The sequence below is a fragment of the Melanostigma gelatinosum genome (assembly GCF_949748355.1).
Source record: "Melanostigma gelatinosum genome assembly, chromosome: 10".
NCBI classification, from domain to species: domain Eukaryota; kingdom Metazoa; phylum Chordata; class Actinopteri; order Perciformes; family Zoarcidae; genus Melanostigma; species Melanostigma gelatinosum.
In genome coordinates, this window is record NC_136643.1 from 10,885,811 (window position 1) to 11,029,989 (window position 144,179).

At 42.7% G+C, this 144,179-nt stretch overlaps 1 protein-coding gene across 8 annotated transcripts; it reads right to left on the reverse strand.

Moving 5' to 3' along the window:
- Positions 1 to 21,560: 21,560 nt before the first annotated feature.
- Positions 21,561 to 117,489, reverse strand: tns1b (tensin 1b). 8 transcript variants are annotated; one of them, XM_079277132.1, is made up of 32 exons: positions 117,467 to 117,489; positions 92,000 to 92,038; positions 80,252 to 80,293; positions 73,249 to 73,298; positions 69,851 to 70,022; positions 68,833 to 68,883; positions 68,627 to 68,749; positions 67,036 to 67,100; positions 65,783 to 65,866; positions 65,196 to 65,308; positions 65,040 to 65,100; positions 63,275 to 63,350; positions 61,067 to 61,196; positions 60,603 to 60,668; positions 60,143 to 60,259; positions 44,417 to 45,889; positions 42,726 to 42,806; positions 39,794 to 39,981; positions 39,549 to 39,687; positions 34,082 to 34,177; positions 33,233 to 33,413; positions 31,732 to 32,765; positions 31,532 to 31,618; positions 29,615 to 29,743; positions 29,334 to 29,426; positions 28,641 to 28,718; positions 28,087 to 28,155; positions 27,877 to 27,921; positions 27,288 to 27,456; positions 25,976 to 26,044; positions 25,697 to 25,726; positions 21,561 to 25,136 (listed from the first exon to the last, which is right to left on the reverse strand). In XM_079277132.1, exons 3-32 carry the CDS (start codon positions 80,252 to 80,254, stop codon positions 24,998 to 25,000), a joined length of 5,211 nt encoding a protein of 1,736 aa, XP_079133258.1. In that variant the 5' UTR covers positions 80,255 to 80,293; positions 92,000 to 92,038; positions 117,467 to 117,489; the 3' UTR covers positions 21,561 to 24,997. The 8 variants fall into 8 exon arrangements, with proteins under 8 accessions (XP_079133258.1, XP_079133256.1, XP_079133254.1 ...); XM_079277130.1 differs by lacking the exon at positions 117,467 to 117,489 and adding an exon at positions 106,296 to 106,396 and having other exon boundaries at positions 39,612 to 39,687; XM_079277128.1 differs by lacking the exon at positions 117,467 to 117,489 and adding an exon at positions 106,296 to 106,396.
- Positions 117,490 to 144,179: the final 26,690 nt, after the last annotated feature.

Sequence of the window (144,179 nt, forward strand, 5' to 3'; positions counted from 1 at the left end):
AGCCTTTATGGTTTAAAGACTTTGTTTTGTGTCAATGGTATGATTGTTCAAAGTCTCTCTTGCTTGCCAAAACACGCATTACACTTGTTGAAATGAACACATGAAACGCTTTTCTTTCCTAGAAATAGTTGACATGCTCTTGCATGTACACGGTGAAGTAAAACTCCTGACCTGGTTTTGAAAGTTTTCATAAAACTGTCACAAGAAGAAGCAAAAATAATGCCTCATTCACTACTTTTTCCAGATTGTATGTTCTACTTTTGACAGTGGCGGTGACATTTCCTGAAAACCCAAACTTATATTACCTTGGCAAGCAGGTATCCATTCCATTGTGTGTATCTTCCTCAAGGTTCATCATGTCATGTTTGAATATGGATGGGATGCCCAGGTCAAGACATGCCTCTACATGATTAGATGTTGTGACATACAAACGCATTTGCATGCGCAATATAAGGTTATGTTTATGTAAATGTAAGGTTTTGAGGACGAACGTGTTGCTTTCAGAATCCTTATCTTATCAGCTCACTTGTGGCTGTTTCTTCTTTGACCAATTCCCTCCCTTGATATCCCTCCAACCCTCCTCCCATGCCTCTACCGCTGCTGCTGGGAAAGCAAAGCATTGAAATAGACAGAGAGAGTAACTTGTCACTCCCTGGTTAGATAGGGACAAGTTCTTGCCCAGCATACATTAGAACCAAGTGCTCTACAAAGGTGCGCTGCAAAATTCTGAAACAACTTACAGGGACTACCCATTGTTTTGACGGCCCACATTCAAAAACCACGATAGTCCGAAAAATGTCCCATTGGACTAAAAGCCCATTTGTACGACAGTCCGTTATCTCGAAAACAAAAGGCCATTGTTCTGAAGGCCCATTGCTCCGAAAATATGCAACAAACAGAAGCACATGACTATTTATTATGCAGAATGACATCATCTGACCATCCCCTTATTTCGCTATGGCGGTATGGTTTCGACATGAGGCTGGTTAAGATAATTGTAAGAATTTCAGGGTAAACCAATTCGAGGCAGATTAGGGCGGGACATATCTTCTGCTGTCACGGCAGTTTTTACGAGGCATCGCTATGGCGGGTTCTATCCACAGTGGAAAACAAAATAGAGAAAAGGACCTGGTACCAAAAAGGAGTGGAGTCGAGCCGAACCATGCAGTGTAAATGAGGCACTAGTCTGGTTCCCTGGTCAGAGATGTGGTACACTTTCTACTTTGGTGTTGCAGGGCAGAAAAATCACATGGTTTTAAACTTGGACATTGGTTTTCTTGAATATTCACAGGTGAAACAATATCAGGTTATTGGAATGTAATATTTGAAGTTAATTAGTAAAATAGAAATACCTTTGAAGCATTACTTTTGAAATTGCCAACAGTTAAATTGACAATGTTTGTGTTGAAAGCTTTGTGACTACATTGTGTCTTTACCATTATGGCATCAAGTACCTTTTTTATTAAAATGATTCCGATTTTTGTGAGTATAATGCAAGGAGATTGTTCCCGACTGAAAGCAAATTCATGCTAACTTAATGTAGTAACGTTAAACTTATTATTATGAACTTATTAAGACAATGACCACCTCTTTTGACCTCAGTTTTGTGTAATTTAATCTTGACAGACATGATGTGAAAAGCCAAATACCTTTCCTCATCACATCATAGGATTATGATATGTTTGTGTTTCCAACTGTGCAAAAGAGCAACCATTATCAGTAATCTGGCTCTGGCTCTGTGGCTGGATGGGGATAAAGTGGGTGTATGTGTTAGGGCAGTACCGATGTTCAGTTGGCCAGTTTACAATAGAAGCTTCCCTTTTTCCAAAATAAAGAAATGTCAAAGTAATTTAAGTCCAGAGGTGACATCAGGTTATGTTTTCTAGCAAGCTGTATCTAAAGAAGAGTGATAGCCAGGTGCTATAGAAACATTAGTCTTTACTTATATCTGTAATGTTGTCAATACAATACATGCATATAGACAAACATTAAACGGTTATTAGGTGACGTATTAGTTGAACCTGTGTAGACAGTCTAATTCCCACAATGGCTCTCCCTCTGTTTCCTGTCTTTTCCAATTTGTTTTGCAGAACATTACTCTCAAGATTTTTAATGCTAATAATGATCCCAGGTTTTCTGTGTTTGTCTGTAGTTTGAGGTGGACTTAGTCACGGTCAGATATCAATTACGTATTTCTATATCTTGCATAGACACATTTTTTTCAGATTAAGTAGTATTTCCCTTTAGAACGGTCACTACTTTATTGCCTTTGCCAAGGAGGTTGTGTGTTTTTCTGTCAGCAGTCTGTTACAATGACGAGGCTGGAACAAAATCTGCCATACACAAATATAATTATGGTCATTTACATTTTGAGCAGATCCCATCTCATGACCAATGAATCACTTTGTGCAAACAATAAGAAAAACATTAACAGCAAACTATTGTAAATTGATGTGTTACTAGTTTGAAAATACATTTCCAAGTATAAAAAACGGAAACATCCCATGCAACATCACATTTAAATAGTGCAAAACATTTACTTACCATATTTGTTACAAACAAAGACCTTTATTTTACAACAAAATGTCCAGATTTTGAGAAAATCCAACGACGATTTCTGGAAAAAGGAATTGAGTCTTTATTCGATTTTCCAAAATAGGTATTTTTGAGTGTACAATGAGGTTGTTGATTTTTAAACGTGTGTCTGAAGTTTTTGTTCTCACTAAGTATTTCACAACCTTAATCTTGTTCTTGTATTTTTGGCTAATATACCCTAATGGCATTCGCCATTGACTTGAACTGGTTCTATTAACAACAGTTTTCCACGGGGTTCATTAAAACTATCTAGATGGCTTTTTCAGTTTGACTATTTCTTGGGATGTCGGAACTCATAGGTTTCTGAAAAAGTGTTGTTGAGTAAAAGTGCTGCACGGTGGTGTAGTGGCTAGCACTGTCACCTCACAGCAAGAGGGACCCGGGTTCGATCCACGATCCCGGGTGGTCCTTCTGTCTGGAGTTTGCACGTTCTCCCCGTTGCAGCGTGGGTTCCCTCCGGGTTCCCTCCGGGTTCTCCGGCTTCCTCCCACAGTCCAAAGTCATGCAGCTTAGGTTATTTGGAGACTTGAAATTGCCCGTAGGTGTGAGCGTGAATGTTTGTCTGTCTCTATATGTGCCCTGCGATGAACTGGCGACCTGTCCAGGGTGTACCCTGCCTTCGCCCAATGTCAGCTGGGATCGGAACGAGCGACCCTGAACAGGATAAGCAGTTTGGATAATGAATGAAGTAAAAGTGCGTGGTTCATGCCATCGTCATCTTGGCAGTGACGAGAGAGCCTAAACTCCCAGCTAATCCAAAAATGAGCTGAGGCGGGACACGCCTGTCACTCAAAGCTGCCATGCCTTTAATTATGCACAGCTTTAGCTTATTATTATTAGTCAATTTGGTGAGTTGTATAAAATTTCACCACAGACAGTTATGAATGGGAATATTAGCTAGAGCAGGGGTGCCCACACCTTTTTCGGCTTGCGAGCTACTTTTAAAATGACCAAGTCAAAATTATCTACCTACATTAAAAATGCTGAATATCTGTTGATATATATATATATATATATATATATATATATATACTGAGTATACTTTATATTTACAATATATGTTGGCGTACCTTGCATTACTGTATGAACCCTTATGGCACAATACAATTCTGTACATTTTTGGTCATTACCTTACTCTGATGACTTGCACTGAATGGGATTGGCCAGCCGGACAGTAGCTGCTGGTATCCGCCTCAAGCAGACTTCAAATGATCATCAGTCATGGTGGAACAGTGTTTGGACTTCATGTTCTTCATGTGGGAAAAGGCTGACTCACATAAATGAGTAGAGCCGAATAATGCAGTCAAGAAGGTATCACATTTCCTCATGTTTGGGTACTTTTCCTCTGTGAGAAAACTGTCCATGAGCCCTGGACTTCAGCTGAATGTCAGCTTGCAGTGTCAACATCTCATCCTCCACTCCAGACGAGTTCAGGTGAAACAGCGTTGCAATTTTTGATGCGAGTGAATAAACCTCAATATCTTCCCGAAATGTGCAGCACATACATGTTGCAACTGGCTTGAGTAAAGCAAAGTCTCGAAAGAGTTTGTCAAACTCTGACAGACACTTGTCAATCTGCTCTGTGTAGCGCGCACTGTCACGTTACGCACACGCCTTCCGTTGAGTCTCCAGTTCTGACGCAAGGTTTTGGAAGTTTCCCAAATCATGGCGCTACAGCTTTAGCTTCTTTAGTAGAAATAAATTGGAAGGCTAACTAATTAGCTCGCCGGAGTTTTGCAGTAGCTCGCACGGTTGACCGCGCATACGTGGTGACCCGTGTGTTAGAAAATCAAGTGTTAAATGCCATGCGGACATCTAATTGTTTTTGAATGGCATGTGATCTACCCGCACTACCTCCGCGATCGACGTATTGGGCACCCCTGAGCTAGAGAGACCAAAACCATGTTCGTACCATGCTGTAAATGTGTTTATTGCTGCTGTAAAGTGGTCATCTTAACATGCGGGTCTATGGGGATTGACCGACTTTTGGAACCAGCCTCAAGTGTCCATTTGAGGAACTGCAGTTTGTGGCACATTTTTCAGCACCATAGATTGCCGCTCGGGCTGTGTTTTTGCACCAAGGGCAACAATGCTTCCATTTCACACAGGCTTCGTGAGTCATGAAAGAAACCTCAAGAATGCTTCCAGGCCACATGTCGAGCTGATCACCATTACAGACTTCTAACACTATTCTAACATAGCCTGGTTGACCTCACATAAGAGGCTGGCATCAACACTCCACGGCACCCAACCACATCAACGCATTTCACCATAGTATCTGATGGCCATGCTTTTCAATGTACATTCTGTACTGATCTTCTGGTTCCAGGCGTCATCCTGAACCTCTGGCTTTGTCTGGGAATAAATGTGTCCTAAACCTCTGTAGTTCACTTTGTCTTTTCCTCTGCAGTTCCTTTCATATGCTCAGTGGGTCCTTGGACCTCACCCAGCACAGGAAGCTGAACTTCTTGTGTCCGCCTTTCATGTGGTTCCAGGCAACAGGGGAAGAACAGGACACACACAAAAGGACAGACGGATAGAGAGAGAGAGAGAGAGCGAGAGAGAGAGAGAGAGAGAGAGAGAGAGAGAGAGAGCGAGAGAGAGAGAGAGAAAAAATGAAAAAGAGACAGATCATACAGCGAAGACAGATTCCAAGGGTAGATTTCATTGTCTGTGTTTGGTGGCTTGAATTGTTGACCTGCGCAGCTGTGAGCACTGTTGCTTCTTAACTGTTTTGGTGCTGTGTTGGTCACGGCTATGTTTTATGCCATGACCAGATGTCTAGAAACTTGTAGTCTTCGCCATGTGTTCATACCATAGCTAAAGCCGCCCTGAGCTATTCATTTTGTTGAAAGATGAGTCATTGAGAAATGGTATTCCAAATGAGACACATTTCTGATGTGAAAGGCCAAAAATGTTTGCAAAAATGAAAATAAAGAGGTTCTTCAGGGTCTTCTGAATTCATATTTCCCTCCATTTTGTCTCCCTGCTCCTCTCTATTCCCTCATGCACTCTCTACACACCACTCACATCCCCATCCCATCCCATTGCCTGTCGTCTGTGCATCAGCTCTGTAATGACAACCCCAGATGTGGCTTAATAAATACTCAGTGGCCTGATGATTGAACCCTAGCTTCAGTCAGGGAAGTTCAGTAGAGATCCATGTTTCAAGGCACCAGCGGATAAGCCTGCTCATTCTGAAACGGGAGATGTTTTTTACTCTTCAAGAGCAGAGCGTGCAGGAGGCTCGGGGCCTGGGAAAGAACCGTCCTCTCTGCTCGCTCGAATAGCATGGTTCTCATTAGGGACACATCATATTTCATGTCTTTTTATCAGGAAGATGGTCAGGAGAACGGGCTGTGTGGAGCTAGTCTGACCGCAAGCTAAAAATACATTTGTGCGCCTACAATTGAGGCTGCAGTAGAACGCCCATCGCATGCATTGAAGTGATTTAGTGTGGATCAACATCAGCAGCATCAGCAGGCCTAAAAACACAGTGTGTATTTACATGGGCATGGGTAATATAAGCCTGATGGGTCCCTGTCAACACTGACCACAAGTGGCACATTTGGAAGAAGGAAACATGGGACAGTAGCCTGACTTGTAAGACAGTCATTCTCTACCCCACAACATTGCATGCAGCTCACTCGGATCTGCTGTAGTCCTTACACTTGTAGGTGCTTCTCTCTCTCCGGTGCCGTCTTCATCAATACTGAACATATGAGGTGATTTCTGTCCATCAGTTGTTACCCATTGTCCAGATCTGCTCATTGATGTGTTGTTGTCCCTGTTGTCTCTCTCCTGATCCAGCTTTTGGCCTCAACTCAGAAGACAAGCATTTAGAAACCAAGACAAACTTGTTAGATGGCAGAAAGATGCACAATTACAATTGTTTAATAAGCTCTTGGTTGTTTTACTGTAATTTCCATCCTTTTGGCAGCTTCTAACTATTGGCTGTGCTTTTGATGCAGTCCCGGAATGTGGCGTGATGAAAGGACACTGCAAAGATTTATTCAGTGTCATTTGTAGGATTTAGGGTGGCATTTTATGAAAGTATAATCACTTTGGGAAAGGGCTTGGGTAGAAAGCCTTCTCGTCCATCGCCTCTATAGCTCTTCTCCCTCTTGGCTGTGAAGTACCAGAGCACGTCCATCTTTCTGCCTCCCTTCTGGCTGCCATCTCTTTAACACCTCTTTAACACCACCTGTGACTTATTTCACCTCCAGATCTGGCCCAGTTCTTGAACGCCACCCACTGCCAGGCCTGTTGCTTGACGGAAATGCTGGTTTTGGTTAAAACTTCCCCAACTTTTGCAGCACAACAGTGAAGGAAGGACAACTGAACCCCTCTTAAAGACCACTCTGTGCTCCAACAACAGTTGAGCAAGCTTGGAACTCAGCAGAACCTCAGACAACTTGTCCCCTTTTCCTGTTATACTTGGGTATGCTACATCTGTAACGTTAATATAAGTCACATTACATTGGCGTCACAATTTTCAAGGACATATCACATTGTATATAGTCCTAGTTACTACGAGGAGCATTCCATTTTGTGTTGATTTTGGTGGTAACTGTGGACAAAAGTGGTGGTGTTTGTCTGAGTTTGAGTTAAATCACACACAATCTGTCTGTGGCTCAGTAAAAAACGGTGGCATATATTTATGTGTTTGCCATTGATTTTATTGTGTATATGTCGGTGTTGTGTTGAGTGTGCCTTTAGTTGGTGTGTGGATCGATTAATGTACGATGGCTAAAGATTGAGTCGTTAAATTTGTCTCTCATCAAATCAAATCAGCCAATATTTGTCCTCAGTAACCATGAAACAACATGAAATAGAACCCAAATGTTTGTCTGAAAGCCACTCACCCGGCATACTGTACGTATGAGGGAATGTTGAATTACACTATGATCTCAAAGCCGAATGTGTGCAATCCACACAATTGCACAATGGGATCACAATTCACAATACAGGTTCAACAGAGTGAAGTAACAACCAATAATTTTAATTTGGTGGCGGTTTTCGCGGTCCCTGTGGTGGACTTCTTAGAGTCTTGTTAGGAAACCTCTCATTTTACTCTACTGTATTACAGTCTGCCTCCAAATGCAAGTCGAAGTCGGCGGTGTAGCCAGATCTGGGTCTGCCTTCTGGATTTTGTCTGATTTTGTGCTGAATCTTGACCTGTTGACATCGATGACAAGCATTAGGAATAGCTCTATAGATGGTCTGATGGTCTCCTTTACTTCTGTAGGTTATAGGCATCAGTGTAAAACCGAAGCTAATACATAACCAATTAAGAGTTCCTCACAGTAGGGTGTGTTTCACTCGTTTGTAAATCTGTCACGGATGGCAGCCATGCGTGTGCTTACAATAGCTTGCACCCAACATAAATAAAAGGGGCTTGATTCTGTTTCGGAGAGACTTTGAAGGTGGGGTCGAAATGTAGCATGATCTCATTCGGTACCTGGCCTCAATTTACAAACCTGGATGCAGTTAAACATATGTGTCTCTCCATGTGCATATGCATGGGGACACATGTGCATTTCCCTGCATATATGCCTCTTCTTGTCCGTGTGTTTGTTCAAACGCAACCTCTGGCACCCTCTTAAGCCGAAATCAGTGTTTACACGTGGGCGTGTGTTTGTGTACAGCACATATACCGAAATGACTAAATGAAGAGGGTGGGTGGGGGGGGGGAAGTTCCCATGGAAGTGCTGTGAGCTCTATGATGCCCTCAATTTGTTTGGTCGCTCCTGTCAAGCTAATGAGGTGAGTGAGTGAGGGCAGCCTGGTGGAGGCAGAGGTCAGCCAAGAGCCAGTGCTGCCTGCCAGGCTGCTGTGCTTGTGAGGCTGTAGCCCAGGGCCCAGACTGCCACTCTGGTCACGGCACGGCCCCCTAGCAAGGCCTGGCACAGCGCTTGCCCATCTGCCCCACATGAACACAAACAGCCTGGCAAAGGCAGATTTACACTCATGTATGTATGTGTGGGCTACTTGTCCATCTAGAAAGTATGTATATTGGCTCATACTGTCGATCTTGAAGGCTTGAAAGAATGCACATACACACACACAGTATTCACTGTTTGGAGAGGTTTCCTTCTAGCCCCCACAAGACCGCCATGAGGGCGGACTGCCCCCACCAGCTGCCAGTAGAGCACTCAGAATGGATGCTTCAGTGCATGCATCAATATGAGCAATTCTTTTAATTATGGGTGTTGTGCGGCCAGTGACGCTGTGTTTCCTGGAACCGGTTCAAGTTATTGGGTCATTCTCACAGACTGAAACCAAATCTGTTCATAATTTAAATTCCTGCAGTTAAAATATATTTTCTATCTTTTTATTTCTTCCTTTGCATGTGGTGTGTAGTATGCATGTTACTTTGGTTTGTTTTCTTATGTTATTTAGTGGTCGATAGGCATATTTAGATGTACAAATTGGGTCTATCCACGTCAGGTGTTGTGCTCAGATGCCGTGGAGTATAAATGTCATGTTAAACTCATATATTCTATGTATATTTGCCTTTTATAGGAAACTATATCCTCTGTATAATAAAGTTGATTTGGCTAGAAGATGTAGGGTATCTTTGAAATGTGTTATATACTAATCTCTAACTGCATGAAAATATCGAACAGGCCTCCAAACAAATGTTTTTTTTTTGTCACAGTTTATTTTCATTTGTGGAACTCTTATTATCATCCTTCAGCGTTTTTGGAGCAAACAGAGCTTCAAATTCCTCGTGCCCCCGAAACTCAACGCCTCTGCAGCTTTCAGAGTTGCAGCTCTGAGCTGAAAATGAGTCGCCACACCTGCTGGATGTTGCAGCTGTGGTTGTGACACTGAGAGTCCACAGAAATGGAGAAAGGTCAAAGGTGGTCACCTCTTCATCCCCCCCCCCCCCTTTGGGGTATTGTAGCAGCACCAGTGTCACACATGTATATATTAACACACTCGCATACACACAGCTGAGGGTGATTTGGCGCAGGGGTCAAGGTCAGGGAGCAGATGGGGCTTCGCAATGTGGCCTTTGGCAACAGGGCCTTGATTAGCCCTCTGCTGGCTCCTCTCTCACTACCCCTGACTGGACTTTAACCAGTTAACTCTCTGTCTCTCTACTTATTCATTTGGATGGTAGACTATATTTCCCAGTGATTGTTCCATTCAGAGTGCAATAAAATAAGCCATTTGCCTGTTTGCTATGATTTTAAAAGTGCCCTGTGAAGTTCACAGTCACTGTATGTAACATTTTCCGCATTAAAAAGAGCGTCAATCAAACCTCAAACAAACGGAAACAAAGTCGAAAACTTGAATGAAATATGACATTTCTGTTTTTTGTTTTTGACGGTTACAGTCTCCTCATCACTCCACACAGATCTGATATGACGCCACAATTCTTCATCCCTCCCGTAGAGAGGAGGCATCCGTGACATTTAAATCACGTCATGATGATTGATTGAAGTCTGTTTGCATTATTACGTTCTGCTCTTATTGATACACCAACATTTCCATCTCAAACAAGCGTAATTATAAATTTCCTCTCAAGTTTTTTCATGTGCAAACTGAAAATGCTCATAAAAACAAGTGTATTGAAATTCACTTATGTGTTTCCTTGGAGACTAACACATCGATTAAATGCATTTCCTTCCTGAAAGAAGTATTTGAAACCTACATTGTTTACGTCCATGTTTGCTGTTTCAGCAGTCTCTTCGAGCAGATCCTGTGTGTAATGTTTTACATGATTAAACAATCTGTCAAATCATTCTAATGGCAAAGGTATTTGTTGCTATTTGGACACACCAGACCTTGTCACAGGTGGTTGGCCTTAAAGGGACAGTGTGTCGGATCTGATGGCATCTAGCGGTTTGGTTGCTGATTGCAACAAACCCCCTTACTCCTGCAGTAATATGAGCACCCGAGCACAACATCGTGGTGGCGCCATTTGTCTTGCTCAGATGCCATCCTTACCATAATAAAGTGTTATTATGGTAAGGGTGGCATCTGAGGAGCTTGAGGAGCAACAGACATCAGACGGTACTGACGGTTTTCTACTCTGCGGCTCACATTACCGCAGTTTCACAGGCGCGTTGGAGAACTACAATGGCCTTCGGGTAACATAAAAACATTAAAGGCTATCACTAGAACCAGTGTTTGGTTTATCCTTTCTGGGCTACTGTTGTGAATATTATATTCCATTTCTGTTAATAGGTCCTAGAGATGCTACACACTGCCCCTGCAAGGAGGGACTTTGTCAGCCTGGGCCAGTGGCTGAGCATTCTGTACTGACATCTATTTTGTGTTAGTGAAAGAGCTGTTTGAATGTGTATATATTTAAATATATTTACAAACAGAAGTCCAGATGATTTTAGCACATTTAATGTCAATTTGCAAGCTGCTTGGCTGTCCTGTGCTATAATCTCTCAGTAGTTTTCCCCTCTCATGTGAGTCAGAGAGTGCCTTCTGCCCTGGAAATCATGCCTATCCTTTTTATATCCTTTTTTCTTAAACCAGTGACACTGTACAAACACCCTCAAATCACTTAAATCTTGAATATGTGTTTTTACCTTGGGCTTGAATCTTAGTTTTAAGCAATGTCATTTGGGAAAGACACCAGCTACTGGCCGCAATGTCAGGCCGCAATGTCAACTTAAAACTTGACAGTTTGTTTCATATTTGGACAGTGCAGTACGGTGCGGTACGGTAAGTAGCTGCATAGCTCCAGAACTTACCAGGTCAATCAGTACTCCATGCGGAGGTTTTGTCTGAGGGTTTCTTAAGAAAAATCTCTGGATCTTTAAGTGTGCAGAAAAAGGAGAGAAAAGCAAGACATAGAGCTTGTTAACTTAATGAAACACTCAGCGGATCAGTTGTTGTTTTACTGCGGTGGGAGCCCGAAGCCGAGCCAGCAAGTGGTTTGGGTTCATGTCAGGGTCTCCTCTTTCACAGCACAAGTGCAAACGTGACAATGACGCCAGCTCCCACTGTGAGTGGCAGACTCCTTCCTCATCTGGCTTATGATTGGAATTGTCATAAGAACAGGTGTCGCTAGCAGCTATTGGACATTATCTTACAACATGTATTGGATTATTTTCTGTTGTGGAACAGACAGTGTTATGAATAATATGTATTCTCTATATCCATGTTCTTTTTGTACACACTGCCTCTTGTTATTAGACAACTTATTATCTGTTGGCTTTGGAGACTGATTATCTTTTTCACTGACTCCTCAGCCAGATGTGAGCCAAGCTGATACAACCGGAATGTAGTCACAGCTCACGACAATGTTGTTAAGTGGAGAGATCTGGACAATACTCACAGGCGGTGACAGACATAGACAGACACATGCACTGGCACGCAACAAACGCGGGAAGGAGACTGCGAAACAGGGAAGGAGGAAGAAGTCAATGCCAGTGACTGTTTACAGTTGCCACGATTACAGCCCACCCCTTCACACACAGACACACACACATCCCCACAGTCCCACCAGGCAAATGCATCTGCCAGCGCAGATCCGGCCTGAGCGAGAGAACACTTTCCCAGAGATATCAGTGACGTACATTTGTGAGCGAGCACGCTCACAAAGCATGCCCAGATACACACACACACACACACACACACACACACAAGCTGATGTTGTGTCAGTCACCGTTCATTTTCATTGCTTTCATTTCTTGCTGCTGTGCCTGTTTATTATGCTGGGTATCCTCAGGGAGACAGCAGTGGTCCAGAGAGCTATGGGATCCCAGAGGGCTAGTTGTGCGGCCCTTCCTCTAGCATCAGAGTTTTAGGATGTCCTGGACATAAATAACTACATATAGCGTCACTATCTGTGTGTCTGTACGCAATGCATAACCGTGTTGAATTTAGTCTTTTTGAAGCCATAACGACCAAGACATCACCTTCTTTTGTGTCGAGTCAGGAAGTTCTCCTAGTTTGGATTCTCACAGTATCAGCAGCCCGCCCTGTTTGTGGCAGTGGAAAGAATGTGGCAATGAAAAACTTTGATAAGTGTAAGAACTGTGACAGGCATTTGGGATTTGCAGTATATGGAGGAGGGCGTTTATATGCTTTAAGGAATGATCGACAGGCGGTAAGGAGGGCTAGAGAGGATGCTAGGGAATGTATGGTTGGACACAAGTTCATACTCAGGTGCTGGACCGGGCTGTGATCAGAGTCTAGACGCTTTGTAGGCAAGCTGAGAGGTTCAGTGTTTGCTTTCCTGCTTTGAAACCAATCTGCCCATATCTTGTTCCTCAGTCTCCCCCCTCTTTTAAGTATTTTCTTCTCCTCACCTGACTACAGTACATGTGACAGCTCGTAAGATATTGCCGTCATCTGTCAAGTAATTTATTTGACAGTGCAGACAAACCCTGCAATATAGCTCCCAGTGTATGACAAGTTCAAGGAAGGATACATTTAGGGACAAATTGATGAATGGAGGTTGATGGTAATGTCAGTTTTGCAGCTAGATAGTCATCAATCAAAGTATTGGATATAAAGACCAGGTACTGATGCTCAATAAAACGTTGAGGGATCACTGAAGTTATTAGTTACACTAAAAAACACAAATATCAACTTAATGGTGGCACAAGAAGAGAAGTCAGGGCATGTACCAATTCATTTGCCTTGAAGTAGATGTTGAGATATTTCACAAGATGAGGGTGGCACTATAAGAGAGGTCAAGGGTTCACCAAACTACTCAGACTGTGGGCATCCTAGTTATCTACCAAATTTCATGGAAATCCATTGTTCCTAACAATAGTTTCACAAAAAACTTTAATATAAACATCATGATGGCATAGAGAAACAATGAGGGTAGTGGTAGTAGGAGTCATTGTCTGGGCATCATAAATATCTAGACCAAATTTCACAGCAATATTTTTGAAGGTGTTTTATTAAAACTACCAAAACCAGCTGGTGGTGCAGGAGGAAAAGTCAGGGGATCACCAAGTCAGTGGAGATTAATGCTCTGGGGACCAATGTGTGTTCCAAATCTCATGGCAATTCATCCTGTTGTCAAGATATGTCTTATATTGCAGCAGCAAGGCCCTGTCCCCGCAGGTCCTACGCTTGGACCGAGTAAGAGGGATGAGGAGGCTGCCGTTGACATAGCCGCTCAACTGTATACTCTGCCCTTGAATCAATAAATTCAGCAAAAAAAAATCAAATAAACAAGTAAAAACATGCCTTCAATTAATCAAAAAGGTCAAAGGTCTTGGGGGTTAATAAGCACAGATTAATCATGGTTCCACACTGGCCAGGTTGATCAGTCCTTCCTTGTGCCTTGTGTTTTCTTTGGACATTCCTCCCTCCAAGGCTTAACACTGCACTTTTCCAGAGCAGGTGCGAGGGGGTGCTGAGTAAGCTGAACACAGATTTCTTTGGGGGTCTAGGATGACCACTGAATCCCTCCACCCCGGCATCTTGACCTGCAATTGAAGCCCTGCCTTTGGGAGAGTACACGGTGGGAGGAGGGGATTGGTGGCCACATGCTACTCATCCACCTGCATTGACAGGCAGACAGGCCATGTCACAACAATCCCAAACACCCCCGTGCCCCGGCCTAACCTTAGCCAACCCCCTCCCTGCCCCAGCTAACCCCTGCTGACCCCTGCGACCATCTGTTAGAGGGCTCTGGGATGTGTTGATTGGCTGTGGGAGTGGGGTGAGGAGTGGGGCTGGGATAAGGATTGGGGCACCTGGGTTGGTTGACTGAGGAGCTTTGTACACAAAGCATGACGGGGTTCAAAGAGACACATTGCACAGATTGCCCTTAAAAAACTTTGAATTTTGACACCTGTCTGCTTAAGTGTGTTGGCAGGCACAAGGGTTGTAGAATATAGAGTGGTTGCACTGGGTCATTCTGTTGAGGAGCACAGCATCCATTTACAACAGCTTGGGATGAGCGCTGGCTCATGTTACAGTGTCGCATCCATCTCTGCCTGCTGTCTTATTTCACTGGAGCCATCAGTGCTGCCATCCATCAGGAGGATGAGGAGCACTGCCCACGCCCCCTTACATACAAGCAAACAATCCTTTTCCCGAGTAGAATGTAATGATCTTTTCCCACAAACATTTGCAATTGCAAATGTTTAAGGTTAAGGTTGGCAAAAAAAGATCACGGTTTGTGTTAAAATAATAAAGTGACAACATACCATACCAACATATCATAACAACCATAGCAACGTAACTAGCGTGAATAAATTGCGACTGTCACAAGCAGACTGTCTAAGGTCAAGTAACGTAACAAGTGTTGCTTGCTCTGTGCGTCTCTCGCTTTTATAAGCCACCTGCTCAGCCCAAATGCAAAAAGGTCCACATTCAACGTATCCGTGGTTTGCTGGAGTCTACAATACCACCACTTGTTCCTGGTGACCGGGCTGCTTTGGGAAACCTGGCTTCACTGAAGTTTACAATGCCAGTCAAGGGAAAAAGCTGGTGTGGCAAATACACAAAATAAAAAAGCGAGTACCAAAATGCCGCCGCAAAGCCTGATCTCCTGAAATATAATACCAGCTCTTCATCAACCTCTGTGTGGTTGTGGGTTCTTTGGGAGCCACAGAGATACAACAGGTGTGCAAGTAGTTTGAACCAAACACACAACAGAGCATCTAACCAGCCTTTTCATAGCCTCTTTTTACCAAAAAGTTGTACTTTTTTGACTTCACCTGTTGAGGTACAAAATGAAACCACCATGGCACAGGTGTGCTTGTTCTATTATGAAAGTGACTCTCCTTTTATTGGAGACATCAAATGTCTTTCTGAGCCCTGCCCATTCCTGTCCTCATTTGGACAAAAGAGGACAACCCCAATCCTGTGAAGTTACTATTAAGGCTGACCTTTGCCCCGTCACTCGTGAACTATTTTTACTGCCACGTGCTGTACCCGGTGACCAGAGAGGGGAGGGGCATAAATCACCACAACCATCCTCAGCGCTCTGCAGTGACAGAGGTACCCAGTAACTACTCTCCATCACAAGAGGACCCAATGCAGTACCAGCATCCACCATAAAAACCTGAGTGAGAGCCGCTGCTCACCGAGCTAACCCGGTACCACAAACACTAACCCAGTAGCACAAAGCACACCTACTGAGCCAGACAACGCTACTTTGGTGACTGCTATTTTGCTTGTGTTTATGTGATTGTTGCAAGCAGAGCTTGTCTAATCCAGCGAAATGGGACTACAATTGCATTTTGTTGCCCAACCCGGTGTTGTGCAATAACAATAAATTAAACCTTGAACACTGACCAAAACCCTTGAGGCAGCCCAGGTAGTTCTCGGAGGAGCTTCCCAGTGGACGGTTTGGTTTGAACATGCCAAATGTCTCGTTCGTTAATACAGTTTGGAAATACAGTGGAAGTGAATACAGGTCAATACAGTGGAAGTTAATACAGGTCAATACAGTGGAAGTGAATACAGGTCAATACAGTGGAAGTGAATACAGGTCAATACAGTGGAAGTTAATACAGGTCAATACAGTGGAAGTTAATACAGGTCAATACAGTGGAAGTGAATACAGGTCAATACAGTGGAAGTTAATACAGGTCAATACAGTGGAAGTTAATACAGGTCAATACAGTGGAAGTGAATACAGGTCAATACAGTGGAAGTTAATACAGGTCCATACAGTGGAAGTTAATACAGGTCAATACAGTGGAAGTTAATACAGGTCAATACAGTGGAAGTTAATACAGGTCAATACAGTGGAAGTTAATACAGGTCAATACAGTGGAAGTTAATACAGGTCAATACAGTGGAAGCGACTTGTGGTTGTTGTGGTTTTGCACAGAGGTGGGCTGACTAATGAAAATAACATAATGATCATAATTCTGACAGTAAGTAATTAGCAAAGCTTTGTAATTACTTCTTATAATATGGAAGGAAAAATGTGTTCAATTTTTCAAGTAACTTGCTCAACATTGTCAGAAAGTGAAGGAAATGCCCCAATGTCTCTCAATGTTCTTATTACTAATATGTTGTAAGTGTGATATTCACTCTCCTTTTAGTTCTGTTTTGGTCTTCACCATCTCCTGAGGGGAGTACCCCTCTGCTATTAGATCGTTGACTACCTTCACTAGCTAGTTGCTTACTTTGTCTTCTTTTTGGTAACAGTGGAGGAGCTGCCTGTTGAGCTGGAAACAAGGTTGATGAGAGAAAAGCTGCGGGCCGTAAAACCAAAACTAAGAGCAAATAAAAGAGGATGCAGAACTGCGACTACTGAGTTCATGATAATTCGCTGTGGGTGTGTCAATACAAGCGAACGCTTTCACATTACACAGTCATTTGGTTTATATAAAATATAAACTATAAAAATCTCCCCGATAAATCCCCCAAATCCATTCTCCAGAAAGAGTCATTTCATCAAAGCCATTGCATGCCTATTAGACAGCGTGACAACATTATTACTAACGTATGATGTGTGTGTGTGTGTGTGTGTGTGTGTGTGTGTGTGCGTGTGCGTGTGTGCGTGTGTGTGTGAGCAATTTCACCTTCGTTATTTATGGAACGGAGACCGAGGCAGAAAGTGCCAGAAGCAGAAAAATCCAGGCCAGTCATGTATTGGTGCTTTTGCAATAACATCCTGAAGGTTGTATTTTTAGTCAAAGTCTTTGAGTCAGGGACATGAGGCGGCCAGCCCAGGAGGGCCTTTACTGTCCAGATGCTGACAGCACTCTGATGGTTTTGCCTTTGAGGCGCCAAGATGGAAACATTTGGAACAGGAGTGAGTCACCCGTACCGGTCACAGGATGGACAGTCACTCATGACTCCAGAAAACAAACACACACACACACATTCAATTTGTGTGTTCACGTTAACACACAGGATACGTACTGTACTGTAACAACCATTTGTTAGCTCCTTACGTACACCAGTGAGTTTTACTGGGCACAAACATCCAGTACACAAAGGTACACTTAAAAAGTACAAACTTTATACTTGCTGCACACGAACACATTTATCGCTTCTATATTTCGAACATTATTTTGTGGGCTTAGTCATAATGTTTCATGGTGAAAGGAAAAACTAGTGACTTTGATATGGTTGGTCAAGATACAGAGATGCATCGCAGCATTTATTGTCAAACTATAATCTGCCTTTTAGACCATTTGCATGATTTCTTTGATACTGTATCATATTTGAGTAGGATGAGTACTGTACAGTGTATACACTTTCTTTCTGCTTTGAAGATTTACGCTCCATCTGGCAAAGTGTAAACGGGCTCCTCTGTGTATTCAATTGGAGGCAGGAGGCCTCACACTCCAAATGGTGACAGGTTTCCATGTGTGACAATGGGCAACAGACTTTAGCAGGAAACGAGACACCTGTTGCTCTGGTGCGATTACCGCACTTTGCCAACCAGATAAATATTGATTTCCAGATGTTCCCTAAAAAGTAAACTTTGCCAGCCAATTTATTCGTCCAGTTGCCCAACCCTATAGGCAACTCATCGGTTATGAAAAGCTCATGTGCATATTTGGGTTAAGTGATGTCAGTGTTCACGTCACACAGATAAGTATAAGTAAATCCATCACGTGCATGAATAGGTAAGGTTAGCCTTCTAGATAACAACCAATCAAACTGAAGCTAAGCTAGGGAAGACAGCAGCTGAAGCCATGCAGTGATAACAAGTCCATATCCACATGATAAAAGCAGTATTAGACGAGATGCGCTTGCAACTAATTGGTCCACAAGCATACAGCAGTTGTTGACCCACATAGCCAAGATGTCTGAATATCATATCCACGGTAGAGGACTAACTATGGTTAAAACAGGACACAGAAGCAAACACAGATTAAAAGGATTATCCCTCCCCCCGTCATCCACCCTTTCTGCCCCCAAATAGACCAAATAGACTTTATGAACCCCATTTCGTCATCTGGACCCCCTGTTGAGAATAAATTAGCAATTTCCAGAGTCACAATTATATTCCATGGTGTAATGGAGGTGAAAAAATGGTAATCCTCCTCACAGGATGCATTACGTAGGACTTCCAGTGGTGTTGTTTCCCAAGAAATAAAGCTGGTTGTTAAAGTACATGAACGTTGAAGACATTGCAGACATTTCTGTGAAAGATGCAAGCAACATTTGGGTCAATTTGCAAAAGCTGGCCTGTTTAAAATGGATTGCACAAAATATACTAATGCGTCTTTATCTCGATCGCCATTGTGATACAACAGCGATTTACATTGCTGCACCATTCTAATATGAAAACAAATAAACACCAGAAACAGATCTGGAATCTAAGAGTTGAATAGCTAAAAAGAAAAGAGTTTGAAGGAACATCATAGACGAGAGAGAAACAGCAATCCCCATCTTAAGTTCAGTGTTCAAATTTTAAGTTGGACAAATGTCAGTGGATTTATGACTGCCTCTGTTTGTTTGAAAAGGAAACACTGGCATCAAGTGGCCAGAAATATTACTACAGATACTGCGCACGCACACAACCACAAGAAACTACTTGCATGCGGTAAACTGCAACAGTAGAGTGATTAGCTGCACACCAGTTAAGCAATCACGTCCAAAGTAAAGCCACAATAAATTCCTTAGAGATGTTCCTTAAAGCCATTTTGCATTAAATGATGTCTTCTAGTCATATTTTTGAATACATGCAATAACTACAACGTATTGTTTTTTACCATTGCATCCACACATATTGCAATAACAATTATATAATAACAATTCTACAATATGTATTATCAGTGAACAAGCCCAAATTGTCTGTCCCATTGTCTCTACGTGTTGATGACAGCTGACCGGCCACTGCTGCTCATCAGAGAGTGAAGCCTTCATGGCACTGTGCCTGAATCGGCCTTTAGTTCTCAAAGAGTTGCAAGTGTTCTGATGCCATTTCAATGCCGTCTTATCTTGTGGCCCTTTCTTTTCATACTGGTGTTGAAGTAGGTGTTGAGCAGAATTTGGTTCTATACGTGTCTTTGTAGCCTTTTAGTCCAAATCTCCACCATAAAAGCCTTTTTGGTTGCAAATTTTCCTTTTTTAGTTTTGAAAAATAATTTTCACAAAGGAAAACGTTTCTTATTCTTTTGTACTGTGTTTATCGTGAGGATCGTGGTGTGCTACAGTGTAAAGGTGTCCTGTCATCTCATTCTGCAGTCTCACGCTCTGTTGTTTTGTCGCGGCAGGTTTTGCATTCTTCTTTAAAAACATCACTCTTCGTAAAACAGCTTTTTATGTCCTTTCATTTCATAAGGGTTGTCAAGCAACCTCATGACATCGTTGAAATAAAAATGAATGACACTGTGCAGAAAAAAGTATAATCGTGTCACATTCCTGCAGCCTGCTTGTTTTAAATGTCTGCATTTTCTTTATTGTATTGAGCCGGTATGAGGGCACAGAACATTTCTGTCCATACAATTTTACTACTGCAGTTTCAAACTTTTATAGAGTACTGCAGTGGTGTCATGGGATTGCACTACCACCAATCCCGGTAGCTATGCATTTTATTGTCAAAGCCACTTGTTGCTACTCTACTGTAATTCACAGTCTGCCTGTGTCTCGTGTCTCGTGCTCCAGAAGCCATTGTCACTTCTTCAACATAATAAGTGACCTAAAACTTGCAAAATATACATTTTGAATCTATTTTGTTACCTCATTGGGTTCTTCCATTTGGTTGGAGTGTGTGACTTTGGTCTTTTAAAGGGTTCGTTCGGATTTATCAAAGTCACACAATAATACAAACCCACTTATCAATCAGGGCAGCGGTAGACCAGCAACAAGGAGTCTGGTGGTCCCGTCGGAAAGAGCTCTCTGACGGCAAGGTAAATATAGCTAAACATAGCGTACCCTTAAACTGATATTGACCTGCCCCCATCACCCTGCGTTACTCCCTGCTCGCCGCTGTGGAGTCCTTCTGCTTCCTGGGCTCCATCATAACCCTGGACTTCAAGTGGGAGCTGAACAGCTCCATCACCAAGAAGGCTCAGCAGCAGGATGTACTTCCTGAGGCAGCTGAAGAAGTTCAACCTGCCAAAGACAATGACGGTGCACTTCTCCACTGCCATCATTGAGTCCATTCTCTGCTCCACCATCACCGTCTCATTCGCTCTGCTGAGAGGTTGATTGGCTGCAATCTGCCGTCCCTCCACGACTTGTTCGCCTCCGGGACTCTAAAGGCCGGTAAGAGAGATTGTGGCCGACCCTTCTCACCCTGGACACAAACAGTTTGAGTCCCTTCCCTCTGTCAGGACCAAGACCTCACACCACAAGAACAGTTTCTTCCCGTCTGCAGTCGGGCTCATCAACCCCCACTGACTCAGACACTTATTTCCCTCAGACAATTACTTGGTTACACACTCTTGCACAACTCTTCTCTTTAAAAATACACTTGACACGCAACTAATTGACTTGTTTTAACGTATACTGTTAATTTCTTTATCACATTTTATTGAAAATATTAATATTTTCTACTTTTAAATGACTTTACTATTGCACTGTTTATTGTCACGCACCAATCACTTAGCCATATTCCTTGTATGTGTAACATACTTGGCAACAAAATCAGAATCAGCATCAGGCTGATTCTGATTTTTTAAGGTGTATAAAATACATTTTGCTGCTGCAACCGTCCACAGCGGTTCATTAAAACATTGTGGTTAAGGTTTAAAAATGGTGACACTCATAACAACAATCTCATAATTTGCAATACCTCAAGAGGCTCATGTCAGGAAATCTTATTTTTGTCTTGGGCCTGATTTGAGCTCCTCTCGAAATAAATAAAGGCAAAAACAACGCCTGCTTGCTGTGCTATTTACATTTTGCATTTAAAAGTATCCAGCCTGAAGACAAATAAACCATTTTCATAGAAATAGTCCGAATTTTAAATATCACGCTGTCCTATCAAAACTGTTGTGAATGATATATACTGTAGAGGTATCCAATCAACTAGTACACTGCCATTTATCTTGAATAGATTTTATAGAACTTTGACAATTTCCATTCAAAATCTACTCTCAAAAAAAGTTATTTTGGAGGATGCTGATAAACAAAGCAAACTAAGCTTAAACCTCTAAATTCACATCGAGACAACAGAAAAGCCAAAATTGCATGTTTGACAAAAACACAAACAAAATGATGTACATTTTGATTTGTACTGCTTTTTTAATGTGTTTTTTCCATCAGAAATAGTAAAAGCCATATAATGTAGCAAACCAAAAAAATGACAAAGCTCTATACAGGCATAGGAGCTCATTCACACACATTCTACAGTCCAGACTGATCTGTCAAAGTGGGCAGACGCCACTGGAGTTTCCATCTTGGCAGACAAATGGCGAAAACATTCAGTTTGAAGTATAGAGGACGCTCTCTTTTCTCAACAAGCATTTTGTAGGCAAAAATATAGATTCTTCTGTCAAGGCATAGTCGTCACGTGAAAATCAAAACCTGATCTGGAACGGGCGGGGCTGAGTCAGACTTGAGAGTACTGTGCCCAGATTACAGTCAGCAGCGTTAAGGTAACGACTTGACTTGAGCATGCAGGCTCTTGCGAATAAATAATGAAACATTCTGCTCATATATAAAAGCCCTGTAAGTGCTGTTTTTTTTTTTAAAACTAAATTTGAGTCAGAATGAAGACCCCTGAACTAACCCTTATTTTAATTAGTTTACATCATGCTGCCAAGTGATCCTAGAGCATCAGGCATAAAGGAGGGAGTCATAATCTCTACTACTCAGTCCTTGAATGGGACTTTAAAGGGCACATATCATGCTCATTCTCAGATGAATTCAGGTTATTCTAATGAGCCTGCATGTGACATAGGAAGGGGAGCCAACATCTGAATGGCTTTCAATCACATGTTTTCTGATCTAGGCAGCACACAAACCTAAATGTATGTGCTCAAGCACTGAAAAAGTGAGTTTTTCATGATGTGTCCCCCTTTTTAGAATGCAAAAGAAAACTCACTCTCTAAAAAAAAAAATAGCGTATGAATTAACATTACAATTAAAGTTAATTTTGCCAGCGATCTGATTCCTGAAACGTTTACCCTTTGACGTGCTAAAATCACAGCTAAAACACTGTTAGAATAAAAGTGGTTCCTTTTGCGATGATCTTTCCTCACCACATGAGGGCAGCAGCTACTGACTGATCTGACTAGTGTTCCCCCCCCCCCAGACCCATGCTGAGGTGCTGTAGAACTACAGGAATTATTAAGTCCTGCCTCCACACATGCAATTATTATGACATGAAATGGGTCTGTCAATTTCCATATCGTCACTTTTTACACGTAGAAAGACACTGATAATACTTCAACATTTAAGTGCTAAACTTGGACAATGTATTTTCTTGGCAGGTTTAAGTTAATAAAACAATTGTGTTGGCATATCTTTTAGGACAACTCCAATTTGGACTTTAGTAACAGCAATCTTTCATACAAAATATTTTCCCCTCTCTTAAAAACAAAAACAAAGCCTTCCCTAGAAAACAAGAATGTTGACAAAAGGAAGTAATGCTGTGAAAAAAACCACATTTTAAAATACAAGTTTGAAATGCACACACTTTACACCTTATATATATATGTCAATGCACTTGACTTTAGCCAGAATAAAAAAAGCAATCTTTTCTTCTCACTTTCAGTAATCTTGATGTGTACTTTATAATACATGTATACACGATAACAGAGCAACAAAGCAAAAAAATAAATATCTTAAGTCACTGTTTGGAAGTTTTTTTTCATATATATATATCTGTATATGTATATTTATATGTATAGCTTACTTCTGGGTAGGGTGTGAGTGTTAACAGTATTGTTCGGCTGACGCAAAGAGCTTCTTTCTATTGACGGAAACTTTGAACACAGAAAACTGAAGAGCGGTATAAGTCCCTGATCAGACTAGAGCTCCTTTTAGCAGCCTGGGGCGGCTTTTTTAAATTGTTTTCAATGACAGTGAAGTGTTGCTGCGCGTCGAGTTGAAAAAGATTCAACTTGGTTCGAGCAGGTCGTCCTTTAACCACAAGGTTGGCGGTTCGATTCCCCGGCTCTTACTGTCTTAGCGTCCTTGTTCTACCGAGACACTTAGGTTAGCGTACAGTTTGCGTTAAGCTAACGTTAGCACTCAGTCAATGGTTGCAAAGCAACAATAGAAAATAAAAAACGCAACAGCAGTGTGTTTCTCGCGGCTTCCTCCTGCAGAACGTTGTGTGTGATCAGGGCCTAACCGGACATCACTGTTCTATGAAGATCGCCCTCGCAAAACAACTTCCAGCCCTTCAGTAGTGAGCGAAATAGCTCGGCTAAGCGCTGCGCAGACTGTGAAGGAAATGACAGCAGATGGGAAGCTAAACCCCCGTCTGACCAAAACGATCAAGAGACTTTGCGTGGATGCAGTGATTCAGTGAGATTTAGCGTTCACTTGGATGCCGTCGATGAGAAAGTAGTTTAAAACGATATTGCCAGACCCTATAGCTGCACTTTCAGAGGCACAACATCTGTTGCATCTTTAGCGACACTACTACGATGAACAAGGAAAGACCTGTGGGATTTTGGAGAGCAATCTCATTTCCAAGTTTGGCGATTTGCATATTTAAGACAGCCTGGGAGAGTTTTATGTTCTTCTTTTTTCTTACAAAGCTTTGCATTACAAAAGAAAGTCAGGCATCAAATGTCATCTAGAACAGTCCTACTCATAAAGCAATCTAGAATATTTACACACCAGCTGCAAAGATGTCCGAAAACAATGTTTGCAAGATGGCAACGGCGCATAATTGACCTACAGTATCAGTACAGAAAGAAACAGTATTTTTGATGAAGCAGCCATATTTGTTTTACAAAAGAATACTTCCGACTCTCCGACAGTGGCACACTATACACGCCCTGACTACTTTTTTTTAAATCTTTGGTTGACCAGTCAAAAGCCTGATAGATTTACAATCCACCTTTACATCACACAACTTGACTTCTTTTTTTTTCTTTCTTCTTTATAAAAAAAACAATGAACAAAAATGAAACAACTGCTAAAAAAATAACATTTGCACACACAATGTCATTCCCTCTTCCTGTTCATGTGATACCCTGCCGGGCGAGATCAGAATCGCCCCCCGTCCCATTGTCACACACAACCACACCCCATCCCTGCACTTCCTCTGGTCCATTCTGGAGTCCGTCCAAGAAGAAAAGCACATGCATGCAAGCTGCGCACACCCAAACACACCACACACACACACACACACACACACACACTCTCTCTCTCTCTCTCTCTCTCTCTGTCTCTCAGACATAAACACACTGAGACATGCACGTAAATGTAAAAGAGCGGAAGAAATAAGGTGACGCGTAAAAACCAAATGCTGAATTGTCCAAAACAAAAAAGTAAGTGTCTGTCGATAAAAGGAAAGAAAATAACCAAAGGTGTTTTAAAAAAAGAAAAGAAAAAGTGCCAGGGGGTTTGCTGACAGCTCTCATCGTTTCTGCGAAGCGATCATCTTCGAGACAAAGTTGACGATGGCGCTGGCAGGCTGGTCAGGGTCCATCTCAGCGAAGAGGTGGCTGACGTTGTCCGTTGTGCTTCCCTGCTTACGCGCCACAAACCCAAACAGCCTGCAAAGTCCACGTCAGAGATTCATTTGTAGAAGCTGCCATGTTTAAGCATTGGAATGTGTCTACAATGGAATCCATGTCAACAGACTAATTCATTGAATAAACTGAAATGACATATATATATTTATAAAGGAGATTTACATTTTCTTTGGATTCAAAATAGCAAAGATACCCTTTAACTTGAAGATGGTTGACAATTGTGTTCGTTAAATACCCTGTAGGTATCATTCAGGTAAAAAGATTATACAACTGGCTACCAAAATATTACCTGGTGCTTAAATCATATTGCGTGTGTCTGATTAAATAGTTTACACCTTCTTTTCTCAGGCATTGAATTTCGGACGCATTTTCCTCTGCTGCAGCGGATGCAGCCTCTATTCATACTGCTCAACCCCAACAGGCCATTATCAGCGGGGCAAAACCGGTTCAGTTAGGGCAAATGTCATTCGACTTAGTGAATACCTCCCACTGAATGCCCTGCTTCACGTAACCCTGCCGACGCTTACTCGATAGAAATATCAGATCAACAGTGGAGCTGTATTCCACAGAGGTTTACTTACTTGGCCGTTCCTCCCTCAGGCTTGTTCCACCTGAAAAGATTTGAAGAAAGTAAGTGTCAACATTCTGATGAATTGTGGACTTGCTGGTACATTTTTAGGTTTTCTGAGATGCCAACTGCATCAAAGGAGTGAAACGCAGGACTCACACAAACAATAATAGTAGAAGTAAGAATACAGATAGTGGACAAAGAGGCATTTTCTGATTTTTTAAGTAATTTGGAACTCATCGGTAGCCAAAAACAAACATTCAGGAAATCATTTTCATGTCTCTGGACTCACTTTCTGTCTTGTGGGTCAGTATCACAGAACGTGACTGTGTTGGTGGGATAGTGGCGTCGGAAGAAAAGCCTATAAAAGCAGGAAACCAAAGGTGAAGAAATTGTTATTAAAGAAACACCAAAATACAATAAAGAAAACATGGGGAAAGCGTGCATTATGTGGATTTGGAGACGATATGTTTTTTTGTAAGTCAAAATGACTTTAACCTGGAGGAAGCACACATCATCATGCTTATAATGATAGCATGACCAATACCTGCTTTTCAACAGGAAATTGGTCAGCTGATCACTGATCACTGCCATTAATTATCTTGGGGGGGGGGGGGGGGGGGCATTAATCATAAAGTCCAGCTGGTCAATATGAACTTGAACCAAAACCTCCACTCAATGCGGAGTCTATGTATTGGGTGAACCGTGTGTGCCTGTGTGAGGTGTACAGAGGCGTCATCAACTGTCTCTGTTCAACCGATAACTTTATCTGTCTCTGTATTTGGATAGGAGACCGGTAGTGGACATGGTTTATACAGGAGGTTAATACTTTAACAACATATTATATATATATACTGTGTAGATAGTTGTTTTTCACATGTACTAACAGATCTTATGCATTTATATTCTGCAGTTTATAAAATGTACACTGCTACCAATATATCTGTGATAAGCTTAGCCCATGTCAATGTGTCGGTTAGGGGTTTAAAGTATGGTTTGGTTAAAAGTGGTATTCATCTTGGCACCCTACACAAAACCAAATTATGTATTTGGTCAGGATAACCCCATTCAGACTTTGAATCTAATTTACAAGGGGATGCTGGCCAAGATGGCAGCTTAAAGTTTCACACGAGTACCACATAAAAACACAAAAAACAAAACGGCAACAAGTTAAAAACAACAAAAAAACGTTCAAAATGCACTTAGAAGGGACGACAGACTTAGTACTCAAATCAAATCAAATCAGCGCTCAAACGTATCCTTAATCCTGTTTTTAAAACCCTGCATGCTTTCTGAAATAATCTTGTTGTCAAATTGTCTCTGTAGCTCACAACAAGACAATGGTCCAACAACTTCTAAAGTGGGTTGTTGATTGAAACACTGCAGTGAGTAATAAGACCCTGATCCTTTAAACCTGTGTTAACAGTTATGTAATTCCTCTGATCGTGTGCAGGGACTCATGTTGACACTTGCCCTTCAAAAACAAACTTATTATCTTACATTCAGACATCCAACTTTTGTCAGCAGCTAAATCTCCTGACGTCAGGCCATGTTGATCTTGTGAGTCAAACATTAACAGCGCACAGGGTGGTATCCAGACTTACTTCCTCTGGTTGTCGGTCAGCGTGATGCCTTGCGAAGACACCTTGAAGTGCACAATGGCGGCAGTGGCTGGAGAGGCGGCAGCCAGTGTCTCAGATATGGCCTTGGCAACAGCCTGAGGGCCCGTCAGGGACTCCATCTCCACTGAGTTGATGTAGAGCACGTTGCATGCTGGGAAGAGAGCAGACGTTCAAATCAGACAACAAAAGAAATGCCAAATGGAACGGTCATTGTGTGAGGAAGAAACGACACAAACTGTATGTCTTCCAAAATGCTATTGATGCCTGTTTTGATCTGTCCATGCAAATATATTGATTTCCTCTCATTAGAGAACATGCTGTCCGCAACAAAGCTGGGGTCAAACTGCTTTAGAAACAAATCCATCCAATATCATTCCACATGAAACATTTTGCCTGTTACAGACAAGAAGCCGGACACGAATGTTAACAGACAAAATCTAAATACATCTCAAGGGATTAAACAGGGCCATCGTTCATTTATCTGAATTTGTGCAGGTTAAACATACGCGGACAGACATAAAGGATGCACATTCCAGATGGAAGTTTCCAAATAAAAGTGCACAGGGTTTACCATGGGAATCAGCAGGGGCCTTCTGCACTGGGATAACATGGGTGTCTTGTTGTCCGAACAAGTGAACAGGATGATTCAGGACACGTTAATTACATGGTCATGAATGTCCTAGAATCTCAAAGCTGTGTTGTATTTGAGCCTCAAAAAACAGAGAGTGTCACAGGATCGCTTTTACCAAAGAGAATGAATGAGAGTGAGGTCATGTTTTACCTGCTCCTTGTTTCAGCCTTTCAGCCAGTGGATTCGGTGCGGCTACTTCTGGCACTTCCTCGGTGAGATCTACATAAAATATGAGACAGAGGAAGTTACTTTTATATAGTTTGTTTGATATTCTTTTGTTTTTATTTAGCAGCACCAAGGGCTTCTGTAATCGGTTCATCAGCATAGGCCTATTACTATGTTAATTATAGGTTCCAGGCTCACCTCTGATATTATATGGTAGCCTATATGCAATAAAGATACTTTTATGGCAATCAGTTTTAAATCATACCTCGCAACACAAATATTCACAGATAGAAATGCCTGGTACAAAAGATACTTAAAATGTGGGGCAGGAGTTCTTTTTTACCAAAGTTAATTTGTCTAACTTGTGAAATAGTCTTTCAGTTAAGATGAATACAAAAAGCATCATTTGAATAACAATTGCTCATCCAGTGTTACCTTAAATTCACGAAGGAACATTTTTTTTTTTTCGCCTGCTATGCAAACTTGTACTCAAACACAACAGAATCACTTCAAAATGCATAAATGTTGGATCCACATACCTGTGGTCGGGATAAGTAGTTTGCAGGGTAGGGCCAGTGGTGTGATAGCATGTTGGTAGACCAAGGCAGACAGACAGCCTGTCAAACAGACACAAGACCCGGTCAGAGACACGCATTGGAGCCACAAAACACACAATCAGCACACTCCTCCTTTAATAATTCCATTGTGACAAACAAAAACTGACACTTCTGGTTCTATTCCTGTCAAGAGGAACAGCACTTCCCATGATTCAATCGTTTTTTGGTGGGATGGATTTGGTTAAACTATTATTAATTAGAAAAAACACTCAACGCCATTCTGTCGGTATTAGTAGTTGTAAAACAAAATAATTACAGACAGCAACTCTACGTGGGGAAAAGAGTGAGGAACTGACATATGGTCTGGAGACAGGAAGGAGAGGCAACACAAAAGTGTACAGAAGTCAGCTTGTCCCATTTTCTATTTGGCAGAAGAGACAAACACACGCACGCCGTACAGTCTTTAGAGTGTAATTAGTGAAGAGAACATGACTTAGATCACTACAGTCAGTCAGTAATTACGGTAGGATTGTATGTTATACAACTTGGAAAGGGGTGCAGATCTGTGACAGACGCAGAGAAAGGAGCATGTGACTTTTCCTCCAATCTCCTCATGGCTTCCCCGAGCTGTCAGTGTACATGTGAGTGTGTGTGTGTGTGTGTTTCAGGCCGTACCAAAGTAAGGCTCGTTGGGACAACCCTTCAGCTTCACTCCTTTAGGGCTGCTCTCGATCAGGAAGTGCCTCACCAGCTCGTTGGTGATGTCGCCTGCGACAAAATAGAGGGAGAGGGGGGTCACAGCTGATCACCATGGAGACATCACCTCACATCTTTGGCATTAGCTTTAAGTCTGTCTCCACCCTGACCAAAGAACACAGCAGCTCTCTACTGTAAGAGGAGCTGCACAAAGCAGTGGAGTTGTCTTTCAAACATAAACATGCATCCTTCCCCCATACCTTTCTTGTTCTGATGCACTGAGGGTGGATGAGAGGCCACCTTCATAGCCAAGCCGTAAGCCCCCCTGAACGAGTGACTGTCCCGGATAACAAAGGCTCCAGGCTCCCTCTCTCTCAGCAGGCCAATAGCTGTAACACAGTAGGCATTCAGTTATGTCACAAAATGAATTGTGAGGGTCGTGATGAATCTCAACAGGTATCAGATAGATTGCCATGGAATTTTGTGGAGATATTAAAGGTCCATGGACAATTCATCCTGATGATTTAGGTGACCCCCTGACTTCTCCTCTAGTGGGACCGTGGGATTGACATCTGGTTTGTAGCAAGGGGCAACCGTCAGGTCTGAAAGGTGAAGCCAATGCGGAAGTGCCTTATACTTGTATTCTTGTCTATTCTCCAGAAGGGGACAACTCCTCTGGTTGGGAAAAGAAGTCCGATTGTATCGAAGTCTATGAGACAATGACACTACCTCTCGATTTATGGTCTCAATCAAGTCTATTTCAATACAACATGATGTTTATTTATTTTATTATGGCCCCATTTAGAGTAGAGTAGACATGAAGCAGGTTATGCTTTATGATGTGGCTGCCTTGTGCTTGACGGGTCAGTACCACGCTGTGCCTTAGTACAGCCTATTTGATGTTCGTTTATCAGAGATGGCTTTCGAGCTAAATAACATCTGGAGTCGCTTGACAGGTCAGAGTTAAAATGTAAAATAACATACGGCACTAATAAATAAAAAACAGGACGAGAAACAGGCAAAGCACTGCAGTGCTTATGAAATACCAGTGTTTTTTAGGGACACATTGGCTGCATTGGCTAAATTTGGCTAAACAGACTGAGGAGGTCAGAGGAAGTCAGCTCATTAAAGGATTTAAGTGAACTAAAGAAAAAGGTAGCAGAAGGTTAAAAGAACGACCAAGAGCAAAGGCGCTAGTCAGTCCATATTTCATTACAACTCCAACTTTTAACAAGCGGCTTCGCTTTAGACACACTATCGTTGAAGGAGAGCCGCTTTAGATGAATGACTTCACTATTTAGTTCAAGGCCTCAGCCTGTTCACATGTGATGGTTTATTAAGGAAGGAAGATGGATGAGATGAGTAACACATGCAGATGTTCCCTAATTCTCTACATGTGGTGTGGCTTTTCCTCTGGAAGTGCATGGCACTAAGTATAAACTATGTGTGTGTGTGTGTGTGTGTGTTGTCATTGCAGTTGAGCATGTGCTTGTATTTAACATGATATTATCCAATACTGGCCATAAGCAAATGCAGATGGCAGCCAATAGCCACTGACCTCACAACCAAACACACACGTACAGAGATGTGTATATACCGCTGCATGAGCACGTGTGTGTTCTGTATAACCATGAAAATTCATTATTGCGTATACGCGGACATGCATTTAGGAAAAGTGATTATGCTAATGCTTGTTTGCGTGAAAGCTAACGCCATGACTTCAAATTTAACAAAAGCATTAAAGTTCAATCATCCCATTTTAAATGCTTCGAAGGAATACTCCACAAGAAACAATGGTGATCTAGTTCCACATTGAAATCAAAGACATCCATTCAAACCTTTTAAACCACTCCTGCAGCACTATACACTTCTTCATTGTATAATACTATTGGAAAGCGGCAAATGAATAAATAAATAAATACACATCTTCTTTTATGCTTCTTGCTAGCAAGGTTGCATGCTGCAAATGTAAACTCCAACTTAGAAGCATATAGGGGGTGGGTCTTTGACATTCAAAACATGGAATATACGGCATATTCTTTGATACAACTGTCTTAACATTTTGACACACTGGTACACACTTAACCGCCAATCCCCAGCAGGCACCACGAAGTAAAAATGAAAGGGTAAGAAAACTTCCAACGGTGATTTCAGGGAAAAGTCTCTGTGCATCTTACCTTGCTCCCTGGAAATGTCTGGCTTGTACCAGAACTTGGATGTATCTTGGACAAACTTGACATTCAGCCTGCTCTCAGGACTTCCATCTGCAACAAAAAACAAAAGAATGTCAAAAAAAGCAAGTGACAGAGAAGGAGCAAACAGAGAAGGACTCCAAAATGTGTCTTCATGTCACTCCAGATAATGTATGTATCCTTACCGGACATGTTGAACCTTGAGAAGTCAGAGAGGGTGTGGAAGTAGCCGGGATTGCTTCCTCCACTCATTGGGGACATTATCTTCCCGTTCAGCGTGCCATAGGACGGCGGTCCGTTTGGTCTGTCGCCGCTCGACATGCGCCTCTTCTCTGGAAGCTGGGGCTGGAAACCAGGGGCTGGGCTGCCCTGCCGGAACCCTATACCCATCCCCATCATCCCCCCATCTTGGTAACCTGCAGGTGAGATGGGGAAGGAGGGAGTGGGTGGTCCCTGGTAGCCCGATGAGCTGCTCTGTCGTGACAGGTTCCCATGTCTCTCATCTGGCGTGGTGTAACCGCTGTGCATGGGGTGACGGTCCAGACTGGGGCTTCTCTGGGATACCTGCGATACAGATGGGTGACGGCCCAAAACTGGACTTCCTTGGGGGTGTGCGATCAATGGCTGTCGGCTGAGCACGGGGCTGCTCTGCATGGGCTGGCCCAAGGACGGCTGTCTGCTGAGGACCGGGCTCCGCTGAGACCCCTGTCCCAAAGAGGCCTGTCTGCTAAGGACTGGGCTGCTCTGAGCTCCCTGAGACGGACGACGACCAAGAATGGGACTGCCACTGAGACCTACCATACCCACATCAAAGCCGTTAGCTGGTGATGTTTGCTGGCCCATGATAGAAGCCTCCTGAATAGCACACGAGCGCTGCTGGAGGAGGGGGTTGTAGGTGGAGCCCAGGATGTTGGTCCGGTGCTGCGCATGGGGACTTCCGTGGCTCAGCGTTGTCTGGGAGAGTTCCGGGGTGTGCGGGCTGGCGTCTGAGGCCACATAGCTCCCCAGCAGAGTGTTGGGGCCAAGGTAGGATAGCGTAGGGGTAGTGGTGCCAAAGTAGGAAGAGGTCGGAGAGCTGGAATTCAGGTAGGAAGAAGTGGGGGTATTCAGGGCTTGATATGAGGGGGTGTGAGTTGGGTAGGCACTCTCTGTGGCCTGGGAGCGGAAGCCCGAATCAGTAGTGGGTTGGGACGGCGTGCTAACGCTGCTGGGGTGATCACTGGAAGAAAATTGCAAACGTTTATTAACCAGCTGAAGTTCTACATACATCAAACACACATATTTATTTGGACGCATGACTTTGCAGACTAAAAAGCATTAAAGGGTTGCGGCAGTCGCTAAACGAGCTGCTTGGGGCAACTCCTCACTGTCAATGTACGCCCACTTAGACTCAAAACATGGTAAAATGGGGTCCAGGTTGAAAAAGAGCACAGTAACCCTTTAAGCACCTAAATATTTAGATTGTCTAATTAAATAAGTAGAACGAATGAATAGCAATTAAAACTATGAGTAATTAACAAGGTATACCCTTGCAAAGCAGAAGCCACCTATGGCTCCAAATGACACTATGACGGATGTACAAGTCACATCTATATCATATCATTACTATTTCACGAATTCACTAATATCTGGTTTAAGATCCGGCCTTGGACCAACAAATGAAAGAGCATTATGTATTGGGCTCACCCCTGTGAGCTCTGGATGGGGCTGCTGCTGGACAAAGGTGGGTTCAGCGCGTGGGAAGTGGGACTCGGAATTCTCTGCTGGGCTGTCGTCTCTCCCAGTGGGCTGAGGCTCCGAGGTGACATCGACTGCTCTCCGCCTGCCGCTGCCGACCTTGCCACAGACTCAACATAGCTTCTTGGTGCTGCATGAGAGAGAGAAAAAACATTTACTTTACTTCTGCTGTCTGTATTTGATGTTCCCTTTAGCTTTGTGGCATTGTAGTTGTGTGACGGTGATAGTATGCCAATGAAAAATGTCTCAAGAGAACTGTGAACGCAGAATGGCACAAGATTGAAATAATATGCTGCGACAGTGTATGCTGCCATGAGAGTGGTTGTGACTCTTTTCCAGACAAGAAATGAAAACGGAAAAGGATTTGCCACGCAAGATGTAGACGGACTACAACTGAGCAATAGGGAAAGAAATGGGGTGGAGGAGATTAAAACGTTGATGATCTGCGGCATTGTAGCAGCACTCTTACCTTCCTCACCCTCACTGCTCTCATCTTCTGTGGAGCATCGTTGGAGATAATCCAGAGAAACAGAATAATGTAAAGGAACAGAGGTACAGCAAAGGAGGTGGGAAGAACATTTTGTGTCTGTGCCCTACTCATTTAATTTGGTGTGTGGTTATGCAACTCGTCAAATACTGACGCTTGGTCAGACCACATTTTTGTGTTTGTCAGCTGTTAATACAATTTGACTTTTGACTTTTTTTCTTCTTTTTTTTTTTACAAAAAAATTTTTGGGCAGTATAACTACTTGGATTTAATTAGTTTGTGATTATAATAAAGCGAGTGTTACAACCAACCTGAGCCTGTTTGATTGAGGAGGATTTCTGCTGGGTTGTGGGGCTTCAAACCCAGCGCTGACAGTGGGGTCTTGGCAAGACCAGGAGGGGACCGACCTGAAGAGAATGGGACACTTATCACCACACAGCATCATACGTCACTAACATCTTGACAGCTGCTTCCTGTTTATTTGATCCCCTTTTCACTCAATAAGTAAATGATGCAAAAGTATATAAAAAATATTTTTTTTCTTAATTGTCAATTTCCACAAGGCCTGCAGTAGTTTATTTTAACAACAGTCTCGCCCGCTTAAAGTTGACCTTTTAGTCTTGATAATCACATACTAACACACAGGTAAACAGCTGTCAAGACAATCTAGCATCAACAGCTTAACACACAGGGGCAACATGTCCAGAGGGGTGTGCTCATGCTCTGATGGAGGGGAAAAACATGCATTTGACGAATAACAATGTGACACCACCTCACTCTACCAACAGCAGAATAAGGTTTGTGTCAAACACAAAGCAGAGCTGGGTCAAACTGAATAAAGAGTGTTTGGTTCCCCAGGAATCATTCTGGTCATTTTACAGGAGAACGGCATTAGTAATCCTCAGATGCTACATTTTTTCTTTTACATTTGTAGACTTTGTTTTAGTTTTACACCAGAAATCGGTACCGTCCATTGTTCCGTCGGCCCATGATTCTGAAACCCCAGATTTTCTTTGCATCTTATTACTTGTTGCCTTTGTGGTTGGGTTGGTTAGGTTTAGGTGTAAGGAGTAGGATTAGTTATATGTAGGATACGAATATCAGGGTAAGCCAACCAGAGGCGGTTCATACCTTCGTAGGAAAAAACTATATTGCGATCGGGAGGGTCGCTCTGGATAACAATTTGGCATGTGCTTCTGTTTACTACACACAGAGATTGTACTTTCGAAACAATGGGCCTTAGGAACGATGAGAGTTTGTTTTGGGATTAACGGGCTGTCGGACAAATGGACTTTCGGACAAATGGGCATTCTGTCAGATGGGACCTTTTTCGGAATAATGGGCCATCGGAACAATGTCATGACACCATGCTAACATCCCTATATTCTTTTGAATCAAATGTTGCCACTTAGTCATTACTGTCCATGAAAGAATAGGCACTTTGATACAGTCTCTGCTACATTAACACTGGAGGGAAAGATCAGGAGTAGAGTGTGTAGCCTCTGTCATATTTAGACCTATACTACTAGAATCATCCCAACTGTAAATGTGTTTGATTAAAAAATCTGTTCTGCGCCTCTAGTCTTCCTTTAACAATGCCAACTACTCCTGTGTTCACCTCCAGTGTAAACACAAATGATTATGTGGGGGGAGAAAAAAAAGACAACTCTTGTGGTCACAAACACATAATGCTAGCACAATTACCAAAGGACAAGACATGAATGGCTGGGTAATTAAGACTGCTGGGGAGGGCAGGCAGGGTGCTGTTTGTGGTGAAATAAGGCAGCAACAGGAACCCAAACACAGATGACAACAGCAACACAGAGAGCAGCAGCAGCTGAGAGAGTGGAAGCATGACTTTGGGCTTTACGTGTTTGGATCTATGGATGAGTGTTTGTGTGTGTTGACAATGAGGCAAATTTTTGACTTTGTCAATGCATGAAAGTGGAGGTTATTCCCTGGTGTATTTGTACCACAAGTATCTGTTTTAGCAGCAACAGACTTGCAGGTAGTTTACGGTGGAATATATGTCTGATGTGTGTCCTACAGTGTGTCCATTGTGTTGCCAGTGCTTCTCTCATGTGGCTCCCATGCCAAAGCAGTGCAGAACTGTGATAAGTGGTAAAGCTCACTTGGGGAGAGGGAAGGGATGGGGGGTCCATTTGGCTGACATTGTGGGACAGTGGTACTCCGGTAGAAAGACATTCATCCTCCACTTACCAAAGAATCCAAATCAATTCTTTGTACTTGCCACCTCGATGCCCCACATTTAATCGTGGGTGGTGTTTGTGCGGAGCAGGCAAAGTCAAAACTTGGGAAAGTGATTTGAGGACTACTACTACAACACTGTTCAAGACAACTGTGTAATGGAAATACATGGGAAATAAATATAGTGTCACATGCACTAATCAAGTAGCTAACCATGGACCTTTAACAAGTTTTGCAAATAACTGCAAAACTAATCTTTGTTAAATGATGACATTTGTGCTCAGCTGAGAAAAATAATCTAGTTTTGAGGTCGATTACACTCACAAACAATGAAGGAAACCTTCAGTTTTTTCCCAAACGCATATCTAACGCAACAATTTGATCTCGATGTCTCCCAGTTCCCACGTTGATGGGAAGGGAGGGGTGTTGCGCCGCAGAGCGGGTGTTAAAAATATGGAGCGACTTTTATGACTAAGTTTTATGGGTGTGCCCTGGGGGAGATAGGCAAGTGGACTGGATGAGATCATTGGTAGAGTTGGCCAAAGACACGTAACCTAACACGTGACTCTCGTTTTAGTGTGGAGTACATGTGAGACTGCGAGAAGCAGTTGGGAGAGGGCAGTAGGAGGAGATGGTTTTCTCAGTTGTCCATCTGTATCTTTTCTATTTTCCAGACTTTGAGGAAACATGTTTTTCTTGTAAGATCAACTTATTCTCTGTGAAACATTTATACTGAAAAAAGACGCTATTTAATCGGTTACACCAAACTGACTTGGCTTTTTTTGTTTCTCTTGCCCCTTTTTTCTCATTCTTCATCTCCTGAATGATGACTGCAGATATCCTTGCAAGAAAAGATGAATTCAGTCTTCACGAGATGCGGCCACTCAGGCATTTTGATGAGCCAGAGCACTGCAGCGTCCCACTCGTACATTGGAAATGCAGCCCATTTACAATCTGTATGAATATGGTAATAGTGGGGATTTTATTCACACTGCTTGGAATATGTGGTACCAAATGAAGCACATAAAGAGAGAATACAAGTCAAGATTAAGTACCTTGATCAACTGCCAAGAGTCTCAAAACATGAGGGAAACTTTTACACCTCAAGACTTTTCCTACAACAATTTTCAGTATCACAAGTTATACTCAAATCTCTGTTCTTACACTTATAAAAAGAGAGACATCCATGAATTGATGAATACTAAGTAACCTCATTACTAAAATATGCCATTTAAGTGAAAGTAAGTACATACATCTAAAGAATAATCTCAGAATAAGAGTAATACTATTGCAAAGATCTCCTTGGAGAAATGCTATGCTGGTCAAAATAGAGAAACGAGAGTGTCGGAAAGCTGAGCGCAGGTGGCGAAAAACTAATCTCCAGGTTCACTGTGACATCTATAAAGAGAGACTTCGCAATTATAATTTGGAACTTAGAAATGCAAGGCAGTCATTCTTCTCTGACATCATAACCAAAAACAAGAACAATACACGCGCCTTATTTGCTACCGTCGACAGGCTAACAAACCCTCCAGTGTCGGTAGCTGCTGAACTCCAATCCACCTGGGCATGCAATCAATTTGCCTCCTTTTTTACTGACAAAATTCAGAAAATTAGACCAGCAGTCAGTGCCTCCACATCAACCACAGGATATGTGTTGTCCCGATCTCTGAATAACATCCATTCAAATATCATGACACAATTTCATTCAATCGACCGTAGAAGCCTAGAAGACATTATACAACATCTGAAGTCATCCTCCTGCTGCTTGGATATTCTACCAACACACTTTTTCAAAAATATTTCAAACTGCATGACCACTGATCTCTTACAAATTGTAAACACATCCCTTCTCTCAGGTTTCTTCCCACAAGCCCTAAAAACTGCAGTTATTAAACCACTCCTAAAGAAAGCTAGTTTAGACTCCGCAACGATGAAAAATTATAGGCCGATATCAAACCTCCCATTTTTAAGTAAAATAATTGAAAAAGCGGTTTTCCAACAGCTGACCGACTTCTTGGCCGTAAATAACTGCTTTGATGTTTTCCAGTCAGGCTTTTGACAGCACCACAGCACTGAAACTGCTCTTGTTAAGGTTTTCAACGACATCCACTTAAACATAGACAATGGCAGAAGTTAAGTCTTAGTGTTACTGGATCTCAGTACTGCATTCGACACAATCGACCATGCCATACTCCTAGAAAGACTAAAAATCTGGGTGGGACTCTCTGGCACAGCACTTAACTGGTTTGAATCCTACTTGAAGGGCCGAGAATACTTTGTGTCTGTAGCTGATTACACATCAGAGCTGACTAAAATGACATGTGGTGTTCCCCAAGGTTCAATACTGGGGCCTCTTCTGTTCAACATCTACATGCTTCCACTAGCTCAGATTATGGAAAACAACAAAGTGTGTTATCATAAGTAGGCAGACGACACACAAATCTACATAACTATGTCACCAGGGGACTATAATCCCATACAAGGGCTGGGTAACTGCATTGAACAAATCAACAACTGGATGTGCCAGAATTTTCTTCAATTAAACAAAGATAAAACAGAAGTAATTGTTTTTGGTACCAAGGACGAACAATTGAAAATCACCGCTCAGCTTCAGTCACTGATGTTTAAACCCACAAACCAAGCCAGAAATCTAGGTGTAGTTATGGATTCAGACCTCAACCTGAACAGCCATATCAAGACAATTACAAAATCAGCCTACTATCACCTGAAGAATATATCAAGGATTAGAGGACTTATGTCGCAACAGGATTTGGAAAAACTTGTCCACGCATTTATCTTCAGCAGACTGGACTATTGTAACGGTGTGTTTACAGGTCTCTGTAAAAAATCCGTCAGAAAGCTGCAGCTGATTCAGAACGCTGCAGCTCGAGTCCTCACTAAGAGGCTCAAGGGTGGATCACATCACTCCAGTTCTGAGGTCTTTGCACTGGCTTCCTGTCCAACAAAGAATTGACTTTAAAATCCTACTGTTGGTTTACAAAGCACTGAATGGTTTTGGACCAAAATACATCGCCGATCTGCTACTACCTTATGAACCATCCCGACCCCTCAGGTCGTCTGGGACCGGTCTACTTTCTGTTCCCAGAGTCAGAACTAAACATGGAGAAGCAGCGTTCAGTTTTTCTGCTCCACATATCTGGAACAAAGTCCGAGAAAGCTGCAGGTCTGCTGAGACCCTCAGCTCATTTAAATCAAGATTGAAGACCTTTCTGTTTGCTGCTGCCTTTAATTGAACCACGTTCAATTAATATATTAATCAATTTCCTGCATTTCTGCATTTTACTACTGCATTTTATTTCTTACACTGTTTTTTAATTGTTTTTTGAAATCTCCTTTTCTTTTGCCTTGTGTTTTGATGCTTTTAATGGTTTTATGTGAAGCACTTTGAATTACCTTGTTGTTGAAATGTGCGATACAAATAAACTTGCCTTGCCTTGCCTTGCCAAAAAGAACCTTCAGTTAGGATTTAATTTAAGTCATGTTTTCATCTACTGTAACTAAGCCTGAGCTCCACAGTGCCCTCTGTCAGCCGGAGGGGGGACTTACACAGGTTGAAGTAAGGGGTTTGCGGCGAGATGGGGAAGGCAGGGGTTTGGGGAAACACCTCACCACCAACTATGGGTGTAGGACTGATGGGGCCACCCTCCATCTCCTCGAAGGCCTCGCGGTAGCTGTGCATGTGTCTCTGAGGAGCGGAACAAAAACACATAAATAAATAACACGTAAAGAAAAAAGGCGGGAAAACAACGTATGTTGTCCCACAATGTATTTTCAAAATGTACACTCTCTACCTCCTTAGGTCGTCCGCCAGGGTTCATCGCTATGGCGTTGACAAACTCCGGAGAAACACAGCGGACGGGGGACCGAAGTGGGACATCTGCGGAGGGGTCGTCGTCAGGATGGTACTGGCCGTCGCTGGTGATGTAATGGCGGGGAAGGGTTGCAGGCTCGTCCAAGGACACTGTGCGGGCCTGGACACCTGGGAGGACCCGCAAGTTGAGTTTTAAAAATTTAGCAAGGGCTGGTCACTACTGCTCAATCACACTTCTTTCCTCCAGCAATGCCATCATCGTCATTAGAGGTTTTCAGCCATTGTGAATGCTCAACGCACAGGTCATCGTGTGCATTTTGGTTGTGGTTCTCAAAACTGTTGAATTTAACATGCACACACACACACACACACACAAGGTTAATGAAGGGTTAGCTGCTGATCAAACTGAAGCCCATTGGATTGATTTCATTCATTAATAAACCCACTGAATGATATCTCCAACAAAACAAGTGTTTCAAATTTAGGGAAAACCTTGACCTTAAAAATATGTTACATAAAAACGATGGCCATCCCTTCTAGCATCAGCTGAAACTATAATAAGTGAACTATTTTTTTGGAAAGACCAAGAATGAAAACGTTCTCTCATACAAATAATCAAGACTTTCTGATACACTGGTGCAATCTGCATGTTTGTTATCTAAAGCGTCAATGCGGCCAGATCTGGCTGAACCTCAAAGCAGCCAGTAAGCTCATTTCAGTTAATCTGGTCTGAACTAAGAGAGAGAAAGAAAGGTACCAGCATAAAACAAAACAGGATTTAAGTTACGATTTTTATGCTAATATGCAATGCCATTGACTGGCGGGTGGAGGTAGCGAAGCATGAAGTGCTTGCCAAAGCTGCACGGCCAATGTGAAAGAATATCACTGGCTGCCCTGTGCTTTGGAACAAGATGAAGGTTAATGGGAGAAAAAAGGGGAGAACAATAGGCTTAAGAAACAAGTGGGACAATTGGGTGAATAAATCCTGTGGTGTTGTGTGTGCTGAGGCAGCTTATCCTCTGTTTTTTTTCTTAGGGTTACTTTCTCCATGTTTCAAATTCACTGAAACAGTTGAATGAATAATGTGTTGGATGGACCTTGAGTTAATTTATTGTTTCTTTCTTAGAGCTCCTCTTTCACACCTACATGAGAACATGCCAAGATGGAATGACCTCATAGGGAGACTGAAAACAAACAGGCTGACAGTGACCATAAAAATGTGACTGAGGGCTTTTATCAGTTTGATGCCGATAGACTTCCATACATGACAACAAAACAAAAGACAAACCCTACGAGCCTGTTATGCAAACGTGAAATTAATATCTATTAATATCCCCTTTACTCAGCTTCATTTTGAAGTGAAGTGCGAAGACCTGGCCAAATATCTGTGGGGAATATTTATAGATAGCAGCTGTAGAAATTCAAATCGTTAAATAGTTAGGAATGAAGGTAGCTGCCATCGCCACCTCAGTATTAAATCTGAGGCTTTAAAAAATATTTTCTCTAAATTTCCTTGTCTCCAAGTTACCTTCTGTTTATAATTCAATGTACTTATTTTATATATGTATTATTTTTAAATAAAAGAGAGAAATCAAAGATGAATAAGTGCCAATCATGCTATCTGTCAGGATGCTTGGTGTTGGCGAGGGTTTGGTTAAAAAAAATCTTGGAACCGACAGCTTTGCAAAGCATGTAGGCAGTCAACACCCCCAAACAGAAACACACCCACCATCGTACCGAGCCCAGAAACTGAGAACCAGATGTACCCACGATGCACTGCTCAGCAGCAGAGTACTGTCAAACACTGCGTTGTTGCCCTAGCGACTGCTAATGGCTTCCAGCTGGGACGGCTGGAGATTCTCGAGGGCTGACTTTTCTCAGCTATTTAAAATCCAGTCATCATGTGGATAAGCATGGTTTTCTTTTTCCAAATACATCAACTTGATAGGTGATCCAAAGTCTGCATATGTGCAAACCTGCAACTGGGCGAGGTCATTGAAGGTTAGAGTGAAGGGGTTGCATTCCTGGCAAGTGCAGATCAATAACAGAACTATATTTTCTTGTTTCTTTGTAGTCTTTTGTTTGAAAAAAACGTCTACATTTGTGCAATAGTGCTTGTAGAACAGAAACGTCATAATGGCGTTCATTTCAACTCTACAATCCAAGATCTACTCTGTTACATTTAACTTTGATGTTGCGTTGCATCACTAACAAGGGCCCTAAAACCGAACAACCCTGTCTGCATTGTGGTCGCTTTCTCCCAGTGGACACATAGGGGCTTTAGCGATGTTTCCAACGAGGGCTGTGAGGTCGCTCCTGGATTTGGTGTCTTTTGTCTGGCTTTGTAAATCTTCAAAATAGTGTGAGTAAAAAGAAAAAAGCAGCCTTGAATGAAGCCAGTGTATCCCAGCCTCGGTATTGTTCCCCGAGTTTGGCAAAATGGATCTTGTGACATGCACTCTCCTGGCAAGAGACAGAGCCTCCTTTGTGCCTCTCTTGTCTAGTTCTTGTGGAACTTTAACATTGTCCAATTTGGATGGGGGTTTTTTTACGCCGTAGTTGAGGTAATTGCCTGACCTTGAGGTACAAAACTGTAACTCAGAACAAAGAGGAATAAAGGGTGAGTATGTATGCAGAGAAGATTCAGTGGTTAGTTTGATGATGACAGAGGAAAATGTGTTACGTGTGAAAGGGAGAAAGAGGAAGTGAAACAAAAAGAAAACTGAGTAGCAGCAGATTGGGCAGTCAATTATTAAACAAGAAATGAGAAAGGATTAAATGCAAATCAAAGCCCACCGCACTCGAAGACAAAGCAGATACAGACTTGAACTTGGACTACTTGAAGGAACACTTGAAAAAAGGACGTCTCCTTCCTTTTTAAGTGTTCCTTCAGACAGGATGGAAGAACCAACCCGAGAGGGAGTGAGAAGGGCGGTGGTCAGACTGAGAAGAGGTCATGTTGGGGATGACACTTTGGACACGAGCCGAGTATTCTGGGTAAACAGTTGGATGATGACAGAAAGGAGAATGATGATGACAAAAATTGAAAGGAAAAAGAAAACAAGCGAGACCCGCCTATAAGAAGAACAAGAAGGTAACTGAAAGATATTTTCCATGTAAATATATATACAGTATATGTTTATATATATATATATATATATATATATATATATATATATATATATATATATATATATATATATATATATATATATATATATATATAGCTGATTCCTGTTACCTGTTTGGAAATGAACCTACGACTCCGACATTAAAAAGTGAAACAATTTTGTCTTTACGGTCTCTAAACAAATCATGATGAAATTAGGATTTATATGAAACAGGAAGTAGACAGCAATCAGACTAGGGTCTCATTTATCTTCCACAAACAATAACTACATTTCTAAATGTAATGTAGAACATTGCGCTTCATTTAAATGTCAGTAAAGTGAACTGAGCCATACTGTTGATTCTAGAAAACCTCTTTCTGGCAATAGTAATCGCAGGGCTCAGCTATCACACTGCTATATGTTGACTTGCTTGCTGCTCTGCAGGATGTCTGGTGTGCTTATCTAGGGACAGTCAACCTGCTGAACTGGAGAGAACACTTCCTGTTTGAGCCTGAGTGATGGGGACTGATGAGGTGACATTCAGGAAATGAGATAAGGACAGAGCGGTGTTTTCTGCACAGGGCAGGGATGGTGGCATTAACATTGCTCTTCACGTACATGTTCTGTCTTGCCATCACAACGAAGCTTACACACAACTGCTACATTGAATAATGCTTAGTATCCACTTGTCCAGTGCCCGTTTGGCCGCTTGCTTGGCCTGTTTATTGCTGCTTGCAGCTGTCTCGAGAACCGCTCATCCAAACAACTTCACACTTCGATACAACTTTGATTGTATGAACAGTTGTCGAGAAACTCTAAGGACAGGCATACGTACAGACAGAGACTCCTTCTATTTTAGTTAGACAGTTTGATGTATTTGTCGTAGGAATTTGGAATATAGCAATGATCATCAAACAACAGGGTGATATTTTTGTCTCTCCTGGGAAATGGATTGGTTGTGGAAATAATGAACCAAACGTAGTGTTTGGGTGCTTCTTGAGAGAAGTAATAGTGGAAGGCTTCAACCAAGAGTCATTTTGTAGAGTGAGCCCAACAGACAACAGGTGGGCTGTAAAATGAAAAGGACAGCCCACCATCAGAGTACAACTCTTTAAAACAGAAGAGCCACACAGGCCCTAGGACATGATTGTATGGAAAATGAGAATTACACAGCTTCATGACATAACTATGACATGACATACTGTATTTATCTGTGTCAACATGCTATGTAAAACTAAACTAAAGCTATATTTGGGTTGTCAGGTTTGACCTCAGCATATACAGTGTTCCTAATGCAAACTTTACGAATGAAATAGTTTTTGCAGCAGGTTGCACCTAGTATTGTGTGAGGCAATCCTTTAAAAATCTGTAAAATCAATTTCATACATATGAAGAAGCAATCTGCTGTTGGATAACAGGTAATTCTCCCTGGATGCTGATGTCATAAATGGAGCTATGGTATTCAGATGACATAACTTAATGTTAGATCTTACCAGCCACTCTTTGCGCAACCAGACCTTCAACGTTGAAGACTTCATCTTGCTCACTTTCTCTTGGCTGGGGTGATGCTGAGGCAGTGCTAGGGCTTCTCTGGTGTTCAGAGACCTCTCCAGACTGGGACAATGTGCTTGGTGGGTAGCTGTTGATGGGCTTGAGTTGGAAGTGACCAACTATAGCGGGGGAGGCATGTTGGGAAGGACTGATTCCAGCTCTCTCAGATGTGTAACACTGAGATCCCTGGACCGATACAGGCTCTGGTGTACTCGGCTTCCCAGGTGAGACCTGAGGCTGTGACGAGAGGCTGGCCAGGCTGGGGCCAGAAAAGTGGGTGTGAATGGTGGCATCGGCCTGGGAGAAGGACGGCTGGGTGGTCACTACAAAATTGTTTTCCCGCAGTGGAGCACTTTGGGACTTTGGCACCAGCGGACGGCCTGGTTCCAGGTCCAACATGAGGAGATTGAGAGTTTCAATAGATTTCTCAATTTCTTGCTGGGAGGCGCTATGGCGATGAGGGAATTGTGGGAGGCTGTGGTGGCTGGGCATCACTGCTACAGACGGAGGTACACTAAAAGTGAGGCCCTCAGTTACTGGCTCCTCTGGTACACCAAACTGCTGCCAAACATTGAGACCACGCTGGACGGCATCCCTGCTACTGGTGGTGCGGGCGGGAGCTGGTGGCAAAGAGTTCGGCTCTGCAGCAAATGACTGAGAGTTATACAAATTGCCATTCTGTGTAGCCATGTAATTACCGGAAAATGGGTCCGAATGACTTTGGGTCAGAGCGACAGGTTTGTTGGATATGGCAACTTGCGTCCGGACGATTTCCAGAGGCTTTTCTAGGACACTGCGCTCCAGATACGGTACATGGTCCTGGCCGTTGACAAGTGACTCAGGCTGGTAGTAAAGATCAGCTGGTGTAGCCCGACCATCTGTGGAGGAGAATGTCCCTAGACTGTCCACACTGTTGCCCTCCTGACGGATCGGCAGCTCATCATCTAAAATGTCTGTCTCACGGTCAATGCTACTGTTCCCATTGACATGGACCTGGACAGGAACCAGGTGAAGCATGCCTCCAACAGCAGAGGTCGGAGTGGACAAGTAGTCCTGTCGATGCATGGGCCCCTCCAAGCCACTCAACAGCTGCTCCAGCTCCTGTTTCTCTTGGGGACTGATTGGTTGTTGTGCAGGATGGACTGAGGGTAGCTCCTCACCAACAGGAACGTGTGTCTGGCTCACTGTGGAAGCCTGAGGAGCTGCTGTCGCTTCATCAGTTCGGTCAGTTTTGATGGAGGCAGTAGAGTTTCCTGAGTCGCTGCTCACTGACAAGGCATGGTCAACCGCAGGTAGGGCATGTTCAGCAGCAGTGGGCGGGAGGCCGTTCGCTGTGACTGATCCTTCAACAGACTCCTTTTTACGTACTTTGGCGTAGAGGCTGCCGTCCAGGGGTCCTTCGGTATGGATGACTTCTAAAACAAACAAGAATGACAGCGGCTCATTAGAATAACATTAGGCCAAAGACGACAGTCAGCAACCATTCAGCTTTCCACAACCTTTAAGTATTTTCAAAGCCATAGTACTTTGGCTATTACAGAAATAAATGTTTTATCCTCTAAGCACACAGGATTCATTTAGGTGCTAGGGAGCAAAAGTAGCGCTATCATAGAGGGAAACAGGGGTATTGGGAAATTGTGTGGGCATAGCCTAAACAGCTGCAGTTATCCTAAACACTGGCTGATGTCCACCTATTCTACCAGCTTCAGGAAATGAGCAGGGTCTGTGGCATGCAGTGTGGAAAAAAACGATGAAATCACAGGAGCCTGCCTGGCAGTTTCTCAAGCCAATTGGATTAATCTGCACCACCTGAGGGATACCAGCATAATAGAAGATGAATCAGTTGTTTTATTTGACTTAGGATCCCTACGACTGTAAACAGGATAAGCAGATGTAAAAAGCGGATGGATGGATGAACATAACAGACTTTAAATTGAATCGGATGGAATGCCGCAGTGTGGATTGTGTTCACTGAACACAAATGCACATACACACGTACTGTACATGCATACGCTCATCCACATACACGTTCACACAGCCACACCCAAGTCCAGTGAAGAGGAAGTTGGGTGCCCCGATCAGGATAATTTAGTCATCACTGGAAAATCAGCCTCACTGAGTAAGGAAGGCTTTTCCTGGACTCCGTCACCGAAAGCAAAACAAAAAGCTCAAAATACTGAGAATCTCACTGAAAAGGTTGAGAGACACACATACTTTTCTCCTTCCTCCCGCATTCTCTCATACAGCCAACACAGTGCATCAAGGCAGACTGATTTATGTGTAGTGTCTGAAAAAGTCTCAACTACGTCTCCTCCAGACCATTTCAGGGCTCAACAATAAGGATTGCGCTTTTTTTCCGCGAGTCGTAAAATGCCACTTTTGGCGAGGAAATCTAGCAACTCACTTGCACGATTGGGCAAGCGGCAAAAAGCAATTAAATGCACAGTCTTTTTCCCAGAGCTGATGATGGAAGTAGCTAAGAAGTGAAGCCATTTCGCTTCCTTCCCATCTGAGAGTTGCACATGCGCAGCACTGCACAGACAAGGCAAAGTTTATAAGCTATACCGCCAGCAATCACTTCAATCATTCTGGAAACAGGAGTTTAGTTGGGTGGATACGAGGATGTGGGTCAATCTCATATATTTAAATTAAGATTAAACCCTACAATTAATTTTGGTCTTTTGATAATTGCCAATAAATAAAACATTTTGCATAAGAGCAAGAATAAATGTACTTGAATTTCTGACGCACTTGCCCGTCCGGGCAGGGGGGGAAACAACATACACGTTAAACCCTGGATTTAGTAACAGTTTGTGTGGTAACGCATTCAATAACATAACAATACCTTGTCAGGTAATTCCTCTTCTACTGTCCATTAAAGTTCCCAAGTTACCTCATAACTCATGGTGAGACATGTCCTGGTTCTACAGCTTGGGAAAAGGAGCTGCACAAAGAAGCTGTCTGTGTCCCTGTAACTTATAGATATCTCCATCTCAGCTTTAGTGAATACTGGGCTCTGTAATGGAGCTTGGTGGGCGAACACACTAGCCGGGCAATGCAAGGTCTCTTTGGCTGGCTCGGGGCAACTTGCCAAGGGAATGGCGCACTGTCGCGGCTGCACTGTCAGGCTGCTGGTGGAAACAAATCTGGGAGCTCTCGGTCACAGACAAGCACAGTGTATGTTTTTTACTGTTAATCCCTTAGTGAGTTTACTTTGATTTGTACTTTGAGCGGACCACATGCGGGAAAAAGAGGCTATGATAGCTTCTAGCATGTCTAGTCTGATAATGGTCTGTTGCAGTATGGCATGCCATTTGGACAGGGTATCTTCAGTGTCAGTACCGTTGTCATGAATACCGTAGTCAATACAGACCGTAGCCCAAAAAATGCATTGCAAATGCAAACTTTCAGATTAATGTGAATTCTCCACTCAAGCCAATGCTGTCTCCCCTGAAAAGTTAGCTGCTAAGACATTAGGCTCCAAATCAAGTCATCATTACACGTTTATATAGCTCATGAAACTGCAAGTATCACGTTTGGTGCACTGGATGCATTTCCGTCCACTGCACTCATGTGCAGACACACTTAAAGCGTCAGTCATGTAGACAAACATAGACATAAGTCGTGAAAGAAGAGCTCCCCTCACTTTCTACATTTCAGTACCTTTATAATGACCTTCCCCGTAGCAAAAATGTGACTCGTGCAATCGGGATGATAAGTCACATGGCTCAACTGATGTCACTCACCCTGAATGTCTGAATTACAACGCTTCAAAGGAGTCAAAGTCTTGTCGAAGGAAACAACAGAAACACCTGCCCTACCTGTGCGAGCAGTGGAAGTCGGCACAATCCCAATCTAAGATGATAAAATCCCTGCAGAGTAGCCCCCGGGGTGGGACATGGGCGAATACAGCAGGAGTTTGGTGAGTTAGTTTTGGCTACTGTTCGTCCTCCTCCTCCCTCTACTCAATAGCTGTGTGGCCGGACCAGGAGCTGCTCGCACTAGTCTAAAGGCTGCCCCTGCTGTGTGTGCGTATGTGGGAGGTCTATCACAACAGCCTGTTTGACGTGTATGTGGGGGGGGGGGGGGGCTCTAGAGTTTGATAGAATGACATCAGTCCCTGTAGTTTTGGCTCTCTTCTTTGAGGTATACAGTTTGTTACTAGTCAACATTGGTCAAATAACAGATTTTTCTTCTATACAAATATATCCAATATATAAGACTTGTTTAAGCTGTAGCTGGAAAAAAAAACGTGTTGAAAAACATAATATGCCGTCAGCGGCATGCGTAAAAATGAGCCTTTTCCATGCACACATATGCAGAGATGCCCCTCCTTTAGCCCACTGGTGTCGAAAACACTCATGTAATGGAAAGAGTTACCTCGTCCAACAACAGTCATTTAATGAGCTCTCTCCAAGCAAGGAAGCAGGGAGAGAACTCCACCCTGCTTCAGGCAGATGGAGAAAACAGAAAGGCCTTGTGGGTAAAAAATAGAAAGATGAATACATTTGAGTGTTCTGCTGATCCGCTATGGAATATAAGAGGGACTCATTGTTTTATTGGTTAACATTAAAAATGACGCAGTCAGATGTAGAGGATTTAACGCAGTTGTTCCCTTGGATGGTTTGCAAATGCAACCTACTGTAACAAACGCACACGTACACACAAAACACAACCTTTTTTCCCACAGTTTGAGAGCTCTTCAGCCTGCGGTGCAGTTCATATCACCAAGCCATCTGTACACATTAGCATGCAGGACAGTCACTTCACTGTCCAGAACAATTCCTCATTGGTCATTCTGGCTGATAACAATAAACATGTGACTTTGGCCTCCACAAAACGTTGTCTCTATTGACACCCTCATTTCAAGCAGATTGAATTCAATGGAAGTTTCATGATTCTGGATTACTGCGATACTGTTTTCCCTCATTTGACTCACAGATTGTCTCACCAACTCTCTTATTTTCTCGCTTTAATAAGCTCTCTCTTTCTACCTCCACATCCTTCCCCTGGCCTCTTACTCAATTATTTTATCGATGATGATGATGATGATGATGATGGCAATGACAGCGATGATGCCAGCTGCAGTCCTACGGTCCCACTCTCGCATCAAATGAAAGACCAATTTAGTTTCCCCTCTGTCTTCACTTTAGAAGCGACGTGACTGCTAAGCGATCCACAGAATCCCCATTTGTACAACAGGAAATCTAATATGTCACTTTTTTCGCCAAGCAGACTATTTATGATGAGACTGCTTCTGTGCGCGGTGCTATGTCTGCTGCTGTTTTCATTCGGTTGAAATGAACACTCGTAAGCCTCTACAAATAGCCTTTCCGTGTTCCTTCCCGTGATAAGAAAGGGCATATGTATGTGCGATATCTTACACTGTTTGTGTCCACGTTGGTGTGTGTTTGTAAGTACACCCCAGGAGGGAAATACTTGCTCTGTGATCCCAAGCATATTAGTTAGAGGAGAATGTATGCGATTCCGACCCCATCGCCGCGGCTAATTATACAACAGCAGGGGAGAGTGAACCATGTCTGACCAGTCTGGAATGACCAATTGGTTACGTCGCTACATCCTCTGCAATAGAAACGCTTCGGGGCTTATCACAAAATGCTTTTAAAAAACAGCAGCAACTTGAATTAAATCAAGCACATCACGATCATAACATGCAGGCGTTTCTACTGTTCTCAAACATATACGAGTCTAGACAGTGAGAAATGATTGCACACACACACATCTAAACTGAACTCAACAAAATACAAAATGTCGAAAGTGGAAAGGTGGTGCCAGATATTTTGAGGTTCTGTGCGCCAGATGGTGCAACTGTGTGAACTCCTGATCTTTAAACCCTGACCTTTGACCCCTGTGGCAATAGATCCCCTTTACAGCGGAAATAGCATGTTTCCCCTTTAACTTACATGGACAAACACGCCATGTGCTTCTCTGTACTTGTGTATGTGCATGTGAGAGAGAGAGAGTACGTGTGTGGGCATTCCAAAACAGTTGAGGTATGTTGGCCACAAGTGTAACATTAATAAAAAGCAATGATGAAACATGTTCTGGGAACGTCCCCTCAGGCCTCAAATGCTGCAAGCACTTATAGCCCGACGAGAATAAAGCTCTGAGAGTATTTACATTCAAGAAGCCCGAGAGAATTAAGAGCTTCAGTAGCTGGACATGATAAGTATACAAGTTTAGCCTGGTACCATATTTGGTCTAAGTTAATGGCTGAATTATTGATTTGGCAACAAAGCATTCCTGCACTGTGTGAGAGGGCTCAAGGACAGCTATTAAAGTAATACTCTGGCCTTGTAAATGATCTACACAAGAGGCTATTAGATCACCTGAGCTGGATTCATTTGACTTGTGAAGATCAGAGAAGACTGATGTATGAACAAAATCAACAGAGACCAGATTAAGTAAAGCAACTGTCATACAAACTGATTCATCTGCAGTATTTAATTCAATTAAATCACAAATAATCTGCAAGAAAAAATAACTGTGAATTCATGCTAAATGCTAATGAGGCCAATGCAAGAATTTGAATGGGAATTCTTAGAATATTAGTGGAGAGTCACACCAGAATATACAGTACATTTAAATACAGTTTACTAATTGCAAACATCAATAGCCCTGAAGTGCTTGGTCAAATGTAAGTACAGGATCCCATTCTAATGAACACTTGCCCTGCAGCTCATTAAATATACATCAAAGATTACTTTGAATCAATGTGTGTGAGTGCAAGCTCTCTAGGATCAGACAAACATTGGCCAAGGTAATGGAGGGTGGATTGGAACAGGGGAGGATAATGATTGATATTTACAGTATATGGATGTTGTGTTCACCTTCAAACTGGCCGACACTATGGAATGGCTATAGGTAGGCTCTTATTTGTATTCGACAAATGTGCTTTCAAGGTGAAAACAAAGTGAATTTGTAAAAGAATATATCACATATGACAGTGTATAGTGGCCTTTGTATTTAAGTGCTAACATAAACTGTCGTACTCAATCAACCTATCTTAACTGCAACATTGGTGTTCCTCAGGGTTGAATACTGGGCCCTATTTTGTTTTGATTGTACATTAATGAGCTGCCTTTAGTCTGCCCAACAATCAAATGTATGCTGATGACACGGTTCTTTATGTATATGCTAAAAACTAACTAACAGCAGCCATGTATCAGATTTGTTGAGCAACTGATGTTCACACCTGAACATAAACATAAATGTCTGTATGTTCTTTCAAGGAAGCCCAAAGAGACTCACCAACCTGATGTTTTTATTAAAGGAGAAAAGTCCAATTTTAAATATCATCCTAGATTCTAATCTGTCATTTAAAAAACATGCTAAAAAGGTAGCCGGTACTACCAAATCTAACATGGCTGACTTTAGGCATATAAAACCATACAACAGAGGCAGCCAAACTCTTTATGCATGCTACGATCTCCTCCCACATAACATACTGCTTTACAAGCCGGCCACAAGCAAGCACGACAACTCTGAAAGCCATTTACAAGTGCCTTTTACAAACAGACACTAAAAACACTTGACCGAAAGGCTCAAAAAGCAAAATCTACTTAACTGTGATAGTTCTAAACATTTTGCAGATGCTTGCTTCACCTCCCACACTGAATGAGTTCATAATGCGAAAGGATGGTGGCGGCAGGGTAACAAGGGCAAATACCAGAGGGGACTGTGTTGTACACAGACTTAGCTGGGAAAACACTCTTCTCTGCCAGAGCCACCCACTACTGCAACAGTCTTTCTATTGAGTTCAGAGAAAGCCCTAATTACCCAACCTTTAAACAAAAACTAAAGAGATGGCTTAAAGCAAACCAAACCTGCAATCACGAGTAATTCATACTACCTCATCTCTGGCACGGCTGTTACAAACTCTCAATGTTTTGCAAATTTACATTGAGGTGGAAACTGACATGTTGATTAATGTGCACTGTCCCTGGTAAATAAATAAAATAACCAAAGACTATATTAAGCACAAATACTACTGAAAACAATAACAAATACATAGACATAACCAACACACACATACACACACACACACACACACACACAGACATCTCTAGGGCCAAATGAGGAGAGGTTCTCATGAGCTGGTTGTGTCTATCTCACTCCAGAGGTGAGGAGAGGCTTTGATGGGCTAACTTTTTCTCGCTATGATGTGGAGAGACTACAGAGACAGAGCCACTTCAAACTGCCTAAAGCCTTGATAGCTCACGCAGATCCTCCTCAAAGCAACTCTCGAAAGCTCTTGGGCTAATCAACATCGTGGTGGAGGCTTCAGACACAAACCGGTCTTGCTCCTGACCACCAGATACTTCCTGGTATTAGAGCTGTAACAAAAGTATTCTTTATACTGCGAACTGTGAGAGATAAAAACTGTGTCATTGTCCCAAATGACTTCTAATTCTTCACTTTTCAAAATGCCAACAGTCTCACAGAAACAATACATGAAAGAGGGTAAAAAAGAGATGTTTTGAATTACTTCAGCTCACGAGGAGGGAAAAGCAAGGACAACCCACATATAAATGGACTTGGCCAGTATGTGTATAATGTAACACAGCTTTTTCAAGCGATACTTTTTGTGAAGTGAAGAAAGTTGACAAAGACATGGGAAGGTTGGTGCATGAATAGCACTCTCTTTAAAAAGAAAGATAATAAAGAGGGCGGAGAGGCCAATGTTCCCAATGGAGCACAAATAAAAGTGTTTTGAGTTCATGCTGAACACTTAGTCCCTCTTTGCTCGTAAAGTTCATCTCCTGTGCCCATCCACGCCTTGGCTCAGGAGGGGTCTATTCAGTACACCGAGTGACCCATGCAGAAGGATGCCCCACGCCAACAACACAACCGTAACTAGACAGTGGTGCCTGATAAAAGAAGTGCAACTCTTGGTCTTTGTCTCTCTACTTATTCTCCTATTCTTGCTTTTACTTGATTCCTAGTGTCCTCTTTGCACAAACACTTAAACAGGGACAAACAGATTAAGGTGTCGAAGCAAAAGCATCTTACATCGAGCAAGCACAATCAGCAACCTGTGGGAAAGATGTTTGCACGGATTTTTGACTGTCAACTGCTGTCTACTTGAGGTGACTGCAAAACAGCAGTTAGGCTCAAAAAGTTAGGCCTGGAAAGTGAATCATGTCTTATAAATGTCATAGTTGAATATCATTTTCATCCACGAGCACGAGTTAACTGTTGAATGAGATAAAGTGACTTATGAGATACCTCCTTCTACGGTGCAAAGATCTCAATACGGGATAAAAGATCTTGTGAGAAGCACTTCTGGAAAGTGATGATGATGAATTATTGCTTTGCTATGGTGCTTTAGCCAGATCAGCTGTGTAAAGATGGCTGGAGTAAAAAGAAAGAGGGAGAGAGAATGTCTGGCCAGCTGGACAAAAGCTGTATCCTTGAGAAAGTAACAGACAACTCATTTGTTCCCTCACATTATGGGCAGCAGATAACCCTCTCACCCAGGACTAGCCATGTCCTGCAAAGATCTTTACAATACTCACACTGTAAGTACAAAAATTAATACCATCTTGTTTCCCATGGGTGAAAATCAGCTTTGTGTATATCAAAACCGTCTGAGAAGTATACAGACTGTGGCTGTCGCCGAGCAGAAAGCCCTGTCCCTGCCCCCGCAGCCAGGGTCCAAACGGGGACACTCCATAACACAAGGCACTTGTTCTCTCTTTGTGTCCAATGCAGTCTTTCCTGGAAGGCCTTTATTTGTCTGTCTTGGCTGTTACGCAATCAAGAGTTGTGCAAGGTTTGGAGTCAAAGCAGCCTGATCCGCCCAAAAGCCTCGGACTAGACTGAGGGATTGATAGCATGGAGGCCTGTTGCCAACACAAAGGACCAGACGTCTCACCTCTGCATCTTCTTGGAGAAACGCTATACGGCCAATGACATTGTCTGTGTTTTTCGACGGGATCACATATCTGAGTGTCAGATGTGTGAGGAGCTTGAGACCAGCAGTTATCATGAGAGGTGGACAGCCGCTGTCCAGAGCCTGATGTTCAATTCACACAGACAGTTCATTTAATCATGACACAACTCATCTGGAACAGTAACAACATCAGCAGGATGGATTCACGTTATCCCAGTAGCAAGACGCTGACTCCAGATATAGTGTGCCCCTCTGCAGGTGACCCTGGCCTCCTTCTCGTTGGGATCAATCAAAAGGAATTTGCCAACCAGATCAATTTACGTGTCAGATGATTATCATCATCTGTTCACCATCATACAAAGATAAGACAAGTCTTGAGGGCTATGGCGACATTTGAATTGATGAACTTCAAATTAATATTTCGATAATTATTCTAAGCTGAGAGCAGCCGAAGAACGAGATGAAGTCAAACACTTAATGAACAGAAAATATTCAGTGTTGGCAACAGTATTTAGTCAACAGCGCATTCATTTAGATTTGGTAATGGCTATATTTCACTGCTGTCTGTGGTGATTCACTGCTCACCTGGCTCTTGAACTACTCTTGGGCAAACGGACCATTTGAATCGCAGTCATCCGTTGGGTCAAAACATCCTGAGCGATGATATCATTCCGTTGCATCAACTTCTATCTCCACCGAGATTGTGTAACCGCCCCCACCCCCACCACTGTCTGTAACTCAGCAGGCAACACAAATACAGACTTAAATATGTGACTTGACTCCTTTGAGCCCCTCTCTCTTGCTACAGGAATGTAAAAACAAGTAGTCTGCGCCCAACGGGACAGGCATGGCCAACTCATCCCTTCTGTTGAATCAGTTAAAACTGTGGGGACAGAATACAGACATCTCCCTCTGACTAATGTGTCTGGGATCAAAGAGGAAGCCTTAACCTCCTGGTGAGAAAGTGATAAACAACACAAAGACATACGCGCGCACACACACACACACACACACACACACACACACACCTGGGCTGCCTTGTCTGGACACGAGGAAATGCTTCTTGGACCCTGGATAAACAGTAACTTATCAGAAAATGAGCTTACAGACTTCAAGGGGACTTGAAACGTTTTGTCGACAGCGTCTGAAAACTTCATTTCACAGAGATCAAATCACTTTATGTAGAGTTAAATGACAACCATAGTTTTTTTATATTTTTTAACGAAATGTCCAAATTGACCTTTATGAACTGAGAACACACTGAGAAAGGATTTAAGTCCTCAGATGAAACACGGACAACTCCCAGGCTGAACTACGCAATGGTAGCAGCCTTTCAATCACAAGTTAGCCATGGCCTAAAGCATATGCCGCTTTGTCGATTTTACTTTACGGTAAATTTATGGAGAAAAAAATAAGTATTGAAACTACCAATTGACTGCACAATCTGACAGGGAGTCGCCCCCTGATGGCCATTAGAAAAAATGCAATTTTAAGGTACTTCAGCATTGGCTTCACTTTTCAGAACCAGAGGATGCTGCCTGATGATAATGCGCTATACTATATATATGGTCTACATCTGTGATGTAGTTTTGGAATTTTATGAGAATGACATGTACAATGTTTTCTATTGCAGTAATATATATATATATATATATATATATATATATATATATATATATATATATATATATATATATATATATATGCCTTTTAAGATAATATTAAAATAACCTAAAAATGTACAGTAGAGTGTGCAAGATTAATTATAGCCCTTGTTTCATCAGGGCTTTATTTAGAATCAAAATTTCAAGACTGCTGCAAATCTCATTTCATTTTCATGTTGCAGCTACAACATGTTGTACTTCAAAGAGTTGCTGTCCATGTGAGCATGGTTGAAACATTAAAAAGAGATTAACATATAAAACCGAATGTCACCAAGTGTTTGGATAATCGACAACCTAATGTCAGTCAGAAAAAATCTGGTTTATGGTTTGCTGCAAATAACTACTCATACGAAAGTACTGAGAATCCTACTCACATGTTGTGAAGGACGTCAGCCGCTGGATTTGTGACAACCTTTCTCTCCGGCGTTATAAGGAGCAGAGGACAGCTCTTCTACAGCTGTCAAAGCTTGAGAAAATGCGTCAGCTACCTCATGCTGAAGGGACATTGACCAAATGCTGGACACAACTTGACCATATAACCCCTTAGAAACTGTCCGTCTGTGCTGAGCGGCAGCATGCACAAACCCACACTGACATTCTCCGTCACTCCTCCTCCTGTGAATGTGTGCACAAAAGAGCTGCAGTCTGCCTTTAACTCCTCCGACTCCTCAGAGGAGAGAGAGAGAGAGAGATTCTGGGGAGAGAGAGAAACTCTTAGAACTTGAAGACAAGAGGAAAAGTAGTATTTTCTTTACGATTGAACACGGCCAAAGGTTTGACCAGATGATGAAACTATGTTCAGAACCAGAGGGGAAATGAGGTTTAGAAATGTCAAAACACTGACTGCGGTTGTGCTATTTCTGTTGTGTTTTTCCCTCGGCCAAATCCTAATCCTAATGAAGAGGTTCTTTACAAAACACAGCTAACATTACTGATATAAATGATATTATTTTATATATATAAATATATATATATATATATATATATATATTTGTAAGAAAAATGTTTCTTGATAAAAATGATTTCTGAAAAATCATCATCACTGGAAAATGTCCCTGCCCAGGAAATAACTCTTTTTGTGTGATTAAATATTGAGAGAATTATTGTATTTGTATCTCTCCATTTTGTGAAATATGTCTAAATTACCCCCCCCCCCTCCCCCCTATAATTTGTCTAATATGTCTCACAGTTTGTTTTTCTGTCTCATCCTCATCCCACTATTCCAGAAATGCAGTGGGTTGGCCAGCTGAGTCTATCACTGGGACTGAATGTTAAACACAAACACAAGGGTTTGTTATTCCCCGAATGACTATCAATATCCTCTCATAAAAAATAAAAAAAATTCAACCTCCCAACCTTTCTCAACCGCCTTGAATATGATTGGATGTTACTAGTCAGCTGGTAGCCAAACAGCATATAAATGAGCCGGTGATGCCTGAATGAAGCTGCTGATGCCAGTCACCTGCTTTACCTGAACTAAATCCAATTGTGTCATGCCATGTCCTCAGATAGGCTGCTAGTTCGACGATAACACTAAAAACCAGCCAGCCAACCAGTCAAGTTGCAGTTCACATGGATGGACAACCCCAAAAACACGACATTTTTAGGTATTTCTTCATCTGATGCACCTTAGTTTTTTGTTATGCAGAAATATTTGTCAGACTGCAGCCTTAGACAGAGTCATGGACCATGGCACAACACTTTAGATTGGTGATTAGACAACTATAAGGTCAGAAAAAATGCAAAAATACAAGTCAAAAAGGTAACAAAGGGTGGAGAGGTCCTTCCCGCCAAGCAGCATGAGATCATAAGGACTAAGTGCATCCTTGTTTGATGACTTGTTTGACAACTCTCATTAGAGATATACCTTTCATAGATAACTACCATTGCTTGCTAAAGTAAGTGTAATGTTTTCTGTTTTTTGTAAAGTTTGATTTCCTTGTTGTGTTTGTGTAAAGGTGAAAGCCACCCACAGCAGCTGTAGCTGTTTTCACGGAATAAACACAATGCGAGTCGACATCAATCTTTGGAAACCAACATCCAGACATCACTGACCCAATGTTTAGCCCAATAAAACATTGGTCCTATAATTTCAAGCTCCATGCAATGGCTAGACAACCAAAGAAGAAGAAAAATGTTGTTGCCTAACGCCTTCCTCGGGAAAGCAACTGCATCCCTGACAAACTGCAAACCCCAAAACAACAATACCTTTTGTTCCTAACTAACACTTGTAAAGGTCCTCTCCTGTTTTCCCTTTTGCCTCAAAAAGCCACTCAGTGCTTATTCAGCACCAACAAGTGTGAAGCCAAATGACAGTGGAAACCCTTTCTCTCTTGTTTCTGTGAGAGGGACCCACTTTAACAGTGTATCAGTCTGTATCAGGCCTACAGCCTACTTACCGGACACATTTTAATCCTCATCGAGAACGCCGAGTCTCAAGCAGCTAAATAGGAGCTTGTGATTATGTATGTTTGCGTAAGTGCTCTTGCTTATGCTTATCAGGCATTTCTGCTCATGTCTAAAGCTATTATTACGTTTATATACCGGTATGTGTGTGATGCCATCCAAGTCAAATTAAGCGATGACCACACTGTCACCATCATATGATAGGCGTACTAAGATACGTGTACGCACACACACACACACACACACACACACACACACACACACACACTCACCTCCACTGAAACAGAATGAGAGGAGACTTACACCTATTCTATTTTAGCAAGGCCTATTTCAAGCTGCCGCCAAGACACTTTATGGGCAGTGATAGAAGGTAGCCAAGTAACCTTTGACCTTTGGCTATCTGGCAGACCAACCAAAACAAGGTTGGGGGGGAATCAAGGACATCAAACAGCCCTCTTCAGAAAGAAAGTACTGTCATTTTGTGAATTGTCCTTTAACGTGCAGACACTGCTCACTTTTCACTTCATTAAAAACATGCTCTATATTGCAGTTGCATTGCAACTGTTGCAAAATTATCATTTTGCAGGTGCCGGACAAGAACTGGAAAATAAATCAATATATGTATCACAAATATCAATGGTGATGTAATACAGAACCAAGAAATAACACAATTACCAATGAATATCAGGAGAAAAGTTATTGCAGTGCTTAAAAAAAACAAGCTGACCATCCCAACGATCAAACAACAGGCTCGCTGCTATCGCTAAGGGCGTAGCATTGCTTCCTTTTTTGGGTGGCAGAGAACGGAGCACTTTGGTCACAGAGTGACCACTGCACCCTCGAAAAGGAAGGCCCTGTCCATGCCTGTGGCTGAACCCAGGAATGTCTCGCAACCCGCTCAGTCCCCACAGGGCCTTTGGCTTCTCTGCGGTCATGATTTCATGCCGGTTACATGCCGTTTATGTGAGAGTGTGTGTGTGTGTGTGTGTGTAACTAAAAAAGGATCCCAGCATCTTCTCAACCACATTAAAGTTAATTTCTACAGTCACATGTACCGTTTACATAACATTCATGTATAGCGACCTTTCACCAAGAAGTTCATTCAGGAGTATTTCACAAAAAATACACTTGAAGACACAATCTACTCACTGATACCGACCAGCTAATGAAGAGGGCTTGAGCAGCCTGTTGTTGGCAATTCACTCCGACTGAGGTTTGCTCGCTGAGAATTGCCACAAAATGACAAAACTGTTCCAAGTAATCCAGTGGTAATGGGTCACATGCAGATACACAATGTGATCATTTACTTACTTTAAATAAGCTGTGGGGAAATTACTGTGAGCGTAATGTGGCCATGGCTGTAAACATTAACACCTTGTTAACTTGACAACACACGAGGGGGGGTGGTGACAGACACTACAAACGTATTCAATTTGAATTACGCTGTGTGCAATGAGGTGAAAAAGTCACTACCCCGTCCATCTCCTTCATGAATCACAAGTGAAAGACGAATCTCTAAGATTGTACATCTAACACAGCTTTTAGTGTGGACATGGTTTTTCGTTGAATGTTTGGACTCAACTCTGGCAGTGTCTGTGCCAAGCTTGACCCGGTGAAGTACAAAAAGGACAGCATCTGTGGAGTTTAATGCGAAATACAATCTATAACCCAGCTGCGCTTACCGTCTGTGGTGTCCTCACAATTCTGATTGAAGTTTTCGTAGGAGTCCCAGCGGATCAGGGTGTCTTGTGTGTTGTAGTCAACCGAGACGCTCGGCCCGTTTTCCAGCTGATCCACACCTTGACCCGAAGTACAAAGAGACAGAGCGGAACATGTGAATGTCTTTAAATCACGAGAGAGAGAGAAAAAAAAGATCATTTATATCAAATGAATGAAGAGTCGATAGATTACTTCTTTAAAGTTCAATTCAAATGTATAGGTTCATATGATTGTTTCCTTTTCAAGTTGTTCACTTTGTTTGATAACAGATTTGAGTGAGAGGCAGAATTAGAATGATGAATGTGCAGGGCATCAATATACTGCCAAATAAAGGCAAAATGCCCTGAACATAAGTATGCAGGTGAAGTATAATGTTCGGAAAAACATCCCGTATACCAATAAAACAGAAACATTTATTCTTACCATGTATTTTCTCTGGTCCAAAGGAGAAAATAAACTCCACTTTTCCATATTCTGGAAACCTATCATCTGCACAAATAGAATAAAAAAGGGAACATGAATCTTAAGTTTACACCAAAATGATTAAAAATCCAATCCATCCATTGAATACATCATTAAGTGTAGTGAGTGGGGAGTCAGCAGTTAATTAAAGGCAATCTCAAAAAGGCAAATGAAGTCACTGCATGAGTCACTGCAACCACAAGAGGTACTTGAGCATGCAGCCATAAATGAGCACACAAAATATCATTCAGTTTGGAGCAGCAGTATGGGAGATTAGCCATGGACAGACACAGAGATGCACACACACACACACACACACACACACACATGACCCATTTCATTATCTCCTGGCGGAGATAACAATGGGGTAAAATTTCAAAAGGTCCATTTTGGACATTCAGAGGACTTTGTCCCAAATGTCTTACCTTTGAATGTCTCATCAAGCTCGTCTTTCCCAAACACAATCCCCAGGTCGTGAACAGCGCAGGTGTGAAACTGCACCCGGAAAATCACGTCTCTGCACGGGCTACGGTAGCGCTTGTGGTAGCACTTGAGCTGGAGGGTGAGAACCATCAGAGGAGCTTCAAACAACACTGTACAGCAGCAGCATTGCACCAAGCAGCACCACCAGAACTCAACAGACCCGTTTATTAGGGTGGGATAGCAGTTAGGGTACACTGACTATCACATAAATAACCATTCTAGGTGTTAACTCTGATAAGACAAAAAAAAAAAAAGGTTTTCAGCAAAAAATAAAACTGCAAGATGAAATCAATTCCAAGAGCTGAATCGCTGAGCTGAAAAAAATATGAAATGAAGCATTTAAGACTTTATATATATTTATTTATATCCCTCGTAATGTATGGCCTCTCCACAAGCTTTAAGAGCAACACTAAAACCACACACAGGAAAATCTGGTGTCTCCCTCCTGCTGTTTCCTGATGGGCAGCCTGGACCTGTTTTTTTACAAGGACCTCACAGTTACAGGTACTAGACTAGAGGAATATCCCTCAACTCAAACTATTTCCAGCTCACAAACTGCAGCTGTAAAGAATTTTTTTAAATGATATAATTACATAGAATTGACGATAGTATAACGAGGAATGGCAATTGCAGGAAATCAACAGCAGCTAAAAACTAAAGTGAAATATGACTTTGAGAAAGGTGGGACTGACTTGCGTTAAACAAAACTAATTTCTACTTGTGGGGCCGTATTAGACCAAAACATATACGGTCCCCAAAATCCAAACAAGTACATTAAGGATTGAGGATGAGAGGAAGGCAAAAAAGAATATCCTGTGGCTCAGTGGGGACTAACTGGGGATCTGGCAAACCTCCCACCGAGGGGTCCGTTTCACGGGGAGCACGATGCTGCTGAGCCAAGTTTGAGAACAAAAAGAAGGAAAACATTCATTTTAAGCTTACATGTTGCATTCATGTTCACACACAGGCTTAAAACTAACCAAAGCCCTTTCCACCCCAACGTAAATAATCTGTAATGTTCAATGAAAAGTTAAGTTCCTAACTTTTTGCCAACTTGAATCTGAACTGTGAATTAAAAGGACGGACAACACAGACGCAAACAGCCAAAACCTGAAGACTTTGAATCATCTTTAAAACGATTTTCCTCTGTGATTATCTTCTTTTTTAAAAATCTAACCAGTCAGTAATGAATCATTTTTTGGGCAGTCATATTATCCATAACTCATTCCCTCAACCACATACCAGAGCTAGTTTTAAATGCAGAAGCACACTCCGTGCTGACTGATGTCGCTCCCATTCGGCCATAAGGCCAGAGCTCACATTCCCTGTGTTATCTGAATAATAACGAGCATCACCACGGCTCGGTCCGCGGATGCAGTCAGCTGAATCCATTAGTCCGTCTTAAATAAAGGATGAGATATGAGCTCAGCTCTACAGGGGCCAAAACCAAACGGCCTTGGGCATACAGTAAGTGCCCCTTTGAAATTCTCTGTGCTGAAATCGTGAGCCCCGGGGACATCTCATGGATAGCATCACGGCCTGAATGACAGCAGAAGCAGAAACTTTGCTGAGGTCTGCAGTTCTTCTGCTTGAACTAAAATCAAAATAAGTCACAGGGACTTTATTGAGCATATCCCTTCTTCACTTTTAAAAATCAGTTTTAAAAAAATCCCCAAAATATCTCTCACAAAGAACAGAAAATAACCACACTTGATGATTATGTCATGGTAAAGAAAAGCACCCTGTGTATCCCAGACGCAGTTGGAAAGGAAGTACAGTGAAGTACATTGCCATTTTGATGTCATAGTTTCCAGCAAACATATTGTGTGCTAATGAGGGTCTATAAAGTGAGGTATAGGACCCGGTCCAAGCCGTCTTCCCCCAGGTTTTTATGGCCCTATTTCTTCTATGAATGGACACCATAAACTGCTGCAGCATATGCATTCAGTACATACACCCAACGTCAGGATTGGAAAAAATGACACTGGAAAAAAAGCAAGACAATAAACTGTCTCTGTTATCGGCTTCACACAGACGTTAACGTAAGACAAAAATCTTTCCGGTTTCTTGTTTACTAGTTGAAATGAGATCCACACAAGTAAGCTCTTATTTGGTGTCGTTTTAATGTAGTGTGTCTGTGCCATTCTTACCAAGATGTCCCCTTTCAGAAGAAGACCAGGTTCAATGGTGATGCAGATGCTGGTCTGGCTGTCACCCTGAACATTACTGCAATAGGAAAAATACACAACGTGTCAGACAACAAGCCTGCCTTCATCAGTACTGCTTGTAAAGACGACCACGGCACAATCCGACATCGCTCCATTGCGTCGGCTTACGGTCTACCTTCTCTTTGATGCTGCTTGTCTGGGTATCAGCGTGCCCGTGTGATCTACATCGTCTACTAACAATCCCCCGTTTGCTTTAACAGTGGCCACCGTAGAGCGTAACCGCTGACCAGCGCCGGGCTAATTTTGGGTATTAGTGTCTACGCGATTGTCTAACTGGAAAAGTAGGATCAAAGGGAGTGTTAATAGAGAGCACATGAGAGAAGGTGGGGAGCAATGTGAGCTGGGGCTTTAAGCGGCTGCCAGTCGGGAAGTACATGTGCACTGATTGTGTCACACTTAGTTATGGTGTATGCTGTGAATGTTTTTATGATATTGGCACTATTGTAAGAATGGACAGTCCCCAAACAGTCCCACGCCAGCAGGCTTTGCTATTTACAGAGCTGACTTTAAAATACTTCATAACAGTTCAAATAGGGGGGGGGGGGGTAATTAGGTATAGGCAGGACAAAGGGATCAGGGAGTTTAAAGCTGCACTGGTGTATTATACAGTAGCAATGGTTAAAATGAGTACGTGTAATGTAAAAGGTGTTGGTTGTTGAGCTCTTTGAAGCATTTTAGCGTCTTTCAGCTCACTGTTTTGGTGTTCTGGCCCACAAACTCTGCTCTTATTAACCTTGTTTCTACATGGAGCATGCAGCACTCCCTCAGGAGTTGGAGGAGACCAACAGAGCTAAAAGGAAAGTGAATATTGGACTTTCATTCATTGGGTGGCCAGAAACATGACTGCAAATTAGTGAGCCGAAGGAGTGTCTGATGAACCTGCACAATTTTAGCTGAAACTGCCAGAATCTGACCCGGTGGCACCAATGACCAGCATTAAGAATAACTATATAGAAAAACAACAACTTCTCGCTGATGGTTTTGTTTATATATTGAGGTCATACAGTTTCATGACTAGTTTAAAGTTCCTCACAGTAACTTTAAGGTTAAAAATGCTCGTCAAGTATACAAATTGCACTTTTAGCTGTAGAAACTGCATGATCGGACATTTTGCATGCATGTTCTTTCAGACAGGAATAAGCTGTTTTTAATATCAGAGTGAATAATAAGCTGCGTCTGTTATATTTCAAATAAAAATGCTTTTAGGTGTGGTGTAAATGTAGCCTGTATGCCTGCCTCACACATCGGAGGGCAGTGCAGCTCTCGCCTCCTCTCTCCTCTCACATGCCCTCTTCCCAAAACAACAAGAGGAAATCATAGAATCCTTTTATTTCCATTTTCCCTGCCCCGAGGAACCGGTGGGGTCCTCTCACAGGAAACCCCTGCAGGCGTCCACACGGATGCCTGTCTGCCGGTTTCATTGGCTCTCCGGTCACAAATTACACAAGAAGCGGGATCTGAAGTGGAGAAACTAGAGCCTGCAGCTGGGGAGGCTAACTAAATACAATACTGTGAGGGAAACACAGGGTGTAAACTGGCAAGAGGGGGGGGGGGGTGTATGTGGATATTGGGGGGCAGTGGAGATGAGGGAGAAGCTATGCAGAAAAATCAGGGTTTTTACGATTGAGGCTTGATATCCCTGGAATCGTGTAAAAGCATTTGAGTGCGAGTGTGCTTTAAGACTTACTAGATCCCAGATGTGTACACGGGCTGCATGGCCTGGTAGATTTTGAGAAAAGGACGACAACCTGGAACACAATTTTGAAAAGCTGTTAAAACAGAAATAGTGTGCATTTTAAAAAAATGCGGATAATACGAGTGCATTTGTGTGCACAACACCCACCTCCTTTCGACTCGAAGTTGGGGATGCCGTGCATGATGACGTGGTGGAGGAACATCGGTTTGTTGTTGATCTTAATGTGTCCGGACAGCAAGCCGCTGAAGTACTCCACATACCTGAGCGACGCAGAGGCAGAGAACAGGAGGACATGAACATGCTGCTGTGGTGTCAAGGTGTATCATGACTCTTAATGTTTTACAACAAAGGGATGAAGGTATAATCCTGTGTTCATCACAACAACGACACAAAGCTCTTGGATTTGAGCTCTCGTAACAAAAATGAATGTTGCCAGCTGTGCTGAATGAGCCAACCTTGCACCTTGTTCTTACTATGGACATACTCAATCAACTAAAGACTTGGAAGCTGCCTTCAGTCATCAATATTTTTAAATCAACAATTGATCAATCTGGGAACCCATCGTCTATCGGTCTGACGGCGATTTAGCCTCTGAAGACAATATTCCGGTGGTTCCGGTGTAGCCAGTGGATAACTGGGCCAAGACTGCGTCTCACAGCGACTAAGTACACTTTCAATATATACGATCTGTGGGTCTAACTCACACTATGAACAATAAGTGGGGGAAGGCTGACCTTTTCTGAGATGGCTGGCCAACAGGAAGCACTTTGTCTTCATAGAAGCGCTTCATGGCAAACCTGTCCAGAGCCTGGTCAGCACTGCATTCAAACACAGAATAAATGGTACATGTGAGTGAAGTTTACTTTCATTTCCACAATGTATATCCACAGTATTTTTTTTAAGAATGGAATATGACGTATGTGTGTGCGGACTTTGACACAGTATTGCCATGTAAGACATCTGTCTGCACACCATGACTTGCACAGAAAAATATTTCAATGAAAATCAAAGCAATCAAACGCTCATTCAGACACTCTTAATGTCAGAACAGGGGGGTCAACACAAAAATAGGCATAGGATTGATAATAATATTCCCTGTCATGGCATGCAATGTAAGCCACGTGTGTCCAGTGCACATCTGAAGGTCTTACTGCGTGTGTCTGACAGCTAATTCTGCATAACCTTTGATTCGTACAGCACACAGTAAGAGATCTTATTGTGATATTTTGCGTAACATCGTGTGACGAGTGTCACAGTGCTTTCACGCTCTGGTCATTTGCTGCTACTTAACTATCCAAAGCGACTTCACACCAGCTTTAGGTTTGTGAGGAAAGTAGTTCTAAGAGAAATCTAATACTTTCACAGGAAAGATAAAACAAAATCATTTATTTTCCTGGACAATCAGTGGGCTAGACTAAACAGCACCAAGTCATGCGCTCTTCTTCTGATTGTTTAACAGTTTACATCTCCTTGCTTTTGCCATTCTGTTCTGACATACCTCAAAATCAAATCCAATGAAAACAAAGAATAAGAGGGGCACTCATAATTTGAGTCTTATGATCGCTAACTCATCGCTTTCTGCTCAAAATAGAATAGAATAGAATAGAATAGAAAAATACTTTATTCATCCCCAAGGGGAAATTTGTCTGAAAACAATGATAAAATGATTATATCAAAGACTTTTCCTTTCTTCCTTTCACCAAATGAAAGTGTTTTTCTCCAGTCTCGGGTTCCACCACTCGTCCTTCCGTTCATCACATCTCCGTCTGTTCTTGCAACGGGGCTTCAGTCTTGTGATGAACAATGCAGGTTTATCTATTTTCTCCTGTTATGTCTCCTGTTTGTGTCTCCCCCTACTGCATGTTTGTTTTCCTCAAAAAATACAGATGAATCTCACTCCCTCTCTCTCCTTTGCTGTCCTCTCTCTCTCTCTCACAGTGGGCTGTGACTCACCCCTCTGCAGGTAGAATTGGGATTGTAGACCTACCTGGCAGATATGTTGCTGTAATGCATGTAGGCTGCCACCACCACTCCAGTTCTGCCCCGGTTGCCCTGAAAAGACATCAATCGAGCAAGAGTCAGCAACAGATACCTTCCAGATCACGGTGGTGTCACAAGAACAATTTGTTTTTCCACATCTTCATAATATAGGGGTCGTTTTATTTTGGTGTTTTCAGATGCAAAATCCAAGAACCGAAAGCAAACCAAAGTGTAGCCTCAACACCAACATTCAAAACACAAAATTAGAACCCGCACAGCAAAATAGATTGATAGATTTAAGAGGAAAAATGAACTAAATCAACGTTATGACTGCAGTCAGAGACCGAGCATTGCACTTCCATAAAGTTTGGACTTTTAGTCACTTGTTGAGGTCAAAATCCAAAAGGATCCAACACTTCCAACAATGCAACTTGATAGTATAGTTGTGTTGTGCCTCTGTTGCCGAGTAAGTACTCCATCAACCCAGTTTGAAACTTGTTTTGCTATATGTGTAAAGTTTCCAAGCCCAAGCCTGATGACATCATCAGGGCTATTTATTCAGAGCCACAGAAGACATTTAAAACAGTTGTTTCAGGCTCAATAGCTTCCCTCAAGACTTGTCAACCGACTGGCAAGTCGGTGGAGTAACCTTTTAAAGATTTTCTTACATTAGTAAGATCCATTTCAATCATAAAAAATATCAAGATATATGTGACTATACCTGTTATTTATATGGTTAAAAAATGCATTTAATGGGTAGGTCACTGAGCCAAAGTCCAAGCACGTTACTACAACAAACCAGTCTCAGATTGCATTCATTTCACATACGCATCCATGTTTAAAAGAAGGGTCACAGTGGAAGATGAGTGTGTTCCACAGTATAAATAACTTAAACAGCGTGGAGCCCCAGTGGAAATGATTCGTTGACATGTGTAAACCCAACGTGGCCCGCTTCCTTAGTGACCACGTCCCAGCCCACACTCATCACCAGCATTACTCAACAAAAAAATAACACCAGTTGTTATGGCAGCCGGCTTGTTTGTAACCTCCCCCGTGGGAACATTTTGGAATGAGTCACGGCTCCAATGGTTGATTCTTGCGTTGCAAAACCCAATCAGGAACGCAGGGGGGTTAACGTGAAGATGATGAGGTATTACGTAAGGGACATTGGTCTCGCGGTTGCATTTTGGACATGTTTTTTATAGTTTGTGTCGCCATGTTTAGGAGCCAGACGAGTGTGGTTTGCCACAAGAGTATAATGTGATGCAAGGAAGTTCAGGCAACAACACCGAAATATTGGTCAATCCAGTTTTTATGGTATTGTTACGAGTAAAAAGGGTAAATAAACCGATGTAGCCATGATGAGTGGGGTGCCTCACCTCCCTAATTTGTGTTTTCCTAACCCTCGTCCAGCACGACCCAACCCGAACAAGCACACTAAGAGACACACTCTCACACACACAGACACTCTTCGCTCGTCATTACACACACAAACACACCAGCCAGCTGCAGCCTTTAGGAAGTGGGGGCCACTGAGAGGAGCCTGAGAGCACTGCGTGGAGACGGCGTTCTCACAGCAGCGTCCTCTTAAGTCTCACCTTGTTGTGTATGACCACCACGTTGTGGCTGTCCGCACTCAGCCAGGTGTCCATGGCCTTGCAGATGCTGCAGATCTTGTCCAGGGCCGGAGCGTGGTGGTCAGGCCAGCCAAAGTCCAACACCTGGGAGAAGAGAGAGACTCTCAGTTACGATTCAGAATCGATGGTCAGTACAACACACGGGAGGGGAAGCAAGTCAGCTTTACCTTTGGGTTAAGTTCGCTGATGTCATAACGCTTCTCACTGAGGTTGAAGAGCTAAGGAGAAAGGAAAAGTAAACACCGTCGTAACAAATTATCAGCATTACATTGTACAGTAGATTGACATACAAGAATGAATGCCATTCTATGTACGATTCAAGACTGTTATCGTTGGTCAGTGATCAGTCTTTACTCTCACAAAGGTTTTCCTTTGCTGGCTTTGCTACGGTAATATAGCAATGCTATGTTACTACTCAGTTAGCTTACTAGCTGGACCTGCTAACCGTAGGGACTAATATTAGAGCAGGTAAGCACACTGTGTTTTTGGATTTTTAAAGAAACAGATTCTTTTTTTACGCTGACTGTCACGCTTGCTGAACTCTTACTAGAGAAACTTTTGATTTTTTCTGTGAATAAATGTGGAGAAATCCACAGGGAGTCTCTTCCACACAGCGAGGCATACAGCGTATTACTTAAACAATGGTATCGGATCGGCACTCGGTATCGGCAGATATACAAAGATCCAGGTATCGGTAACCGGACTGAAAAAGTCGGATCGATGCATCCCTATTTTGAACAATGTCCGATTCACTATTCAGCTAAAATTGTTTTACACACATACAGAATATGTTTTGAGATTAAAACAACCCAATAAAACTCCAGGAAAACTCCAAGTGGCTGAACCTTAAAGTTCAGAAAGAAACAAAGTATGAAACTCCTCGCAAAAACGGCTTAAATCAGATAACATATATGTACCGGTAGGTTAAGGCTGAGGATGTGAGTGATGAGTTTCTAGCTTGACAGTAGTAGCAGCCACAGGCCAGTGAACACCAGATAGCAATACCAATAGCATCAGATGAACAGAGATGTACACAGAAACTGTGAGGGATCAGCTGATGATCGGCTGACCCGGGCAGCAATAATGACTTCAACTTACACTATTTGCTTCATTCATTTAAAAAAAAAAAAAGTGAATTGCTGTGTTCCTGCCAGAATCGCCCGCATGAACACAGCGAAGCCGTACCAGGTAGTTGTGGCCGTGTTTGGAGCGCAGCATGGAGGCGACCTCCCGCAGGTTGGCAGCGTAGCTCTGCTCCTCCACGCTGCTGGGGAAGGAGACGGAGATGATCCTCTCCGTGATGTAGATCAGGTCCAACTCGTAGCTCTCCTCCATGGCCTGCAGCAGACTCGTGCTCCTGTCCGAGAGATAAGAGAAGCATTTGATCTTCAGTGTGGGTCAAACAGCAATTTTGCATATCAAAGGCCCCGCTGCGCAAAAAAACAAAACGGAGGTGGACCGTTGGACCGTTGGACCGCGGAATATAGCGAGGAATTTAATACCCAGAAGTAATGCAGCACATGAGATTTATAAATACGCGCTTGTGTTTATCAGACCAGATAGTGCGTGATCCCTTTGACCATGCATACCCAGGACAAGAGTGCCAAAAGTTGGCGTGTTGATGTTTTCTCTGTAAATTCCCTTCTCATCAATGCAGCAAATTCAATTTCAGATTCAGCTGAAACAAATATCCTAATATGGTAACGCTCCACATAAATCGCGAGGGAAAACAGAAGAGGAAGATATTGACCTCCGGGTTGGAAGGGAGTCACTGCCCCAAGCGAGGGGGGTCAACTTTATTTTATGAAACCTTGCCAGGTATTTGTAGTAACCGTCCGCTCATCGTTTTTTCAAGAAGTTGTAAAACCACTGTGGATCACGGCCTCTCGTGGCTTTTTGCTGAATTGAACTTCTGTCAAATGTCTCCAAACAGCTAGTGCAGCATAATCCAATGCTCTGTTGCCAACTGATCTCATTAAGCGTTCAAAAATCCAACACTTATCTCATTATCTTCTTGATTTGCCAATGTTTTGGAGAAAGGTTTTTGATTTTTCAGCTGTGAAAAAACGGCTCGTTAAAAGCAACAGTTTAAAGTGAATACGTGTGTTTAACTTTAACAGCTTTCGCTAACTTTAAAAAGACATTGACAGATTTTTCATTTTGTGCAGAACTACTACTTTAAATGCCGGCGATGATCTTGTCCATTTTGAAAATGTGGACAGAGAATGTGGATAGTGAGATGGAGAGGTTAACGGAGAGGCGTCTGGACCGTAGGGCCCAGACTGCAGCATATTTCCCACATTTGTCAGCTGTGAGAAGCCCCTGAGGAAATTGCTCATGTGTCTGGGACAGAAGAGCTCCCCAGGTTTACTATACGAGTACTGTAACCTGGTCTGTGCTGTACATCTGGACCCACTCAGAACTTGCTTACTGGAAATTATTCATGAAAACTGATATATCACACATGCAATCATGTGTTGCAACATACTTTGAAATAGTTCTGAAAGTTGTGTCTTTTAATGTTTGTAATTTGCCAATACTTATATTTCTCCTATTGCCTGCATCTCTCTCTCTCTCTCTCTCTCTCTCTCTCTCTCTCTCTCTCTCTCTCTCTCTCTCTCTCTCTCTCTCTCTCTCCTTTTTGCATCTTTCTCAGTGTTTATTGTTTTCTACTTTGTCCCTCTCTGTCTCTGCATACGTATGTCTTTGGCCTCTGGGTGCAGTCAGGGCCAATATAGACCTGTGGTTTGGTCCTGTTCCATATCCACCAGCATGTGCTGACCGGCGTAGCGCCAACCTGCTTCTCATCAGCTGAAGAGATGAAGCGATTGCGCTTTTTCTGCACGCCGCGTTAAAAGAATGAGGCATTATCTCCACACGCTCAATTTCAGCGCTGCAGTGATCTCATTGCCTCATTTGAACAAAGACCGACGGTGAACTAGCAATGTTTAATATGGACACCTGAGACATTATAGGCTGTAAAACATCTCGCCGGATATTTCTTAGTAATAACAGTGAACAACCAAGACTTCTGTCTCTTCAATCGAAAACACTGAGGGGCCTCCGTCATCCCAGACTTCCTGGTGGTGAACACCTACAGTTTCCCACGATCTCAAGGGTCAATGATCCGTCAATGGTCACTTCATAAACATCGCATAATGCTAAATACTTATTATTCCTGCAGATTATTTGCGATTAACTCCATATACTTCAAGCTGCACAAATAGTTTTTGTATTAACAATGGATGAAAGTTTGTCGCATGTAATGACGAAACCGTAGAGAATTATCACCCAACCCTCAGAACTCTCCGAGAATTGTATCCACTTGTTGAGCTCATTGTTTGGGTTTTCAAGCCCACAAACTCAACTCTGATCAACCTTATTCACAGCAAAGAAAAAGCATCTATAAACACACTTCCTGCCAAGCACCGAGCGGGACACAGTCAAAGTTAGTGACAAGCGTTTGTGGAGTGAGTCCGAAATAGAACTGAAAGTATAGGGTGAACATTTAAATTCCATTGAAACAGACATTTTTTGCTAAAATATTAGCCACAAAACATGATAATGTAATAAAATGTCTGGCCAAACACTATAGATTTTATAAGACATATAATAGGCCTGCCATTTTAGTGGCAGTATAGTTTGCTCAAAGCTGTAACTGTATGATAGCTCCTTTAACAAGAGTTCATTTTTTTTGGGGGGGGGGGGACTCTGTCTAAACATTGAGTTATTCCCAGGAACAAGGTACTGATTTCAATTGTACCATGAACATGTTGAAAGAAGCTTTTAACTATACAGTTCACTTTACTGAAGTTAAGTTTACTGTAGTTGTGCCTACGGTGTAGAAATATGATAGACTCTGAATTGTAAGTCTCTTTGGATAAAAGCGTCTGCTAAATGACTGTAATGTAATGTAATGTAAACCTCCATGCAGATAAAAATGTATCAGAATGTAAATAAGCCTCTCTGGACGCACTAGTTTGATTGCATAGCCAGAGCATTACATAACAAATAACCATCATGACTGTGCTGTTATGCACTTTGATTTTTCCTTTATATGGATGGAAAACGACTGTGATCTCATACCGTGCCTGTGCCGTTATTAGCGACGATGTATCAGATGTTGAACTGTTTTTATAACTCTGTATCAACTCTTTGACTTGCTGTGAGGGAATCAAACTGTCACTCAAACTCAGCACAGCACTTCAGCCTGTACTGTTGTGGTGTCCAGTTTTACACGTTACTTACACAACTGACAACATCTGTGACTCCCTCAGGACCGAGGTGAGAGGGGTCGACATCAAATATCTTTGTGTCCAACTAAACGGCGTGAGGTCCAGTTCAATGGCAGGGCATGTTGCCACGGCAAATATCCGATTACAACAGAACTTTGTATTTCAAATGCTTTCATGACTCCAGCTGAATGTGAGGGAGGATGGATAAGGTTGTGCCTTCATTATCTTTTTTGTCCTTTTGGAGGAAACAGTGGAGATTAGGTCCTAAAATAATTCATAAAATCCAATCCAATAAGCCGAATGAAGCCTTTTATGGGAAACCTGAGGCTTAAAGAGAAGAGTTCCTACCTCGACGGTCGGCGCCGGGACTCCATGCTCTTTGAAGATTTCGTTGAGCCCTGCCAAACACAAAGAAAAACAGTAATGCGTTAACATAAGCCGATACATATAACTTCCATGCCTACTATTTGTACACAGATATATACATCAAATTTTATTAATTAAATTAAAAGTTCATTGCTGTGTGAAAAGACATCAAAATATGCTATTTGTCCAACAAAAGAGCTTGTTTGAAACAGTTGTTTGTTGGTTTTAGTATCATAGAGTCCATAATGTCACCAATAGTTCCACTGATTGTGGATTTACCTGCTATTGATCTGTGATTTGTTTATAAGGCAGTACCGAAACCAAGCTATTTTCTGACAGTACCACAAGTCCGATCTGGTTAAAGCCAGAATTAGTAGGATTTTCCTAAAATACAATGTACTCCTACAATAATAACCCCTCTCAATCATCACCTGTGACCCACTAGATGTGTGTGATGGTGTATGTCAGACGATTCTGGGGGCCAACCTCAATAAAAAAACGTAGCAACCGGGTGCAAATATAGCGAGGCGAAACACCAAGCGGACCAAGTGTGAGCTGGGGCTGGCTTTCTGTAACACCTGTTGAGCCGGGAGGAGGGGCCAACTTTCAACTGTGGGTTCACAAACTGCAACCGACACGTCCTACTCATTCTGCCTTTAATGTTGTTGACTAGTTCAAAATTTGACATATTTCCAAAGGTAATTGTAAATTGTATATTCATCCCTCTAAATTGAACACATTTGAGAGACAAATGCTGATTATTGCCTCACTTTACACTTGAGGTCACATTTTACACACAGTGCGCACAGTGCAGCTTGCAATGGGCCCTCGCATACGATGCTGTGTGAGGATGGCATCACATGGCACCCTCACAAAGCAAAGCAGAGAGGCCCTCGCGGAGGAAGTGTGGCTGAAGTTGATTGACTGTGTTTTGGCTCCACTATGCCTAGTCTGCCTCGCCTCCGCTTTAAAGCCAGCTCGAGGAAGGGGTCAAAGGCCATGTGGACTTGTCCACTCCCCTGTGGTGTTTGGGTCACATGTACACAGGAGGGGGCTGTGATCTATCATCATCCATTAGATCAGACTGGCTGACTGAGCCCCGCTCGCCTCCCTGGATGAGTTTCAGCCTGCTTTGCTCCCCTCACGCCTAACGAGGACACATTCGAGCTAACGGAGACATCATCCATGTGGGTAGTTAATCATGTGAGTGGGCACTGTTCCAATGTTGTTGTTGCAGCCCAAAATGTAGCAGTTTTTCCCCAAAAAAAATCCAACAAATCAGCAACCTTTTTGTTTTTATCTTGCAATACATTGCGAGTAACGTTCCAAAATTACAAGCCAGCTGTAAAAAGTTGCAAAAATAAAAATAAGTTTGTGAATTTCTAGGGATGCCCCACACTTAACTCAACTAGCTAGCGAGGAAGTTGAACGCAGTTCTGTAACTTTGTGGTGGTGATCCAACCTTATTTTCCTCACCTTGATAGGTAGAAAGTTGCAGATTGAAGGGAACAGAAGTCAAACAAAAGAAAACAGACAGAATCGTCACATGTTGATGCTGCGTGATTGAAATTTCAAGGTGGGGCTGAAGATCGGGTAGCGAGCGACACGTTATGTTGTTGATCCTGTGTCGCGTAAAGGAGCTCATAAATGACATGATGATATCGGATCGCTGCATAGCATACTCGCCAGCATTCTCGGTATTTCAGAGACTGATATTGCAGTAAAAAGGTGCAAGCATGCCTGCAGTTTATTTTTTTTAAAGATCTCTTAATACAACACATATTGATTGAATTTGTGTTCAAATTCAATCTTACTGAATGAATACTCATTGATATACGGGCACAAATGCAGACATAAATGAATCAGACGACACAGTGTTTGCCAATATTCTTTTCTGTCCCAGCAAATCCACTTCATTTCAACAAACTCTATGCACCATTCCTTTGCTCCATCTTTACATGGTAAGTATTCACGTCAGTCCGTGGCCCGACTGAGGCGACACAAAGCAAAACCCCCATTTTCTTTCTGTGCTTCGGCCTAAACGTTTCAGTATGTTGCCAGGGGCAATAACGTGCAGTCGCCAGAGGATGACAGAGATGAATGACCAAGAAACGGCCTAAAAGAGAGCTCAGTTGCTTGTGTTGAGATGTGGAACTTGTTGTGCATGAAAGTCTTTGAAAGCCCAAAGTCCTCTTAAAAAGGACCACTGTGAGGTGATCAGAACATTCTTTTTTAATGACAAGGTAAAACATGTCAGAGAAGCCCTGTTCATTGGACGACAAAACGCATTACAAAGCGCCACCACTTCAACCAGAATGCAAACAAATACCTTAATTAGAGAGTGGGAGAGAGTTTCGAGGAGATGGTGTTTGTATTGTGCCGCAAAGACGCCAGTAAACTCGCAGTATTTGCTTCAGATTAGCCTGAATTGGCGGGCAGAGCAATTTATGAGCGACGACATGTACGTTAAAGTGCAACCATCTGGGTAAATAAACGCGTCGCAGTGAAGCTACGGCCAGTAATGAGATGATAAGTTTCTCTCGCTCTGATGCGGTCACTGAGAAACTGAAAGAGATTGCGATGCTCACGTGCTGTGATTCTATGAATGGAGGGCACTGTTTAGCCATGACTATCCACGGAGCCAGATTCAGAGTAGAAAACATTAGCTCCCGAACATCACACAATCCGAACCCTAAGACCTGTTACTCTGCTTTGAGAAGTTGTGTTGGGAAGAACGGGGGAGGGGGAGGGGGGTTAGCGGGTGAGGAGAGGAGGAGGCAGTAGGAACTGGAGTGGGGGGGGGGTCCAGCAGCCCTGTTTCCAGATGAAAACCATCTGTGGAGGTTGACTTTACAAGCAGGCCATTCAAATTAACCATCTGAGAAAGAGGGAGGGAGGGAGGGAGGGGTGAAAGACGTTGGGGGCTGGTAAAAGTCTGCAAAAGACACGAGAGAAACTGCTCTATAACAAAGAAAAAAGCAATGAAGGAGCGGACAAGAACGAGCCCAGTGTTGAATAAATCCATCCATCCATTCGCTCCTCCACCGCGGTCCTACCTTCCTGAAAAGGTGGCCCGTACTCCATCGCCATGCCCCCCTCAGAGAGGAGAGCCGCCTTCTCAAAGACCCTCCTCGGTTCATCTCTGGAGAGCTCCCTCTGCCTCTCACCGCTCTCTGTCCGGCAGTGAAGTGTCCTCCGTGAAACCTCTCCCTTTTCTCTGACAGCGGAGGAGGAATCCAAAAAAAAAAGGAAATCTATTTTGGGCTGTAGTTGCCTGCAGTGGGCCACTTCATGCTCCGGCTCAGACCAGACTCCTCCACAACGCTCCTTGTTTTCTGTCTTCTGTGTCCGCTCTGTCTTCACCCTTCCTTCTCTCGCTCTCTGTCTGTGTGGTGGCCACCCTCTCCCCCCCTCCTCCTCCTCCCACTCGGCCTCCTATCACGTTATCTCTCCCCCTCATATTCAACTTTTCCCTCCCTCTCTCTCTCTCTCTCGCATCTGTGTAGGGATCTAAATTGCAACTGCTAACCCTTTCCGTCTCCTTGGGCAAACATCTGGGGTCTGATGCACGTTGTTGCACGAGCACACATGAATCAGCTGACTGTAGCTCTTCACCACTCTGTGTGGGGAGTCACGGCCGGTCAAATGTCATTTTGCAAACATGCTCGTGTGTGTGTGCGTGTATCTGCGTGTGAGAATCTTATTCTGACCTCAAGCCAGTTGTGTTTTTTTGCACATGTGATTTCACAAACAACCTGTTTTTGTGAAGTCGATCATGTTATTATCACAGTTTAGTATTTCTAAATGGTGTGTGTACTCTGAACTTTCCTCTCTTTTCTGCCATTTTCTCACCTTTCAGTCACAAGTACAAGAAAGAGAATAATCGCCAAGACTGAGCAGCCTCTTAAGTAAAAATGTGGCACATGAAAACACCTTAACTTTTTAAAGGTGCATTTAAATCTCAAATAAGTTAAAAGCTTAATGAAAGGAGTCAACAAAGGCAAAGAAGCAGATAAACACCAGTGGAACCGAGGTACAAAACTGATCCAGTGAAGCGAGAGAAGCAAGTCATAAGACGAATCGTTTCGATGCTCCGAGGCGATGACTGAAACACAGACTCACTCAGTCACACACTTATACCAAAATATGAGCTGAGAGGGAAAACTCATGAGCCGTGCAAAAACACTGTCCGATGTGAAGCTCCCGCATGACGGGGGAGGAGTGTGTGCTCTTCTGCACTTCACTGTATGAGAAAAGTGAAGAACAACACGGGGAATGCCAATAAAAGCAGCCACACACACAAACACACATATATGTTGATCGTTGTGGAGAAAGTGGGTACGCGGCTTTGGGTGGTAACTCTAAATCGGTTACATGATCCTTCCTTTCCCAGACAAAATACAACTCACAGGAAGTTGTGTCATGGCCGGCCAGGGCGGAGTGAGTCCAAGGCAAACATGTGCACCCTAATTGTTGTGTGCGTGTGTTCACCCAACGTGCACGCATGGAGGCGGGAGACTTCACCCTGAAGCCAGGATAACTACTTCATTAAAGTTCATCCGCTATTTCTAAAACAACCATTTGTAGGCTCGGGGGGGGGGGGGATAAGCCATGTGTGTCTGATTACCCATCACTCCCTGGGGTGTCTACGCTGAACATCCCTTGTGAAAGCCCAACGCAGTAGTGATGTATGGTGACCAATGTTCAATCAATTTGTAAGGATGCGTCCTTTTTAAGTAATTCTGATTCCACTTATTTTCCCAATATGTACAGCAGCAAATTACACGTTACGACAGGCTGAATGTGGCGCCGGCCAGTAGAAAAGCATACGCTACGTTTCCTCACAGAAGCCAGACTCTGGATTCTAATGGTAAAATCAGAGATGAGGTGACTTCAGAAGTGGTTCATATCTGCTACTGTACTTGTGCCTGCGACATTCAGCCCATTCATTTATGCAGGGAGTGGTGCCCCCATATCCAGCAAAAAGGAAGGGTGTGGAGGTTTGGGTGGTGGATGGGAGTTCAACATATCCAACTTTGATGCAGGAGAACAGAGACCCCCCCCCCCCCACCCCACCCCCCTCACAAACCCAGTGATTATCATTTTATCAACCCTAACTAGAATCTTTCTGTGAGCTTAATCAATAGGTTTAGTTGCCTAACCTTACCCTTATCTGTACCATATATTATTTGCCATAACCACAATCTATCCCTAACGTGGATGATGCTGTTGAATGCCATGTAGTAAGCAAGGCATTGTTCGTAATTAACCACAATTGCATGGTATTGCCAAATGGCAACAATTACTTTCATTAAATTTTACTAAACTGACAGTAATATAAATCCATGTTTTATAGTTTAGTTGTGAAAAGGGATCTTTTATTTTGAATGACAGACTTTTTCCATGAACACGTGTTGTTAAGAAGGTCACTATCTGAGGGCTCCCAAATATTTAAGCAAAATGTATTCAAGACAAACATTGAAAGACGATCTGGGATGAGTTCACTTTGAATTTCCATCATTAAACCAGTTTAGATGTGATGTGCTTTTTGTGAAATGGTAAAATGCCTTTGTTGCTGTATGACCACTATATGCGAATAATGAAGTGTGACAGCATTCTTTCACCTGATCCGGTCAGAACAACACAGACCGCCACTGACCCTAGAAGCGAACGAGAAGGGGAGATGCCAAGATGTAGGAGCAGGTGCTCCGAGTGTGCCGTGTTCCTTTGCTCCACCCAAGAGAGGAACTCCTTCTTCTTAAAACTGGGTCAGAATGGAGAATGTAATGTCAATATGATTTAAATAAATGAATGATATTGAATAAAAAGGATGGTGTGTGGCTCAGTGGTAGCGCCGGGTCGAAGTGTCCCTGGGGAATACACTTAACTCCAAGCTGTGCCTAATGTGTATGCATGATTAGTTAGAGTTCTGATGGGCAGGTGGCACTTTGCATGGCAGCCCCGACCATCAGTGTATGAATGGGTGAATGATAGTGTTGTAGTGTTACTACTACTATTACTATTACCATTTAAATAGGAACAAAATATTTTGACGAGACGTTCCACAATTGTGCATTGATGCCATATGGCAACGATTTACCAACAACCAAACATTTCTATTAATTCAGCAATAGTTAAAGTAACTAAACACATTAAACATTGTTATCATGTTTAAGTAATAAATAAATGATATGTTTATGTCATAGAGTGATATATGTCAAATATCTTCTTTGGTATCATTTTGTGAAATTGGGGTTTTACCTGACATTTGCTTTAAGAGTTTCCTAAAACCTGAAGTTGTTGATGACCTTGCGGACCTTCTGCACTCTGTAGCTGATCTTGGCCTTTGACCTTCCAGCATGTGTGCGTGTGTTTGTGTGTGTGTGTGTGTGTGTGTGTGTGTGTGTGTGTGTGTGTGTGTGTGTGTGCACCCAAGAGGCACAGATGGAACGCTTCACATTACATTGCACTGACAAATCCTCCAGCTCACAGAATCAGCAGCTAATCACACAGCGTGATGGCCTCGGAGTCTGACGTGCCTTTGAAAACAGATCTAATGGGAACAGAATCAGCAGCCTGGCTGGATTCCCGGCTCAGAAACACCTCATCCTTCTTTTTTTAACACTTTGCAAGACACAGCAAGACACTTTGTCTGACAAGTTGACAAGTTGCTTATTCTCTTGTGAACATTGGATGTGTTTTTGTTGGAAACTGCACGAGTTGGCCAGAAAGTTGGACAAGGCCAGTCCAACATTTGAAAAGTAAACAAAACGTACTTCCTGTGGACACCGATACTTCAGAGGACAAATGAAACAATGATCACTTCACGGCAGCTGGAACGCCTCTATCCGCACACAATTAATACCCCTCCTACATCAAACAGGTGATCTGTCTGCAAGCGTCGCAGAGGCGGACTAATCTGCTTCAGCTCGGTAATCGAAGCGAAAGAGATGGCTGGACCTGCGAAAAAAAAGTTGAAACTCACCATGGTGTCTACGTGTTTGAGAGGGAGGTCACCGCTCGGAGCCTGTTCAGAGAAAAGACAGAGAAAAGGAGAAAAAGTTCAATAATGTGCCTGCAACACAACATTCCTCAAAAGCTCATGTCGTGTAACGTCGCGTCGTGTCACATCGTCTCCTCTCGTGCTACGTCCGAGCCACGCTGGGCCCCATTCTTTGCCCTAATGTGGCCTGGAGCAGAGCAGAGCGGGGCTCCACCTTGAATGCGTGGGACCATCTATAATCCCTCTGTGCAAATATTTACACAAAGTGACAAGTCTGCTTCCATTCGCCAAGACCTGAGAGTCCATCCGCAGAACTCTCTTTTCCAACGCCATATACAGCTATGGACAGTGAGAGAGAGAGAGAGAGAGAGAGAGAGAGAGAGAGAGAGAGAAATAGGGGACATGGAGAGAGAGAGGAAAGGAGAAAGACAGAGAAGAGAGAAATGAAAGACGTGGGTAGATGTGGAGTCGGGGCCGGCAGGGTGCTGGTTATAGAGGGAGATGAGATGGAGGTAAAGAAAAGGGGTTCATGGCTGAGAGCAGAAGAAGAAAAACATCGGAGCGATCCATGATGTCATGAGCATGTGTGGGCTTGGCTCACAGCAGACGACCACACATGCACAGATGTTACTTAGCGTAACAGATTCGGTGCAAATTAAGAAAAAGGCATCTCTGTATGTGTCAGAGAGGACAGCAAATGACTCGAGGCACTTTTCACTGCAGTGAAACTGACTATGTTGGCCGTGGTCTCTCCGACAAATGGCTGATCAGCCATGATGCATGTCTGATCAGTTGTGACGTTCCCTGTCTCTGTCGATCGTCCTCGTATCGAGCAATAAGTGCAGTACATCATTGACTCCTGACCCTGTTGTTGTCATAGAGATTTGAGTGATTGTCAAAAGTTGACCTCAACAGTTTCTCAATGTCGAGCAAAAAACAGCACATGAGGTTGTAAAAAGTGCTGAAAGTTGGCATTGTGTGCTTGGTCAGATTCTAAGCGTTGTTTACTTTACTCTCTCATCTAAATCAGGAAAACTATTTGAACAAAATTTGGATGAAATGTATTAAATAAAAAACAAAAACTTTGTTAAGTTTTCAACAGGTTTATAATCTCCAAACGATAACCCCCATCGCACAGGCAAGTAAACAGACTGTCCTTATTCCAAATGAGCTGCATACATGTCCAAAGAATACTCCCAAACCTGAATCATGTCGGCATATCCCGTATGTCTTCATCGGGAAAGTACTTCATTCAAAATAAAGCCGAATCCCGACACGTACACGGCCCGTATCAAATTCAGAATATTGTGATATTTGGTATAAAAAGGAAAAAAATGGAAATATTCGTGTTCATGTCAACATTGTCAGTGATAGGACACATCAGGCTTTTGGATACACAGACACCAACAAAAGAAATGTAATATCACCAGACTTGTAATTGGGAAGGAAGCACCAATAGTGGAGGCCTCCTCCTGGACAGTAAACACACAGAGAGCTGCACTGTGACACCAAGGATGCTCTGCTTCTGGAAAAAGCTTCAGTCGAGTATAAACAGTAAAGGCAAACGGTCAATTATAGTCTGGCTGTGCAGGCACCAGAATATAGACTGAACGCCCAGAACAAACCACCAAGCAGTAACAGAGAGACAGAGAGAGAGAGAGAGACATGCGAATCATCCTAACCAGTGAAATACCAACTTACAACATTTAAAAACAACCAAAGAATAAAGGGAATGGTGATTCAATTAATAATACAATGCCACGGAAACAACTTTGTGCTTAATGTCAGATCATGACCATCTGCTTTCTCTCGGCGGGTGTGTAACTGTGGTTGATTGTTGTACATTCGACAAGTGGAAGACAGAGTTGCTTTAAGGAACGAAGGGAAAGGAAACACCAGGCCGACGTTTTTTGAACCTCTAAATGCAGACTGTGGATTTGCTCGGAGGTCGAAAAGTTGCAGCCGCAGGCATTCTCACACAAATAGAGCCCATTGTGTGTACACCCAGAAAAACACACGGACACAAACAATTCTCACATTGATATATTCTAACATGTGCGTTCCCGCTTGTTGCAATTGCAGCCAGATGGCCGGAGTGAGTGCGTGTGTGTGTGGGTATCGTCGATGGGGCTTGCAACTAATTCAGAGAGCATGAGAAAGCCTGGGAAGCTGTGTATCAGCAAAATAGTCCACAGAAGAAGGGTCTGCCGTTTCTCTTAGCCCTCATCAAAGGAACCGTTTGAGGGGCAACTGTAGCACTGAAGCAAGTAATTGTTTCAAAGACATTTCCTTTTTCAAAATCAAGGCAATTCTTATAGTTGCCATGCAAAATAAACCTCTGGCCAAGATCCAGCCAGAACTGGATCTTGGCTTTTAGAGACTGTTTTACAGACCACTTCATAGCCTCAAATGATGAGGATTTGTGCTGTGTCATAGTGACGTTCCGACTCAGGGACAAAAGGGTTGATCCCCGGCGCTGATGACAAACACCAAACTGTCCCGTCACTGTTGAGAGGGGAACAAAGAGCCCTCGATCATGTTACGTTATCGCACTATGGTACGACGTATGGACATGACCGGGATCGCTTTTTGCTGACGATGATGCCAGAATAAACAGCAGGGTTTTGTCTTGCATTATAAGACTTAGGCATTGTTCAGTTTTGTTAAAAGAGTCAGAGAGTCCATTTTATTTGTTGTTATTTGTCATTTTTTAAATATATCAGTGGCATACAACAGTCTTAAAATGACAATAATATAACTTGTCGCAAATATTTCTAAGACAACATATTGTGCAACAAAAGTAGTTCTCGTCATAACAACAGCAAATGTTAGCCACACTACCGCAGGGCAGTAGGGTCCAGTCGGGTCCAGTCGGGTCCAGTAGGGTCTTACATTAAATCATTGTTCTGTAGCCAAGAGCTTTGCAACACGTGAAGGGAGACTGGAATCACAACACCTGGCATTTCCAGTGCTCTAAATATCTATGTATGTACTTATTTCTGCATCTTTGCATATTGATGATACAGTAATCAACTTTAAAGGGTGAAAAAACATCAATCAGATACTCTGGTTTTCTGGCTCCTTGGCCCAGCCCCGAGCTTAGAGCCATGCCATCTCCTTAAGCCAAGTCAGATGAGCATCATATTGCATTTGTTCTCATGAGAGGAGCTAAATACAGGCTGTTGAGCTCCCATGTGGTAGCAGAATAATAACAGACATAATAATAGCCGAGCAGTATGATAATATTTTGCTTGTAAGGAAGACAAGGGTCAGTATTTCCTGCTCTAAAGCTCAGAATGAATACATGTGGGAGGAGAAAGAGTTCTTGTTGATCAAAACCAGTGATAAAAAAATCACTTCAACGGGTGCTTACATCTGCATTCTGTCACAGTTTACTGATACCGGCCTCTATTTTGGACAACTGTCATTGTCCTACTGATTATAGATCAGCTGAAGGAACATTACGACAACACTGAATTCACCAAAGTAAAAGCTGAGATTTGGGGACGTGGAGACTTCGCTACATTTCAATCACGCACAGCAAGAAACACGAGAAGTCCGACAATCAGGCAGGTTACGAACAGCGTAGATTCAACGCAATCTCTGCAACTGTTTGGATGTTGCACCGCTCACATTAGACTTCTTATCTGCCCCAAAGACACTTGTTTTGCTCATGTTTTAGTGGCATGATAGCTCGCTGGTTGCAACTGCAATAGAAACATAGCTATTAGGTCTGTGGGCGCTATAACTAGACAATGACAGACTCTTGTTTAACTCCACTCTATTTATTTATTCATATCGCACCTTTCATACAAAACATGCAGCCCAGAACATTTTAAACAAACTAATTCAATTAAAAAATAAATAAATAAAATAGTCACATGCAATGCGTCTGAGTCTGCTTTGTTGCTCATGTTCACGTGCTGTGAAAACGGTCGCATTAAAACCAATCGGATGATGAGAGAGCTTCGACACAGCCACGTGTCTGTCTCTATGTACATCACAACAGAGTGTGACTTTTCACCCACAGCTCTTCATCTCTTCCAAGGCCGTAGCGTCGCATGTGCTTTCTTTCACATGAGCACAGTGGCTCCTTTGACCAATTCACCAAATGATAGCGCCGCTCCTTTAGGAAGGCAGAGGTAGCTGGCGCGTTGGGAGTTTCCCCCCCCCTGAGCGGCGGGGATAAAACGTAGCCCAAAGCAGGGCCTCTGGGGAAATGACCCAGGGCTAAATATACAGCTGTGCATCTTTAGAGCTCGAGAGACACAGCCCATTTAGCTCGGCAGGGCCCGGGCTCAGTGCGGACGGCGGAGCGGTTAAAAATCACCGCTTTGGGTGCATGGGTGTGGGTTTGAGACGAGGGGGAGAGAAGGGGAGTATGTCTCTGCGAGTAGGGAGGCAGACGGCTGCCGAGACTGTTGGAAGGACTCAGTGTTTACGTTCAGTCGGTGAGCTGAGCGGGCAATAAACGACGCGTGTGTGAAACTGAGAAGGATGAAAGAAAAGCCTTCCATTATTGTTCATAGCTTCGCTGTAGATGCACAGAATTGTGGGACAGTGTGTCTGTTGGGTGTGAGTGTCACGAACCACACATGGGATGCTCCACATTTGCTCCACCCTGTGTGTCTGTGTGTGTGTGTGTGTGTGTGTGTGCGCGTGTGTGTGTGTGTGTGTGTGTGTGTGTGTGAGTGTGTGTGTGTGTGTGTGTGTGAGTGAGAGTCAGACCAAGTGCCACTCATCCTTTCTTCTCCCAGTTTTAGGACAATTCTTTGGAAACTTAAAAACACACACACACACACACCATTTGTACTGGCAGCAGAGCTGCTACGCACTCCTATGTTTACACTTTACACATTTTGGACAGTGGCCCACACTGAGAGCTAGCATTGGCCTTAGACGGGCCTCGATGTACTTTATGCAGCATTCCTCACCGGTAATGACACGAAAGGTTGAAAAGCTACAATGTGCGAGCCATGCTGCACTAAATCACAGTCAAAGGGCCTAATTTGCAGAGAATGAAACGCATCCAAAAAATCAGGAAGAAAAAAAAACTCCATTTTGGCCGTGTTTTCTTATAAAGGCTACTGATTCTAATCTGCCCTAATTAAAATTCCCAAAACAGTGCAGGCTGAGAAAATGAATAAAATCCCCCAAAAGTGTTTTGTTCTTCTGAGGTGCCACTCAAAGTTGTGATCAGTCTCAAATGAGTTTTTGTTTGCAAATAAATGCTGATCCTCTGTCTGAGGTTACAACAGTTCTGGTCACTTGAAACAAAAAAATAAATCGTGAATGACCTTTAAAATACTACGTCTGATTGTCAGCGTGCCTCGTGATTGTGAGTTGCCCTTTTGTGTCAAACCCCGTCCATCACAGTGGACGACACAGACTGACATGTCCAACAGTGCCTCCTAGTGGAAATAAATACAAACTGCAGCCCTCGACACGAGTTGGCATAATGATGGTTCACCTGAAGCCTCAGTCCTTCACAGTAAAATTCATTTCGACATTGTAACACACAGCCAATGGAAACAGCAACCACTATGCCACTGAAGAAGCTGGAGGTAGATGTAAAGTAATGCTCATTGCTTCAGCAGAGCTTCCCGAGTTTCTATACTTTTAGGAAAGTGGCTGACAACTGTGAATGTGTTTGTTTGCCTTCAAAGTAAAAGCGCAGCTGTTTGGCAAGACCCTTAAACAAATGTTTTCCCCTCTAGTGGCTGCCTAAAAAGGCAATCCTGCCTCACGAGAGGTGATGCAACCCCAGAGCCAATTTAAAAGATCCCCTAAATGTAATGTTGAAAAAGCGATGTTCGGAAATGACAGGTCGCCTGCAAAGAATGTTGTTTTCAGTGTAAATCATCCAAACATTCGTCTTTCTTCTCCCTCGTGCAAAAACATAAGCATATGCACAGTATTTACAACTACACACATCCCTTCACGAGTAACACCATCATAGGGCCAGGTAGGTAGAGGAAATCAATACCACCATATATTCATAAGAAATGTTTCTGATATTGACATAACATACAAAACACCATAATAACTGTCTTCCACTATGCATTATGACAAAACCGCAAATATGTAAAACAAAAAAAATTGTTTTTGTGTGTTTAATCACAATTTCCTTTGGATCATTCATTTGGATAACTGCATTTTGTAAAAATCTCAAGCACAATGTGGTCCTATTCATAACAACATGATACATTTTAACAGCTCTACTACTTCATCATCCTCAATAACACACAAGCACACGCAGGCACACACCCACACACACACACACACACAGCTGTTCCTCTCTCATGCTCCGTGGTCCTTCATCTGCAGTGTTCACACAGCCATGTCCCAGAAACGTAAACATGGTGCTGAGGAAGGAGGGGCTGTGTGGGCCTGGTGCATCCAGGGTTAGGGTTCGGGTTGGAGTGTGTATGCTTGTTCCCGTTCCCACCCCCCATGAGGTAGAGTGTGGAAGGGAAGGGGGGCTTCTAAAATGCCAGGGATCCCTTAGGACTAGAGCAGAGTGGAGTGGACGGTCCTCGCTGTGGGAAAAACCCCTGAGCCGTCTGTGACCCTAAACCACCTCTGCCTTCTCCGTGTTTCTCAGCCCGCCTGATACGGACCTGACCGCTCACTCTGTTATGTAACCCAAAGCCTTCTGCAACATGTGAGAGAGGAGGGACTCTAAAGGAATCTGCCAAGTATTTTTACTCCTTGTGTGTGTGTGTGTGTGTGTGTGTGTGGACAGGGTCTACTCAGTCACACCTACATGCACACACACTTACCGCACACTAATCGCTTTTTCTTAACTCTGCATATGTCCCAATATGGTAATAACTCCGAAGCATCATGTAAATAACACGGGAAAAAAAGTGAACAAGGAATTGTGCAAGCCTTATCTAGACTACTGTACTTCATCACTGCAATATCGTCTTTTGTTTCGTCGGCCTGGCTGACCTTCTCATGCCTGTGAAATCTGAGATGCTCTGTATATTATGCAATAATTCATTACTTACAACAATAGACGATATGTAATGTAGTTAATAACCCAAAGGACAGAATAGGTAGTGTGTCTGTGTTACATTATCTTCTGATCTGTGGGTTAGGACCATGCATGTATAAAGAGAACTGGATACGGCCACATTGATTCCTGTGAAAGCTGCTCAGTGGCGCAAGAGGCAAAAAAGTTGTACTTTCGAGATGTGATCTTCTGCATCCATGTGGCCCGTAGAGGCAGCGCACTGGCGTTACGTTTAACCCCGCCTCCCAGCCCTCAGCCTGGGGCTCATTCACATTAACAGAGGAAGGAATTTTTTGATTATAAGGATAATTATAAATAATAAGGACTATTCCAGTCTTCCTAAAGAGAAGTTGATACACCCTGATTTACAGACGTCTCTTTCCTAATGTAAAGCTATGGGAAAAATTCCTTTTCATCATGTGATTGACCCGTAAGTTGTAATTCCACAGTTTAGCCACTATGTAGAAATTGGGTTGAAAGCCGGTCGCTCTTCCTGGGGGCTTGGCTAGGATCCTGTCCTGGTTTGGGCACAACAACAAAGCAAAGCTCAGTTCATGCTCGCTGCAGCCGCCTGGCCGTTACAAGCATGCAGACGGGCATGAATCTTTTTATCTGTCTATCCACAGATCCATCCATCCATCTATCTTTTGCATGTTAGCTTGTGCGTGCTAATATTTGCCAATTAGCCCTTAACACAAAGTTATGTCCTAGGTTTTGCAGGTATTTGACAAATAAGCCAAGACTTTGACGTGATGCTTGGCACAAGTTGAAAATGAATCACTAACATTACTACAATTGGTCCTTTGGAGGAGCTGACTATTTGTACTAAATATCTTGGAAAACTGTCCAATAGTTCTCAAGACATTGAACTCAAAATAACAAATGGCAACAACAGAACGTCAGTAGGATTCATCCTCTCCACTGTGAATAACCAGATATTTCAAACTGGACCAAAGTGGTCAACCGACATCGCCATTCCTAAAGCCATGCTGCTTACATGGCTGGAGATGTCTCACTGACTTTAAGGGACGGTTGTTGTTGTGGCTAAAAGAAACCGGCTGCTGGGAGTCAGTCTCACTGTACAGAAAACCACCTGTGACATTGTGTCTGTACAAACATCATACTGCTCCGCCTTTGCCACTGAGAGACAACTGTCATCATTTGTAGCCACAAAAGGTCCTTGTCAGTAAAACATGGGTCATTTTAGAGATTTGAACAAACGACCAATGCTGTTGTTTTTCTGCTGAGGATTATTCTGCTACTGCAACACCGAGGCAGTTTGACTTCATAAAACTGTAGTTTACAAGCCACTGTTTGCTTGTAATTCGGCAATGTAAACTGACAGGCTCGGTTATTTCAACCATATAAATCATGTCCGCAAATTGCGTGTTTGGGAGTGAAATAAGTGAACTTCATTTGTATAAAATAGCAATTCCCAAATTGGACAATTCACTTGCAACTACAGAAATAAAAAGTAAAAGAAATTGTTGAGTTTGAAGATTCTTTTAATTAGAAAATTGTGCAGTGCTTGCTCTGCTTCAGAAATCATTAACGAAATGCTTCCTTTTAGGTAATTGTCGAATAAAAGCTCTGCCAATTAACGGAGGAGTGAGGGCTGAGTGCATTTGGATCATTAATCGCTTCAAATAAGATGGGGGGGGGGGGGGGGGGGGGAATGCATCAAAGTGACTTTCTCACTTTGACCCAGCACTTAACTCATTCTATCTTTGGATGTGGATGCCAGCAGGGAAAGAAAATTGACCATGACGTCCAGTCTTTCGTAGAGCACCCTTAGGGCTTATGTAATACATATATACACACACTTGGTGATGCTGGATCATCACGTAGAACACATAAGAAACACTTACGCATGAGTTCAATATCAAACAGGTTTTGCATGGCCCGGTTTAGCACATTCCCAGGGAACTGTGATCACACTGTATATCGTTACAGGATGCCTGGTTGGTGCTTGTATACACAGCGTAATACAGGGCACATCGGGGAAATATGTGTGCTTCTAAACACGGCGCTAATTGGACCACATCTAGACCATCTTTGCCCTGCAGTTAGTCATTACTCAGCAATGTCCTGGCCCTGTTCCTCCACTACACAAGACCTAAATATATTTCTTTTTAAAAAGAAGCTGGATGACGTAGGTGTGAGTGGTTTATGGTTTTCTGAGTGTGTGTGCATATCTTTGCTTGTGGGTGCACGCATTCTTTATGTGTGTTTCTAAGGGGCATGTGTTCAGATGAGCAGTCCACGTCATCAGCTTCCTTGATATCTTTCTCCTTCTCCTTCTCCATCAAGCAGGCTTTGTTTTTGTGCAAAAATAAAACCTATTCCTGGCAGAGCTGGCTCGACATGAGGGCACATCTGAGGAATGCTCCCAGCATGCTTTACAGCGCGTTACGCACATCCAACTGGTCTGGTTGGGGGTATAGTCACTTATGTCATCATCGCCGTTGGATGGGATCTTCCAACCGCACATCATCAATTACAATAAACGGGCTGCCAGTTGGCGTCAATTTCCCACAGAGGGATGTTTCCAAATTCCCTCTGTAGACTCTGGAGTTAGTAACTAAGATGCTATATTTAAAACAGGACTAAGAGGCCGCTAATTTCATAATTACACAAATTTAAATTGTACATGCTGGTGCAGTTAAATGGCCAGTGTGTAGCATGTCAGGGATCTTTTAGCAGAAATGGAAGATAATATTCATAACAAGATTTTGTTGCGTTTTCCTTATGAGTCCTTCATATCTACATAGGGAGCAGGTCCTCCTCACGGAGTCCGCCACGTTACTACAGTAGCTCAGAGCAGACAAACAGCTGCAGTAAGAAACAGCTGCATGAAAATATTTGATTTTCGTTTGACTCAGAGTCTAATACAATTATCCGGTAATAAAGCAATGTATTCTTTGTAGCTCGTCCCATCCGAGTGGAATGTCTAGATTCCAGTTAGTTTTTTTTTCAAACATTTTTCCCTGACTAAGTTAATATATGACCGACGTTGCAATCAGTCTGCACCTGAGTGGAGCGGTAAATCACGTTGGTCTCAGGCTGTGTGCGGAGGAATTCACCAAACAAGGGGCTGAGGAGAGCTGACACACACCTCGGGCTGGACGGCTGCAGCTGGGAACGCTGGAAGGCATGCGCGCTCGCACGTCCACACACAAACACAAACAGCGTCATCCAAGCCTCCAGAGGGCTGACACACACTGTACGCACAGGTAGAATGACTTATTCATATTTGTAATATGTACTTTCATAGAACTTGGAACACAGCACAGGAGGCCCGTACCCTAACTCACCTTCAGGTGGATAAAAGCAATGCGTTCAGTCCACATCTACATCATTATGTCTCATATTTGTGCATATTTGTGACGCTGTCCATGTATTTCGGCTACCTGGCCACCAGACAGCATGACCATTGTTGGGCCTTGAAAAGCAGTTTTCTTATGTCTCCTCTCTCCTCGGCGGTAAAGGGCAAACCAGCAAATGTTTTACACCTCATCTCATCAGCATTTATGAGAGCAATCAGCACCTTTAATGCAGCGTCAAAAGCCTCTGGGGACACTCCTGTTGGCGAGGAAAGATAAAATCGATAAAATGGAGGCAGATGCCCTGCGCCTTCTATTCATTCCATTGTATTCTATTAAAAACATATAATCTACGAGGAGGAACAGATTGTATTCTGCATTGACTCAATGAAAAACTCACGAAGAAACATTGTCCTGTAATACTGTCCGACTGCAGATCTAATGCAGTGTTGTGATTACTGCAGTCCCGTTTTATCGTTGCAAGTTGATTGACATGAGGACAAATGGTCTGAGCTATCAGCAGTGAAGTAGCAGCATTAATAACAGACTACAGGTTAAGTCAGTGAAGTGTAATGTCTATGTCATATGGAGGCCAACGCAGAGCAGAGCAGCCCTCTCAAAACATACCCAGAAAGCTCAGCCCAGGCGGCTGCACATCTAAAACAGATGTCTTCATGTAGAAAGCATCTAGCGCGAAAACGCATCTGCAGAGGATAATAACATGTTCTTGCTTGATCACTGCAGATTTTATGAAAGAAAAACAAGACATTTCCAGAAATATTTTCTCTGTGAGCGTAGAAAAGTGCAGGGGATGTTTGCTTTGGTTTGTCAGGCACCCAAAACCATTTAAACACAATATACGAGAAGGAGAGTGAGCTGATAATCTCCAAGTCTCACACGGCTTCTAATGCCACGACCAAAAAAGGCAACGGAGCAAGCGTGTCTTTTTATTGCTCTTGCAAAATCGCTTTCAGACTCAGACTCAGACTCAAACACCAAAAAGACGTCATCGTGATACGGCGGATTCAAGGACACAGCTTTTTATTTACCTTTGTTGTCTGAGTTTTGTTTTCATGCCACAGCACCTAATAGATCCAAAAATCCCTCGGTTTGCAATTTTAGAAAAACGGGGGGGAAAAAAACAACTGCAAAAGGTCGAGTAAATTCTCGTACATTTACATCGGCCAAGATCACAGGTTCGTCTCAGGGGCCCTCCAGATAATGGTTCATTACGTGCAACGGTAACTACCTTGTTAGTGTAGCTGATAGAGGCTGTTAGTTTCCGACCCTGTTTGCAATAATTCCGCACCAGGAAGGAGCCAATAATGCCTGCTGAGCACATACAGCATGGAAGCAATTACTAAAACCAAAAAAAAAAAGTGTACTTACCAGCTCATAGTTTGTTGCAGGAACACAAGATGAAGACACCTCAGAAAAAAATACAGAAATGGTTTGTCATATTGTTGCTTATATGCAGTTACGTTTTACATGATATTATAAACAGTCAAGGACTTGAAACATTCCTGGTTTGCATTTAGGTTCGGCTTCATGAACAACACGATTCAGCCCAACATGCCGCCAATGTCATATTCCAACGCAGATGCAAACCAGAAAGGAGGGACAGGCTTCATTTTTAATATTAATACAAATGACTATGTCAAATGTGAAAGGGTTCACATCAACCTCATTACCAGCAGCAGCAGACAGATGTTCCCAGTGAGAAAACCCAGTCCCCAGAATAAATGTTGACATTGCAAACCACGGGATACGTCGAAATTGGACATTTCTGAACCCCAAAGAACGGTTCATTGACGTGTTTCATATCAGCCACTTATCAAGCGGACAGAAACGCACAATGCCACGTTGTTAGCATTGTAAAATGATTGGTTAGGTTAAGGCAACAAAGCTACTTGAAAAACCCAAAATAAATATGAACTGCCCTGAGCGGACTTTCTTAAGTCATGTTACGAAAAACAAGCATAAAGTCAACATTTACTTTCACATAGGACACTAACAGCGGCCGCCTGGGTAGAAGTCCACCACACCTCTCACCCTCTCTTACAGGAATTACTTGTTATTATACCACAGAACGTTCAATAACGCTGCCTGATATAACTTTATAAAAGTGTTGTGTTTACGGTAGCTTGTTTTCTGCAAGTGCCCGGGTTAATCCGATTACTGTCCGACAGTTTCCATGGTCATTCTTTGAGCAAGCGCATGAGGACAGAGGCTGATAAACAGGAAGAATATAATGATAATGGCCTCCAACAGAAGATTCAAATGAAGTGCTTCCAGAATAAGATGACCCTTTGATGAGGATGAACACAAACAGCATGTCATCACTGATTCCCTTTCCTTCCTGTGTATGTCTGTATTCTGCCCCTTTGCACCCCTTATACCATCATTCTTCTGACACTGCACACGGGGGAGAATCCCTACTCACTTAATTCTCCCCAGTTAGCCATGTACCAACGCCATCTATTCTGCAGATGGCTGACAAACAATAGCACAGGGCCAGCTTTATGATTCCAGCAGGCTTTTGACTTGTGTGTATCCTTCATCCTTCTTTGATTACTATCAGAGAACTCTGTCTGTTCCAGCTTTGAAAGATTATGCCATGGGGTTATCACAACCGTCGACCCCTAAAAGCACCCGTCGTCTTTGCTCCTTCTCCTCTTTGGATTCAAACATTACCCTGAGATGGAATGATACCCAACCGATATTCGACTTTTGTGAGAGATATACTGAGCGTGACTCCTTTTTTAAAACAGGCTAAACATATTTGTATTGGCATTTCTGTAGTGCAATGTCTTGTTAACTGATATGGATGTTTTTGCAATAAGTCAATATTGCCCTACAGACCCCAATTCCAAACCAAACCCAGTCATTTGAAACTAACAAAGCCCCAAAAAGGCTAGTACGGTTAAGGCATTATCTAATTGGAGTATCCACCAGTAGTGGATGCTTCCGACCACTGGATGACTGCCATCGCTTTGTTAGGGTGGCCTCACCTCATTGAAGTCTCTTTTAGAGCTGTTACCCCATCTGGAATGCAGGAATGATAGTTCCACAGGAAATTACTGTTATCAGATTACATGTTTTGGTCCCTTTTAGCAACAGAAGCAGCTGATACACTGATATGACAAGAGGCAGTGCCTAAATTGAAGACATGCTCCAATACACTGGGGCTTAGTACTTTCTCATGCAAGTGTGTGAGATGTCAAGTACAAAATCTCCAAAGAGATGCCAAAATCAAAATGTTCCTCTGCGATGGCCGTCGGTCACAGTTGCCCAACAAGTTGTCCAATGTATCAACAGCCTAATTGCATGACGGCACCACAGTGGAATGCGTCTCTGTTTTTTGATAATTCCGTCTGGCATGGTGGAGTGTGTCTGGAGTTGACAGGCTACTGTATCTCCGTCTGGCTTAAATAACCTCCTCTGCAAGTTATTCGAACCCTGCCATCAACTCCCTCCATTCCCGACAACCCCCTTCCTACACCACTATCCTTATCACTCCATGCACAACAACATGCCGTTCTTCTCAGAGGCCCTGCTCCTTGGGGTGCCCCTCCTTCTGCCCTGACTCCTCTGGCCTGGTCAGTGTTTCCACCTGACTCTGCCTCCGCCCTGAAAGCTGTTGACAGCTGGTCCACCTGCAGTCCGAAAACATCAAGTATGCTCGCATGTACAATAGTTGCCAAGTTATGGCCAGGTTTTTGGAGGACCCTGTTTACACATTTGAACATGTCAATCTCTTGCCTAAAGAAATCTGATAATGGTCTTGATTTAGAGAAACCCAAAGATGCAAACTGTTAATTAGTTAGTAACACTAACAAACAATATGTTGATAAGTGATGAAATGACATTCTATTTTATCTTGTCGATGTATAGTTTGCTACTATTTGTGTTTACAGAGACACTTAGAGCCTGTCCACTACACTCCACACACCACACACCACATCCTCCAGCACAGGTGTTTTCTCTGATGTTGCCCGATCAGACCTCGTCAGGACTGTGTGGGCGCGCACAGACAGTGATTGACTGACACGTCCCTAACTCTGTTGTTAGTCTTGGTGTGCCTGTGGGGGGAGGACAACTTAAACGGTCATATACGTACATGAATATCCACCAGAATAAGCTGCTACAACCTAGGAAAGGCCTAATATACCAATAAAAGCCAATATAATGAGCCATAATATCAGACAGACAATGCTACAGGAACCATATATTTTTATATATACCCACAAGACTTTTCCCCTTTAGGAACTACCAAAAGTAGGGTTAGACGACTAGACTCCCATCCAGATAGCTAACCCAGTAGCACAAAGAGGCCACAGCAGAGAGAAACAGCATGAATAATTTCACATCAAACTTTATTTCCACCAACCAAGAGTTGCTGATTGTTAGAACAGTGGATCGGCTAACTGTGACGTTTTTGGTGAGTCTTCTTTTCACACTGAGAGGCATAAGGTAGTCTGGTAAAATAATTGGACTCTAGTTTTGCCGCAACACCATGCAATGTTATCTGGAAACACCAGTTTGTTGACCAATCAAATATGTGCAAGCCCACAGACCAGGTGGAATTGCATTGAGCTCAGCTTCTTTGAGGCCTCGAGTTGTCTAATCCTTAAATCTCTATGACTCTCAAAGAATCAAACGGGACTTGTTGGTGCATAATTCATCTTCTAGTTGAGCAGTAAGCTACCTTCAATACGCCCGCACCAGTACAGCCCCCGAGTTGTTTTGCTTTAGTGCAGTTGTCGTTCTGAGGGAACCATATAGCCATGGCAATAAATACAATGAGCACTGCTTTGAATCGTCAGATTAACTGGTACATCTGATACATTGTGAGGAATTACTGTGAAATTAAAATCCTGAAATGTGACTTTATAGTGAAACTGTGCCAGCACACAAGAGGAAAAACATAATACAAAGAGCCACTTCATGAACAAGTCTCCTCTCCAAACATCTGAAAGGCTACGGTAACTGACATTTAGTTGAATGCCATGTCTAATAAAATTCATACTTTTTTTATTTGTGCCAAACAGAGTTCATTATGTTAGAGATAACATCAGTGACAAGTTATCCAGTGACGCCAGTGTAATAAAAGCTCTGATGTAAAGGTCAGATTGAGCGAGTAGGTAGACTGCCCACATCAGAATAGCTCACATTCTCCCTCATGCTAAGTAGTTGCCTCCTAAGTTGGTGCAGGAGTGTAACTTTGCTCTGTAGCCAGTCTGGTTAAGCAGTCACAGCCAGGATCTCCCAGAAACCACAGGGAATATTTATCTTCAGGTAGAGGGCAGGTGAGCATTTAGCAGTGGGTTAGCCTGTCCTTGCTCCCTTGCTGATGCCTCTGTCTGTTTCTACAAACTGGGAGCGTGCCTATCACTATCTACTCTCGGTAATACACTGAATACGGATAAGTACCTCATACAACCCCACTCAAATAATCTAAACTATCCCTATAAATCCATCCTCACAGAGCTGCTAGCATGAAGTCTTGTTCATTTGTATTGTCCAAGAATTAAACAGATAAGATCACATCTATCTTCGAGCAATACTCAGGTGCCATACTTAACAGTACTTTCGAGCTATCACAAGACTAGCCGAGAGCATGCCACTGGCCTAGAACCACACTTAAATCTGAATCAAGCAGGCAATGTAACCAGAGGCTTCTGAATCCTGTTTGATTTGAGATGAAACCCTACACAAAGCCTTTGTGCGGGCTCTGCAGTGCGTGGGGAAGAGGCCTGGTGAGCGAGCGTGTGCTGATGCTATCGGGAGTATTCAAATGAGTGTAATATAATGAAGAATAATTGTGTTGTTGCATTCCGTACATGCTTGTGTTAACAGCATTAAACAAGGGCCCATTTCCTGCAGACAAGAGTCCATTTCAGAACTCTCTGGACTTCTGCGACAGCGTTCACATGCATTCAGCTCCCTGCTAGCTACTGACACACTCCAGACACAGTCACGTTATGCAACTGTTTCCCAGGTCTGAATATGTTAATGACCCTCGCAAATGACGGCGCGGAGCCTTAAATAAATGATGAATTGAGTCATTATTTGGGTAATGTCTATAAATCTCAAACTGAATGTAGGAAAATCAAACAGCGGAGTGATAAATCGTGACAGAGAAAAAGCACATTCCAGCTTTACTCAAAGCAGGGAAATGAATGGCACGCAGGTAAGCTCGTTCCAAGCGTGGAAAAGAGCATGGGGCCGTGCGCTGCGGCTAAAGAAACTTTCCCCGGCCCTCTGCGCTGGCATATAAACACGCCGCTGCCCTGAGTGCTTTTATGTTTATCCTGCTTCTTGCATCTGGCACATCCCAGCAGAACTATTCAGTGTGCAAATTCAATTTGTGAGCCGTAACCAGCAACAGAAGGCTTTTCTGCCGCCGTGATGGTGGAGTGTGCCAGAGTGCAGGGTCCGCATGGACTTATTGGGATGTCATCAAAGCACCGAGGAATGATGGGAGAGCTCTGGTCCAAGTGCCCATGCCATATCACTTTGTGTTTATCTGCTGCTCTATCTATAATCCTTGATTTATAACAATTTTGATGCATCTATACATTTACTGAATGATTATTTACTAGAGGCTCTATGTCCACACTACATCTACGTTTTTATTTCGTTTTTCTTCTGTCCGTCTCTGTCTCTGCGAACGTTATGGCCTCCGTTTTATTGAGGAAAGTTGTGGAAGATCTCAGATTTATTGAGCAGGCTGGACTGCAGGACATGGACACGACTGAATTCCCTGTCTCAGATTTATGTTTCATAGCATAAGAAGCACTTCAGGAATGGCAGCGCATGTGTATTTGTGTCTGGTTCTTTTTTTGTGAGTATGTCTCATGTGCATATGGACACTTTAAGTGCTAAGAATGTACTGTCTTCTTGTATACATCACAATTTATTTAATGGGGATACGATACAATAGTTTAATTGAATACCCCTGGTCGAAATGACGAATTGACTATTTGAAAATAAAATACAATGTGTGTGTATGCACCATCCATGCGTGCTCCTGTAGGCCTATGTGTACTGTAAAAGAAAGCGTCATGGAAGTTTCTGTGTGTATGTGTGTGTGTACTGTTTAAAGATTAAGCTCAACATCACTGCAGTAGCAAAAAGCCAAACAGAGATAAATCTGTGATAGATCAAATAAACATGAAGATTATAAACATAATAAATAACACATACTTTACGGTATTCTGCTTGTGTATGAACAACTTGAGCCCCTGCCATGTTTCTGGGACTCAAAGTGGCTTTCTGCCGACCGGAGCGCCTGCTCATTCTCACCCCGTCTTTGTTGGACAGGACTGACGGCGTGGAGAGGGGAGAAGCTACGGCTTGTTTCTTTTGTTCCAGAGTTACAGCGAGGGTCACGTTCCCTTCCCAGGCTCTTTCAGATGAGAGCCGGTATTTACCAGCACGCTGATTTACACATTTAGCATGGCTCTCACTGACTGGCACCAGGCCAAGTGGTGGAGGAGGAGGGGGCGAGAGAAGAAGACAGCCACGGAGAAGCAAGGAGAAGGGGGGGGGGCATCCAAAGTAAAAGTCCCTTGCTTGCTTAAGGAGCTGGTTGTATTGTTGCTGTGCTATCTCTGTGACACGTTCTATGATACCCATATTTATAGTTCATTGTAAACATACGTCTAATGCATTAGAATCTGCTTATAGCACTTTATAATCATAGTTATAAGTACTTATTAATATTCAGAATGATTTATAAAAAAGAAACAACACATTTTTGCAAGGATCCTAATGAATTCAAAGTTTGGTCACTTTTCTTAATGTGTTATGATTATTGTTATCAAGCATTTGGAATATTTTAAAGTGCTTATAACTATAATTATACAGTGCTATGAACAGATTATAATGCATTATAAGTATGTTTATAATGCATTGCAGACATGGGCATTATAGAAAGTCAATCCAATCTTATTTCAAGTTCATTAACATACTGAAGCAACTCTTTAGCATTTCGTACAAAGTGCTTGTTTTTTGCTGTCTTGGAGAAAGATGAGAAGATCAATATCTATTTCATCTCTGTACGTACTGTACAGAGCATGGTGGAGGTGTTTTGCTTAGCTTAGCTCGAAAACAAGAAGCAGGGGGAAACTTCATCCAAAGTGAATCATCTTTAGTCTTTAGTCTTTCAGAATAGTCTTTCAGCATCTCCCCCGTTTTGTATCTTAGTGACACTGTTAAGATGAAAACATTTTTCCACATGATGTCATTGGACATCTGCTCAGTCCCAGGAGATATGAGGAACCAGTATAAAGACACGCACTCAGATTAGTCAAACATGAGAGACTTAGATGAAAAAGGGTTGCAGGGATGACTTCAGATATTTATTTAAGATATACAGTATTACAAATATTTATATTAGTGTCTGATACTCTTTTTCCTTAACAAAAATAAAATCTTCTTTTTCTCCCTCATTTAAAAACACAAGAAGTCTCCAACTTCATTGAACAGTCCATTGAGGTTTCACAGAGAAAATTGTCCTCCCTCCGGCAGATGCATGTAAAAGCGAAAGTGCACATGAATCATTCCGCACAGTGAAGGTCAGACATCACAGTGAGGTTACAATAAGCTCAACACATTTTTGAGGGCAGAATTTAAAGTGTAATCTACCATTAAACCGCCAGACTGACTGTCAGGTCAGAAACTAGACCCCAAAATGCTGAAAATTATTATGTATGCCGACCACTGTGCCCGTAATGCACAGAAAGATAGCCACAAAATATGATATGATGGTTATTACAGTTATTGTGGTAATTGTGCAGACTAATATTTAACATGGTTGGGTTCTGGATTTGCCACAGTCCTAACCATAGTCTTATATCACCATACTGTGCTCTTGACGACAAGCCAATGAAACAGGATTTACTTGACAAAATCAATCTCACCATGAAGTCTATTTTGTAGCTTTCAATCATATCACAGAATAGTCATCATGGAGCGCCCAGAATTGGGTGTAATGTTCAAGTCATCACTTTTCTGGGCACTAAAAAATGACCTCATAGGTTGCTTGTATAAGCAGCGTATTTTAATAGTAAAGGAAGAAGTCAGCGACCGTGTAGGAAGGAGTGGATGGACGGGTCGAACAAACACAGGACTTTGACTCAGGACACCGGTGATCGTGTCCAGTTTCAAACCAAAATTCCACATCTAGTTATCTTAACTTAACTTACACACGTACTTAATGTAATTTAACTTAGGTCACATACTTACCTACTTAACTTCAAGTTACGGAACAAACATACTTATCTAAACTCAAACATGATCTAAACCTAACCAAGTCATTTTGTTGCATAAACCAAACCAAACAGCGACATCTTCACAACGTTAACCACGTGTTTAATACTGCAACCGTTGCCTTTAGGTATGAGGAAGTGTTGTTCTCCTGCCACCGGTAGGGACGCAAATTATGAATTGCGGTCGTGGGTTGTATCAAAGGGTTGGAACTTGGGACTTGTTAGAGAAGATGAAGATCATCTACTTAATGGACCTTGTGGTGACACTGTTTTGTCAACTCCTCAAAGACTACATTGGTTGCAGTGCAGTGGAAGTGGAAGTTTGTACTGTATTTACTGCTGTCTTTCAAGGCTATGTTGACTTTGTATGAGAAGGAGTGCCTCAATCTCTGATGGCAGGAGGTTGTTGTCAGGAGGGAAATTGGACAAGCTGAGGCGAGCCTGTGCTAAGACTCAACCACGACAAGATGAGCTATTAACGTATAACTCTGGCAGAAAGTCCCTAGGAGAGAAGGATATTAATGTTAACATGCAAGGATCTTACCAGCAACTGCCGCACTAACTCACACCTACACTTTGCTGTATGTAATGACAGATGGATGGAAAGGTTCGGGTTTCACATTTGATCCCGCCAAAATCTCCCCCCGTCTTTCTCGTCCTGCAAGCATTAACCACTGCTGCACAAGTACTGCCATAATAAATATGAATAATATGTCTCAGGAGACAAAATCCACAGAGCCATTAGCAAGTCATAAACAAGCGGTGGAATAAAAGCCATTGGATGTAGAAATATCCAGCATGGCATGTATGTACATCCTGACTAGCATCCAAAAGATATTATAGATTAGAGGTATTGAAAATGAAGTGGAAAAAAAAGTCCACAAAGGGCCGGCGCTTGTTACGTAACATTGCAACGTTCTTTTTTAAAGCATTTTTACGCTTGTTACATAATGTTTTGTAAGAAAGTCCACTAAGGTCTGTTGTACTTTATATATGGTAGTTACGTTAGGTCGTTACGTTAGGTCGCTACGTTAGGTCGTTACGTTAGGTCGTTACGTTAGGTCGTTACGTTCGGTCACTACGTTAGGTTGTTACGTTAGGTCGTTACGTTAGGTCGTTACGTTAGGTTGTTACGTTAGGTCGTTACATTAGGTCGTTACATTGTTACGTTATGTTACATTGTTACGTTACATTGTAACGTTGTTTCGCTACATTGTTATGTTACATTACGTTGCATTATGTTGTTAAGTTACATTGCTATATTACGTTGTTAGGTTAATATTTAAACATAAAAAAGATGTTTTTTCCAATCTTAACCAAGTAGTTTTGTTGCCTACAACTAACCAATTGTTTCACAACATTAACCACGTGTCGTTGTGCGCTTTTGCAAGCATGATGCAAACTGTCGTTTTAGTTCGGGAACATGTTCTGTGCGACTGGGTTGGTTTTGGCAAATCTCAGCTGCAAGGAGAGATTTTGAAACATGGCACCGATGTTTCTTGTCTTTCTGTTTCGAGACCGAGCCCCCTTCCCCACCAATCAGCCATGAAAAGCAAACAACAACATGAGGCCTTTCTGGCAGAACCAAGAAACCAGGTCTGCTTTCTATAAACATTCCTCAGAGAGACATGAAGACTTGATAAGTAAGGAGAAAAAAAGTAAAACAACCTCTTCACCATCCCAGTCGAACGCTGGCACACACACGCGGGGCACATACCTCACACAGTGTTCACATGGATATCATATGGAATCAAACTGCACTTTCACTGATGTTTTTAATTGATTGAATCAAAGCCGATTTTTACACTTTAGCATGAAATTTAATTTCTTCATAATCTGAAAGATGTAATTTTACCTGTACAAAAATTGTACCTGTGCAAGGCTTGGTACACATTCCAGTGAAAGAAAAGTACATTTTAATTCTTTTTTTTCCAGTAAGAAATAATATACACACTCATCTGTGGACTGGATTCATTGCAAAAAAAAAAAAGAAGGTTACGGAGTTTTGTGGAACCAGAGTTCAGAAATGGTTATTATGGGTAATACATCAAAGTTATACAAATACTATCAAATTCCATGATGAAAAAATGAAAACCTTAGAAAATAAACGGGTCTGCAAATGCCTCCACCGACTCTGTTCCATCCTGGTGACTGTACTTTCCAATAACGTCTAATGCAAGCCGATGCCTTGAGAGCATAGCCAGGAGCTGCTTCTCCAAATCTGCTGTAAATCTCCCAAAAAAGCTGTGTGCAGTGATGTAATACGTGACCACAGAGGTTCAAAGCGATGGCATCTTGTCAAAGTCCATTCGATTCACGTCAAAGTATTAAAGTCAGCAACTAAACCCAGAGTTACGATAGAAACCGACTTGTGTGGTGTTGGAGGTGAATTCTTAAGATATGACATCATGAACCCTCGCCGCTCTTATGCCTGTTGAACAAACACACTGAAAGACGTCAAAACTGGGCTTGTTGTCTGTCTCTTTCTACTTTAGCTTTTAAGTTTGCGCAAAAAAATAGATCTATATTAAGGATTTCTAGAAATGTTAGCAAATTGTCCTGGTGAGGTCAAATAATTGGTCTGCTGAGTTCTCAACACAATCTCTATGTCTAATTTAAGTTAAGTGTGTGCTGTTGGTTGACTGATATCTCGACATGCTCAAAATGCTTCAACAAATCGCTACTTTTTGAAGGAGTGATTTGCTCAAACGAAGGCATAACATCCAGAATAGCAATCCTCCAAACAATGAAATATCTTAAACAATGAAAGGTAGACTGTAAAGTCCAGTGTCTCTATGAATTGTTAAAAATGTTCAAAAAATTCTACCTCTCCACCAACATACACTGCATCTGAGGGCAACAAAAGATCAATAAATCTATAGTTCTGAAAATTCAAAACTCTCCCTATGGCCTAAACATGACGCAACTTCAGCTGAGTTTCATTGGAGAAGCCACATTCAATATAGATCAAGTTGCTTTGAAGCCAAATAGGTCTGCATTCATCAGATGGAGCAATGCAAGGGTCACATAAGGCCGTCTAGCTTTAGACCAGAATTATGCTATGTCTACAACAGCTACAACATGTTACAAGAAGACAAAGCCATTGGTTTCGCTAGTTTGGCAAATGATCGGGCAGCCATCTTGGTGTTGTCACGGCAGATGATGAACAATGTCATTTGGTGATCAAAGTCAAACTTAAAAAGCCATGTCAATGACTGGGAACATTGTTTCCCCCTTACTTCTCATCCCATGACTATGAAAATGCAAACGCTGTTTAAGAAACGGCCATTATCCCAGGCTTTAAGCTTGATTGCACAGGGCCATTTGAAAGATTAGCCGTCATTAAATGTTTCACTGCAATGTTTCTCTTTTTAGGGGTATTATAAGAAGTTCCCTCTACTTAAGGGGCATTAGACTGTGAGGGTCTTCAGAAAGCTTTGGTCTGAGTGTGCTGGCACCAGTTATCACTGAAGGACAAATGAGGAGAAGCAATGATTGTGGCCAAGTGGTTTCTTTTAGATTTGAGCTCTTTTTGAGTGGAAGCCAACAAAGTCATCCCAACATCAAAAAGCTATTTGAGTTGTGGCAAGAAATAAAACCAAACAACGAAACTGAAAACATTACATCAGTTACAAGTGAAGGAATGAGGCTTGATTTGGTCAGTGTTGGTGGTCTTAGTCGCGAAGCTGTTACAGCCTCAAAGCAGTAAATTCTAAAGGAGTCCACTGTTCATTTTAACTGCAACATTAGTGTCCGGATATGTTCCTTCATACACTCTTTAAACACCTTCCTCTGGGCCTATGACAGCGACTTCTCATATGTGCCAGACGACCTGCTAAGTAACTACCATAAGTGAAACATATGACGCCCTTGCAAAACGTGACGCTTTTACTGTGCCTTCATTGGATACTATTAATCACGCTAAAAGCCTAACTGTAGGGCATGATGCTTTGGCATGGCTACAGATTATTGTTGTTGCTAATGTATTGCGGGCTCACAGTTTGTGCCAGCATGTAGTCCAGAGGACAAAGGGCATAGATAGATTGCTGCGCACACATTACAGTTCTGCAGAGCATTTTGTGAGGATAGAAGACACAATATAATATCATTTGTATGACATCAGGTGGGATATGTACTGTATGAAGCCATATATTGATGTGAAACAAAGCTTCCATTCTGATAACAGGAGTTGAGACGGGCATTCATCAAACACGTCAATTGCACAGTCAGTGTGTTTTGTATCAATGGGGGAAAATAATGAAAAATTAAAATTAAAAAATGCTCTTTTTTACAACACATAGTCATTCAAGAGGTTAAGCTGTGTCTGCAAGAACTGACACACACACACACACACACCAAGGATGGATTACATCAGCAGAGAAGCATAAGAATCCATGCTGGTGGTTTTACATGGTCCATGGACCCACTGCCTTATCCCTAATCCCAGAAACTCACACACACAGACATAGTCACTCAACACACACCTTCCCAAACTGCCTGACCCTGCCTACGTATGTGCCCGTCCTGTCTGCATGTGCGGTTGTGTGTGTCTGCGGTTAGGCATCTATCATGAGCTGCCTAAAGGAGGGACGGGGGTTGACTGGAGCACTGTTTCCCTGGCAGATCGTAATGATGAAAAATGTCTTCTCTGAAACCCAGTCCGGCACGGGCTCGCTGCCAGTGGATGTACACCATTCCCACACAACCAGGAGTCATGGGTAATGCCGCCGTCCGGGCAGAACAGCACTGTGTTACATTTATGCTTGACAAGGAATGCTTAAAAAGGAATGTTTGGGGTCACACATCATACAAGTGACGACAAATTTGATGTCAAATACCGCACATTACAGCATATTAAGGTGTTATACTAACTGTGGATCAAACGCTGCAGTTGCCAGGAAAAAACATTGTTGGCATAGCACGTTTTTGCAAACCACAGAAACCTTGAATCTGAATGTTTTTTGCATCCGGTCAGAGCGGTCAAACAAACATAGGACTTTCACCCAGGAGGTCGCTGTTCGTGTCCAGTGTGAAACCAAAAGTAAGCGTTGACTTTATCGAACATTGTTTTACACACCGGAGTTACGATTGTCACCGAACCTTATGTAAGGTTATGTAACCGCTAATGCCGGTTGTTGTTCATGTTGTTGATACATTGATCAGTTTTTTTCGTTAAGTTGGTACCTTATGAAACATATTTTTGTTTTCAGGAACGTTGACATTCAACGTATCCAGCGATTTGTGGGAACGAACAATGTCATAATTGTTTCCTGGCGACTGGTCTTGTCAAATGTCTACGTGAAATGTGATGGATCACTCGTAGGGATGAACCCACACCGAATTATTACACAACTCATCAGTTTCCCTCAGCTCTCTTGAGTGTTTAAGCTTGCAGTACTGGTTGGCCTCTGCCTCTCTTGGCACACGACGAAGCTGCCATGTAGAATATCAGTCTGCTGTGCACACCTTTGACGTGACAGGGTACATACACAATGCACACAGCGCTGGAGGTGACAGGGGCCAATAGCCGTGTAACTTTGACTGATTTGATATTATGAAACACCACTGCGGCTGAGTTCATGGCAGCAGACACACCAACACTGAAATCTGTGGAAGAAGGCTACCACACACACACACACACACATACACTTTCTCTCTCTCGTGGACAGCAGAATCGATTTTTCACAGATGAAGTATGACTTCCTACCACAAATGCGTGTTGGCAGTTTATTTTGCAGGCTGTGCTCTGACCTCGGGTTCAGAAAGGGTTAGGTTTATACAGTACAGTGAATACAAAACACACACTGAAGTGCCCTCAAAAAGGTGCCGAGAACTTAGAGAAGAGACATGCGCCACCACCGTCATTCCAGCCATGACCGTGGGCCACCGACCACAAAACATGGTAAGCCGAGGAGACCACACACAGGCACGAGTGCTCCAGAAACAAGCGGCGCTTCGCACTCACATGCAGACAAACAACGTCTACAGTGGTACAACAAACACCGATTCAAACCTCTCTCTCTTACATGATCCTTCACACACAGTCCTGCGTATCCATACACCAGAACACGTACATACTGAAGCAGTGCTCTGCTGTAGTCACTTTTTCAAGACGCACACATCCAGAAGAATGCACATTCAAAATCTACTGTCTGGATGCATATGCAGAGGCAGAACATACAGTAAAACCAACAAACCATTCTAGTACCGCACCAGTGCCAGGTTACATACATGTTGCAAAAAAAACATACATCTGAGAGCGCCATAAGCTGTCTCCCTTTCAAATTAAGCAAATCCCTAATGTGGAGTCTGTGAGACAGAGCAGAGCACAGCCAGCGCTCGGGACAGCCAGGAGCTCCAACAGCAGACAGGCAGCAGATCCTTTCCCCTCTTACAACCACACTCCTTACCTGAAACACTGCGGTGGCCATCCTGTCTCAGTGTGCGTGTCGTTCTCTCTTTTACTCTTTTGTTGTTGTTTTTCTCTCTGTGTTTTAGTGCTGCATCGTCCTTTCCCTTTCCCCCCCCCACCCCCCCACCCCTCTGTGCAGCAGAGAGGTTTTCCCTGAGCTCCAACCAGATGGCTACAGCTAAATCCACTCACTGTTACCTTGGTGCAGCGCGGAGCCGGAGGAGTGTACAAGTGTGTGTCAGAGAGAGAGAGAGAGAGTTGGTGTGTGTGTGCGTGTGTGTGTGTGTGTGTGTGTGTGTGTGTGTGTTTCAGGCTCCAGGCTAATAAGTCTGGCTAGTCTCTCCTTCTCTCACTCCTCCTCCAAGAAAATGAGCATGAAAATGTCTAAAAAGAGTCTTTATGTGAGCGCGAGAGTGGGGAGAAGTGCAGCCAAAGGCAGATCCCACAACTGGAAACGGTGCAGTGCAGCACTGGGCGCTGAATAAGCAGGCATGCGTCTGGCTCCTGGCTGTAGCTATTTCCCTCTCTTTCCCTGCCTGGGTTTTCTCCTCCCTCTTGTTCAGTCCATTTTTTTTCTGCCCTCCTCCCAACCGAGGGGGAAAAGACACATGAGCAACGAGAAAAGGAGAAAATATATTGAACTGAATTTCACAGGGAGATCAGGGGGAACGGGGACATGAGCTCGGGGAGACAAAAGCGCAGCTCTTTTCTTTCTCACTGTCGTCCTCTCTCTTACACACACACACACACACACACACACTCCTTTCTCACATGCTCATTTTTCCTTCATTCGCTCCTTGTTATCAACTTCTCAATTTACAGGTTAAATATGAGTTGCCCCCCCCCCTCCTCATTTTCAGTATTTTTCCCTCTCTCTCGCTATCTCTCTCTCACTCACACACTCCCTCTACAGCTGCAACGGGAGAGAAAGCAATGTACCATGAATGAATCCATTGACTTCACGGCAACTCCAAAGTCAGACTGTGTCAACAGCAGCGTGGAGATACAGACTTATCAGTCTCCAGCTCAGTCCTTCAGCTCACTGCGCCAATGAATCATGTGAATTCCAAGAGTTCAACTCCGTGTTAATATGCTGATACAAGGCGATATGAACGTGAACTTTTAAACCTGAACACATGCACAACTGATACAACACAGTAAGACAGTTGAAGACAACTGCTGATCACCAGTCGATTACTGTCCCTTTAGCTAATCCCTATAGGGACCAGTGGCGGCTGGTCAATAGAGGGCCATGGGCCACACAAAAAAATAAAAAAAAAATAAAAAAATTATAACAATCATAAATTATACAAATTGTCAATATTTGTGTTTTTGAACGATGGAATGTACCCAGTAATGTGTGTAAAGTATGATATCTGCGCAAAATATATGCTTTTCCTGCTCGTCCTCTCCGCCTGTGTGCTCTCTGCTCGTGCTCTCTGTCTGTGTGCACGACACTCTGAGAACGCGCAGCTTGGGGGGCCTGATCGTTTTGGCCCAAAAGAGACGGGTCTATGAAGCAGTTTAGCCAATTGCTGATTCAAGATATAAATGAGTGACATACAATTGAGCCAATCAGCGCCCTCAAATAGATTCAGCTATGGGCCAGAACGATCTGGACCATAGCTGCGCGTTCTCGTCAGAAGTCTCTACAGGCGGCCGCGCCAGCGCGAGCACTCCTCCTCCAAGACCCGTTTGAGAGGAGAACTTTGGCGGAGATTCTGCAGCCAAAGAGCTGATATCAGATCAGCCTGACCTCACAATCAGACAGCAGACTTGCGGGAAAGGGAAGCAGTACATGCGAAGCTTCTGTACTAGCTGTACACCAGACAGGTTTGGCTAGCTGGATGACATCATGCTAATCATTTATTTAGCTTTTTAAAACAACGGGGACGGATCCAGCACGGACAGCTACAGTAGTGAGGGATGAGGAGGTAAGGAAACATGAGAACACCAGGGTAGGGAGTGAGGGATGAGGAGGTAAGGAAACATGAGAACACCAGGACACACATGGAGAACTCTGTCAAGCTACATATTAGACAAAGTGAACATCTTTTATTCTACATAGCTGTCCTCAGTCTCATCTGCTTAACTTGGTCATGGAGGCATCAACATGTAATAGAGATGGTAAATTAACAGTGAAAACTCATCATAGCTTAATTTAACATCAGTATTCATAATTACACTTCATGTTTACTTCTCCTGATCTTTACCTCCTATAACAAGGTCCATAGGGGCATCTCAATAAATGAACATGTTATATTATATTATATAAGTGTTATTTACTGATTGTTTTCGTGTTGGAATACATGTTAAATATTTAACTGCAAAGTAATAATGCGTGTTTAATACTTACATTTTTTTTTGCATTAAATCATACTGGGATGTTTGCTGAAATTGATAGGATGGCCCTACCGAGAACATGTTCCACCAGCCGCCACTGATAGGGACTAATAAAGAAAAATACATATATTCATTATTGATATTCCCTGGAATGAATGCAACACAATTTGACTTAAAACTCATCGCTAATATACATATTTAGAGATAATTTCCTCATCAGCTCTGGAAAAAAAACATCGTTGCATCCAAAATTGATGGCGTAAGTAGCTAATGAATGAGCCATATGGATTTGTTTTTCTCATCTGTTGAGAGTTGCACATGCGCAAGTGCTAGCATGGAGTGAGAGCGTGTAGCCAGATCTGGCAAAATGTCAGCAATTTGACAATATTTTACACCTCAACATCCCACCAGTAAAATGTGTAACAGTATGCAAGGTAAAAAAATTGGCAACGTTTCCCTTTAGAGCAAACGGGCAGTGCTGAGGATCTTCAGTTTACTGTCAAACTGGTCACATGTTAAATACTCAACCAAGGGATATGACAATGGAATATATTGAGTTGTGCTTTGTTGTTCACCGGAGGCAACGCTGACGTCTCAAGCTTTGCAAATAAAACAGCATGCTTGTCTCGTAATGCTTCAAGCTGCTGCTGCTGGACGTGAATCTGATGAGAGCCCAGAGACTCAATCGAATCAGTTAAGTGTGCGCCTAATGCCGTGTTCACACCGGTCGCGTTGATTTTTTGACGCGCGTCGAGATTACATACAAAGTCTATGCACAGACGCGATGAGACTGGCGCGCCGCGATTTTGCGATGGCGCGGCGCGTTGGACGCGTTATTGCAGTGCGGTGGACGCGTCGGACGCCGCAAAATCGCCAACGCGCGAGTTGAAATTTTTCAACTTCAGCGACATAATCGCGTGACGCTGTGGCGCGATAGCCTATCAGCGTTGAGTTGCTCCCCCTGTCATCACTGGCTTTCTGCCGTTGTTGAATCAGGAAATAAATCCTGTAGCCGTCTGTGTTCACCCAGAGCGCTACGATACCTCATATCAACAGAGACCGGACCAAACTATGTGTATACATGTGTGTGTGTAAACCATACGGTACAAACAATGAATAGACGCTGCCGTATTTACGTCTACGTGACGTTATTGAGTGCTGGTGGAGCTGCTACGATGTTAGCATAGCCTAGCACCGATCCATCAGAGCTCCATTGAAAAGACCAGTAACCTACCGGCGGCATCATTACGTAGTTATTTCGGAGTCCCTTTTTGTCGGAGGAGACAAGTACAAATCGGCATCATTACGTAGTTATTTCGGAGTCCCTTTTTGTCGGAGAAGACAAGTACAAATCGGCATCATTATATAGTTATTTCGGAGTCCCTTTTTGTCGGTTTATTGCCGTTGAATCACAGCCAAATCAGTTTATTTTGTGTTCCTACAGCTGTAGTAAACAGCGACCGGTGGCTTGCTAGACACAGTGAATACAGCTCGATACAATCCACGGAGCTCCTCTGAACAATATTATGAACCAGACATGACGGCGTTTGGCATTCCGATGTTTGAGGGACTTCCACAACACGTACAAAGCAGCAATTGTCCTATTCCTTTCACGGTTGACAGCGGAAATAAATGGCGGCCAGATGGAGGCTTCCAGGACGATAAACTACGCCCCCTCTCCGGCGCTACGAGATTTTGCGGCGTCTGGTGTGAACACGACCGGCGGCGCGTTGGACGCGATTGTGCAGTGCGTTGGACGCTTTTTTGCAGTGCGTCAAAAAATCAACGCGACCGGTGTGAACGCAGCATAAGATGTGAGCTGTGAGCTGAAAGATGCTAAAAATCCCAGAACTGCAGAATCATGTTTCTCTGTGGGTTCCTCACTAAAGGACTCCTTTCATATCATAGAGAGTGATTTCATCAATTGTTAGTATGCAAAAATCGATTCATAAGCTTAGGAAGACTGGCTTTTATCTCACCGGGAATCATGATGATAGTCAGGTAGAACTCTGGCATTTTAATTCGTTTCCACAGCCTCACCGGCCATTATCCGGTAGCACACAAAGGGACATTACTGAGGAATGTTTGGTACAGATTTGTAGCACGTGAAATATTGCGCCTCGACATGGAAAGAATGGCCGCCGTCTTTGATGTTGCTCGTAAGTAATCACACGGGAGCTACTTCTACAAGTAACACCTTTTAGTTGAAGCCGTGTTCACCAGATGTCGGCTCAAGAAAGCGTTGTTTAATCCGCTATTAATGACAAGGGCCAGGAAGGAAGCGAGGGCTGCCACAGAGCAGACATGCGGTTTATGGTCACAAAACAACATGCTTGTTCATGTGAGGTGCACACCTTTAATGTAGGGACCGGGCTAAACAGTGGGGAGTGGGAATTCCCCCCGTTTTCTGGCGTCTGTGTTGCTCCATGTGGGTATGTGTTACTTAGAGCTTTAGGTTGCCACATTCGCTGCAATGCAATTATGCATGCTAACAGTTATGCCTCTGTTTGGTAGGGATTGTAAAACATGGGAAAGTTATCTGTCTGTATTTGAGCCTAATATGTTTCTCTTAGTCTGGTCTATTTCCTGTGGCTTTTATTACCTTCAGGATCCCGTGACTGCTGTCTGTAGGCCAAGACTCTTAGTATTAGCTGGAGAAAGACATCATTTCACGTAAGTTCGAACACTAAATCGGCGACTGATCCCACGACATCTTATGTTTTTTATCTAAAAGCACAAAACAATATGAACAATAATAGAATATGACACGAGCATGAATCCTTCCTGTATACGTGAGTGGACGAACGCACCCATCGCTGTGTTGTCACTGCTCAAATTGACTTTTCCAAACGTGAAACACATGGTGTTGTTGGGTGAATGAGAGGGAATGAAAGGACAGGAAGAGAAAACAAGTGCGCTAGACTTGAGAAAAAGTGACATACAGAAGGATAAACGGAAAGAAAGGGAGGGACATTGAGAAAGAGGGCTGTCTGGGTGAGGTCCCGTTTCTCCCGTCTGACTCAGGCTTTCCCTGGCAGCAGCAGAGCCGAGCAGATCGCCGGCCCCCCCAGCGCCCCGGTGGAACGTTTCACCAACGCCCATGCAGTCTACAGAGCAGATTTAACATGGATTCTTCTCCTGGATGGTCATGATTAGGCCGCAGGAGCTCAGACACAGTGGAAAAGCGACGTATGGGTGGGAAAAGTCTCAGCGCTCCTTCAGCATGTAACGAGGAGGAGTCCTCCGCCGAGGCATTTCACCCACAGCTGTTGTAGTGGTCAGGGAAGATTAGCGATACCGGGAGAGAGGGCGCATGCTTAGCTCAACTGTTCCTCGGGAAAATGAAGGTTGAAAAATAACTTTTGTAGGGCAATTAAATCCCAAGCAAGTAATGCAACTACGAGGCCGTTGCCCTCACTTATTCCTTCCATCGCTGTGTCCTGCATATGCACTTGGCCCGTTGTTGACATTCTTTCCAGCAGCTTTTGATTACTCCATCATGTTAAAGGCTGGGCGTTCCTGTTTGTTTTCTCTGCTGTATCTATGCACATGTCGCTACCATGCATTGGCTAAGCGCATGGCCATAAGCCATCGCTCCTTGTGTAAGCCCTTACACTCACGCACTGGAACAAGGAGAGCTCGACAGTTTTTTCATGAAGCTCACAGATCAGTGAGCCACAAAGCTCGGAATTGAGCTTAAGTAGACAACAGCAACAGCAGCTTTTGTTTGCGTGGTCAAACTCAAAGCTGCACCTGACAGTGTTTTTGTCAACAATGGATTTAGGGAATATGCGTAATGTGAAAGGCGTCCTGCTCAACAATCCCACAGACAATTACCACCAGAGTCTGCAGTTCCTCTACGGAGCAATTCGACATTGTTCTGCTCAATGTTTTGGTTTTATAGCCTGCAACTGCAACTACTGTTACAGCTACGTAAAGGCTAAGTCGCCGCTCTGCTGGGTGTTTAAATAAGCACCTGTTAGCTGACATGTTTGTCATTTATGTCAATGCTGTGTTTACAGCTTATTTCACTTTAGCCCAAAAAAAAAGAAAAAAGGAATTGATGCAACCCTCGTCTAACCAACATATCCAAAGGTTCTCTGTGAGATATTCAGAGCGCTAATATCACAGCAAACAACTGTTAGCTGAGCTGATAACGCAGTCCCGCCCAAATTTGTTCTGAGGGGAAACATGTATGTTTACAAATTGAATGGTAATCCATCCAATAATTGTTGAGAAAAATGCTGAACATTCTCTGGTTCCAGCCTTTGAGATCCAATGCCAAATTCTGGGTTCTTGTGACACCCCTAACTCTAACTGGCTTTGTGCATGAAGCTCCTGGTGACCAGACAGCTACTGTAACCTGCCACAGTTATAAATCCAAGCTGTGTTCAGCAGCTGAGGGGAAGGCCAGCTGCAAACCTGATGTTCTCTCTCAGAAAACGCTCCCCACATGCGTGGATACAGGTGTTTGGATGTGTTAAAGACTTGGAGGCAATACATAATAAGTCTTATTGTCAGCCGCACCAAGGACTTTCAATAACCAGATGATCGCTTCGAAATGTTCAAAATGTGGCCACTGACATGCACACATGTAGTTTTAGTATCCAGAAACTTCCTGGAATGGAGAAAGTTTAGGAAATCAATCACAAATGTGCAGGTGTATCCAAAAGTTTAAAAAAACACAAATTATTGATCTGATTTTCTTTCTTTTTTTTATTAATTATCTACTACATAAATTACTCATTCAATTATATTCTCATTTGAGAATAGCGCTCATTTGTTGAGCAGGAAATGATTCACACCGACCTATGAACTGGTGTTATTAAGACTGTTAAACTGTTCGGCAATACAAAGAAGCCATTTGCAGCTCTGAAGCATGTTGTGCTTAATGAAAGGAACTAAAGGGGTCACAAATAACAAATCTGAAATAACAAAAACACACAGTGGACGGCAGCCAGCACAAAGAAACACTGGATTTTTCTCCAAACACGCATTCTGAGAATTTCAGGAGCTGGGAAAAATGAAAACAAATTCTTCATCATTTAGGAGAGGAAACGGAAGGAGGTCTGCTTTCTCACACCTCCTTCCTCATTAAAGGTGGAACATAGTAGTTTCATTCTCAAAACATACTCGACGGGCAACGAAGGATCAGTGACATCGAATAGGTTGTACTCAGCACCTCAGCTTATTCCTGCCTTAAAGTGTCCAACCCAGTAGAGACTAGTGTATCAGTGGGGCTCATACTTTGGACGATTCTAGTTTATCAGAAATAAAACAAAGTGTTTTTGATGATGAGTAACAATGAATTGTTGAAATGAATTTTTTATGTATAAATAAAGATAAGTTACTGATTGCTGAGTGTCAATATCAGCAAATCATAAATGTTCAGTCTCAAATACAGGCTTGTCCACCCCACACACCACTTTATTTAATGTATATTATAGATATAGTTATATACTGTACCTTAGATTTTCTTTTTTTCATCAAATGTTTATTTATTCAAGAAGAAAAAGACAATGTGCTTCATACAGGAGGCAATACAAGAACAAATGTCCTCATATTGTTTTCCGTATACACAATTTGTTCTTATTTTGTTAATAACCACTGATTTCTGGGATTCACTAACGTTGAGCATCTTGTTTTCACAGTCCACAGACTGTTTGTCCAACAACAAGGAATGGAAACTGAGCAAAAAGAACTCGGGGTTCAAATGGTGAAGGGTGAGTGTTGCTGCAATAAACAACACAGACCACAGACCACAACTGAGGAGCAGATTATTTCTTTTTACAGTATGTTTATGCTGAACGTCAGACTGAAAGGGAGATTGTTTTAATTGCACAAAACAGAAAGAGAATGTCGTGGATTTGTGAAAGATTAAAACGTGGGTTTCACTGCAGTGAACAAATAAAAAATGCAGAATGAAATAATCCTTCTGTAGCTATGACTACATTCTGGACAATCAGCTCTACTGGCAGAAGCTTCTACTATGGCTGCTACTACGCTGTATGTCTTAGAATAAAGTTAGTGTGAGCAGACCAAGAGCTTTTAAGTAGTCGATGGTTTCAACCATGTCTCCGACAAAATCATGTTCCTATACAACTAAACTGCATTCTCAATTAGGTTCCAAGGGATAACGTTTAAAAAAAACGACTAAGGTTGGTTTTGTATAAAGCATTACGGTTTGTCTTAAAATTACTATTATTTTTTTTGTGGTATTTAAAACGTGAACGTCAATCAAAATAAGTGCCAACTTTTGGTTTTACACAGGACACAAACAGCAATGTACTGGGTGAAAGTCCTGTGTTTGCTTGAAGCCATCCGTCGACCCTACCTCTCTCCTGTTTCGACTTCGACAGAGTCTCATTAGAAACGTATTTGCGATACGTCAAAAACAGACAAAAATAAGTTTCGTTCAAAATATAATGCACAATGCAGGTTCGTTGTATGGGTCTGTTATTTTGAGGGAGAGAATGGTGAAGGTTTTACCTTTCCTTAAATGCTCCTTGAGCAGCACAGTGGGAAAGCCCCAGACATCCAGCCACAGGGTTTTTCAGAGAGAGGATAAGTTTGGGCAAAGGAAGAAGACATGTGAAAGAAATGACAGGGATGGTATTTAGCTTAAATCTACAAGCATTTGCAAAAATTGACCTTGAAATCACTCCTGTTTTTTAACTTCCAGGGTGATCTAATAAGCTCTCTCCAGTCATCACCCAGGAGTGAAATCTAACTGACAAGATTTAAAGCATTTTTCACATCCAGTTGAGAGCAAACACACCTCAGGGTGTTCTCACACACACACTCACACACACACACAGGTCTGACCATTTGTTTGCAGTTGCCAGGTTAAATACGGGCTGCATATTAATCTCATCTCGAGACAGAGATTTATATCTGTGGTGTGTACTTGGGATAAGTGTCCCAGCCAAGAGTTATGATCAGGAGTTTAGATTCCTAACAAGCAAGGTCATATATGACTGACAGTACATAGAGCTTTATCTGTTTCTTAAAATAAATATTCCATAAAAATGTGTCTGGCAGGCCTGACTGAGTGGCGATAGTGATCAAGCATGACCCTGTCGTGGTCACTCCCTTGTTTTTCATCTCAGGCTGGTTAGCAAATTGCTTCCTGCCAAAGCTGTGTCATTTTCAGTTGAAATGTTTAGAAAAGGAAATGCTGTTGTGATTTATTTTGGAGATGGAAAGTTCCAGTTTTGTACATATATAGACACAGGGAGTATGTTCTGGGTTCCTTTAACATCTCCTCCCACAAATCTGACCTGTGACTTCCTGAAATACAAATGTTATCAAGAAGTATGTAGCGTAGGCTTTCATTCATCACACATTGTTCTGCAGCACAGCGATATGAATAAATGGAGTGGGTTGTTGTGAACACAGAGGACAAAAAATAATTTTGCACCTTCCGTTTGGCTGAATATTTATCCTCAATATTTGCCATATGATTATTGTAAACATATTAACATTCAGAGTAATGGCGACATTTCTTTTGGCAAGAGACTTCGCTTTTGAAATGTTCAAATGTAATTTGTGCTCTACAAAAACACGTCATTCATCCTCCATGTTTGGGGGGGAGTGGAGGGAACATTTTCTAAAGGCCTGGGCATTCATTACAGGTCCGTATTGTTGTTCATACGTATATTTTGTGTTTCTACTATAGAGCATGTTCATGTCTGAACATACCTGTGTTCAACCTCTGTCTGAAATGCTCTGTTTAAGCGCCTGTCTCTTTAAGCCCACCTCCTGAAAAAGCCCAGTGCCCTCTGATTGGCTTGCGATAAAGATAAGGTGCACAAGCCGTGGATGGTAAACCAAAAAACACTGACTGTGTCGGTCGTCCCCTACAGTGTTGTCTTATTTCGCAGTATGTTAGAACTCCAGATACCCAACATGTATGTTCTCAAGCACTGAAAAAGTGAGGTGTTCTTTGTTTTTTTTTCTGTCCCCTTTAAATCAAACTAATCTGCTGGCACTTTTTTGCAATGCAAGCACAAAAGTGAAAGGTGGTATGGGCTGGGCTTATCATTTCCGTTATTTTGTTCCACTGGAGGCCTTCCCTGCATGGCTGGCCAAAGCCCCCACCTCGCACTTAGCACGGCCTGTCTGCCCTGCACCCCTGGCATTTCCTGAGACTAAAAGAGGGATTAGGCAAAGCTGGCAAGAAGCACCCATTCCAATAATGAATACCAGATGAAGGCTGGGTATGAACATAGGTGTGCATACGTACTGTACATGTGTGAGTGTGTTTGTGCTCGTGTGGGCAAATCCCACCTCTCATAAACCTCTCATAGCAGTTGTACTTTTATACATAAAACATTTTCCCTCTTTAAGGACCCTGCAGGAACTTCAGCTGCACTTGTTCCCCTCCCTCCCATTTTCTTCTACGTGCTCTTTGCCTTCCCAAAACAAGATGAATCAAGCGACGGCTCCATCCAGAGGTCTTTTATTTTTAGACGCAGGGGCAATCTCCAAGACGCAAGAGTTTATCCAATATAAACACATTCTGGTACAAAGAGCACTTGTTTAGACATTCATAAGATTTTTTTGCAGAACATAAACTCCCCAAGCTCCACCTACCTCAACATCTGCATGTATGCACACACAGAAGAGTAGCTGACTCCACCTAAAACATCATATTTCCTCCCGATAAGCTCAAATGGATTTTAAAAGGGAAGTTAAGATTGGTTAGGAGCATATCTCGTGTTTTTTATTTCTCCATGTGGAAAGCAAAGCACATCTGTTGCATCTGTAAATGCCTTTTTTTATGAAATCCCTTTTGTGTCTTGAGGTGTGCGGTTTAACTCTTACCTTGACTTCACATTTCTTGTGGCATGCTATTCGGCACACTAGAGAAAACAGAGAAATAGAAAATGAATTAACTTCAGAGCTGATAAAAATCTCCAAAACATTGTGGACCAATCCAAACACTGTGGTCCGTGACATTGAGCAGCCGTCAAGGAGGTATGAAAAAGCAAGAGGTTGGTTCAAATTCCACAGCGTGTTTGTTCTGTGGTCAAAGTCAAATATCGTCTGCTGTTAGCGGGCTAATACTGCCCATTGTTAGCTCTGTGTTCTTTGCACACTGGCTCCCTATCAAAGGCTTAAATCGTTCTTCTGGAAGATGCCGATACGCTTTAAAAGACCTGACGTCCATGTTGTTTGGTTTAATTCACTTTAAGATTGTGATCAGCGGAGTCAAACATAACACATGAAGGTAAAATCAATGCTGACATGTGGGTCTTTCTACTGGCACTGCTCTCATGAATGACAAGCTTGGACATTTTGTATTCACCACACCAGAGCAGAGCTTCACAGACAGCTGCACAGATGTTCCAGAGAGATGCTTTTCGAGACACTATAAATGAAACTCAACAGCAGAAAAAACATAACTTTCCACTGCGCTTTAAATTTACGGACTAAACGAATATCAATCCAGTGCATAATTTATGTTATTTTGCCTGTCTCTCTTACTCACATGTACAATGATCCACCTTCAACCTTTGATTCCGACATTGTGACAAAGGTCTGTCCTGTAGCAAGACCATTTTTTATTTCCTGCTGGATACTTGATCATGCAATTCTAACCTACAATGCCACTGGCTCTTGAAGAGGCATGCTCGCAATAAAACAAATGGTAACAAGCTGATGTGTCATCTTTACCATGGTCAGCATCTTAGTTTAGCTCGTTAGCATGCCAACATTGCTAATTAGCACTACGCTGCAACTGAGGCTGATCGAAATGTCAAACCGAATTTCATGTCAATCCATCAATAGTTGTCGTGACATTTCACTAATGATCAAAGATGTGACAAATTTAGGGGCTCACCAGAGTCATTACATCCTCTAGGGACCATGGATGTCTGAACTAAATATTGTTCCTAAGCTGCTATAGATGTGGACATATTTCACTGGAACATTTAAATCTGCTGCTGGTGGCGCTAGATGGACAGTCGGTCGTTTGAATTGGGGACCTTAAATGGTGATTGAGCGTATGGCCAACTGATGAAAGCCCATGCTTATGCAGTATTATAAACTGGGTGATTGTGGCCATAAGCTATGAAACCTGCAAGTACAGCTCATCACTCACTATATGTGCCGCCAAAGAGAGCCAAACGGAGATCTTTGAGATTGTAACTTTAACTATCTGTACCAAATCTGCACTAAATCACGGCAATCCATCCCATACACTGTTGCTAGCATGACAAAAAACACAACAACCTAATGGAGTCAGGTTAACATTGCAGGATTCAAAACCTTAATAAATATTTTTTGGGATACTTGAAAGCAGTGGAGACTATCTGTAAACGTAACAGTCAGGTTCAGTCAAGTCCAATAGTGGCTCAATAGATTTGTTTTGGACACCACTAACTTTTGAGAAAAATATCTTCGGTTGCTAAATACTCCACTATGTTCACCAGCTAGTTGGTCATTTTGTCTGTCTGCTGTTTGGTGGCGAGCAGGAAGTATACAATGGGGTTTAGCTGCTTCCATTGGGTGGAAACAACACTGGTGAGAGCAATACGAGCGAACCAAAACGGTTAAGTTCTTCCGTAATGACGATCCCCAATGTTATGTGGGATTCAGAGTTGAAAGGAATTCACAAAAATCTAGCACACAATCAAAAAAAGATAAAAGACATTGTTCTACTATTGAATTTTAACACATTTTCCGCAGCTTCCCTTCTGCCCCCGAGCCCTTTCTCTGGGCTCCCGCTGGATGAATACGGGTCAATGGGGGAGAGCACCTGGACCAGCAGCTCATAAATTGCTGGAGCCCCTCGAAGGACAGAAAATCAAAACACAGCTCAGTGTGCCGAGGCGTAAGCTTTCCAAATAAAGGAGAAGTTTGTATGCTTTTACTGGAACACCCTACACCTTATGTAATGAGTTATTCTTCCTGTCTCCAGCCACATTTTTCAAAGCAAGTGTAATATCTATTGTGATTAGCTGTTAAGTGATTGATATGAATTTGGGAGTGGGCCAGTGGAGGTCGTGTCGTTTGTTTTCTGTACCCTATATACTCCCGGTTTTCTTTGTTGCCTCAGATATACAGTGTGCTTCTGACACCCTCTGTACTCTCTGATGCACGTCCCTTAATCGCACAAGAGATTTCTCAAACACAGTCCTTTGTTCGTCAAACCATGTGCTCTGGTGTGCATAATGAAATTTCCATCCTCTCAAGGCACGATTGTTTACAAAGTCAATGAAAAGCCGCAGTTAGCTGTCCACGTGAGCTGAAAATGTTTCAACTTGAGCAGATACAAATCATGCTTATACTGGGGCTTCATCAACGTACAGGGACGAGAGGAAACGGGAGAGAGAGGGGCTGAGCTGAAACACAAATACACAGGCTCGATCCCACACACAGTCAGTGCGCCTGGTTGCCAGCCAGCTCGCAGCTAACGTCTGTGCGGTCGGTTCATTGGCTGTTTTGGGGCGAATTAACACAAATGGTCGAAGCGGTTAAATTTGTGCTTTCCTAAGTGCTTCTCATTGAGCTGATATCAGGAGGCAACCTCCGGTTCTGAAAAGTGAAGCCAATGCGGAAGGGCCTAAACTTAAATTTTGTCTGATGACCATCAGGGGGCAACTCCTCTGGTTGCAAAAAGTAGTCAGATTGTATAGAATTCGATGAGAATATGACCATACTTGTCGCTTGATTTATTGCCTCAGTAAACATTGTAAACATGAGTTTATGGTCTCAATCACTAGTTTCAAATCCTTTTCAGTACAGTATGATGTTCATTCAGTAAATGATGGTCCCATTTAGAGTAAAATAGACAACAAAGCAGGGTATGCTTTAGGGTGTGGCTACCTTGTAATTGACGGTGTCACTACCACGGTGTTGTACAGTCTGGGAGTTGTTGTTTCGGCTTAGAACTTTAACCCTTTCACAGTGTGTTTTCAGTTCATGAAAGTTAATTGTAACATTCTGGTCGCCTACAAATGTCTAACTCAGCATTCAGTTGTACTTAGCTGCACCCTGTCGTGTCACAAGGCCAAAAAACAAGATGGCGACGGCTAAAATGCCGAACTTGAGGATTCAAGCCAGTAGTTTACATAGCAGTGTGTGTCACGTCGACGACGTCCATTTCTTAAACACAGTCTATGGCTGATATCTGAGTTCAATTTCAACTGAATTTTGGCACTTATAGCTACTTGTATTGTTTTGACTGACTGCTTGTTACAACTTGTTTCAATAAAAGAAGGGCAACAACCTGGACCAGAAGTCATGTGTAGCTTTGAGGTGCACCAGCTACCAACAGTGCTAACATGACAAGCCAATAAACAAAGAATGTTTAAAACCAATAGGAGTTTAACATCTTAACTGTATAATAAATTTAAGGCTTGAGTTCATGCTCCAAGACATCAGACTGACCGGTCTAATGAGTCAGCTAAATCTTTATAAACACTTATTTATAGACTTGCGTTTGTCATAGTCTTGGTTTTTATTTGTTCTTAACTTTTAATATGTGTTTTTTATGGACTTGCCCTTTTAATATTGCTGAACTAACTTTATAGCTTCTTAGAAACCACAAACAGCTCTTTGCGTTGTTCAGGGTCAAAGGTTAAGTGTTCAGAGCGGCTTGGGGGTCAACCAACAGCTAGAGGGCCTTCAAGGCCTTTATTCGCTTTTTCTTCCCACAGTCACACCAACATCACCCACTCATTTTAAGGAGATTTGTATTTGTAGGTATTGACATGTCATAAGTAAAACTCCTCATGTACCATATCAGGCCTGAAACAAAAAGATGCTGACTGTTACATGTACGTAAGATGAAAACAAAATGAACTGGGAGACAAGGAGTGTGGACATACTGAAACCAGGACAAGTGAGAAGCTTCCTTTTCAGAGCCAAATGTGTAATTACATCATGGTGCAGTTAGTTTCTATTTCAGCACACGCAGGACTATATTTGCACTTGGGGGGTAACATTTGGAAGTCAGTCTGACTTCTAAATTAGAGGCCTTCAAATGTGGGTGGCGCATGAAGTCCTACCGGGATACACATTTCCAAGTTTTCCAAAAGTGCTCGAGTTCCCAGGGTCAAACCGAATGGAGATCTGTTACACAACGTGTCAATAGTGTGTCACAGGGCACAGACATAGACAAACATAATGAAACGCATTCTACTCGGTTTGGAACAATATACACTCGATGCAGGAACTTCTTTTGCATTTTCACCTTTATTACACAGAGGATAGTGTCGAAATGGGGGAGAGAGAGAGAGAGAGAGAGAGCGGTATGACACGCAACAAAGGTCCAAAAGCCGCAACCGAATCCAAGACGTTGCAGTACCTTGCAGCATGCTCTGTAACCACTTGGCCTCACAATTCTCATCAATTGTTGATTATCCCAAGACGGAGCATTTTCTCAATTCACAGAGGAACATATAAGCATTCAATCTGGGCTCCAACTACGGTTTTCAATCTAGATTTTCCATATTTTGTCCATCATGTTTTTGGATTCATCAAACAGCTTATTCATCATTTAGTCTATAAAACTCAACAAAATAGTGAAAAAGAGCCATCACAAGAGCGCAAGATGACGTCTTCAAAAGCTTGATCGGTCAGATGTGTTCCAATGCCATTTCTGCTTCAACGATTATTGATTATCAAAACCGTTAACAGACTAATTGTTTTAACACTGAGAACAGGAGTCAAACACTTTTGTTTTTTTAAACTGTCTTTGCCCTCCACGTAAAGTCCTGATGGGGTTGTCGCATGCGCTGAAGTATTGTCCAACACATTTATGATTCTCTTTTGCACAATCAAGACGTAGCGAGAGAGAGAAAGCACACTGAGGCCTGCACCAAGTCTCTTTGACGCACATGAGTCACATGGAATGCTCTCACAGACGCGGCATTCAAACACACTTGGTCGATTTGCTCGATAAGCATGAAAAGAAAATGTGGCCATCCGTCAGGACAACGTCCAGCGCCGTTCCCAGCACGTGACTCCCCAGTAAACAACAGGCCTCGTGGGCCACAATGGAAGAAGCAGGACTTCCATATTGGGTGTGAAAAGCTCCCCGGCCCAGAGAGCCTCGGGGTAGGCTTTACCTTGTTAGGAAGTCCCAGCTTCGGAGAATAAACAGAGCAGAAATGTTCCTGGTGGAGGGGGGGGAGAAAGAGGGAGGGGGGGGGAGAAGATGAGGAGAGAAAAAGGCGATGCCAGGAAGAAGAGAAGATGTTGGACAAAAGATGGGAAAGGATGAATAACAGAGTGGGGGGGGGGGGGGGGTGCAACTACTGCTCACGTTAATCATGAAGCTAATGAGAGGACAGAAGGGCAGGGAGGTGGTCGAAATGAGGAGATGATGAGGAGTGTGGAACACTAAGTTGCTATCTGACTCTGGGTCTGTGGTATGCTGTACAGCATAGGCGGGAGGGAGGAGGGGGGAGATGATAGAGGAGTGTGTGTGTGTGTGTGTGTGTGTGACTGAGGCTGGGTGATTTCCTTCCCCTGGTCCCTTGGAATGAGCGTATACTCCCACAGGGCTGGGCTGGACCCTTTCTAACACTGAACACAATCGGAGGGCAGGGCTGGAGAATTTCCTCCCCCCCTCCTCACTCCCTCCATCCCTCTCCTTTCCCTTTTTCTCTCTTTTCTCATGCACAATCACAAACATGTGAGCACCAACACGTGTACACACAGTGTACTAACATACACAGTACGTCACTCCTGCGTACCGACACATAAAGTACTAACTCTTTTTTTCTCCCACCTAATGTGTGATGAAGTGGAAATAAATAAAATGGTGCTTATGATAAGCTACAAAAACTAAAAGCAAAATCAATTATTATTACTATTATTATATTTTAATATAGTGTTGTTTTTCCACAATCACCATCCTTATATAACTTGCACCAGTTCAATGCTACTTGCCCAAAACCTATAAGCAGACTTACATGGGTTTACTTCCTACTTAACTCTTTCATCTTTGTTGTTTAATGACTATAATTAAAATCCATTTACAGGTTATAAACCTTATAACCACATTTCTCACGACACACAAGCCAGTGTGTGTGTTCGAATAAGAGCATGACTATGTATGTATCTTTAATAGCTACCTGAAACCATCTCATGGGTTTTTGTATGTCAGTGGTACTACTCATGTTTCTATAGAGGAAAACAACAGTATAACTTGTGTACTGGAGTCAATGCTACGCATGTTTTGTGTTTTGCTTGTTTCATTTGTCTGTTTGAATGTTTTCTGTGTGTGTGCTGTCATGGATGTGTGAATTATATGGACAGATTTTAAGATGTTGAACGAGTGAAGTGTACACAAAAAAAGATAACATTCATGGATGTCACTCATGTTGGTTTGCTTTTATTCAAGGGATGAATATATTTCCAGATTCCCACACTCGGGTTCCCGTCAGTGACGTAAACAGGAAGTAGAGTATAAAGCACAGAAACTGTTGATGACCAATTCTCATGTACTGCATTCAAAAGATGTTATTCAGAAACCTTCCCGTTTGCCAGGGTGCTAGAACCACTCCAGCAACCATCTAATATACCTAGGGCTTCATCTAGAACCCATACAGGAGGTTCTACCAAGAGCCCTCCTAGTTCCCTAAGATCGTCACCCATCAGGTCAGCCTGGTTCCAAATACATCTCATTTACCAATCTCGAAGGGCCGTGGTTGGTATGGTGCAGCCCAACAGTCATGGTTTAAAATTAAAGTTTTTCGGGGCGTGGTTGGGAGGATCTATTAACACCCTTTCTTTCTACAATCCTGAAAGAACTCTTACTTCCCCTTGAAAAACCTTTCTTCAAAATAGGGTTCTTCAAAAGATGTCTCCTTCAGGAGGAACCCTTTATTCTAAGAGGGTGTCAGTTTAGTATGTCTGATAAAAGTGTAATCATTCATGGATATATGTGTGTGTGTGTGTGTGTGTGTGTGTGTGTGTGTGTGTGTGTGTGTGTGTGTGTGTGTGTGTGTGTGTATATATATGTACAGTATATATATTTACCCCAGCTTTCATGTCATGTAATATATCCTCTGAGACAGCCAGCCTTATTAGAGGTACTCAGCTGTTCCACAAAAGTGCCTGTGAACCAACTAATGACCTGTAGTGAATAAACCTCTCTTCTAAACAGCTGAAAAATATGTTTCATGTGCCTGCACGCTCTCTCTCACTAATACTCTGTTGTGTTTATTTATGTGCGCTCTCTGCTGTATTAATGTTAGTAATTATTGACACTCAGTCATCCCGATCCATCATCGGACTTACACACAGGATGTCATCATTCAGCCCACGCATTTACCAATGAAAATCCCTGCCAGTGTTGGCTTTCTGTGGGTAGAACCCCACCTTCATCCAGCTGCTAAAGGCTTTCCCAACATGGGAGATTCCCCGAACGCATCGCAGGACAGCAGATTGAACCCCGAGTGAGAGTTTCCCATGGAATCCTTCTGTGATCTCTGTCATTTGTTTGCTTCGAGCTGACAAAACACGACTTCTGTTTGTTTCTTTTTCTGTCCCTTTTTCCGATTCGCCGTGGGTTTCAGTCCGACTTTGTTTGGTTGAAACAGCTGTTTCCCTTGATTCAAGCTGCAGTTACCGAAAATAACACAGCAAATTACCGTGAGGTTTGTGCTGAACGATTTAGAAATGTACACTGTAAGTCAGCAGCAGATGTAGGCTCACAGATGGATGAAGGTATGAGAAACAAAGGACTCCGCTGCCTCCTGGAGGCTGTTACACAAGCTACAGGAGACAAACAGCAGCTTGTTAAGTTCTACAGTACAAGATACAGTTCTGTTCATCCAGTCCTCATCTTTCCTTCCTAAAGTGTAAAAAGCATCACATAGAAGTTTGACCACATCATCTACAGTGCATACTTATCATGAATCAATATACTGATAGTTGCTCTGTCCCAGTTGTCATGGAATTGTAGATGTTGAATATGCTTAGAGATGATAAACAGCTGTTTGATTAATACCAGGAGATGTTCTCATCTTCACCTGATGATGAAAATCATGCGACATGATCAAAAGCTCCAGAACAGCCACTAAACAGACCTTCTCCTCCTGAATAAACGTTGAACCTCAAGAAGTAACTCTATCTCAAACATGACATGCACAACAAGGAAAAGTCTGTGTCTGAAAATTGTTCTATAATTTGGAGTTTAAACTCCAGTAGATCGCAGTTACATATTGTCTACATATTGCTACTATTACGATTGCTGTACGGATAAAGTGCAACAAACACCAACAAAGAAAATGGACGCCGACATTTGCCTTGGACATACACGTGTTGAATAATGAACAACAGATTCAATCTGATTCAACAGTCTTACTGCACACGAAACTCCAGTTCATTGCAATGTTTCAACTCATCCAACAGGTGGCGCCCTAACTGCGTTAACTTCTGGAGCTGCCATGGAGGGGACTGTGTTAGAATTGTTTAAACCTACAACCTGCAAGTCCCATGTGTGTTTGACACAGATGTGTGCGCGAATAGTTCAGCAGGTAGGTCGCGTAAAGTTTTCGAGCATGCTCGAAGAAGAAACTGAATTTCCAGTTTCTCCAAATCAGCACAAATGTCTCCACCGTTCACTCTGACGAAGTGGACCGAGGCTCATGGAAATTCATTGTCTGGTCAGTTGAGTCGATTACGATAATGGTGTTAGACTGGGAGATGGCAACTATCCATCATCCTCATCCATCTGCTCCTCTTATTAGACTAATGACTTCTGCCAAAGCGAGGAGCGCCACCAAGAGAGACACAACAGCAGTGGGGATTAAGTTAATTGCTATGGGTCCATGTACTGTACATATACTTTTGTGTGTGATATGAACCAGTCAGACCGTGTTACTATTTCTATATGCTTGGAGTAACACAATGTTTTCACAACTTAAGAACATCGATGCATGATACGAAAGCAGTTCTGCATGTGTGTTTTAACCCTCACTGAGATTTGCTGCATACCAGCTGTATCAGCTCAGCAGTCCAAGAACAGAGCTATGATAACCTTCACTCTCCCTCACAAACACACGCACCTGCCGCTGCGGTGTGTGTGTGTGTGTGTGTGTGTGTGTGTGTGTGTGTGTGTGTGTGTGTGTGTGTGTCTCCGGCCAGTCTTTGTGAGGACCCGCGTTGGAAGTGGATCCCCACAGGGACGCCGGTGTGGTCGCCTCCAGACAAAGCAGTCCTACCCCAGATCACGAGAGCTACACCCTTCACAGAAAAAGAATCTTTGTAGATTTGTTTTGAAGGCGGTTTGATTAATGGCCGTTCACTGTGTGATGCCTTTGCAAACGCTGCATGCAGCAGCTGTGAGAAGAAGAAGGGAAACTGATTCCACTGATTTCCCTTCAGTTTCGGGGGGACAAACCCAAATGATTGTGAACAGAGAAATGAGGCTTTCCTCCTAAACTATACCAACTATTAAATCATCTATGGCCAAATTCTCATTCTCTTTTCCTTTTAAGGGCACAACAGCACTCCATTGACTTGACCCCTGCACACAAACCATTCATTTAACCTGCATTACAGTGAATGACTATAAAAGCCAGTTCCTGCCCTCAGGGCACAGTTCTCCAAAAATACCCTTTTTCTTTTCCCTTCACTGGAAAACTGCGGTCCTGACCTGCGTCAACACGCTATTGTTAAAGTAACTAACACCTTGTATCCTGGCAACCAGTGAAGAGAGAGGAAGTGCAAGTGCTTGTGTCATTACGAGACCATGTGACTGGAGAATGTTAGTAAACAAGAGCAGCAGATGGGAGGTGCTGTTGATGACTGAGGGATCCTGCAGGGAGGAATGCTTCCTCACATTTATCTATCTCTTAGATTTAGTTAAATGTTGAATGTCCGTAGTATTTCAGTGCTTCGTATATAAACTTTGGGTGTAAAACTTTATTTGTCCAAGATTTTACAGCAATCAGATGCCAGAACAAATACTTTATATTTTTGGACATCGGCTTGTTCACTTTCTGGTGGAGAGTTAGATGAGAAAATCAATACAACTCTCATGTCCATTACCTTGGATACGAAGCTACGGCCATCGGCTGGTTCACAACACTAGAAACGGCCAGCCTGACTCTGTTCGAATGTCCCAAATTGCACCTGCAAGCACCAATTTTGTTTTTTTTACTTTATACAAACGGGTTAATTAGTGAACAAAGCCAGCCATTTCCCCCCTATTCCAGAATTTGTGCTAAGCTAAGCTAACCGGCTGTTGGCCGTGGCTTCATATTTAGCATACAGACGTGAGAGTGATATCAATCTGGGGGGGGGGGAACAATGGGGCAGCACGAGAAAGAGAACAAGAGAGAGTGGTTGATGTCTACTGTGCACTTTGTGTTGTCCTCATAAATCCAGCTCACCCGCACACACACACACACACACACACACACACACACACACAGACACACACCATTTGCTCGTACACATGACCAAACCCAGACATGACGAGGGAGAGAAAAGCAAACGGGGTCAATTAAATCAGAATAGACTTAAATGCAGCCTTGTCACGGAGGTTTATTTCCCCTATAAATCTGTTCCACAAATAATGGCCCCAGGTGCCGTCTTGTGTCATTTTATGAGAACATTTATTAAGAGACTGTCTGCACACACAACTGAGTGATAGCAACAGTCTGGAACTGAAATGTACATTTTAATGTACCCTTTTTGGTGTAAGAAATGGAAACTTTTTCATTGTTGTTTATTGTTCATCACTTTAAAAAGGCAGCGATTATTTTTTTATTTAAATGTTACTATTTAGTATGTATGGGAGGTTATTATTTGTTTTCCATGAATTTAACAGATTGCTTTCATCCAGTTTCCAGGTATAAATACTGCTCACAACACAGTATGGTTCACACACTACTTAATCTGTGTTCCTTTTACTAAGAGCCTGAAGGACAGGTACTCTCTTTATAATGGTAAAGCCACTTCAGATGTTACACCAGATACAAATATTCTTCTGCAAAATACGTCTGTAGTACACTCACCATGGAAAACAAAGACATAAAGAGTTAATGACATACACATCCCAATGTACAACAACAAGAACATCTGGACTCGTAGATCACAGAGTAAAATGCAGAGTAAATGCAGGTGGTGAACTGCTTTCATTTTATAAGCCTTCTTTGCAGCGGTAGAACAAGAGGGAGGCGATGGCGCAGTCAGTCACTTTGCACTTTTCTCAGACAATCGGAGATTCAAACCACAAGCTTTGTACTATGCAATGGACTCAGTGATATCCAAATGTGGCCATCTTTTTTTCCCTTGTATTACACTTCAAATGTATTCACTGGACGAAATGTATGTAGAGCACAGTGTATGTCCCTGGAGACAGGAACAACACATCGTCTGTCATTCAGATATTAACCTGTAATTTCTTAACAATGGCACGCAACCACATGATGGAAAAACCCAGGTAAGAACTTAACTCAGTTAAGAAACAAAGGCTACTTAAGTGACATAATAGGATATAATGTGCAATATCATGGATTTGATATCCACATTTTTATATATTTGCACACTTCCCAATTTGTATTGCAACTGCTGCACAGCAATATCCCTCAGGAGGTCTGATATTGTAGAAAGTGAGATTTTAGGTGCTTTATAAGTACTATCCACAGTACCAGTGCCTGTATTCAGAAAGGTTGTGATGTCACAACTACACGCAAAGCACCGATGCAGGAGACCAGAAACGCTGACCAATCAGAGCAGGCTGGGCATTTTTTGGAATGGGGGCTTAAAGAGACAGGCCCTAAAACAGAGTGTTTCAAAAAGAGAATGAATACAGGTATACTCAGGCAGTAAGTATATATACATGTTCTAGTAGAAACCTTAAATGCAGGTGTGAACCTGAAAATTAGCATCATATGTCTCCTTTAAAAGGGTCGAGAGGTTTGGGAGGCAGGTCTGTGACAGAGAGGCTGTCGGTTTGATTCCCGGACCAGCAGGATAAATCTGCGTGAAAAAATGAAATGGAAATACTCGCCTGTCCCTCATTACCATATCTTAGGTGCCCTTGAGCAAGGCACATAAACCCCATATACTCAGATCAGTGGCCACCACACCAGACTGCGGTTGCACTGAGAAACTTTTGGGTGTGAATGTGCAACAGTGTGGTTGTGAACGAGTGCGTTCCTGAAAAGGACTATACTTTAAGGTAAAAGACAAATGAAGAGTATATGAACCATATAGCAAGAGCAGATGGAACCATGCTTGATAATGATCATCATGATCGGTGTGTTGTATCATTTGATTGATAGCTGTCAAACGGACACCTTTCCTAGGACGGGCCTACACATAGTACGGCGCAAGAACAAAATGTCATTCTGTCAAACGGCCTTTAAGGTCCAAAATGTTAGCAATGTGCAGAGAATGCTCTTGTTTTTGTGCCGGTCAAACATCTACCCGTCCTGTTTCAGGTTTGGGAAGCTGCAGGCTGAGTATGTTGGTGTGCCAAACCAAACATCCAGACATTTCCGCATGGTTTCACTCTGCGTTATCTGTCTGAAAACAGACATTTCCACTACACCATGATGGGGTGAGCAGACCGGGGTCACATATTCTCCGATTTAGTTTTAACCCACTTGGAGCACCAGCTGGGAAAGGTTTACTGCATGGAGACCGTTTGGAAAATGGTGGCCATATTAAAGTCTAGCATTGAATCTCAGTTACTTTCCTGGAATTGTTTGTTGTTTCACATTATACTTCAATCTCACCCAACTGGCAATTGCATAGACTAAAAAAATGAAAACAGTATGAAATACTGCTTGATACTGGGACCCTTACGTTCAACAGAAAGCAACATTTGTTCAGGAACCATGACGTCTTCTTCCATTAATTAAAGCAAACTTTAACCGAGAAACTGAAACATGCACCCAATTCTATCCTATTGGAGTTAATTGCATCAATCAAACCAAGCAAATCCCTCATCCCAAATCCCTCAAATCCCAAGCAAATCATCATCATCAACCACACTGCCTCTTTAGTAAACACCATTAAGGAAAGTGAGAAGCTGTTAACCTTTAACCTTTCTGAGGCTTCTTTTCCCCTCCTCTGTCACTTAACTGACTAAACCCTGACACAGAGACGACCCCAGGTAACCTCAGATGACCCCTGATTTAGACCACTGATGGCCGCTGTAACAGATATTGCCTTCATTGTCCCAGCAAGTTAGAGCAGTTATTGTAAATGCTCTCAGTGGGCCTTAGCTCGAGGCTTGGGAATCTAAATAATCAAACAACTGAGTTTAAACTAGCAGTCTGCTGAGTTATTGTGTTGCTTGTTTCGATTTTAAGCAATGATCCATAACAGATTACATTTAGGCTCAGCATAAACTTTCCCAGCGATGGGAGATGGGACCGTATATGAACGTCAGGCCCTGAAAATATTCGGGATGTGGTAAGATTTGACATCTAACAGGCTTCTAAATACAAATCAATGGGCTTTTGGAACGGAGCATGTGACAGTCAATATTTTGATGTTGCATTGCCTTTTTCATTACCATGCCAAGAATAACTATAAAAAAATAATAATCCTACACGTTGTACCTTATTAATGGCATTTCTAGGTTATTGACAACAATTAAAATTTAGTACAAGTGATCAGCTGTGCGAAAGACTTTTAGGTTGTGTCACAGTCAGGACGTTTTGATCTTACGCACGGGTCAATAACACTTTTTGGCTTCAACATACTCAGACACTAAAAGCTTCCATTGACACTCACTGTAATGAAATTCTTTTAGGCTGTGACAGACCATACGACTAAGTGGCTGTTAGCCTCAGGGACATATTATAACCCTAACCCTAACCCCATCTTAAAATAAACATTAGATTTAAAGATTCTGATCTAAAAAGAGAGCATATTAACCATAGACTGTATATAAGTACGTAGTCATCATGATATCACCCAATGGTTTGTGGACTGCCGTTAACAAGCCTTGAGTATGGCGAGTACGATGAACGGAAGTTAAAATATTTGGAATGCGTAGGAGGGACGTAGTGACGCCAGATACGGCTCTGGTAGCGGCAGCGACCTGTCAATCAAAATAAGTCCCATACTCTGCTTTATGGTCTATTTGACTCTAAGTGGACCATCATTTGCTAAATTAACATCATGCTGTATTGAAGAAGACTTAAAACTAGAGATTGAGACCATAAACTTATGTTTACAATGTTTATTGAGGTAATATATCAAGTGAGACGTAGCGTCTCCGTAGCGTATTTTCCCATAGAATTCCATATAATCGGACCTCTTTTTGCAACCAGAGGAGTCGTCCCCTGCTGGTTAGTAGAGAGAATGCAAGTTTTAAGACACTTGCACATCGGCTTCACTCGGCAGAACCGGAGGTTTCTGCCTGATCTCAACGCCACGATAAAAAGTAGTGTTTTTCTGCCCTCTTTGATTGAAAGTTTCACCTCTGAGCAGGCGCTCTCTGGCCCCCCATAACCACACCCAACTGTGATGTCACTGTGTCTTGGAGTACACCTGTACATCAGTGTGGCAAGATGAAAAATGAAGACACTAGAGGTCAGCAAAAACAGGATTTTCAAGCGGTGTCTGGAATCCCCGCCAACAAACGGTTGCTATATAGTTAGTCCAAGAGTTTAGAAAACAGGTGACTGACCTCGGCAGATGAGTCCGTCTTGGCTGATGGTCTGTTTACAAACGCTGCAGTGCTTGGCCTTCTTGAAAGTCTTCACCCGGAACGTATGGGAATGAAGAGCCTCCAACTCGTCCGGCTGCAGATAAGTAAGCAACAACAAAAGACAAAAGATGTGGAATGTTAGTGTTGGAATGTTGCAACTTGATGGGACTTCAATGAGTCCAGGTGGGTTGGGTCGTTTTGGACCTTTCATGTGTCTTTTTTTTTTCTTTGTTTCTAAATGCAGGTGTCTTGCAAAAAAAGACATTCTTAGTTAATTTGCAATCTGAATATTTGCCAAAGAAACATTCATTCTCACATTCATCTCAGATGTGACCCTTTGTCCGCATCTTAACTTCTTTCAGTGGTTAAGCGTTACATGGTCAAAAGGTCCTCTTGAAATCCACCCAGGAAGTAAGGTTGTTGGGGCTTAAGTTGGCAGAACAAAAATGAGGAAAATAAAGATAGACAACAATCTATTCTCTCATCTGTTATTTCCCTTCTGTCTTTTACCCTCCTCTTTCCTCCCCTTCACAACTTTTGTCCTGACATCTCATTTCCCTCCGTGCAGGTGTGTTACGCAACTCTGGAGAAACTCCCTGACAGTGCTCCCCACCCCATTAAACATCCCTCTGTGTCTGTCTGCAGCCTGCTGTTTTTCCTCAACTGTAAACCCCCCTCCCACCCCCCATGGCCCTTTTCCTGTCTACTTTGAAAACCTGGCATTCAGCAATGCGAGAGAGCAATCACAAATGTCAAGCTTTGTACCCTGCCGTGTCTTTACGAGAAACCTGCATCGTGTTTCTATTTGCCCCCTGATGACCGACCATGGGGAAAAGTGACATCATTTTTGTGTGGTATTTGTTCAGCTGGTCCCCATTTTATACTTTGAGGTTCAGCCCTATGGGAATAGTGGCCCAATGAATCCCCCAGTAAGTCACACAACCTTGCCAAATTTGTTATTATGTTGTGGAAGTACTTTATTGTAACCTACAATTAACCAATTAACAGAGTCAGCGTTAATGAGACCAAGAATAGAATAACACTGCCAGGCCATTAGAGATTGTTTGCCTTTGGCTCGACTGTCACAGTTAAAGAATGCAGTGATATCAATAACACCAGAAGAGACAGGGGCAACATTACGGAGCCTCCCAATACATTTCATAGCACCCTTAAAGTAAATATGGTCTATAAGGGGATTTAACAGAAAATGTGGATGTGTTTTCAAGGCAAGATGTGCCAGTTTAGCATCCAGCCATGAGGCTTCCATTAGGTGTGTGCGCACGCTGGACAGGGCTAAAAGTAGCCATGAGGTGGGCATATTAGGAGACTACTCGCAGGAATTTTCATATATGGAGACCATAGCGTACCAAAGCATAGCAAGGAAAGCCCCGTGCTGCGAGAATTCCCAGTCTAAGAACCACAGTAACTTACCAGTAATTTATAACCACTAATGACACCTTTTTTTCCCTCTACTCATTAATCCTAAAAGGCAACGTGTTGGAAAAGCGGCTTGGGGTGTGCAATCACAGTGCAGACCTAACACTTGAATGATAAACCAGACTGAGTATCTGTTGGGCTTTCCTCAGTCCTCAATTCACTGATTGTCCTCTCCTCTGTTATTAGTAGAAGGAACTGACTGAGCAAAAGGAAAGCCCCATCTGTTTCCCATGATGTCTGATTTCCAGGCAGTGCGGGATCCAGTTAATACATAGCCTTCATAATGAGATATTCATATGGATCCAGATGTGGAAGAAGCAGTCTCATTACACATCAAATGTTGTGATAGTTTACATCTTATCATACTGTATACTGTATCTACAACAATAATGTTCACTGGTCGTGGGAAGCTCCTCCAGTGAAGACTGGAGAAGCACAAGGAGGTGGAGGGGGAATCCATATTAGCTACTGTGGCCATGTTTAGACAAACAGATGAGTTAACCCCGGATCAACTCTTGCCTCAATGCAATGTGACTTCCTACGGCTTCTATTGGCCAATCAATAAGGTGCAAGCGCACAGTTCCGGTAGATTCATCTGAAACCTTTTCTACCTGGTGACTGTCACGACAAAAGTCGACAAGATCATTTGCAGAAGTTGCAAATCTTTCCTCATAGTATTTTAAACTGATGTTTTGGTATCGGACAAGCTTTTAAACCCAGATTCCTGGACTTTCTGGATCATGTTTCAACATCTCACCAGCACCTTAAACACACCCACACCAACACAGATCCTTTAAAAGAGGATACTCAAGCAATTAAGGGCAGCATTTCCATACAGTTGGGGAATTTGTAAAACAAAAGGCTGAGACACAAATGGCGCCTACACTTCCCATGATGCAACTCACAGTGTCTTTCATTGGCAATACCAATCATGTACCTGCAGTCACACTCCTTTTGTTTTCAGAATGGTCTCTGAAAATAACCAATAAAAACAAACTAGAAGAAAGGTGTGACCTGGGACGAGGAATAAAAAAAGAGTGTTTTGACTGTGTTTTAAGATAAAAGACGTTCCCAGCCAAATACAAGACGTTCCCAGCCAAATACAATGGACTTCAGACACAATGAGTGTTCTTGGAAAACAGTCACGCTAGCAGCTGTTAAGCTTTTCTTGGGCACAGTGGTACTTTGAGCTTCACGCTAATGTCTGCATGTTAACATGCTCACAAATACAATACTGTTTAGCACGTTCAGTGTGTTAGCATGCTAACATTTGCTTGTTAGCACTACACACTAAGGACAGCTGAGACTGATGGGAATGTCATTAGTTTTGCAGACATTTGGTCATAAACTAAAGCAGCTGACAAGTAAACATGCTGACCTATTTATGGCACCATGTGAAAAATTTAATGATCACCAAAGTCATTGGAATTTAACAGCTGGGGACCATGGAAGCCATTCAAGAGTGGTGACACAGGTCACTGAACAACAACCTCATCGTGGCACTAGAGGAAAAGTCAGCAACAATAAATGGACTTCTAGCAAGAAGATGTGAAACAGAAAGTAGACAGAAATCTGTCTAAAACCTTTGAAAAGCATTCAGATACTGCAAGTGGATGGTGCTCTGAATAATATATACTGTATAATTGCATCACAGATTCTCAAAATGTGTGGTTTTCCACAATCTATGAGCTCATTTAGAGGTTTAGAAACCCAAACAGACCGATATTGCCTCTGGTGTTTATCAAGCCCTATGTGACAGTTCAGTGTTTGTATTTCAGAGCCACATGGCAACAGCAGGACAGCCGAGCATTCATTCCATCCCCCAGCTATGCCTTACCACTACATAACATGATTAGCTTAATGTGGTTTGGCGGACATAATGACCATTGCTGTGCCATGTTGGCAAAGGGGGGCTTTTTCTAAGGAGGGCTGGAGGTCTCTGCTGCCTGGCATCCATGCACGGTGTTAACCAAGGCGCCGCCATGCCAAGGCTCCGGCTGGCCCCGGCTGGGTTGGGAATCTGGATATGGATTTCAAGGGATTGGAAAGGGTTGATAAGTGGGTTTAATGGTACTATTGAGTGTGTGCTGTGATTTTGGGATGAGTGTATATCTGTCAGTCAGAATATTTCGGGGACTTCAAACAGTTATGTCGAAGTGTCACCACTTGTGGGAATCGATACCTCTACGATGACACAGGCCGCAGGTTGTGTTTTGACCAGAAAACAATCCTCTGGTTTCACTTACAGAACTGTATAGCAATCAACTGTCAGCATAAAAGGACTCAATGCTGTGAGCCGAGTGAATATGATCCAGCCGCAGGCAGGTGTTAGAGAAACACCCTCTTTAATCGCTTTTGTCAAAGTGTCTACTCTCTAACCACATCACCCAAAACAGTCATCAGGAATGGGAGTTTTGGTCTGCAATGAAATCATCTGTTCTGGATGCAACTACCACATATGTGGGATGTGGGATAGGATATGAACTAACTGCACGTTTTTGTTAATTGTGCCTTATGAAACAATGTTGATTTTGTAAATAAATACTGAAGAGATGCCAAAGAATAGCAGATTAAAAAGAGTACAGATATGTCGTTCTATGCTCCTGCACATGTCATACATGAATAAAAAGGCAGCGGAATTCTCCATCTTATGAATGATGATAAAGGTCCTTTGGGCACACAATAGTAATTTATTAAGGGTTCTCACACACCAGCTGCTTAATCATTTTGTGAGCAATGTGGCTTTTTTCCATAATGGCTTAGTTATGTCAAGTATTGTACATGAAAAATGTATCCAAATTTGAGGTATATCACTGTATTTCACTTGAATATGTTTTCTACTTCTTTGGGCTCTGGGTAACTGTGACGGCATTACTCACTATTTTAGTAATTTTAACAAACCAACCAATCAATCAATTAGTGGAGAAAACAATCAGCAGATGAATCCATGAAGCAAAAAGTAATCATCAGGAGCAGTCTCATACAAAATAGTGCAAAAATGAGCTCCACAGTAAAATCCGGCTTTTACATTAATGCATGAGTAATAACAATCTAATGATAATAGTGTAATAGTCACAGGGGACATTTTTCTGCTTTGAGTATTTTTGCTTTAAAAACTTCTGCTTTAAGTTAAAGTACTGGTATTCCACTTGTCTTGTTTTCACATTTCTCATTCTCTTATTTCCGGGGGTAGGACTGGTGAAACGAGGTTCGAGGGGTATATTGTGCATGGGGACACTCAAATTGAAATTCACTCTACTTTAAGGGTTTAAATTCCCAATATCGCTGGAGTGGCATATAGCCCAACACATCGTTCTTTACAGAGCCAAACAAAAGAAAGATCTCGTCAGCGGGGCCCGTCTATGGCAGTCCTTTTGCCCTAACCAGAAACCCAGGCTCCAGTCATTTAACCTCAAAATGCTATGTAAATACTGCACAGAGCAACATAGCAGGACGCTCCCTTTTGTGAGCCCATTATTGTTTCCCATCATTAGCAATGCACCCAGCGCTCAGAGTTTGTTTACTTTTTTGAGGGGGGGGGGGGCGGGACTATATGGGGAGTCGCTTGGGGAGACATGGGTGACGGGGAGAGGTATGGGGGTGGGGAACACAGAATTAAAGAGTTAAAGGCAAACCCTGCCAGCTCTTTCAGAGATGCGGCCCTCGCTGATTATTTTCTGTTTCAACGTGTTGCAGGACCCATGCAAATGGCCCCGGTCCTTCACATTCGCGTCACACTTCGGGCTCTCAAATGGGCCACAAAGGAAGGAAATGGTTTCAGACAGGCAACCGGGACCCCCGAAAAGCTGGGGTCAGGGTGTACACATACCCCCCCCTCAGCTCAGGCACTGCAGCTCCTGGGAACAGACCCTGTTCCCTTAGAGACATACGCATAATCTCCTGCCTCACACTCATTAGCACGCACAGGCAAAACGGGCACTCTCGTGCATGAAATGCAACCACACACACACACACACAGATGAACACACTTTTACATCAATACGCACAGACACACATACATGAGGACATGGCCAGCCATCTTTCAAATAACTCACACTCCTTTTACACCTTTTTTCCCCACTGCTAAAAGGCCTTAAAGAGGAGAAAGAATCCTTCAACCAGCATATTTTAAAAATGCTGAGTTGTGTACCGGTTTTATCAACACAGTGGTGTGTGTGTGTTTTTGGGTTGGGCCCGTCTACAGCTGGCTGCAGGGTTTCTTCTAATTATCAGAGGCATTTTTGCCCCGTCATTTTTAATTTCACAGGAATTCTAGGAACCCTTCAAGGGAGGTGCTGAAATGCCCTACCTTAGCTTTAGCCCTACTCTTGACATTTCTGACAAAATATCAAGTCCAGCCAACCTCAGCAATCCCACTCTCAATGTGAAGCTGAATTATTTCATTTGTTCGGCCACTTGGGGGCCAGAGGAACAAGCTGTGACTCTCAAAGAGAGAAATGTAAATGCAATTTCAGTCACGTAAATAAAGCTCCTTTTAGTTTTCTGTGTCCTTAAACCACAAAGACAGAGACAGCACATAAATCATTGCAAAACTAACAACGATTGGTGATATGGGCCAAAAGAAAGCACCTACTTCTTGAAAATGACATGAAAGTGAAACTCATGGTTGAAAAATGAAATGCATGGTTATCACTAACATTACTCAAGTAATCAACCTTTGCAAAGACTTCTGGGAAAGTGGTATTTATCAAATGCTGAGTCACAAAGTTGAGAGAGTGTTAATACCGTACCGTAATGGATACATAGTGTTTTAGAATGGAACGGCCCCCGCTGAGCAGCTTCGGCGTGTGTTAGGTAATGTTATAGCATGCAGATAAATCCCTCCAGACTCGGCTTCGCGACGGACATTCCAGCTGAATAAGGTAACCAAGAGGCTGTTTTTCTCATTAAGTTTAGAACTCGAAAACTATTACCTCAACTGCTGTGACTCATGCAGAGACTTATAGAGACACACATGCTGATTTCACCTCTGATTACACTGGCATTCCCTTTCAGCGCTTCACTCATTACCTCATGTACACATGGAACCGTGTTTGCACGTGCTAAGTGCACATGCTCACTCCCTCACAGAAACAGTCAAGATAAATTCCAGGGTATCTAAAACAGTGGACAGCATGGACAGCAAAAACAAAGCATCACATCTATTTCAATGCATATTTTCCATCTTTTTTGCTCAAATACAGTTGATTTATTGGATTATTTTGACTCAAAATATGATTTAAAGGAGGTTACAATTAGATTTGTACTGCTTTCGGTCAGTCCGGTTACATGTGGGAAAAAAAATCAGACACTGGGACGCTTTTAGCTGAGGTGTGAGTCGGCGAGAGACTAAAAGACAGACAGGCAGCAGCACTGACAGACGGGTAAATGGACGGACTGAATGGCAGGCTAACAGACAGACACACAAGCAAGCAACTAATAACAGACGAGACAGACAAGCAGAGTCTGACCTCCCCCGTCTGTGTCTCAGTGATTTCCTACAGTCTGAATGAAGTCATTGAAAAGCATAATGAACACATACACACACAGGACAGCACTACCCCCCCCCCCCCCCCCCACACACACACACACACACACACACACAAATCAGAGGCCATTGTTTGTCCTGACGGAGCCAGAAGACTAAACGAGACCTCTCCAGTCGACTGGGTTAATCAGCGAGTTAGCGCGCCGCCGCCTCTCATATGGGACACCATATGCATGGATGGACATTTTAACAGGGCGCACTGGGGTGACCACCACATGTCTCCATCTGTGACTGTGTGTGTGTGTGTATGAGACAATCGCCGACTCAATGAGTGCGTAAGCGAATAAAAATCAATTTTGAGTTGTTGTGTTTCCCAAGGAGACTTCCCAAGACACCATTCTTCTCCTGTTTTGTCCTACCCCCTTCCCACTGGGCATGTTCCCTCCTCACAAGGCAGCTATTCCTTCATCTTTCTCAGCTAAACAGCAGCTAGCAAGAGCCCACCGACCTTTGACCCATCTCCACATCTCTTCTTCCCCTCTGCCTGACCTCCTCCCTCCGCACCCTGCCCTCGTCTACTCAAGACTCTCCCTGACTCATCCTCCACTTCTCATGTTCATTCCCCCCCCCCACCCCCACACACACAGTCTCTGCAAGTTTGTGCATATTGTAAGGGGTTCTCTGTATTTAGTACCACACTTCCAAAAAGAATAGAATGATCAAAATCGAAGCAGAGCAGGATGAGATATCCTGTAAGGGTCAAGTCCCAAAAACACTGGGATGCCACAATTCCCATAATGCAGCTCAATAGCTTATTTTATTAGATCCCCTGCCATTAACTGTCTTTCACAGGGCGATACTCCTGATGAGTAAACTGGGCTTCACGTGTAAAGTCGGTGTCGTGCCACCTTTATCTAATAAGGTAACACGCAAGCTGATAGGAAGAGCAGATGGCAGACAGAGGGCTTGTGACACAAAGCCTAAACTAGATGTCAAAATAAAATGTTGGCTCCCCTCACTCAGGAGTCAGTTATTCATTGTCTTTGTCCTCTTTCATTTTTATCACTAATAAACAGTGAAATGAATCAGAAAGGGATGGCTTTCCTGGAAGAAATGTCACTCCGGTAAATCATTCTGACCCCAGTGTAAATTTGCATACTTTATAGCTGAAACAAGCTCCAACACTAAAGTAACACACACACACACACACACACCACAAAACTGTTTACCTCGCCACCCAGGAGTCAAATGTATGAGAAGCAAAACCTATGAGTCATTTGCTATACAATGAAGTGACTGAACCAACAACAAATGGCAAGAAAGAGTTATGAGTGTGAGCAAGAAGAGAAGAGGGATTCACCAGAGGCTTTGTTTCCACAAACACAACCGCCTACACTACCTTTCTCTGCTGATCCCCATATTCATCCCCCTCTGGCTCCATCTGCTACTAATTAGCTGTTACCTGCGCAAGTCTAAACAGTGTATGTATCTGTATTATTCCATTACATACACCGAGCATCCAACCTCAATTTGTTAAAGACAGTTATTCATCTTCAGATAAAAACAGACTCACAGCTACAAATCGCATGTTTACCAGACGTTTAAAGCTCGGGATGGTAATCTTGAGAAACCAGTAAGACTATGCTAGGTTTTAAAAAATGTTCCAACCAAAAAAACACCTAGCCCAGTGTTGCCAACTCTTTTCACATTAAACTAGCTAGCGGCACTCGCTCCAAAACTGGTTCAATCTAGTGAGAAAGTGACGTCAACACTGACAGGCCTCCCTTTCAAAGCCACGCCCCCAAAATGATCATTATGAACATACATAATGAACATGGCTATTGTCAGTGCTCACAGTCAAGCTAGCAGCCTGTGGAAGACTCCAGTGACATGTGCGGAGTCCGAGTGCAATCAGGTAGGCAGGTAGGTAGGTAGACAGATAGGTGGGCCGTCCAATCATTTCATTCGGGCCAAATGAGATGATTGGTCGGGCTTATTACAGTCCTGTGACAGCCACAGATATCAGATGGTTTTCCTTTGTTGTGTCAGAGCACAATATTGATTGGTGTCAGGATATAATGAGGATTTCAACAATTTTAACAAAAAAGGTGTTTGAAGAATATTAGCAACCCTAGCTTTGATTTCATTGTACCCCAATCAATCTCATACATTGCTATGGTTTTCATGGGTTAACATCAGTGAGATGGCGTTACCGTCACACAACAGAACTGTTTGATTTCCTAGCTGCTAGAATCACACTAGGCAAGGCAAGTTTATTTGTATAGCACATTTCAACAACAAGGTCATTCAAAGTGCTTCACATAAAACCATGAAAAGCATCAAAACACAAGGCAAAAGAAAAGGAGATTTAAAAACAATTAAGAACATTCATTGAAACATTAGAACAGTCATTAAAACACTAAAAAGCAGTGTAAGAAATAAAATACAGTAGTAAAATGCAGAAATGCAGGAAATTGATTAATATATGAATTGAACGTGGTTCAATTAAAGGCAGCAGCAAACCGAAAAGTCTTCAATCTTGATTTAAAGGAGCTGAGGGTCTCAGCAGACCTGCAGCTTTCTGTGACTTTGTTCCAGATATGTGGAGCAGAAACACTGAACGCTGCTTCTCCATGTTTAGTTCTGACTCTGGGAACAGAAAGTAGACCGGTCCCAGACGACCTGAGGGGTCGGGATGGTTCATAAGGTAGCAGCAGATCAGAGATGTATTTTGGCCGTAAACCATCACTAGTGACATCATAGTGTTTAGTTTAAAGGCTCTTGGAGTAAAATATTCCCAGATACGTTGCGCAGTGACTCCCTTGATCAACTCTTAAGGACAAACGAATACCAGATAAAAACGACTCAGCTCAGAATGAGCCTGGTTCCAATTAAGGTTTCTATCCAGCTTCTCCTGAATGACAAGTTACAATACATTCAGTTGAAGGAGGAGATGTCTGTGAATTCCCTAATTGTAAGCAATCCACTACAGAACAAGTGCAACGGGTAACAATTCACCACTAAATACCAGAGAGAAGAGAGCTTTCTTTTTTTTGTTTTTTTCCAACCTTTGCTTCCTCCCTTTTCTTCCGCTCTCCGCTTCCCACTAACCAAACGGCCTTACAATGAACAGTCACCTGCTTTTCATTTGGGGGGAAAATGCACCCCAGGCATTCCAGTCTCTCACCCTTTGCTCCCCTCTTTCTAACTCCACTCTCTACATGTATTTCATCTCAGTGAGGTGGATCCTGGGGAGGAAATTACTCAGTCATCCAAGAAGTGAAAGGAGGAGGATAAAAATCCTTCCTTTCTCACAGACCATCAGCATCACTGAGAGAGTAACACAGAGTGGTCATCTTTTCATGATTATCAGGATTTGGTAGTCTGAGGTTTTTTTGGTCTGGGCAATAGAGACACAATTTGTCAAAAAGTATTGTTTTTTAGTAATGTTGCTACATGTTGCTACATTTTTATGCAGATTGAACCTAATCTAACTTTAATCTATACAATAGCTGTATCTATGCAAGTGTGTCTTTCGCATATCTCCGATCTACTTCACCTGCAGTGTCAAAGTTGGTGCAGTTTGGACATTTTACAGGCTTATGGACTGCAGTTCACTTTCGCTGCTGAATGCTGGATGTGCCAAAGTTACAACCAAACTCGTCTTCACTTCCGTGGAGTCAACGAGCAATGAGCGGTTCTCGAGAACACTGCAAGCTGAACTTCAGGGGGCCAGGCAATCGTCCCAGCTCCGAACGGACACGCCCCCCATCGGCGCTGCAGGCAGGCACGTGCAACGAACCGCCACGCCCAGAACAGGCACTTCACTAATTCTCTTCGATTGCTGACTAAATTCTCCGTAATGTGTAAATGGTTGTCTGTCTCAGTGTGTCATCCCTGTAATTGACTGGCGATCTGTCCAGCGTGTAGCCTGGCTCTCGCCCAACGTGAGCCGGGATTGGCTCTAATTTTGTTTCTAGTTAATGCCGTGGCTCTAGCGATGGCAATGTCAATCGGATATTGGATTCACTGCCATGAAGTTTAGAACAGACATTCAGACATTGTTCGCCGAATACTCGACATTCCCATCAGGCTCAACTGTACATTGTGTTTAGTGCTAATTAGCAAATGTTAGTATGATAACCTGGCGGAAACCTCCGGTTCTGATAAGTAAAGACCAAGGCTGAAGTGTCTTAAACATGCATTCTCTTTAATAGCCTTCAGGGGCAGCTCCACCGGTTGCAAAAAGAAGTCTGATTGCATAGAAGTCTATGAGAAAATGATCCTACTTCTCATTTATTTTATTGCCTCAGTAAGTATTTTTTACATGACTTTATGGTCTCAATCACTACTTTTAAGATGGTGAAATCTGCTCAAAATCAGCATGCTTATATTATTATTGTGAGAATGCTGACACTAGCATTTAGCCCAAAGCCCTGCTGTGCGTATGTACAGCCACATAGAGCTGCTAGCATGCCTGTCGACTCTTGATTCACTTTTTTTGTTCAAAAGCTAAAATCCAAGATGGCCATTAATCCTGTCGTTCCAAAAACTGACAATTGAAAGACAAACGGTGAGCCACATGACTGTTATGTAGTGACACAAATGTTCTGTTTGAGCTTTGAATATAAAAACCAAGACGTGTAATCACATTCAAATTTGGAATTTCAGTGTTATATACCAATGAAAACATAGTTATGAAGAATATATTCTACATCTGCCAATAAATCCCCCGGAATGCTACACACTGGACCTTTAAATGAACCCAAGAAAGAAAGAAAAAAGACCTGCCAAAGCACCTCAAGCATCTCAGAAAACTAAAAGTTATCAAAGTAGATGAAACAAATAGTAACACCAAAACAAACTGCTTCATAAAAAATTGCAACGTCATTTTGTGATCTGTTTTGAGATAGGATATGAGGATGTATCCTGGTATACAGGGTTAGCCTCTTTATCTCCAGAAACCTACATGA

Excerpts from the sequence above, each read along its gene's own strand:
- tns1b (XM_079277128.1), bottom strand. The coding sequence starts at position 106,316 with ATGGCCACCGCAGTGTTTCAG. Across the intron at positions 92,039-106,295 it reads TGGCCACCGCAGTGTTTCAG|GTGTCTTCATCTTGTGTTCC; the intron begins GTAAGGAGTGTG and ends TTTTTTTCTGAG. Across the intron at positions 28,156-28,640 it reads ACTACTTATCCCGACCACAG|ATCTCACCGAGGAAGTGCCA; the intron begins GTATGTGGATCC and ends TATTTTATGTAG.